At 43.8% G+C, this 141172-nt stretch overlaps 6 protein-coding genes and 2 non-coding genes across 16 annotated transcripts; 5 read left to right on the forward strand and 3 right to left on the reverse strand.

Moving 5' to 3' along the window:
• The first annotated feature begins 1423 nt into the window (after nucleotides 1–1423).
• On the forward strand, nucleotides 1424–29339 carry WTAP (WT1 associated protein). Of its 6 annotated transcripts, none has more exons than XM_057738691.1 (8): nucleotides 1424–1734; nucleotides 12004–12041; nucleotides 14155–14210; nucleotides 16882–16940; nucleotides 17963–18090; nucleotides 21440–21618; nucleotides 26506–26660; nucleotides 28078–29339. In XM_057738691.1, exons 2-8 carry the CDS (start codon nucleotides 12012–12014, stop codon nucleotides 28659–28661), a joined length of 1191 nt encoding a protein of 396 aa, XP_057594674.1. In that variant the 5' UTR covers nucleotides 1424–1734; nucleotides 12004–12011; the 3' UTR covers nucleotides 28662–29339. The 6 variants fall into 6 exon arrangements, with proteins under 6 accessions (XP_057594674.1, XP_057594675.1, XP_057594676.1 ...); XM_057738692.1 differs by lacking the exon at nucleotides 1424–1734 and adding an exon at nucleotides 1857–2028; XM_057738693.1 differs by lacking the exon at nucleotides 1424–1734 and adding an exon at nucleotides 1864–2032.
• Nucleotides 29340–35806: 6467 nt separating this feature from the next.
• Nucleotides 35807–47180, forward strand: ACAT2 (acetyl-CoA acetyltransferase 2). Of its 2 annotated transcripts, none has more exons than XM_057738759.1 (9): nucleotides 35807–35954; nucleotides 37391–37525; nucleotides 40735–40916; nucleotides 42336–42453; nucleotides 43884–44027; nucleotides 44844–44966; nucleotides 45509–45663; nucleotides 46241–46351; nucleotides 46762–47180. In XM_057738759.1, exons 1-9 carry the CDS (start codon nucleotides 35900–35902, stop codon nucleotides 46930–46932), a joined length of 1194 nt encoding a protein of 397 aa, XP_057594742.1. In that variant the 5' UTR covers nucleotides 35807–35899; the 3' UTR covers nucleotides 46933–47180. The 2 variants fall into 2 exon arrangements, with proteins under 2 accessions (XP_057594742.1, XP_057594743.1); XM_057738760.1 differs by lacking the exon at nucleotides 35807–35954 and adding an exon at nucleotides 36193–36307.
• TCP1 (t-complex 1) lies at nucleotides 47071–56468 on the reverse strand. 2 transcript variants are annotated; one of them, XM_057738757.1, is made up of 12 exons: nucleotides 56216–56468; nucleotides 54955–55040; nucleotides 54617–54745; nucleotides 53256–53353; nucleotides 52761–52871; nucleotides 52272–52453; nucleotides 51775–51901; nucleotides 49159–49334; nucleotides 48659–48782; nucleotides 48162–48354; nucleotides 47858–48021; nucleotides 47071–47366 (listed from the first exon to the last, which is right to left on the reverse strand). In XM_057738757.1, the coding sequence occupies exons 1-12, from the start codon at nucleotides 56277–56279 to the stop codon at nucleotides 47150–47152; spliced, it is 1671 nt and encodes a 556-aa protein (XP_057594740.1). In that variant the 5' UTR covers nucleotides 56280–56468; the 3' UTR covers nucleotides 47071–47149. The 2 variants fall into 2 exon arrangements, with proteins under 2 accessions (XP_057594740.1, XP_057594741.1); XM_057738758.1 differs by lacking the exons at nucleotides 53256–53353; nucleotides 56216–56468.
• LOC130856221 (small nucleolar RNA SNORA20) lies at nucleotides 48468–48597 on the reverse strand. Its single transcript, XR_009054513.1, has one exon. It is a non-coding gene; the product is annotated as a small nucleolar RNA SNORA20 (small nucleolar RNA).
• On the reverse strand, nucleotides 52947–53085 carry LOC130856225 (small nucleolar RNA SNORA29). The gene has a single exon (XR_009054516.1). It is a non-coding gene; the product is annotated as a small nucleolar RNA SNORA29 (small nucleolar RNA).
• A 796-nt stretch (nucleotides 56469–57264) lies between the features above and the next one.
• On the forward strand, nucleotides 57265–62600 carry MRPL18 (mitochondrial ribosomal protein L18). 2 transcript variants are annotated; one of them, XM_057737672.1, is made up of 4 exons: nucleotides 57265–57428; nucleotides 57728–57914; nucleotides 61474–61705; nucleotides 62233–62600. In XM_057737672.1, the coding sequence occupies exons 1-4, from the start codon at nucleotides 57377–57379 to the stop codon at nucleotides 62302–62304; spliced, it is 543 nt and encodes a 180-aa protein (XP_057593655.1). In that variant the 5' UTR covers nucleotides 57265–57376; the 3' UTR covers nucleotides 62305–62600. The 2 variants fall into 2 exon arrangements, with proteins under 2 accessions (XP_057593655.1, XP_057593656.1); XM_057737673.1 differs by having other exon boundaries at nucleotides 61474–61556.
• Nucleotides 62601–64169: 1569 nt separating this feature from the next.
• PNLDC1 (PARN like ribonuclease domain containing exonuclease 1) lies at nucleotides 64170–83210 on the forward strand. Its single transcript, XM_057740035.1, has 19 exons — nucleotides 64170–64245; nucleotides 64655–64712; nucleotides 65008–65081; nucleotides 66431–66470; nucleotides 67236–67359; nucleotides 67543–67631; nucleotides 68952–69052; nucleotides 70972–71048; nucleotides 71229–71372; nucleotides 71892–71961; nucleotides 74137–74222; nucleotides 75437–75492; nucleotides 78945–79009; nucleotides 79440–79493; nucleotides 79673–79715; nucleotides 81277–81376; nucleotides 81712–81887; nucleotides 81991–82089; nucleotides 83147–83210. The coding sequence occupies exons 1-19, from the start codon at nucleotides 64170–64172 to the stop codon at nucleotides 83208–83210; spliced, it is 1596 nt and encodes a 531-aa protein (XP_057596018.1).
• Nucleotides 83211–119871: 36661 nt separating this feature from the next.
• MAS1 (MAS1 proto-oncogene, G protein-coupled receptor) lies at nucleotides 119872–120849 on the forward strand. Its single transcript, XM_057740383.1, has one exon. It carries the CDS (start codon nucleotides 119872–119874, stop codon nucleotides 120847–120849), a length of 978 nt encoding a protein of 325 aa, XP_057596366.1.
• Nucleotides 120850–141172: the final 20323 nt, after the last annotated feature.

Here is a 141172-nt window from a genome sequence, read left to right on the forward strand (position 1 = left end):
TGAAGTTTCCTTTGCAGGTCTTTCCCAACCTTAGAATATAACCCACCACAGACAATTCTGTTAGAGTATTATGTCCAAAAGGCCTAGGGAATTAATTCTTTTCTTTGTGTAACAAGATAGTTGCATTACCAATGTGACTTAGAGTTATTTTAATTTGCAATTTGCAATCAATTTTGGGTTTGTTTCCTTTTCAATTTACTTTTGGTTATATAAAACTTGAAAAGTTCAAAGTCAGTACTTTTTATTTCTGCTTTTACTTCTTTCGCCTCCACCCTTCCTCACCACCCCCTATAGGTAACCATTTTTATTGTTTCTAGGATATGCTTCCAATTTTCCACAAGGCCTGGGACACATCTCACAGCAACACACAAATATCATCCTCATTTTTTTTTCCCGGTTGCATTGTATTCCATGGTATGGCTGTATGGTGTCTAACCAGCTCCCTATTAATGGACATTTGAGTTATTTCCAAAGTTTTGTTATGAAACTGCAACAAGTAACCTTGCCTACATGTTGTTTCTATATGTGAAGGTCCATTTTCAGAATAAGGTTAGGGTTAGAAGTTGAATTGCAAGACATAAGAATAAGCGCATATATAATTTTGGTACTCCATAGGGCCTGAATCATTTTCCCATTCCCACCAAAAAATTTATGAGCACTATTTCTCCAGAGCTGTGTGATTTCAATGTGCATTTCCATTATAAGCGAGGACGAACAGCCTTTTATGTTTACGGATCATTGCTGGTCTTTTATGTGAAATGTCTATTCATGTCCTTGCCCATTTTTCTCTTCGGATTTTGGTCTTTGCCCATCTGGAGTATACTTTAATCTTCTTATAAATCACCTCATTCCAGAACATCTCCTTTGTGTATAAACGGTTTTGGTAAAGCTGGATAAGGGCAACCCAATCAAAAGATTACCTGACCGCTGTGGCAAGTATAAGACTGTCTCATGTCTACCAGGTAACATCATCGTTCTTATGCGATGGTCCGAATGACACACAGTCTTATGCGTACGAAGTATACTCGAATTAAAAAACTTATATTATTGGGCTCATTAAACCCTCAGAAGGTTCACCTTCCCCTCGCTTCGGAGCTAGCAAAGTGCCCCTAGAGGTGCTGACAAAGGTACAACCTCCATTTACTAAACAATAGCTCCCCGGTTTCGCCTCGAGATTTCAAGGCGGGAACGACCCAAGCGTCCAGGAGGCAGCACTTCCCGACGGAAGAGAGAGCATCGATTTCTAAATTCTCAAAACTTAAAACAGCGAGGGTTCGCGAAGCCGAAATTGACCAGACTCCCGCCCAAGTTTGCGCTCCCTAGGTTGCACCTGGTCCGCCAGCGCGCGGAAGCATCACAGATGGGTGCTGCACCAAAGGACGGCCAATCACGAGCCGCCTTCGTCCAGATTCCTCCGCCAGAGGCCGTGCCGCAGCCGCAGGTGGCCCAGCGACCGTGTCCACCCAGCGCCGTCAATCGCGACCCCCGCCGCCCTTCCCGTGATGCCCCGCGGATGACCTGCGACCTCGCGGCTCACCCTCCTCCCGGCGGCCCGCTTCCCTCCCCGCCCCCGCCGAGCTTGCAGCGCCCTGGCGGCAGCGGGGCGTGCCACCAGGCGCAGCCCCTCCCTTAGGGACTCGAGGCCCCCAGTGGGCGCCCTGCCTTCGCCCTTCCTCCCCGCGGCTGGCCCCGGCAGGCGGGTAGCCGCGGCCGCATCCGGGAGACGACTCGTCGGTGAGCGGGCCGGGCGCGAACGTGGTGGGGCGGAGAAGCGGGCGGGCGCCGGCGGCAGCGCGGGGCGGGGCGGCGGGAGGAGCGGGAAGGGGGTGGGGCGACGAGGCCTCGCTTCCTCCCTCAGCGCCATTTTGTGGCAGCGAGACCCGCAAATAAAGGGGAGCGCCGGGGCTGTGGCGGGAGGAGGAGCGCGGGGGCCGGCGGCAGCGCGCTCGGGCGGCCTGGGCAGCGAGCGGGCAGCGCGGGGTCGGCCTATGTGACTGGGCGGCGCCGGCGCGGCCTCCGTGCGGAGAGGTAGGTGCGTGGTCGCCGGCTGGAGCGGCGGCGAGGACCTCGGGGTCCCCAGGGCTGAGGCGCGGCCGCCCGGCCTGGGAAGGGGCGGACGAAGCACGGGGGGCGACTCGGGATTCCCGGGCCCGCCGGCCCCCGGTTAGCTGCGCCGCCTTGCCGCCTGCAGGGACACTTCCGCCGCCCCGAGGCCATTTTGCCTCCGTTCTCAGTGGCCCGGGGGCGAGGTGGGCGCTCCCGCGGGAGGCCACCCCCTCGGTGCGCGTCCCGTCCCCGCCCCGGTGTCGCCGGCACCCACCTCCCTTGGCCGGATCGCGAGGACTGGAGGCGCGAACGAGTTGAGCAGGGCAAAGAAAGCAGCGTTCGTTGAGCAAATTTTACGTCGCGCAGTAGCTTCATACTGCAGCTGCGTTGTCGTGTAGACTTCCATTTTTAAATGTTGGTGCATGCATTCTAAGTGGGGAAGGAAGAAAAGGTTATTTCGTGACATACGTTTTTCGTGAAATTTAAAAGTCTCATCTTGGAGCCCCATAAGGTTGTTCTTAATTTTTTTTAAACCGTATCTCACTGGTCAGTAGGGAGCACATTGTGGAAAAGTCCAAGTTTGTTTTGATGAAGTCAGTTGGATATTTGATCCCAAAGGACTATGGTAAAATCCTTAATAACCAACCGGGTTTTTAAAGTAAGAAACGATTATTTTTCCCGAGATAGAAAAAGATAGAAAAATGCTAAGTTGAGCATGTCATAGTCCTGAGTGGCCCGTCTAGTTTTCCATCTCAAAATTTAGTTAATTCCATTACTGAGGAAAGTTTCAGGTGTACAGCAAAGTGATTATCCACCGGCTTTTTTGTTTTAAAATTTTGACCATTAAGATTTCTATGACAGATAAACATGTAGACGTTTAAAATCCTGTAAAAAACTACTGTGAAAATTTTTTCAAGATGCCTAGATGTTACATATTTACACATGTCATGTAGTAGCATTTGATTAGGGAAGTTGGGGAAAGAAATCACCGTCCATTAGAAATTGGGAAAGAAAATGCGGCTTGTGATAAAGATGAGGTTAAATTTCAAGGGTTTGGGTGGCTGTATTCCTAGAGTTCTTTCAGATCTTACATTATCTTAAGCAGGTAGCTATAGCTGAGTGATCAGTGTTTTCAATTCAAAGTCCCAAAGGACAAAAGTAATAATAACAGTGTTTCCCAGATAGTGTTATTTTTTACTTAGCTCATCTAATTTATAGAACTTCATAATATCTAGCCTTCCTGATTGAATTTTGGGTATTTGTCAAAAATGAGTTGGTATAATACAGAAAATCCGTAGCAGCCTTGTGGCATGGAGATGAGAGTTGTGATAATTATATTTGTACCGTACGTTACAGTTTTCGGAGCCCCTTCCACTCTTGTATGTGTGTATATATGTAGTATAGAATCCCCTTGAAAACATTCTTTATTTAGAGGTCTTGATCATTTTCATATAGTTGTACATTATCTTGTTGCTGATTTTTTTCTTTTTTTTGCTCTTAAAAATTTTCTTGTGGGTCCTTTAGCAAAACAAGACCGAGATAGTATTTGGTTTTATTCTTGTTTTTATTAATTATCTCCCATTTTTTTTGCCTCTAAATGTTTTCTATTACTAAGCTTATTAGAGCAAAACTTTTCAGTATTTCTATAATAGTATTGCATTACATATTAAGGCAGTGCATCAGGCTAGAACACAGCGCTATAAATAAACATTCTCAACTCTTGAAAATGTAGTTGATGGAAGTACTTTAGTCTTTCCTAAATGCACATTAAAATTCTCTTTTATGTTAATGTTAGTATTCTATTTGAAATATCTCTTGTTTGTATAGCATCTTTATGGCAGTTAAAGCATTGACATTTGTGGCACTTTGTGAGGCAGGCAAAATTGGTATCCTCTTTGCTGATTTGGAGACTGGAATTTAGAGGAAGTGACTTGCTCAAGATCACATGACTGATAGGTAGTCAAGAAAAGTTGGTCTTAAACAATTCCTACTGTACCCTTTCTACTGCAGTGCCTAGGCTAATACAGTGTTAGGTTATTAGTTTTTTGTATTTAATTGTGATTAGTTTCAGAAAGGTACATGCTTTCTTATTGAAGTTGTGTTGGCTGGTACTTGCTTCTCTGTTAAGGAAGAGCTGAGTTACATAACTTAGGATCATAATGTTAAGAGCCAGGGAAGTACTGGGATCTGGAATGCTAGGTGCCTAACCAACCAAAACGAACCTCTCCATCATAAGCTATTTCTCAGTGTAAAGGCATCAAGAGTAATGGTGGTTCTCGCATCCTAAACTGAAGAGCGATATTATCTCTGCATTATCCACATGGATCACAAACCTTTACATAAAACATAAAAACCATGTTTTAACCCATCTTCTTAAACTGCTAAATGGTAGCCAAATTAGCCAATTTAAAATTTTTTTCTATTTTGCTTTTCTGTGTTCTCTAGCTAACTAAGCTTAATCATTATTGAGGATGGAGGAGTGAGAAAATTCTCTCTCTTCATCGGCATCAGTTACCAACTTTTGAGGGGCACTGAATTTGGGGTCCTAACCACCATTTTTTAATTAATAGCTGTTTTAATCTGAGGTAATCACATAATGGTTCATAACCCTTTTCATCATCTGGAAAATGGGGACTGACTTTAAAAAGTTGTGGTTATTAAGTAAGTGATTCACAGCACTAGGTGTACATTCACTTTTTCCCTTCACGATTCAAGACTCAACTCCAAATGGTATTTCAGTCATTCTTTTTTGCTGATAGAGTAGATTGTTCTAAGAACCTGGAATATCCATTGTATGAATCTAGAATTAACTTTAGATAGTTATTGTGCTTGTCAGTTGTTCTAAAAAAAATTCCCTTGGGGAGTAATAAATTTCATGGCACATGTGCAATGTGAAAGTCAGAATTGAAAACCAGCTTCTGTCTTGATTAAATAGTTGAATGTTGATGCTTTCAAATTTTGAGACTTTCTAATTTGCATTTTGCCACACTGTCCCTTTAATTATTTGTCATATCATGGAATCTCAGGCAAAGATTGACTTTATCAGCTAAAGGTAAGGGAGGAATTTCTTACTAAATGCTTATGCTTTGATTTCCCAAGTCACATATTCCGTAACATGTGAAATGACTTATGATTGAGAGATGGCACATGAAATGCAAATGTATATACGAAACCTGTATTTATCCCTGACTTACATTACCTGTTTAGACATTTGTTTTTATAAAGAAAATCTAGGTATCCTTTAAGCAATGTATAATTAAAATCTATTCAGCATCAGACTTTTTAAAAGGAAAGAGAACACAAGCTAATGTTAGAAATGTAAATAACTTGCTGTTTAGAATTCTGAAAATTTGAGGTCACCAAGAATTCTGCATTGGGGCTTACAAACAAAAACAAGAGTGTGTTATGATTGTTATCCTCAACTTGTGAGTTCTCTCGTCACAGTCTTTAAGAGGTAGTGATTGAGAGTCTTTGTTTTATTTATTTATTTATTTATTTATTTATTTATTTATTTTTTGGGTTGTGTTGGGTCTTTTTTGCTGTGCATGGGCTTTCGTTTTAGTTGAGGTGAGTGGGGGCTACTCTTCGTTGTGGTGTGCGGGCTCCTCATTGCCATGGCTTCTCTTGCTGCGGAGCACGGGCTTTAGGCCCTTGGGCTTCAGTCGTTACAGCACATGGTCTCAATAGTTGTGCACACGGGCTCTAAAGCGCAGGCTCAGTAGTTGTGGCGCATGGGCTTAGTTGCTCCACAGCATGTGGAATCTTCCTGGAGCAGGGATGGAACCCATGTCCCCTGCATTGGCAGGCAGATTCTCAACCAGTGCACCACCTAGGAAGCCCTAGAGTCTTTGTTTTTTTGTGGTGGGTTTTTTTCCTTTTTAATGCGAAGAAGGAAGCTATTAACAAAATGGTTGCTTTGTGTCAGTAACCATACTAAAGACTAAGGTTTATCTTCAAAAATAGCACAATAATTTTGAGCCTTGGCGGTGGTGATCCTTTTTGAGATAGGGAAAGTGAGGCTCAGAGTTCTGCTGATTTTTTGTTTTCAAAGTTTGCCACCCTCTTCTAGGAAAGTGGAGTTACTACAGCTTCCTTTGTGTGTTTCCCAGTCCTTTAAAAACAGTTTAGCTTATTTATTGCTAATTCAATTTATTTTATTTTTTTTAAGATTTGTGTGTATGTGTGATGTGAACTATTTTTTTAAAGCCTTTATTGAATTTGTTACAATATTGCTTCTGTTTTATGTTTTTCTTAGCTCCTGGACCAGGGATCAAACCCCACCCCTTGCATTGGAAGATGAAGTCTTAACTACTGCACCACCAGGAAAATCCCTCGCAGTTAAGTTTAATGTTCTGTTAAGAACCTGTACCTGGTGGTGCAGTGGTTAAGACTCCACGTTCCCAATTCAGGGGACCCAGGTTTGATCCCTGATAGGAAACTAGATCCCACATACATGCGGCAACTGAGAGTTCGCATGCTGCAACAAAGGAGCCTGCCAGCCTCAACTAAGGAGTCCATGTGCTGCAACTAAGACCCAGCTGCAACCAAATAAATAAATACTTAAAAAAAAAAGAGAATCTGAATAACTATGTTTTAAGAAAAGAATGAACAAATAAACCTGGGGGATGTGTCAGGTCGTACAAGCATATTCTAGTTTAAAAAACTGGAATTTATGTTGACTATCATCCATGATACTTAAGTTTTATAACCAAAATTTTGAGTAGCTGTTGTACCTAGTAACCAGATAACAGGTGAACTACCTGTCTGTAGTGTTAAGGTTGGCTGTTTTCAAACTGTCAGTCATAGAACTCTATCACAGTACATGTTATATTGAGTTTATTCTCAAAATTTTACAGTATGTTCAGTCATCTTGGTTAATTTTCGGGAAGAAATTAGATTGGTTCATTTAGCTCATTTTGATGATTTTAATAGTAAATGAAGCAAATTCATTTGTTTGTACTTTCACCTACCATATATTTGAGTGCCTACTATGTACTAAGGCATCAACAGTATGAAACAATTCTTTCATGGAGCTTATATTGATACTATAACTGGGAGAGACAGATAAATATATAAAACGTTTGGTTGTGATAAGAGCTGAGAAGAAAAATAAAGCCTGGTGTGAGGGGATACCAAGGGATTGGCATGCACAGTTATTTTTCTTATATTTTATTGGAATATAGTTGATTTACAGTGTTGTTTCTGCTGTACAGCAAAGAGAATTAGTTATATGAGTACATATGAGGGTGAGTCAAAAATTATCCACACTCTGATTATATTAAACTTTCTATTGGCCGCACTGTGTTAACAGTGCTTTCTGTTCAAGGCTACTGTCTCCCCAGTCACTGCTGTGCAGGTGTGAACATGTTAACATCAGTTCATTTGTAACTGCGGTGCAAGCAAATATGGATTCCCCACTTGTAATTTGCATGAAAGAAGAGCAGCGTGCAGTGATTCGGTTTTTTATGGTCTGAGGGTGTACCTGGTGCCATTATTTATTGAAGACTTTGTGTGCAGTATGGAGAAAGTGTTTTGTCACGAAGAAATGTGTGTGAATGGTTAGAGAAGTTCAAGGAAGGTTGCATAAGTGTTAGCCATCAAGAAGGAGCTGGATTCACTTCTGATGAAGAAGTGAAGACAGCGCTGCATTCGTGGCTTGCAGCTCAGCCTAAAGGTGTTTTGTTTTTTTTTTCTTTTTAAATTCTTTATGCTAAAACAGACCCTACAGATTTATTTTGTAACCATTTTGTATGGTTATCAGATAGCCTGTTATTATGTATTCACTGCCTTTTTTTATAAGTTTATTATGGGTTGCTGTGAGTCAGCTAGAAAGTCCTTCACTGCTTTTTAGGTTTTTTTTTTTTTCTTTAAAGAATTTTATTGAGATATTATTGACATACAATAAACTGCATATATTTGAAGTGTACAATTTGATTTTTTTTCTTATTAGTAATATATATGGCAATCCCAATCTCCCAATTCATCCCCCCCCCAAAAAAATTTTTTTTTAATGAGAGAGTACGAAAGCTTGTTGACAGATGGGCAAAGTGTATTGAAAACCAAGTAGGGGCTTCCCTGTTGGTGCAGTGGTTAGGAATCTGCCTGCCAGTGCAGGGGACACAGGTTCGATCCCTGGGCCAGGAAGATCCCACGTGTCTCGGGGCAGCTAAGCCCTCGAGCCACAGCTCCTGAGCCCACATGTCACAACTGCTGAAGCTTGTGGGCCTAGAGCCTGTGCTCTGCAACAAGAGAAGCCACTGCAATGAGACCCCCGTGCACCACAATGAAGAGTAGCCCCAGCTCACCACAACTAGAGAAAGCCTATGCACAGCAGTGAATAACCAATACAGCCAAAAATAAATAAATAAACAAGTAAATAAATAATAAAACAAATCTTTAAAGAAGAAAAGAAAAGCAAGGCGATTATGTCAGGAAATGCTGTGTTTGTTTTTTCTGAAAGTTAATTAAATTCTACAGCCAGAGTGCAGGTAATTTTTGACTCACCCTCGTGTATCCACTCTTTTTTAGATTCTTTTCCCATATAGGTCATTACAGAGTATTGAGTAGAGTTCCCTGTGCTGTACAGTAGGTTCTTATTAGTTATCTGTTTTATATATAGTAGTGTGTATATGCCAATCCCAGTGTCCCAATTTATCCACCTCCCACTTTCTGCTTTGTAAATTATACATTTGTTTTCTACATCTCTGACTCTGTTTCTGTTTTGTAAATAAGTTCATTTGTATCATTTTTTTAGATTCCACATACAGGCACTATCATACGATATTCATCCTTCTCTGATTTCACTCAATATGACAATTTCCAGGTCCTTTCATGTCACTGCAAATGGCATTATTTTTTATGGCTGTGTAATAGTCCATTGTATATATGCACCACATGCACAGTTTTGAGATGGGAAGCCTTAAGAAGGATTTAGTAGTGACATATAGGTACACATTTATATACTAAAGTATGTTTAAAAGTACAAATGGCACAAATTTTCTTGTAGTTTTTTTTTAATTAAATACATTATTGATTTTTTACAGTATCATTTATTTATTTTTTTAAGCTCTTTATTGGATACATTATTGATATTTATCTACTGTTTAGCACTGGACAGATGGTAAGTTCCAAGGAAATGTTAAACTTGTGGATTCCTAGAGGTTGCAGTCTAGTGGAGTGAATGCACACTAAAACCATGCTAAAGTAAAAGTAGTCAGGAGATAAACATGGTGAGGATTTGTTCCTCAAATGATTAGATTCACTAGAATCTCGTTAAGGTAGTCACTAAGCAGCTGTCTATAACTTGCAACAGAGATTGTAAACTGGGTGATAAGGGGCCTAAAGTAGGCAGAGACCAATTTAAAGAAAATGAATACCGATTTTTTAAATTGTTTGTTTGTTGAAGCTGTGCCAGGTCTTAGTTGCGGCATGCATGCAGATTTCTTAGCTGTGGCATGCAGGCAGGATCAAGTTCTCTGACCAGGGATCAAACCTGGGCCCTCTGCATTGGGAGCAGGGAGTATTACCCACTGGACCACCAGGGAAATTCCAAAATACCGATTTTAAATGTAGAAATATGGTCATGTTTTCACAGGTAATATTGGTTGGTCAGAGAGACTTGATCAGTTCCGTCAGCTCAGAAACAAATGACATATGCTCAGGTTTTTGTTCATTATATCAAATGATAAGATTGTCAAGGAGGGAAGGATTAAGCCAGTTAATTTATGATACAATCAGTATATAACTTTTTTTCCCTGAAATGTGCTGATTTCTTCCCACTCTGTGTACCTAATCTGCAAATCAGGGTTTAATGACAGGGTGATTAGAATATTTGACTTACAGAGTTGGGATTGTATTAAAAAAAAATGGTATTAAAGATCCTCTCCTTTTAAGGAATCTCAAATACTCACTATGAAGTCAAGTAGCTTTTAAAACTCAGTAGCTTTTATTTATTTTTAATAAATTTATTTATTTATTGGTTGCATTGGGTCTTTGTTGCTGCACACGGGCTTTCTCTAGTTGCACCGAGCAGGGGCTACTCTTCAATTGTGGTGTGCGGGCTCCTCATTTCTGTGGCTTCTCTTGTTGCGGAGCACGGGCTCTAGGCACACGGGCTTCAGTAGTTGTGGTGCATAGGCTCAATAGTTGTGGCTCACGGGCACTAGAGCACAGGCTCAATAGCTGTGGCATACGGGCTTAGTTGCTCTGTGGCATGTGGGATCTTCCCAGAGCAGGGATTGAACCGGTGTCCCCTGCATTGGCAGGTGGATTCTTAACCACTTCACCACCTAGGAAGTCCATCAGTAGCTTTTAAAACTCAGTTTTACACTATAAATTCTTCGGTTATTTTTTACTGAGGTATAATTGACATATAACATTTTCAGGTGTACAACATAATGATTTATATTTGTATACATTGGGAGATGATCACATAAATCTGGTTACAATCTGTCACCATAGATAATTATAAATTTTTTTTCTTGTGAAGACTTTGATAGATTCTTTTAGCAGCTTTCAAATATATATATTATTAACTAGTCACCATGCTGTACATTATACCTCCATGACTTATTTACTTCTCTTTGGTTAAATTTTTAATAGTTTGGCATTTGTAGTAAGTATGGGTAAGTAAAAAAAACTAAAAAGGAAGTGTAAGATATAAGGGAACGTTTATGACTTTGTTACTACAAAGGATACCTAGGAATAACTTTAAATTAGCTTGTCTCTTTGTTAAATTTGAGTATTAGGAAGTAGCAGAAGTGTCTTCAGTAAGCATAATAAAGTTAATGAGAGTATTTCTTTCATTATCTCTTTCAACAGGATTAAGTGAATTTTATGTAAATTTATAAAAAACTAATTTTGAGATACAAATTCTTCTGTGACCTGAACTTAAATAATGTAGCAATATTTTTATTAAAGTATAATTACCTTCATACCTGCATTGTGTAGTGGTGAATTGTCCTGGCGTTGATAGTCTACCTTACTATAACAGCATTAATTCTGTAAAACTAAAAACTTAGCAGCTGCTTATTACCCTTCTGTATTCTCTCAGCAAGATGCCGGAGATACTGCCCAAGGCCAGTATCTGACTTTAACACAGACCTATCACTTCTGCTGCAAGATTTGTCTTTCACAGGGCAGTTGTAAGAATGCATTGAAAAATTCCATTTCTTTGGAACTTCCCTGGTGGTCCAGTGGTTAAGTCTCCATGCGTCCAATGCAGGGGGCACAGGTTTGATCGCTGGTCAGGGAACTAAGATCCCACATGCTGCGTGGCCAAAGGAAAATTATATTTCTTTCAAGCCTTTGTGGCGACACCACAAAGAATGATCAACTTTTTTTATAAGAGAATTTAAAAAAACAAAAAACAAAAAAAAATGTAATAATAGTAATGTAGATATTGGGACTTCCCTGGTGGTGCAGTGGTTAAGAATCTGCCTGCCCAGTGCAGGGGACACGGGTTTGATCCCTGGTCCGGAAAGATCCCACATGCCATGGAGCAACTAAGCCCATACGCCACAGCAGCGCTCGACCCCCTCCAGTCACAACTACTGAAGCCCTGGTGCCTAGAGCCTGTGCTCCGCAACAAGAGAGGCCACAGCAATGGGAAGCCCAAGTAACGCAATAAAGAGTAGCCCCCACTCGCCATAACTAGTGAAAGCCCGTGCGCAGCAATGAAGACCCAATGCAGCCAAAAATAAATAAATTAATTTAAAAAAATAGTAATGTAGATGTTAACAAAGGAGAAACTGGGTGCAGAGTTTACAGGAACCCTGTAATATCTTTGCAACCTTTCTGTAAATCTAAAACTAGTCTAAAAGTTATATTTTAATTTAAAAAAAACCTAATGATTTGGTCATAACTGAGTTCAGTAATAAATTCACTTGAAAAAGCCAGTATTTTTTGTTCTTAACTGGAAGAAAATCAGTTGACTTTCTCCTCTGCTCCTTTTTCTAGGATTCAGGATGACCAACGAGGAACCTCTTCCCAAAAAGGTTTGTTTTTTCAGCAGTTTCTAAGCACTTTTTTGAATAATAGAGTTGGAGGGACTATCATATTGTGTGCTTGTTGTTTACTGCCTTACCTTATGTCAGTAGTAGCATTGTGGGTATATAATGTGTAAGACATTGTATCTAATATGTAATATATTTTTAGAATATTTTCAGCCTTTGGAAGACTTCTGTTATAATGACATCCCCTTATGGGCTACTTGTAGCCTTTATCATATGAATATTTCCAACTGTATAGCTACAGATAGTGTCAAAATAGATTATTTTACAAGATCTTATAAGTTACTTCTTTTTTTTTTTCCCTAGCTTAAATCCCTTTGGTTATAATGTAACCCACTTCTGTATTTTTCAAAAAAAGGTTGCATACAGCTAGTTGGTTCTTAGATTCTACCTTTTCCTCTGTTCTATTTTCTAGTCTCATTTCCCCCATTTTATCTTCCTATCTTAATTCAGTTTAGTCACTATGACACACACAAAAGAGATTACAGAAGAATAACAGTTTCTAAGAGGAATTTATAATTCATTTGGGAAAGCAAAGGTATGTGCTTGCTAACCAATGAATATTTAAGTGAACAACTTAGATAGTAAACGTTATGGAAATTTCTGTCCTAAATTTTGAAGTCAAGTGCTTTAATAGTCTGAGAATTACTGGGTGCTTTCTTGTTAGGCTTTTACTATATTCTGGTATAATGATTTGCCCTCTTCTATTTTCTGATAGTAACATGTTAATGGTAAATGCTACAATTTGAAACATTTTTATAAAGAAAAATGTTTTAATATCTTATCAAGGAAATTAATAAGACAATTTTTATATTAAAGTAGGAGAGGTACCTCAGCTTTACAATCTTTTGGTGTAAAGAAAACACTTAACATTTCTCAATTTACAAAGCAATTTCAACTCATTATAATATTGCACCCCTTTTTAAAAAAAACTTTATTTTGAAATTATTATTGATTCATAGAAAGTTGTAAAGAAATGTACAGGGAGGTTCCGTGCACTCTTCACTAGGCCTCCGTCAATGTTAACATCTTACATAACTGTCAGACATCTTGCATAACAAATCAAAACCAGGAATTTGACATTGGTACAATCCAGAGAGCTTATTCAAACTTCACTGATAATTTGTGCATCCTGTGTGTGTGTAGCTCTATGGAGCTTTTAATGTAAACACCACCGCAACCAAAATAGTCACCTGAACCATTATCACAAGCCTCTTTTATGCCATTCCTTTATAGCCACATCTATCCTCTCCCACTCCATTTTTAACCCCTGGCAACCACTAATCAGTTCTTCATTTCTATAAGTATGCTGTTTCACAAATGTATACATAAAATTATGCCGTATTAAGTATCCTTTAAGTTTTTACACGCAGCATAATTTCCTTAAACTTTATCCATGTTGTTGCATATGTCAATAGTCTGTTTCTTTGTATTGCTGAATAGTATTTCATGTATCCTAGTTTACCATTCACCTGTTGAAGGACATTTGGGTAGTTTCCAATTTTCGGCTATTACACATAAAGCTGCTGTGACCATTTGTGTACAAGTTTCTGTGTGAAAATAAAATTGCATTTCTTTGGAATATGTGCTTAAGAGTGCAACTGTTGGGTTGTATGAAACATTGATTTTTAGTTTTAAAAGCAGTTGCCAAACTCTTTTCCAGAGCACCTGTACCATTTTACTTTCTCAACAGCAATGTACTGTGAAAGCTCAGTTTCTCTGCATCTTCACTCAGTATTTGGTGTTACCACTATTTTTTTATTTAGCCGTTCTAATAGGGGTGTAATGATAGCTTATTGGGTTTTAATTTTCATTTTCCTAATAATGATACTCATTTTAAAGATAATAAATAGTCCACCTCTTAAAAAATCAAAATATGTACTGAGCCATTTAAATTTCAGTCATTTCAGTACAGGGTTCCATTGGGAGGAGCTGTGTGTCTGGTAAAAAGGAGATTCCTTAATAACAGAAACTAGCAGTTGAGGGATTAAAAGTTATGATCCTGTCATCATAAAAATAAGAATATAAGTGCCAGTGGTATTTAATATTTAAAACTTTTAGAAAGAGCACTTAGTTTGTATCTTAATTCTCTTTATAGGTTCGACTGAGTGAAACAGACTTCAAAGTTATGGCACGAGACGAATTAATTCTAAGGTAAAATGTTCTTTTATTAAAAATATAGACATCTTTCTATAGGACATTATGTTGTGATCCTATACTGTAGTGTTTTTGTTACATACTGTTTTGTTTTTAAAGTTACTGCATCCTCAAATCATGTAATAATATGCTTTTCAAACCTCTTTCTTATGGCTTGTTTCTTCATTATGTAGACATTGGGGAAAGCATAACACTTTAAAAAACTAAAGCACTAGCTTAGGTAACTTCTAGACAGACAGGTAACCTTAATTATTTTCTTGTAGAGAGCAAAATATTCAGAACTTTAAATTGAAAAGCATTTTTACTGCATGTGTATAACTTGCTGTGGGAAAAGACCCTGCTCTCAGGAAGCTTTCAGTTTAACAAATGAGTAGACTTATTTAGATATAGGTTTTTTTTTTTCCTTTTCTGTATAACATATGGAAAAGTCGTAGTCCTTAAGGATATTCTTCTCCTTGTGGAAGAATATATTATTTACTGATGAAGTGGAGTTACTCTTTCTCATAACTGTGACCTTGGTCAGCTCATTTAACTTTATATCCTTCATTTTCTTATCTGTAAGTTACAGGAGTTGGATTAAATTACTTTTAAAGATGACTTCCAGCTCTGAATTTCTGTGGTTATCTTATAAATGTCTTACTAAAGCAGATTGTCAAGTACAGCATTTTATATTGTTCATTTTTCAAATGCAAGAAGACAGAAAATGGGATCACACGTTTTGTATTTTATAACAAATATATTCTTTTTGCATTTTATCACTATGGTAAATTTTTTACATGATAACTTTTAGATGAAAATAAAATGTTTTTCGGGGCAGCCTGCAAGTTCATTGAACTTTTTCCTCTAGAAATTTCAAAGAATTTTTACCTGAGGAACTGAGTGAATTTAACAGGCTAGAAGTGAAATGGTGGTTTATAAGATAGGGAAACACAGCCAACATGGTCCCTTGTCTCCTAGAGCCGGATAATTTCCCATCCTTGTTTGATCTACTTAGCTACTCTATGCAGACATGCTCTTTATCTTCCTTTGCTGTAACCTCATGCATAGGACAGTTTTTCTATTGCATACCTTTATTTTCCAGCACATAAAATTTAAATTAGTATTTTAAAATACTCTTACAAGGGCTGATGTAGACACTTGTGATATACTACCATTCATGTGTTGATGTTCTCTTTGTACCTCTGGTATGGTACACTCCTTGCATTTTAACCTTTCTTAGATAATTCCTTTGATTAGTACGTGCAGTCTCTTCATTTAACTGTAGGGGGAGAAATAGGTACTATAATCTTAATTTAAAAATCAGTAGCAATTTTTTATGTTAACTTACCTTTAAGGTTTTTAAAATCATGTGCAATTTATATTCTTGAGGTCAGTTTAACTTCTTTGTTTAGGGACTTCTCATTTATGACTTTTAAGTAGTTTTTTTCCTCATTAAAATTCTCTTGGCGATTTTAAATTAACTGCTACTTATTTAATTGGTCCCTTTTTTTTCTATCTTCTTGGTAAGGATGTTTGTGGTTTGAGCTTTTATATTTCTGTTTTCCTCTAAAATAAATAGTTCTTATATAACCTCCACAGCACATCTTTATTCATCTCAGAATGTCAGGTGAACTTCTCTTTGTGTCCTAGGTTGTAGAGGCCGTAAAAATAAGTATGCCCTTGGCCTAGTCTTTATGTAGAATGGATTAGCTTGATATTACGGAATATTTTTGTTCATTATGTTGTAATGTTAATAAATCTCATAGCAAACTTGTCGAAGGTTTAAGATGATAAAAATAGTTTCTAAAATCAAAGTAAATTTTGATTAGCTGTAACTGAAGAGCAGCTTGAAAACACAGCTCTTCAGTAAGCAAGATAGCAGACGGCTTACTCTCTAGGAGCAGTTGCTTAAATATAAGACTGGGAAAAGTTTGTTATCTGCAGTAATTGCCAAGAGCAGCTAATATGGCCTGTATTTTGAGGGTAGGGGAATATAATGAAATGTCCCGAGAGAATCACAGCATTATCTGAAAAGTACTGTTAAGTTTTTCACTCAGATTCTATAATCCAGGCATCATGCTGAACATCAGTGATACAAAGTCTTACACGGTGTGTGATCTGACCCACTTTTCTGTTTCCATTTAGCTAACTCCTATAAGTTGAAAAGGAATAATTTGGGGGGAATTTTTTGTTTGTTTCCACTTTATTTTTTAAATTTATGTATTTATTTATTGACTGTGTTGGGTCTTTGTTGCTGCGCACGGGCTTTCTCAGGTTGTGGTGAGCGGGGGCTACTCTGTTGCGGTGCACGGGCTTCTCATTGCAGTGGCTTCTCTTTGTAGAGCATGGGCTCTAGGCGTGAGGGCTTCAATAGTTGTAGCTGGCAGGCTCAGTAGTTGTGGCACATGGGCTTAGTTGCTCTGTGACATGTGGGATCTTCCCGGACCAGGGATCGAACCTGTGTCCGCTGTATTGGCAAGTGCATTCTTAACCACTGTGGAAAAGGAGTAAGTTTGAAGTGACTAATTTAGTACGGGTTAAACTAGATTTACAATTATCTCAAAATGGAAGAGGCTTTAAAATTCATGCAGTGGAATTCTCAGTATTACTTAAAGTTTATGGATGTGATTTTCTAGTGTTTGATAAAAACAACTTAAACATAACTAATATGGATTTATTTTTGTACTAGGTGGAAACAATATGAAGCATATGTGCAGGCTTTGGAGGGCAAGTACACAGATCTTAACTGTAAGTTTGAGTTTTAGCTTCCTAAACACTATGTGAATGTTTCCTTTTAGATTGCTATTATAAGCACAGGATAATTGGTTTTATTAAGTAATTTTTATTCAAACATTTTATTAAGGAGCTATGTCCAGGCACTGTGTTGGGTGCTAGGAAATAGAAAGGTGAATGAGACATGATCTTTCTTCTCAAAGAGTTCCCAGTCATTAGAGAAGACTGACATGCAATAATCTTATAATTGCGTGACTCTTTACTGAATTACAAGGTTCTGAGAGAGCCTATATAGGGAAATTCACGCCCAGTTGAAACTTTCCTTGATGTGTCCCTTCCACAGAGAAATTTGAAGTGAAGCAGGAGTTATTATTGTAGAAGGGAGAAGCAACCACTATTATTTATGGTAGCTTAACTTGTAACAATAGGATATAGCTATGTATTTATGGAGTTTTCAAAATTTGCTAAAACTAGTACAATAATATCAGACCATTTTAGGTTTTCTCCCTTTTCACTGAGTTAGAGTAACACACTGTTTGTTAGTATAAAAACTGATACAGTTTTCCCAAGTTCAGAAAGCTTAATATCCTAAAGTCTCAATTATCATATGATTATAGTATAATCCATAGAAGTTGTAAACATTATAAAAGCTTAAAGTAATAATTGTCTATGCAATTATGGGCATGTTTATATCAACTAGGTTAAAAACAATACTAATCAGGACTTTGTGCATAGTTTATAGTATAAGCAAATGTAAATAATGAATTTTCCTGTGTTTCTCAGCAACAGATTAGACAACAACATAATTCCATCTTGTATTAAGTGGTTGTGGACCAGTGTAACCCCACTAAGTCCTAAAAGAGCAATCGTGGTCAGGAACAAATTTCATTGTTAAGAAAGTAGTTAGTATAGAAACTAAAGACTTGAACTTTTTACCATGATTTTTATTATCCTTGACAAAGGCAATTAGAACTTTCAGTTTGATCTTGAAATTATATTTCATAATGTTTTGGGATTTTTTTCGTTTTAATCATCAGCTAATGATGTAACTGGCTTAAGGGAATCTGAAGAAAAACTAAAGCAACAACAACAAGAATCTGCACGCAGGGAAAACATTCTTGTAATGCGACTAGCGACCAAGGAGCAAGAGATGCAAGAGTGTACTGTAAGTATTTCAAATGTATTAAGTCTTTCTGAGGAATTGGATTTTGGTTCACATTATTACATGTATTAATTCATATTAAGCTAATTTTATATACTTAATAATAATTATAGATCTTTTTTTAAGGTAGACGTATTTTGAGCTTAAATGTGCTAAATGTAAAGTTTTGATAGATGCTCTCTCATCGTTGGATTTAAAGTAGTTTTTTGGGGCCAAGAAGTCAAAAGTTTTAAGTTACTCTCTGAATTCTCCATGATTTATGAGAATTAGTATATTGGTTCAAATATCTTTAAGTAACCTGATATCTGAGGGTATAAGCAGCCATTTACCCTTTACTAAGCAAGCTGTTTGATAGTTTCCCGTTGCTGTCTTTACCCTTTTCTGCATAAAGCTATTTTTCTTAGCATCATCAACTTCTACCATGTCTCCTTTTAATTGTTTCATCCTTCATTTGTACTATTTGCCATGTTTTCATAGATCTGAAATCTAGTGACATACTTGATCCTTTAGCTCTGGTTGAATTTAGATTTTTATGCTGTCTTTGACAGTCTTAGCCCTTTCTTTTAATGTTTGTGTATGCAAGATATATAAAATAGAGGCAACTCTATCCCTGTTGTTTTGTCTGTCTCTCTTTCTCCCTCCTTCCCCAGCAGCTTGTAGGATCTTAGTTTCCTGACCAGGGATCAAACCCGGGCCCCTGCAGTGGAAGCACTGAGTCCTAACCTCTGGACTGCCAGGGAATTGTTGTTTCTAATCATAAAGGCTGAAGTTTTCTTGAATTTTTTTGGTGTAATCTCATTTGATGCATAGTCATTAAAATCTAATGCATAAGGCAATATTCTGGTCACTGGAGACTAATAATCTATGGGGTGTGGTTCTGTTTCTTCTCTCACCAATAAAATGTTCTTTAGGGCTGATCACAGTGCTTACTCTTCCTGTGCAGACATTGTCCTCATTTCCACAGAAGTCTTTAGTTCTTCTTCCTACACTTTTTCAAAATGATGTCTTTACCTGTTACTTTGCTAAAGAAAAGAGTAGCCTCTTATTTTCTCTATCTTCTCACCAGTCCTTTTCTTTCTACCAAATTAGTTTATATCTTCATTGGCACTGATAATTTTTCTATAAAGTCACTAATGAACGTATGAAGAAATTTCTCTTTTCTCAGCACTCATATGCCTTCACTTGCCCTAACTTCAACTATTGACCATTCCCACCTTTGGCTTTTGTTGTTGTTGTTGTTGTTGTTGTTGTTTTAAAACCTGGACAGTTGGTTCCAAGAAGTCTCACCAACATTTTGAATATAAGGGGTTTTGTTTTTGTTTTCCTTTCTGTAACATCTACCCACCTCTCCCTTCCAATTTTTTTTCTCTTAGGATTTTCATGTCTAATGTCATGAGTGCTACCTCTCCAGTGCCCAGTCTCAAAACCATTTAATTCTTTCTTTTTGTGATATTTAGGATTCTAGGTTCTACCGTTTACTCATTAATAGTCTCAGGTTTCCCTGTTGACATGGCAGTGTGCTAGATGCTTATACGTGCAAAGGATGAATCTTACCTTCAAAGTGCTAGCACCTGGTAGATGGAGTGTGATGTGAATGGATGGTACTGGCGATAATAGCTCATAAAACCTGTGCGTCTTGATTTCTTTCTGTCTGTTGAGTCCTATTCTTGATACCCTAGTCCAGGTACTTCTTAACTTGCCTAGGCAGTATGTGCTATTGACTCACCTCAGTGATTCTACAGCCATCCCATGTATACTGGCAGTTTTAATCATATTATGTCTAACCAAAGCCTTTGGTGATGGCTCATCACCCTTTTGTCATCTCAGTCTAGATTTAAGATGTTTTTCAAGTAGAACCTAACTTTTTCCAGCCACATTTTTTTTTACAGCTCTTCTCTGCACAGGCCAGCTGAAAAACTCACTGTTCTTTCAGTTAGAATACAGTGAGGTTTTGCAAAACGGGCAGCAGGAGCAAACACAAGGAAATGGCAAGCTTATATGTAGCAGATGAGGGCAGTTCACTTTGTAATCTAAATATGTAGTAACTATGTTAGTGTAAGAGAAGCAGTGTTTTCTTTAGTAATAGCAGTACATGGATATACTACATGACATGCTTTATTCCTGTTAAATTACCTAAGCAACTGGCATTATATTGAATAATTAGGTGTACTTTTGGTTTAAAATGAATTACTTTTAAAATTCCTTAAGCTAAAAGAAAAAAAGTTCTGTTTGCTCATTGAAATAGTAATTAAATATATCCTAATCCTCTTAGTATATTTGTATCTTTTAGTAAATTTATGGTGGAAATTAGCTGCTTAGGAAATGTTAATTGTAATCCTGTTTAAAGTTTATTATGAAGCAGGATCTTGAATCAGATCTACTTTGGGTGTGAAGAAAATGATGCATTTAATGCTAATAAACTGTATTTCATATTTTAGAGATGTGTTTTTAGTGTGCTAGTAGATAGTACAACCAGAGTTGAAATCGAAGGTTTAAAATATGGTGGAAAAACCTGTAGATTGGGAGTCAGGAGGATTGAGAAAAAAAGAATTCTAGTTCCTGTACTGGCACTGAACTAACTGTATCCTTGGACAGTTGGCTTATTTAATCTCTCGAAAATAAGCAGTTTGGACCAGAGCAGTCACCTTCCAGCTTTACAATGCTGATTCAAATCTACTTGGAGGGGTAAAAAATGAATATATGCTTAATTTGGGGTTAAGGTGCTACTTATAAAGCTGTAATGCCAACTCATGTAAATATGTAAGTACTATGTATTTTTTAAATTAAAAATGCAGATATGTTTAAAATTATAATCTTGTGCCTGGTATATTTTTAGGGAACTTGTACATAGAATAATTTCCTGCAAGCACAGATTTACTTATATAATTAATATTTTAAACTGCTCTTCTTCCCCAGCGGTCAGTGTAACCGTGATTTTTTTTTTTTTTTTTTTTTTTGGTATTGTTTTCATTGCCAACATGTAGTCTCCATATATGGAAAGTTTCCAAATATGGAATGCAGTCAAATGGCCTTTATTCCTCCATGGATAACCTTAAATAGTTTTCTGGGGGTTGTTTTGTTTTGCTTTGTTTTTTGGCTGTGCAGCTTACCTGACCAGTGATGAAAACTGGGCCCCCCGGCAGTAAGAGCACTGAGTCCTAACCACTAGACTGCCAGGGAATTCCCAAATAGTTGTTTTTAATTTGTATTTTTTTAAAGAGGATTTTAAGACCAAAGGGGGGGTGCTTATTAAACAAGTTGGTAAATCCAGTGAATTAAAGGGATTTTATCTTACCTTCTTAGGTATGCTTCCTTTGATTTGGTAGTAATTGGGGTTTTTTGCTTTGCACAGACACAAATCCAGTACCTCAAGCAAGTCCAGCAGCCTAGCGTTGCCCAACTGAGATCAACAATGGTAGACCCAGCGATCAACTTGTTTTTCCTAAAAATGAAAGGTGAACTGGAACAGACTAAAGACAAACTGGAACAAGCCCAAAATGAACTGAGTGCCTGGAAGTTTACGCCTGATAGGTAAACAAATCATACTCCCCAGTCAAGACTTCCCTGACAGTCCCACTACGAGAAAGCTGTGGTGGGACAGCCAAGTACTCGTTTCCACACCAAGACTCAGACTTTTTGAGCCAAAAAGCCACATTCCTATACTATCCAGCTTGTAATGGTTAATGTAAAACTTACCAGATGAACCTTGTGTTTCAGCTTTTTTCTCTTCCCCCTCCCCTTGCTTCAGAGGCCTGATGGCGTCGGACTATTCCGAAGAAGTGGCCACCTCCGAAAAATTCCCCTTCTAGAACATGTAGACACTTGAGAAATGTTTCTGTTTGAAGAAAATAGAGGGAGAAACAGAAGTCTTAAGTCTGTGGCACACTGTGTCTTCAGACAGTTTGGAGGAATGAAAACCTAGAGATTTAAAATCATGAATTGAACATGTAAAATTCCAGTAAAATGTAAAGATGGAATATGCATCGCTCTTAACCTTGAGCATAGTGACTTAGAGACACTGTATATCAGTTTTGCCAATAAGACTGTGGACTTCGTGATTGTTGTTGAACTTGTGGGTCAAAACTCAAATAAGGTGAATTTCGCCTTTAAAGGGTTTATTTGCTAAGAACCAACTTAATAGTCATGAGAGAATCAAATAATAGATGTCAGTACAAGTAGTTCATATATTTAACCATTAAGTTTGGGGCTCCATATTACTCGATTGAGCCTTAAATCAATGTGGTTTTACTCAATGGTTTGTTCTTTGAATGGTTGCTAATACTGTAGATAACCTTTTGAGGACTGTACAAACATGAAGGTGTGGTATCAAACTTGAGGTTTAAACTGTTTGAAGCATTATAAACATTCATTTCACGACTAGATTGTATAAGGATATTGGCTGTGATGAGACTCACTGCGTTATTTTTTTCAGTAGTGAAATTTATTAAATCCCCATTCCATTCAACAGGCACATGTTGAAAGAGCATTGTCGTTGGTGTTAATGGGGGAATGTGTTCCTTCATTGTATTTGGGCCTCTTGTATTGCACTCTTGACATTAAAGTAAATGTGCCTTGAAATAGTTGGGGTTTTTTTTGTTTTTTGTTTTTTTTTTGGTTTTTGATTTGGGGGGGTTGTGTGTGTTTTTTTTTTTAAGTTCAAGGATTACTATGATGATTTTGTTGTACTTTTAACACTTTAATTTGGGGGGGCCTTTTGAGAGCAGATTGATTTCGAAAAAATTGTTACTGTGCTCTTCAAAGTGAAGGAGAAGGCTCTATGTCTCATTTTTTAAAGACCTACTCTTTTCCAGCTGGTATCATAAAAGACAAGGAGACTTGACACTTGTTGCTTTTTGACACCTTGTCCCAGGATATTGCAGTAGAAATTAATGTGGGACAGCTTCACAGGGTGCCTGCCAGAAGATTGGGGACAGAATGTATTGGAACTGTGGGCTGGCCCAAGTGAGACATTTTGTGAATTTAAAAAAAAAAAAGTATAGTGATCATTTCTAGCAAATTGATTTGATCATTAGAGAAATGAGGCATTATTTTCTTCATGCTTCCATCCAATCCTGGAGGTGAATTTTTTCGTCAGATCATTCTATAAGTCACCAATTCGAGTTTTCACTTGGTGATAATGGAGTCTAAGATGAGTGGAAGATAAATGCTCCAGATTGTCCCAACGTTTAAGTGCAGTTTTAACGAGGGTGACTTAAGTTCTCTCTTAATCATTCAAATCAATTGTAAGTATCTTGTATGTCTGTGCTTTAGGGAACTGATTGTGGGCAGAGGGTGGGTTGAAGAAGTGGTTTGTGTGACTTCACAGCAAGAAATCCGCTGCTAAGATTCTCACTGTATGTGGGGGTTGGAGGGTAAGTAACCAGATCTGTTTGGAATTAGCTTATTATGCCTGTGTTAAGGCTTTTGTATATATTTTATGCCATTTAAGATCACAGTAGAAATGGCCTACCATATTTTTAGTAGGTCCTGAAATAATTCATAAAAGGTATTAATATGTACTCAAATTTAGCCAAGCATCTTTCTTTGCTGCTTAGGTAACAGTCACTTTGAGGTGGGTTTTTTTTTCTTATTGTTAAAAAAATTTTTTTTTTTTTTAGTTAATAAGGTAACACATGCTCATGTATAAAATTGAAACAACTTAAAGAAAAGTGGAGGTGAAAAGTGAGTTTTACTCCTGGGTGTGACCTTGCCCTTCCCCCTTCTGTTTCCCAGGAGTAGTGACCACTTTTAAATTTCTTGGGTATCATCAAGATAATTTGTATGCGTATACAGTAATTATATATATATTGATTTTAAACAAATGTGGACATATATACATACATACATATAGATGATTTGCAGCATGGCTTTCCCCACCCCCACTTTATCCTTGGGCATTTTTCCATTTTTTAGTGTATTTAGGTTACTTACCTTTTTTAATCATTATATAATATTTCCATTGTATGAATGAATCATAATTTATTTTGATCACCTATAGATGGATTTTTGTTTTGTAAAAAGTAGGCTATGATATGCCAGAGTTCATTGGGTGGTAAAAATACATCATTAATTTGAAACAGATAGTGCTCAGTCAGTACTATGTCTGGAATAATTAGAATGGGTTGTGTGGGTTTTGTTTTGTTTTTCACTTTTTTATTCTATTTTAATTTTAAGAAAGATCCCCTGAATGATGTCATCCACTTTAGTTAAAATATTTCATATATCTGACAGTGTGTATATTTTAGAGTAATTAGAGGGATATATTGCAGTATTTTGACAGTTTTCAGTTTGCATTTAAACATTTAGATACCTATGTGTATACCTCTTCAAAATAACCTTCCTCCCCTCCTCTTGATAACAAAGCATTGTAATGTCCATTCTTTTTTATGAATCCTTCTCTTAAATTATTTCCTATTTTGTTTTCTTTGTGGGTTATTTGATTTTTAGGAATGGGTTAGATTTTTGTTTTGTAATTAAAATTTTTCCAAAGACAAGTTACTGTAATTGGATTCTTACCATTTTTTGTGATGTGATGAACACAACACAAATTTTACATGACATAGTTAGTAAAATGATGTAAAAATACAGATTGTTTAAAGAACAGCAGTTTGTGATCACTAATTTTAGAAGTCATATTTTAGAAGACATTTATAAAAAGGCATGACTTCATAAATGAAATATTTTTTGTATTAAAATTTGTTATACTTTATATGAGGTTAATTATGTCAGGTCACAAATGTATTGATTTTGCAATTGCCTATGTTCTAAAAGTTCATATAAGAGATTCTCAGGTTATTTGGTAAACACTGACACTGTATACTTTGCAAGAAAACAGAGTTGTGGGGGAGCATAGGCAGTAAAGTGGAAGGAATGCCACTCTTTGATGATGGTGCCTGTTTCTTAATTCCTCGTTTGATTTCTAAAGTCTTGTTTAGTAGAGGCTAAATTCTGAAGGTGCTGTTAGGAAATGGGGGATATCTGGAGCTATAACAATGAACAGAAATATCAGCTAATAAAGTTGCCATATAGAGAAAAAAACCCTTACTGCACGCCAACTCATAGTTTTCATCTGAGGCTCCTTTGAGCAGTGGTAACCCAGGTTTACCACAGATTTGTGTAAGGAAAACATATTACAAACTTGCTTGAATCGTATTGGGTTAGAACATGCATGTGCTATTGATAGAAGAACCTTGCAACACTGAGCCAGAGAATGAGAATCATTTACAAAGTGCTCCCATTTTAAAACATTTAAAAAGTGTGTGTACAGCAATTGCAAAAATGCAGTCAAAAGCCTCAGTAAGTATATAATTGTGATGTTGCTTTTGAGACTTGGATAGGGACAAGTTCGATATTCTTGCGATGGAGTAAAGTTCAGAATGACCTTATTGGTTAAAATTTTTTTGCAACACTTGGCTATCGTTTTCTTCTTTTAATTCATTTAATGGAGCTTTCATTTGCCTGATGTGTATTACTTCAAAATGCATCTCATCCTTAATAATATAGAGGATGAACCTTGATTGCGTTTTTGCAGTTGCTGTGTGTATGCATGTAGGTCTACAGTACATTACACTCGCACTTGATAACTAATTTCTTGAAAGTATGGTATTCCTAGTTTGGTAGATGTTTACATATTTGCATTATTTATAAGTAACCCCAATCTTATTTTTGTGTCTTAAGGATAATCTTTTCAACATGGATAAAATCTTCACCACATATCAATATTAAAATTTCAAAAACTTACATCCCAGTTTAAGACAGCTCAAATGTGTATATATATTATGTAAGTTAAATGAGTGATGATGAACAGAAATAGTCTTAAGGCTGTTTAAAAACAGTTACTGAACAGGCCTCAGTTAATGCAATAAACATTCTTGTGAGAACTGCCTATTAGGAGGCATCTGTATAAATGCTGATCTAGAAAGAATAAATATACTCACATTCATTTATGTATTTATAGGTGCTAATTTTTATGTATTAGGTATTTTAAAGAAGTTTACATTTGTGGTTGATGTTACATTTACTCTTTCAAGAACTTTTCTGTTCCATAAAGCTAAGTGCCTTAGTGTTTTATTAATAATGGTGTATCTGAAATGTGTTAAGTGGCCTGTTTTCTCTTTCAAATTATAATATGGGATAAAAATAGGTTTCAGAATCAGTAATAATTAATGTAATAGGGGGAAAAGTGGCCACTTAACTACTTTTTCTTTAGGTTTTATTTTTGCTGCTGTATTGGCAGACTACTGAGATGTACAAGGTGGATGTGTTCCAAGAAAGAAGATGGTAATTGTAGGGAGGCATCTGCTAGGACAGAGAGTTGCGTTCTGTACGTGTTACATCTATCACTGTAATAATTGCGAATAAAGAAGGTTGCAGAGAGTTTTGTCTTCATTTTGTGATGAATGGCTCTTTCCTTTGCAGCCAAACAGGCAAAAAGTTAATGGCGAAGTGTCGAATGCTTATCCAGGAGAATCAAGAGCTTGGAAGGCAGCTGTCCCAGGGACGTATTGCACAACTTGAAGCAGAGTTGGCTTTACAGAAGAAATATAGTGAGGAGCTTAAAAGCAGTCAGGATGGTAAGGGGTTTTTTGAAAAGTTTGATTAACTTTGCACTGGCTTTAAAATACTGCCAGGCATGAGTATTGTAGATTAGAGTCTGTATATGCTAATCTCTGCCAATGGTTCTATAAAGTTATAAGTGAAACATACCCAGTTGAGTCAGCAAACAAAGCCATTTAATGTTAGTGGTGTCCCGTCCTCCCCACCCCATTGTTTATTGTGCAAATTTCATAAGTTTTTGTTTTTTTAGGGGTGGGATTTGGCAAGCTGTTTGTATTTCTAGGGCATTATGTAGCTGTATAAATTTATATTCGGTGCTTAAAAGGGGGACTATCTCCATTTAACCAATATCTGTAAGTGTAAATCTTGGAAGGGTTTGACTGTTTCCAGGGATCTAAAAGTATATAATTGATTGTGGTAATTCCCTGGTGGTCCAGTGATTACGACTCAGTGCTTTTACTGCCGGCCGGGTTTGATCCCTGGTGGGTAACTTAAGTTCCTGCAAGCTGAGCGGTGTGGCCAAAAATAGTAAATAAGTAAGTAAATAAATAAAAATATATAGTTGATTGTACCTTTTCAAATCCTATTTAGTGAATAAGATGTAATATTTGTTTGCTAAGACAAATGGAACTTAATTGTCAGTTGCCATCCCTTTTTTGTTGGGCAAGTATAGCTGTGTCCATGCTGTTTCTCCTTTGTGAGGAAAATCAGTAGTAAGAAAAATACCCAAGCTCTGAAGTTTAAATTAATTGCGGATTTGCAGTTAATTGCAAAGAAGGTCATTAGTCAATATCTTTATCTTTTCAAAGTGATGGCTCTTAGCTCCTACTATTATTTGTAAATATAGTAAATAGATTTTGTATAATAGTAAAGGAACGCCGCCACCCCCCCTGCCCCCCCCCAAGGCCTTTTTAGGACTTAAGAGACATCTGTATTTTTATCAGTTTTCAAGGGTTATTTTCTCTGAATTTGCTTCTCGGATGTGGAGTAATCCTTGGTGACAGCATAGGCTTCTTTGGAGTATTAGAGTAGAGGACCGTACTTCCCCAGGGGCTAAACCTGCTGTGGAGCTGAGACGTTGGCTAGGAGGATGAGGAGTAAGGGGCCAGACATGTGGGCCCATAGGTCAGCAAATATGGAGCAGATTTTGTAGGCTGTAACCAGTTTTATGTGGCTAGATAGTTTAAATCAGTTTGAACTTGGTTGCTTTAATATATATTTATTTTAGGCTTTTGCCTTCTCCAGAAAACAGACTCATTGTTGAATGGCTATTTTAAAATTCCAAGCAAAATTTTAAAATATTCTTTCGTGATATTAGAAATGTATTCATTTACTTAAACATTTACTGACAGCCTGGCTTTGCGCAGGCACTAAGAGATATTTTTTAATATATTATAAGAGATATTAAAGTAGGTTTGACTCTCCTTTGCACAGAACTGAATGACTTCATCATTCAACTTGACGAAGAAGTAGAGGGTATGCAGAGTACCATTCTAGTTCTTCAGCAACAACTGAAGGAGACACGCCAGCAGTTGGCTCAGTACCAACAGCAGCAGTCTCAAGCCCCAGGCCCGAGTACCAGCAGGACTACATCTTCTGAGCCTGTAGGACAGGCAGAGGCCACAGGTAAAGACTGCAGTCGTCTGGCCAACGGACCAAGTAATGGCAGTTCCTCCCGGCAGAGGACGTCTGGGTCTGGATTTCATAGGGAGGGGGACGCAGCCGAAGATGACTTTCCTTCTTCACCAGGGAATGGTAATAAGGCCTCCAACAGCTCGGAGGAGAGAACTGGCAGAGGAGGTAGTAGTTACGTAAACCAACTCAGTGCGGGGTATGAAAGTGTAGACTCTCCCACGGGCAGTGAAAACTCTCTCACACACCATTCAAATGACACAGACTCCAATCATGACCCTCAAGAGGAGAAAACAGTGAGTGGGAAAGGTAACCGAACTGTGGGTTCCCGCCACGTTCAGAATGGCTTGGACTCAAGTGTAAATGTACAGGGTTCCGTTTTGTAAAATTTTTTCCAGCAAATTTTTATACAGTGTCATTTAATTTGGGAGAGGATACTGTCCAGAAAATTAATGCATACTTTTGTCACAATTTGCCCTTTTTGTGGGTGTTTTTTTTTCTCTCCCCCCTCCCCCTTTTCTTTTTTTCCTTTGCTTCAATACCTCTGCCACTTTGGAAATTGTAACAGTTAATTACTCTGAATGTTGCTAAAAGGACATTTTGTGTAGGGTCAGGTTATTTTTATATGAGTTAATGTGAAGTTGTAAATGGAAATCTTTCCTTAAAGTATAACATAATGATGTCTGTTTAAATCTGTCTATCCTAGAACCTGTGCTGTGTAAGGGCATTCTTACTCATGCTGTTGTTATACTTACGCACCATTCAGACTTGTTAGAGTAGATGTGGGTTTATGACTGCCAAGTTTGCCCAGTACAGTAGTTTTATCACTAAAAGTTGGACTTGTTGAAGGAGTCCTATAGTAGTTTTCAGTGTTAGATACAGTTTTTTCCACCATACATCTGTGCATTTTCTCTTTAGGTGACTGAATGTTTAAGAAATTTGTGTGCATAGTTACTCAGTTTTTATGAACTGTTGTATCCTGTTAATGCATATTGCTCTGTGACTCCAGTATATCTTACCTGTACTGACCAAACTTAAATAAAGATTTTTATTGTAACTCCTTACATTGGTTGTTTTTTTTTTTGTTTCTGTATGTGTGTTTAGCATTTGTCATTTCATTAAATTGCTGAATGTCTACTCATTTTTCAACATACCACAAAAGCGAAACTTCGGTCCATGCATAAATTTAATTGTGAACTTAATTTTTTTTTAAATTTATCCTTTGTTTTGGAAAATGAACTGGGAGTTTAGGATTACACTTTAATGTTTTTTTCCTGACTTGTAAAGATAATTGTTAAAATATTTGAAAATACAAGAAAAGTATAAAGAAGAAAATAGTCACCTAAGTATCCGTTAGGTTTTAGTTGAAAAAGTAGACTTTGTTTTTGTGAAATAATTTCAGGTAATTAGGTATCTTTGTAGTCCATGATGTTTGTTTTAAAATATTGGCCACTTCTACTGATTTGTACCAATAACATCTGATAATATTACATAGTAAGGGTGTGGGGTGTTAACGTGAAGGTGAAATATTTTAAAGAGGTAAGATAAAGTATGCTTTGTTTCCTATCATATTTTAAACATTAAGTATCGAGGTCTGTGGAATTGGATGGCTTTTCACATATGCGGTTGAGATGAAATATGATTTTTGCTGAAAGCAGAATATTTTGTTTTAGATATTACTTGTAATATAATCAGGGAACCTCAAAAGTAGAGTTAATGACATTTGAAACTGAGGTACAACTTACTTGAAAATAACTCCGATGTTTTTGCTTGTTTAACTGGCATACAGGTATATCTGGCCTTTGTGGTATATGTAAAGTACTGCACTTTTTGTCTTTTGCTAACTTTTTGTGCAGTCTTCAAGTAAACAGAAAGATCCTACACAACTGTAAATAAGTTTCGCTTATAAACATTTTGGTGTGTACTAAAATACTAAATATTCCCTTGGTTTATTAAGTACTGTGGGCTTCTTCGGCTTTAATTTTTGTTATGTATATCCTCTTAACTTCCTCAATTTAAACAAAATGGAATTTCCCTTCCTTCTGGTGTTATGTAATCACTGGTGTGTGCAAGAAGAAATTTTTCAACTGGTGGTAAAATTTTATGACTAAATTTAATAGGCCTATTGTGTCATTACCAATTTTCAGATTTCTGGTGAATCTGCATTAATGGGTGAATGACTTGGGCAGAGAGAACTTAAGATTGTACAGAGTCAGTATTCTTCATTTCTGGAATTAGATGCCTTACTCGCTGGTATGACTGATAAAAGAGGTGGTAAATCATAATCTAGGTGAGAGAGTGACCTAGATTTGAATGGGTTTGAATCCTTGCTTTACCATTTATCTACTTCATGGCTTGGGCAAACTACTTTTATCTCTCTGTGGCTCAATTTTTTTCCTTGTAAGGAGCAATAAATGAGTTAATACATGTGAAGTGCTGACAACAGTGCCAAGCATGTAGTTACTGCTCAGTGAATGTTCACCATTACTATTATCTTGAAGTGGAGTTCCAGTCCTGATAATAGACCATCTCCCTTGGTCACACTGCTCCAAATATAAACTTTTATTGTTAGGGTAATTTCTACCAAAGGAAAAAAGACAGTAGCTTTAATCGAATGGGTTGTGATATCTTTGAAAAGTGAAAAGCTGCCTGTGTTTACTTCATTCCTGAGTTATCAGTGTGTTACTTAACGCTGGACAAGTAAAAGTGCCTAAGGCATTCTTTCAATGAATCCTGGAAATGGAGAAACCCAGCTTTTGGCAAAAAGCTTGCCAAGTACTGCCAAAGAAAGGTAATTTTATGGGCAGTCAACTCTAATAAAGCCCAAGATTATAAGAAAGTTTCAGTGTCTCTACTTGAGCATTATTTCAGAGTTTACTATGAAGGTAGCAAAAACATGTCAACATTTTTTGACGTCTATGGAGTACTTACATGCAGGAAACTGACAAGTATTTTATCTGCGTTATCATCACCCCATAAGACAGTCACTTGTTATCCCCACATACAGAAAAGGAAATGCGCTTAAAAGGGTTACATAAAAAGGAAAAGGTTGGGCTTCCTAGGTGGTGCAGTGGTTAAGAATCTGCTTGCCAATGCAGACGACATGGGTTCGATCCCTGCTCCAGGAAGATCTCACATGCCACAGAGCAACTAAGCCCGTGTGCCAAAAAAAAAAAAAAAAGGAAAAGGTTGGTAAATGTTGGAGCTGCTCTCCAGGGTGCTATCATTAAAGCCCTTGGACAATACTGACATCAGAGCTGGTGGCCAAACCAGCTCTGATGCCAAGAGCTGACTCTGGACACTGCCATTCTGCCTCCCTTCATCCTCTTGAGTAGGAGGGAAAGAATGTACGTGAGCTTTCAAGGATGACATTTCACAAGCCGTCTGGATAGGTGCTGTGCTAATCACATGAAACAGCAACACTGACATAAAAAATGCAAATTACAAAGATTCTAAGTATATAGTTCAAGATGCTAGCAAAGGTAAGAGGATTTAGTTAAGAATGATCTCTCAGAATTGGTTAATTTAGCCCTTGAAGGAAATGATTGCCAGTTTGTGGACAAAAGGAGTGAGACTATTTCACAATGTCTGGCATTACTGGAGGAGGTACCAGTTGGTATCTCTCCACATAAGATTTAGTGGATACTCCTGCGACGATTTTTAATGAGAAAAAAAATGTACAAGTGCTTGTTACATAGGGCTCACTCGACTTTAGTTCTCTTGTCCTCGCAGCTGTATTTGATGCAACTGAACACTCCAGTTTCTGCGACACTTTCAAACAATGCAAAGCCATTCTTTCTATTTTTCTCTCAAATGTTCCTTATTTCTCAATAACAGTGGTTTGTCCCCTGTACCCAATCATTGCCTATTGCTCTTCTCCAATGACACTTTCTTGGGAGTTGATTTATTGCATGATTACAGTGAACACTCCATACAACCCTGGGTAATGTCATTTCATTGCCTTTGAAGCGGGATCGTCATGACGGAGATGTAATTTTTAAAGTGATTCTCTCCCTCTTTCACGTATTCATTATTCTTAGTCCCTATCTGGCCCATATATACAACTATAGATTGGAGTAGATACAACTATAAGACTCCCTTGAGGACAGTGCTGAGTGGCCACTCAACGAAAGCAAGCGATTGTCTTCTCAGTTTTTGCTCTTAGGTTGGTTCTGAATAGAGCCTCCGGGTAGGAAACAAGTGAATACATTCCTTGCATTCTTAATATATTCATAGTCGTTCAGATGTGTAAGGCACTGGGCATAAAGAATATATTAATGTTCATATTTATAATGTGCTAGGAGCTGTGCATAAGGCAGTAGAACAAGATCATCTTGCAAAAGCTTACAGAGTCTAGTAGAGGAGACAGATGAAACTAGGAATTTTAACATGCTAAGTAGAAAGGTAAAGTTAGGTAGAACATGCTAAGAGGCACCAAATGCAGGAGATGATAAGCCAACCTGGAGGAAGAGATGTCTAAGTGGAGAGCAACATGGTAGCCTGGTTAACAGAAGAAACTCACTGAGATTTTTTTTTTTTAATATTTATTTTTGGCTGCATTGGGTCTTCAATGCTGCACACGGGCTTTCTCTAGTTGTGAGTGGGGGTGGGGGGGTAGGTCACTCTTCGTTGTGATACTGGGGCTTCTCATCGCAGTGGCTTCTCTTGTTGCGGGGCATGGGCTCTAGGCACATGGGCTTTAGTAGCTGCAGCACATGGGCTTAGTTGCTCCGAGGCATATGGGATCTTCCTGGACGAGGGATCAAATCCATGTCCCTTGCATTGGCAGGTGGATTCTTAACCACTGCACCACCAGGGAAGTACCCCTCACTGAGATTTGAATAGAGAAAAAAACAAGGCTGGAATAGGTGGATATACTGGGTTTGGTTTAGATGTGTTAAATTTGATGTGCTTATGGAAAATTTTAATAGGGTCTATTTGCTCAGGAGACAATTAGGTTAGAGAGAGACTTCTGAGCTGTCAGCATAGAGGTGATTACTGAAGCCACGAGAGAGACTGGTGTTACCCAGGATGCCCATGCAGAGTAAGAACCACGGGGAATATGTTAAGGAGCAAAGTAAACCCACAAAGAGACTGAAGAGTGGCCAGAGATGTAAGGGGTCACTTGGATAGAATAGAGCATGAAATCGAGGGACAAGTTCCTTAAATTCCTTGGAGATTCATGTTTCAGGACAGGGAACACATTCCAGATAGAAGACTGCTGATTCCATCACTACTCCAGACCCTAGGGGTTTCTCCTGACTACCTTTATCCAAGCATTTCCATCCCCATGGGGCCTATGCTTTTGTTATCTTCTCTGGTTTATCTGGTTCATCCACATATCTCTGCGAAGTCTTAATGTGGGTTCCCTGGCCCTAATGAATTTTCAATCTACTTGAAAGCTCTTCAGGAGGATTCCCCAGTCCTGTCAACAGTGTTCCCTCCACAACCCTGTAACTAAGTTCTCTTGCTCCAGTGTTCTCAACAAGCTTCACTGCTTGCCTAGAAACTCTTTCCTTCCTAGCATATTAGGCTATTTCTCTTTGATTCACTGACCCTCTGAAAGTCTTAACTGTCTGCTAGGAAGTCAGCCTGGATGAATCAGGATGCTTTCAGTTACATTTAACACAACAGCTTACCTAACTCAGGCTGGCTTAAGCAATAAGGAAAACTTGTCTCATATAGTTGAAAGATCAGAAGTTGAGTGGATTCTAGATTGGTCTCAAAGGTGTCCTCAAAAGGCCATAGTTCTTTCTATCTCTGTTCTGTTCTATGTTAGCCTTGCAATCATGCTGGCTCCCCTCATGCTCAAAAGGTGGATGCAGCAGTTCCAGGCATCACACCCAGACACCACAATGTTCAGAGGGAAAAAGGATCTATTCTTGTATCTCTTAGAAGTGAGAATACCTTTCTTAGAGCCACCCAGCAAGTTTCCCTTCACATTTTTGTGGCCAAGATTAGGTCACGTGTACATTCTGAAACCAATGGCTGGGGCTAAGACTAATTATTTGGAGTAAAATAAATGTTAGGAATCAATCAGTATAACTGGGTTCATGAAAAGAGGTGAAAATTTTCAAGTCTTTTTTTTTTTTAAAGAATAGTAAAATTTTTTTTTTTTTTTTTGGCTACATTGGGTCTTTGTTGCTGTCTGTGGGCTTTCTCTGGTTGTGGTCAGCGGGGCTACTCTTGTGGTGCACGGACTTCTCATTGCAGTGGCTTCTCTTGTTGCACAGCACAGGCTGTAGGTGCTCTGGCTTCAGTAGATGTGGCACATGGGCTTAGTTGCTCCTCGGCATGTGGGATCTTCCTGGACCAGGGATCAAACCCATGTCCCCTGCATTGGCAGGCAGATTCTTAACCACTGCGCCACCAAGGAAGCCCCAAGTCTATTTTTTTTAATGGTTTAAACAGGATAAGTCTATTCAGCTTTGAAATGCCAGCCATTACTGATTTCCCCACCCAAGTACTTACCCTTTATTCACACCTTGTCAATACTGACAATTGACGATTGTTAACTGTTACCTATTGCTCAAATACTTTAAAACGCCATATCTATGGCAAACTCTATCCTCTCTATATGCAGCCCTTGGGGATGGTTAAAGCTCTTGGATAATATCATGAAAATACATTAACATCTATTTGATAAGCATTAAGTCCCTACTGTGAGTCCAACACTGTCCTAGGTGCTAGAGAGAATAAGACAAAACAAGACTGCTCTCTGGGAGACTAGACTAGATTGTTGGGTGTGTCCAGGGGGGAACAGCCAGAGCTGAGACTGGAAAGTGGGGCCAGGTATTGAGGTTCCTATAGAGAACTCTGAAAGATTTTGAACTTTACCCAATAGGGCACAGGAAGTTGGAAAAAGTTTTAAACAGAAGAGTGATCCAACCTGTTATTACATACCCCTCGCCTTCCAGATTGTCCACAGTCAACCAGAGGAAATCCTTTTGATCGCTGGGACACAGACACTCCGGCTTCCTCACACACTCACCGCTACAGCTGATCTCCCAGGATAAGAAAGGTAAGGAGGCGGCCAACCCCACAGAAGGGCAGGGAGTCCTCCCACAGTTTGCACAGAGAACCAAGTTAACCCTTAAGGAATGGAATGATTGATTACTGGCGCCCAGGCAAAACAAAGAGGAACTTCAGGCGCCACAAGAGCAAAACCACGTATCAGAAAGGCCCGCAGGCCTGCTGTTGGTAGGATTCGCACCAAATTCTCGCTGCCGAGATCTAGAGCCCAGGCTACACGCGGGATACTCTTGCCATTCCACTTTCCACTGACTCCAAAAACATTAAATTCAAAAAAGACAATCTCGTCCCCCCAAAACAAAAACGTCAAGACAGAAACGACAACACTGGGGTGTGCAGACAAAGGTCGGAAGCGGTGGTGGGCTGCGTGCCCATCTCAAGTGAGTCCGCAGTCTCGCCCTCTGCCCGCCCCCGCAGCCCAGAAGCCCCCAGCCCAGCCCGGCTCCGCCCTCGCGCCTGCGCCCGTGGAGGCGGTGGGCGTGGCGGCCTGAGGCCCCGCCCCCCGCGCGGTTAATCAGCGGCGGGGCTGGCTCTTGCTCACTAGCTTGCTGTGCTGGGCCAACAGTAGCTCGCGAGGCAGTAGTGCAGCGGGATGAGTGCAGACGCGGATCCCGTGGTCATCGTCTCGGCGGCGCGGACCGTCATAGGTGAGTGGTCGGCGGACCCGGCGCGGGTTTTGAGCCGTGAGCTCAGCCAGGCTTGGTCGCGAGTTCCTCCCCATCCCCCACCCCGGAGCTCCGGGACCTTCGGAACCCGGCGCCTCGCGCCTTGGTTGGCCCGCCTGCCTTCCCCGCCCCTTCCTCGCCAGGGCCCCGCCTCTCCGAGTGTTCTGATTGGCTTCTTGGGTAGGACCACCACCACTCCCGACTCTCCCATTGGCTGACGGGGAGAGGCGCTCTCTCGCGAGGCCCCTGATTGGCCAGCCGCAGAAGGGGCCACCTCAGCCCTTGTGGCCGCATGGGCGGGGCCGCTGGGTGGCCTGAGCTGGGGCCCTGGGCAGGTGTGGCGTTGGTTAAAGGGGGATTAGATAAAATTGACCAAATGTCCTTAGTGGTGTTGCCGTAGTAACAGCTACTGTGTGCACCGAGACCTAATAGAAATGCAGAGACAGAGATTTTGGAGGAAGAGAGAGATGGCCTTATTCTTTGCCAGGCAAAGGGAAGACACAGCAGGCTAGCGCCTCAAGAACTGTGCCCCTCCCCCCCCCCCGCCCCCCCCTCCTTGAGAGTCGGGGAAGATTTTATACGTGGGGGCTTGCAGTCTGCGGTATGTGGTAAGGGTCAAGTTGGTGGAGGTCTTGCATTCTTTTTCCTTTTCCATTATTCTCTTTTCCTTTGCAGTATTTTGAAACAGTCCTAGCTGGCGTCAGGCCATGCGGTGACTGGGGTCTGGCAGTTTGTTGATTGTCCCTTTGCCTGCAGTTTTTTGATTGTCTGTTTGTCTATGGTTTGTCTGCTGGGGACCTCCTTTCTGAAATGCAGAATCAACTATAGGAATGATTTTGTTACAATGGTCGTATGGAATGCAGCTTCCAGGTTGTAAATAAGGTTAGCAAGTGAGAGGCAGGATGTAACTCACACTGAGTTAAGTATCAGGGAGTTAGAGTTAGCTTTGTGAAGTAAAAATCTAGTAACTACAGATTAGTGGCAGCTCATGTAAAACAAGGAATGATTAACTCTTTCAGGCCAGGTTATTTTTCTCCTCTAGCCTGTTTGACATTCTCTTTGTTTTCCCTGCTCTCGAGAAAAAAGAAAAATCACTTCTATTTACATTGCAGCGGTGGTGTATAGATTTCACAGGCCCTGGACGCGCGGGAGTGAGGACCCCTTTGGTTAGGGAAGCGTGGGCCGTGCCCTTCGGCTTGGATTTGGGGAGTGGATGGATAGGTTTCCCGCGGGTCCGCGGCTTCCCCTCACACCCTGGGGGCTGCGTGCCGGGGTTCGGCTGCTGCGAGTCACCCACGTTCCTCTCTGTGCCCAGACGAGATGCGGTGGGTGCCTGTGCAGGCCGAAAGCGCCGATCTGCCGGCCCCCCGCAGCTCTGGGCGCCCTCACCATCGCCTTCGCCTTCCCTTCTGTTCTAGGTTCCTTCAATGGTGCCTTATCCACCGTTCCTGTCTGTGACCTGGGCTCAACTGTCATCAGAGAGGTCCTGAAAAGGGCTGCTCTGGCTCCTGAAGAGGTATCAGAGGTCATATTTGGACACGTTTTGGCAGCAGGTAACTCCACAGCGGCCCCATCAGAGGTCAGGTTATTGGAAGCAGCCCATTAACCCTCCCCTCCCCCCGCCCCCCATCGCACACACAGGAACTTGTGTTCTTGCCTCCCTACATTTGCTTAGGGAGTTCCCTCTGTTAGACTACCTCCTGTCATCCCTCTGCCAAGCCACATCTGTAGCTTCTCTCCGGCTGAACACTAAGCGTCTTTAATATACTTTTCCTGATGATTCTAGATCACCGTCTTCCACTGCCTTTTCATTCTTCAGAAGCAGGGTCAGCCTGACACTTGGGAGAGTATGCAGGGCCTTCCATATTTCCCTAAAGTGTCACACACTCATTAAAAATATATTGAGTTCCTCTCTGCCCTGCACTGTGCTAGGTGTTGAGGTTAGGGCTCCACCAGCACGGGTCAGTCCTTGCCTGCATAGTGCTCACTTCTGAGCTAGCATGGTGGGTTGCTCCCAGAGAGGGGAGTCACGGGAGTGTTCCAGCTCACTTCTGATTCCCACTAGGTTTACAGACCCACGACCACTGACAGTTCCTAATTAGTTATTCATAACTAGTCCCACGCTCACTCAGTAGCATAAATTCTAATTATTCCTTGAGATAATTGGTCATGCTCACTTATAGCCAGCTTTTGTCCTTACCTCAATGGGGGACCTGGCCAGTTTTTTGTGCAGTTACTTTGTAGTTTTGTAGTTTCTCTTCCTAATTCTCCTTTCTCACCTTGTCCTTGTGGGCCTTAAAGTTGAAGTTGAAGCACACCACTTTCTCCTGACTCTCCCAGGCCTTTTTTGGTGGGGGCTGTGCCCTGTGGCATGTGGGATCTTAGTTCTCCGACCAGGGATCAAACCCACGCCCCCTGCATTAGGAGCACAGAGTCTTAACCACTGGACTGTCAGGCAAGTCCCATCCAACGCTTTAAAGTGTATGAGTAACACCATCAGGTGGCTGCCACACTCCCTCCTTTCTTCTTTCCGGACCCATGGCTCAGACTTCCTCCACTGCCATGGGGTCCTTCACTCCTGTTATCTCTGTTAGCTTTTCCACATCTCTCCTCTGTGGTATCTCCACACAATTATAATAGAAATAATAGCTATGGGAAAGAAAAAAAAATAGCTGTGTTTGTTGAGGGCCTCCTAAGTGCTGGACCTTTAAAGCACTGTGTTTAGTGCTTTCATTACCTCATTTAATCCTTTCAGGAAGTCTATTGGATCATATTTTCTCCATTTTATAAATTAGTAAGTGAAAGTTTGAGGTTGAGTAACTTATCCAGGATCACAGCCTTGAACCCACATCTGTCCTACTCTTAAGCCCAGGTATACTCCATGATCATGTTTATTTAGCACCTACTGTGCTCCAGGCACTGTTCTGTCAACAGGGGATAAAGTGTTCATATCAGATAGAAATCCTCAGTTCTCATGGAGCTCACTTTGTGCTAAATGCTAGACCATTGACTGATTATGTTCAGCACTCATTCTTAACTCTTAAGTACCTGAGGATGGGGATTATGAATACATACATATGATTTCTATAAAGGAGTTTACTTAAATACATATGTAATTCATAGTAGCTTAAAAAGCAGGAGGCTTAAATAATATTAATGTCGTCTTCTCTTTTTTTAAGAACTTTTATTGAGATATAATTGACATACAATAAACTGCATATGTTTAAAGTGTACAATTTGATATTTTTCTTATTAGTAATGTATATATGGCAATCCCAATCTCCCAATTCATCCCACCCCAACCACCTATTAATATCTTCTTTATTAACTAGTGTTCTATGAATATAATTCAGAAAATATTTTGCTACTGTATTTTTAATAATTTTTCCTGCATCTATTTCCAGTTTCAAATTTTAGGCTTCCAGCCTAATCCCAGATTAATAAAACTGTGGTGAATATTATCTCTAAATTTTTCTCAGTGACCCATTTGCTAGTTTTTTTCCAACAAATGCACCAAGGAGAGGTGTTAGGTGTGGGTCTATCTGAAACTTGCAATAGAGTGACCACTATATTTGACCTGTTGATAACAGATAATGGCAACTGAAGATATTTGAAACTTTCCATTCCATCCCTTTCTCAGCTTCTTTGATTAACTTAAGTGTGTGATGTATTTCTTCCCATTCCCTGAAGGAAGTGCCCACGGTTGAATTATAGAAAGGTATTTGTCAGACTTCCCTTGTGGTGCAGTGGTTAAGCATCCTCCTGCCAATGCAGGGGACAAGGGTTTGGGCCCTGGTCTGGGCAGATCCCCTCATGCCTCAGAGCAACTAAGCCCGTGTGCCACAACTGCTGAAGCCCACGCACCTAGAGCCCATGCTCCACAAGAGAAGGCACTGCAACGAGAAGCCCGCGCACCACAACGAACAGTAGCCCCTGCTCACCACAGCTAGAGAAAGCCCACATGCAGCAACGAAGGCCCAAAGCAGCCAAAAAATAAATTAAAAATAAAAAGCAAGGTCTCATAGCTGAGGATCACTACAAAAAAAAAAAGTATGCAAAAAAAAAATGTATTTGTCAGTTCTGATTTTGTATACATCTTGTCATGTAACCAGTTAATCATAGTGTGATAAATATTAAGCAAGGAAAGAAGTGCTTCTTAGCAGAGGTTACCTCTTTTAAGTGGCCCTCTTATCCTCCCATGTGTCTTAAGCCATGATCAAGGAAGCAAATAGCCCTAGTTAGAAACATGAATAATGCCCACTTTCTGCCCTCTGTTTATAAGGGAGTGTGTGCTTATCCAAGCCCTAGAGAAAGATCAAGAAGACAGTTCCTTCTTACGGTATAGTAACTTCTTTGTGGAAAAGAAAACTTACATTCATAAATTACAATTTTTTTTTTCTTTTATTTGGCATTCGTCACGTGGCACCTTAGTTCCCCGACCAGGAATTGAACTCACGCCCCCTGCATTAAAAATTGGAAGCTAGGAGTCTTAACCACTGGACCACCAGGGAAGTCCCGAAAGCTTGTATTCAAAAAATATCTATAGAACAAACAGCACAAGATAATAATACGTATTCAAGGGTCAGACTTGGGACAGCTGTAAGGTCTACACAGGTCTTTGACTCTGCCAGGAACTTGACTTGGCTTGGCTTGGAAGTGGCAGGAGTCCCAGTTGGCACTCTCCTGATTTTGCACTCACCTTCATCCCAACCTTTTATCTTTCTCTTTGATTGCCGAAAGGCCTCTGTGTTCGTTCTTCCAGGCTGCGGGCAGAATCCTGTTCGACAAGCCAGTGTGGGCGCAGGGATCCCCTACTCTGTTCCGGCGTGGAGCTGCCAGATGATCTGTGGGTCAGGCCTAAAAGCCGTATGCCTCGCAGCCCAGGCCATAAGGGTGGGAGACTCCAGCATTGTGGTCGCAGGAGGCATGGAAAATATGAGCAAGGTAAGGCCTGTGAAGAGATGGCCCTCACTGACCTTTCACTGATAAACTCAAGTCCATTGCCACAGAAGAGTAAACTGATTGTATCAGAGCCAGAACCAAACAGGGAACAAGTAAAACAAATTGAACCTTGATTCAGTTGATTCAACCTTGATTGATCCCTGCCTGAATATTAATTGTTTTTCAGATTGTATGGGAAACCCAAATTGAAGAAAAAGCCTGTCAACCAGTGTGACTGGAACAGAATATATTTTTTCTAAAATGTTACTGAAGCATAAAATATTTTCTGAATTGAACCTATAACATTAATTCTGAATTACACCCCAAAATTTAAAACCAACAATATGCTTGACTTTAAATTTCTTTCTCATTGTGAGGAAAAGTCAAAAACAGATGTTGCTACTTACCTTCCTGCACAGGGCAAGGAGTATTCCAGGGACCACATTTTGTTGACCTTTTTTGTAGGTATAGAATGTGGAAAAGAGGACCATCGAGTGGTGCCCTACTCCAGAAGGCTTGCCAGGTGGGGTTGGTTTCACCAAGTTCCATCCCTCAAATTGGCACAGTGGTGAAAAGGAAGAAATATATCCCCTGCTTCCTGCAGCACTTCAGGGTCTCACCTGGGGATCCCTTAGGCAGAATTTGATTCAGCCCCGCCTTTGCTGAGGTTCAGGAGGAGGCAGGGTGAAAGTAGCAAACACAATCAGAGTAATTCTGATGGGACCATACTAATATCTGCATTGTATTTTAAGGGGTGCTTTGAAACATGCCGTCATAACAGCTGTTAGTATTGGTATTATTCCCAATTTACAGGTAAGGAAACTGAGGCTGAGAGCCTGGACTCCAATTCAGGTCTTCTGACTCTTAAGTCTTTCCATTCTGTGATAGCTGCTATGGAGTTGCTAGGAGTTAGGAGGCTCCCCTACTGAGAAATCTCTCCCCATCAGTTCATTAGGCAACCTGATTATTCTCACTCTAGGCATTATGTGTCCTGTCAAAATGAGTAACACGTTAGCATCACTTAAGCCCTTCAATGAGCTCTTCATTTAACAGATAACCAGTTGCTTCTTTGGAAAGAATAAATGAGCTTTTCAAGGAAATAAGACACAGAATGCATAGGTTTGTTTGTTGGAAAACTGGAAATGTGTAGGAAGGAGAGTAATGGGTTTCCAAGAGTAGGTGGGGTGGAGTAGCCTGTTGATTCCAGGTGGGATTGATTTCACGAAGTTCCATTACTCAAATTGGCACAGAGGTCTTCAGGCCCTGGGCCCTGGATGAGGAGGAAGATGGGCTGGAACCTGGGAGAAGGGTCATAACAGGGACTAGGTGAAGACTGAGGAACCACCAGATAGTTCTGAGTGGGATTCTAAGGAAAGGACTAATTACAACCAAGCCTAATCCATTTGTATTTCTTGTTTCCAGGCTCCTCATTTGGTTCACTTGAGGACAGGAGTCAGGATGGGGGAAAAACCACTAACTGACAGTATACTCTGTGATGGGCTTACAGATGCATTTCACAACTATCATATGGGCATTACAGGTAAGGCAGACATGGCTGAAAACATACTGTAAAAAGGTTAAAAAAGATCATATAATATCTTGGAAGGTGCTTTCCTATTTAAGGGCAGGGACTGTGTCCTAATCATGTTGTATCCCTGATAACAGGGATAGTTCCCATGTGATGAACCGAAGTGGGGAAATAGTCCCTCTCTCCTTCATGACTCAATTGTTAGGGAATGTTAGTGGTGGGAGGTACCTCAGAGTTCTTCTGGATCAGTCTCTCACTTAACCATATGAAGAAACAGGGCTCATGAATAGTGGCTTTGTGGCAAAGGCAATATCAGAGATAAACTAATACTTCTGGTACCTAACTCTGTCTTCGTTGCACTTACGAAACAAATCTAGAAGGCTCCTGTGGTCTAGGTTTACTGGCAAAGCAACTGGAAGATCAAAAGAACTCCTGTCTTTACTGCCTATAAATGTAAAACTTAACATTTTAATTTTAGAGTTAAAGAAACAAACCCTGAGAGGTTAAATGCTTAAGTGTGTGGCAGTGGCTCAGGTTCTATGAGAAGTATTCACGTCAAAAAGGTCAGGAAGGGGGCCTCCCTAGTGGCACAGTGGTTAAGAATCCACCTGCCAATGCAGGGGACATGGGTTCGAGCCCAGGTCCGGAAAGGTCCCACATGCCATGGAGCTGCTAAGCCCATGTGCCACAACTATTGAGCCTGTGCTCTAGAGCCTGTGAGCCACAACTGTTGAGCCCACGTGCCACAGCTACTGAAGCCCGCATGCCTAGAGCCTGTGCTCCACAAGAGAAGCCACCATAATGAGAAGCCTGTGCACCACAATGAAGAGTAACCCCCGCTCACCGCAACTAGAGAAAGCCTGTGTGCAGCAACAAAGACCCAACACAGCCAATAAAATAAATAAATAAATAAATTTATTAAAAAAAAAAAGACCCAATGCAGCCAATAAATAAAAAATACATACTTTTTTAAAAGTATGCTGTAGTTTAAAAAATTTTTTTCCTGATGTTGGTAGCTGTGGTTATGTAAGAAAATGGCCTTTTTTGGGGGAAAATATACACTTAAATTAATTCTCTATTTAGAGATAAAGGGGCTCAATATCTACAACTTTCCATCAAATGGTTTAGGAAAAGAATGATAAAAGCAAATTGTGCAAAAAATATGAATAATTGGTGAAGCTGTATAAAGGAAATTTCTGAAAGTTATTTTATAGAAAGGAAAAGAAAAGGAAGGAAGCAAAGGAAGAAAATGGCTTCTTAAGAATCCCTAAACCCTTTCCACATTGAGTGGGAGGCAAGATGGCCACAGAGCACTATCTCAATCCACCAGCAGGCCTGGCAGTGTTGGGCATCCATGCTTGTTTAAATGTGAAAATCTTGAGTTACCAAAAGCCAGTTTCTGAAAATGTTTGGTTTTTGCTTTTTCTTTTTTTCCCTCACAGCTGAAAATGTAGCCAAAAAATGGCAAGTGAGCAGAGAAGATCAGGACAAGGTTGCAGTTCTGTCCCAGAACAGGACAGAGAGTGCACAGAGAGCCGGTCATTTTGACAAAGAGATTGTATCAGTTTTTGTGTCTTCTAAAAAAGGTGGGTATATAAGTCGTAATGGTTTAAACATCAGTGGGTCTATTTATAAGAAATTATTGATATTCAAAAGAAAAACATATAGGAGTATTTATATATCATGTCTCAGTTGTGTCTTCCAGGTTGCAAAGAAAAGATGTATTCAGGGTAGATCTGAATGTGAGGCGGGGAGAAGACGTGGGAGGCTGTGTCAGCTTCCAGACGCTTTTGGTCCAGTGTCTCCACACACACGGCTGTGTAGATACAGCATTTCAGGAGATACTGGCACACTGGCTTGTGGCTGTGGGGGGGCAGCTGCTGACCTTTCTACCTGTACAGGCTCAGTCTCCCCAGAAGCAAATGTCCATTACTTCCTATTGCTTTTGTGTGCCTTTCGTGTTTGAGGGTGGATCTTTTGGGGTTATTTAGCTATTCTCTAACATGGAATGCTCCAGTCAAGTTCTGTTACTGATAACATTGATTATGCCAGGCCTTGAGGAGATGGGCTTTGACACCCTTGATCCAGTCAGTTGTAACCAGCCAAGACCTATACCCCAAACCTTAGCAACCTTTTACACAAAGAACTCCCTGTAACTGCCTACCTCAGAAAGGGCTGCATGGGTATGGAAAACACTCATGAAGACAGTGCTAATAAAATGTCTAAACATAGAGTAATTTGTATTAGTGTGTACTTTCCTCCTATTGGAATGAAAGTTTTTTATAATAAACCTTTCTTCCAAACGTGAATCCTTCTATATCATGACAGAGGAATCCACCATTCCTAGTACACTGACTGCCATATCTGTACTAATCTTGGGTAATTATTTTCTTTTTTTTCAGGTCTTACTGAAGTTAAAACAGATGAGTTTCCTCGCCATGGGAGCAACATAGAAGCCGTGTCTAAACTACAGCCTTGCTTCCTTACAGATGGAACAGGAACAGTCACCCCAGCTAATGCTTCAGGTTCGATTTTCTGAAGGGCATTTGTGGGAATATCATCTTCTGCTAGGTCTACCAAGTTAATAGCTTTTTTAAAATTTCATCAATTATTTATACACAAATTATTCTAAAACCTTGGTTCAGTTGCTTTAGGAAAAAATGTAGTTTTAATCATTTGTTTCTTCATATTTAGATTTATAGCTTAACCTGTACAATATACTGAAAAGTGGATTTGGTTTCCCTGCAGAATCCTAACGAGACATGCAAGTGAAAAAGCAAATTGGGGAACTCCAGATTTTATCTACCACCTGTGTACTTTTCCAAAACCAGAAACTCCCATTACCTCCTGTGAGGTGTGGGCTGCTTCTCCCATTTCTCTTCATTAACCTCCCCTCCCCCACTGCTTTAATGTTTCCTCTTTATCCCATTGGAATGTTCTGTGGTGTTTTATCATTTTGCCAAGATGTCTTAAGATTAACTCTTGTCTTCAGGTGTTGGAGAAAGTAGATACAGGTGTATAACTTAACCAGCACTGTTCTGGAAATCAAGACATTCATATTTTACAGGAATAAATGATGGTGCTGCAGCTGTGGTTGTTATGAAGAAGTCAGAAGCTGATAATCGTGGACTTACACCCCTAGCACAGATTGTTTCCTGGTCACAGGCAGGTGTGGACCCTTCCATTATGGGAATAGGACCAATTCCAGCAATAAAGCAAGCTGTGAGTTTAATTTTGAATGTTAGCACCTGTCCTTCGCTTTGTTGCTAAAACCTCTTTGGGACCAGATCAAAAATCTGTAAAGGCTTACTAACTTCTGCCTTCTTCAAACCTTTGCTCAGATCCTTCCCACCCCAAAGTGCCGAGAGTGAGCCTGACTTTGTTTTCATATTTATTCTGTCAGGTTTCGTTTGTCTTGTCTCCCTTTAAGCCTTCTCAGATGAGCGTATTCGTTCAATTGTATGTGTAGTCTCCTTTCCCTTCCATAAAGAGCAGCCAACATTTGGATCATACACTTTTTAGGGGAACGAGGTCTGCTCTATAGCCTCATGTACATGTAACAGGTGTACCTGGTTCAAATGTTAAGATAGTTTAGAATTTCCAAGGGATGTTTTATCCTTAAACCTTTTAGAATTAGTGTCACGAAGGCAAAACGTGTTACCACTAGCAACAACCCAAAGCGGCAGTTTTTAAGAGATCCTTCAATATCAACATACAGTATACTCTGCCTTTGTATCTACAGTGAAGAATGGTTCCACCTGAGTTTTTAGACCTCTGTTCCATTAACCTTTCCTTTTAGGTTGCAAAAGCAGGTTGGTCACTGGAGGATGTCGATGTATTTGAAATCAATGAAGCCTTTGCAGCCCTCTCTGTTGCTATAGCTAAAGAACTTGGATTAAACCCAGAGAAGGTAAACATGAGCAAGTAGTCCTGAGAACTTGCAAATGAACATTCACAATGCAATTTTAAGATGGTAGACAGCAAAACATGGGATATGTCCCAGGTATTGGCAGTACAGTAATGGGTGAATACTAGGTAGGTTCCTTTTGGGACTTGGGAGTTCACTTTATTGCTTTCTAAGGTGAAAAAGTCTGTCTGCATTAGTTCACTTCCCACAGGAAGAGGGTATTTTAAATCTTTTAAACTAAGGTGTAGTCAGAATGGATGTCACAAGGATACAAATCACTTCCTAAGCAACTGAAATAAAAACTGAATTTGAAAGGGCAGTTTCCTGGTGTGACATTAAGAGGAAAAGTGCCAGTTTAGGATTTCAACCCTGTGTCCAGAGAAAAATATGATATAAATCTTTTTACTCCCCAGGTCAACACTGAAGGAGGAGCTATAGCCCTGGGCCACCCCCTGGGAGCGTCTGGCTGTCGGATTCTTGTTACCCTGTTACACACAATGGAGCGCAAGGGTGGACGTCGTGGTGTTGCTGCCCTGTGCATTGGGGGTGGGATGGGAATAGCAATGTGTGTTCAGAGAGGATGAAATTGCTTAACAATTAATGAGGCTTAAACTAAACTTGAACCTCATTTCTTTTTGAACTAATAAAATACTAAGTTATGGGAAATCAGAGGACCAAAGTGAGGATGGAAACTGTCTCCCACTTCACAAGAAACGCGAGACTTGACAGCTTGTTGCATTTTAATGTGTAATACTCAAGGTACAAGAAAATTGCATCTAATGTTATAAATAAAAGATTGGATCAGTCATCAAGGGCTCCAGAGTGAACAGCATCTTCATAACCTCCATGCTTATCATCTTTGCTTTCTGGGTGTAATTTAATAAGATCATCAATTCGAAGAATGGTAATTGCAGCTTCAGTTGCAAATTTCAAACTCTTAACTTTAACTATGGTTGGTTCAAACACCCCTGCTTGCTTGTTGTCTCGGGGTTTGCCATTGACCAAGTCAAGACCAATCCTGTAATTTAGAAAAAAACTATTAAATGGCCTCTTTTGTAATTCACACCCATCCCAACCTTTAAAAGTAGACTAGAGGGCTCATTTATGCCAGCTATTCCATTCAAATGTTAACCTTGGGAAATGCTGGGACCTTATGGTAGATCCCTTTAAATCTAAAGTAACTGATTACGGATAAACAAATTCAGTACTGAAAGAGATGCAGAAAGCCCATATGGTAGTAAAGAAACTGTTTCTAAATATCTCAAAAGGAGGTTGCTTAAAAACAGGTATAGATCACCCCCAAAAAATTTCCTCTCTACCTCTGTGGGACCTTCCTACTGTAGATAAATGACTATCCAGAGAAGCAGGGAGAAGAGAGGAATCAGATTTGATAACTAAGACACACCAATGCTAATAATCACTAGTCATCACCCTTCATGAGTTTAAAACAAAAACCAAACTACCATATATGATACACAGATGGCAGTGAAAAAGGTAAAGTACACTCACCATTTTAGATTTTTGCGTTCTGGGTTAACTTGAGCCTCATTATGAAAAGCTCTTAATTTTGCAACCAGATCTGTGGAGTCTTGGGCAGCATTAACTGCCAGAGTATTAGGAATAACAAGAAGAGATCTTGCAAACTCGGCAATGGCAAGCTGTTCCCGGGAGCCCTAAGAAGAGACAATGAGGTGTCGTCACAAAAGGAAGAAAATTATAACCCACAGCAGCAAAGGTCACAAAAGAGGTGTATTCATATTAACAAAATGCCATGCCCTCCTTGAAAAGAAAACAGGCTTCTAGATGTTCTTACCATGCTGGTTGCGTAGTTTTCGAGGTATATGGAAAGGGCTGCTTCTACAGCACCGCCTCCTGGAACCACAGATTTTGACTCCAAAACTCTCTTCACCACACAAAGAGCATCATGTAAAGAGCGCTCCATCTCATCACACATGAAATCATTTGCCCCACGTAAGATGACTGACGCAGAGGTACGAGCCTTAGTGCTATTTAAAAAATAGTGAAATTCTTAAATCAATACTTTAATAAGTTCACGTAGAAATTCACTCTTAAGTGCCTTGATTAAATTCTGCCTACATATAAAATTTCACCCTGGAACCAATGTCCAGACCATGGAGAAGAGATGAAATGGTTACTTCACCTCAATTTACAATGGCCCAACGTTATTTTATCCCATGCGTATAACTGCTTATATCATTGAAAGACTATAGCAGCAAATAAATGGGAAGTTGATCTATTTTACTCAATAATAAAATCTGTATAGCTTATAATTTAGAAAGTAGCTCTTACTTTTTAATCAAGATCAGTTCATCATCACAGATTCTCTCCTGTACCACCTCTTCTGCTTGTCCCAACATTGAAGCTTCAAAAGTCTCTTCACCTTCCAAATTGGCCAGGGTCGACAGAATAGTTGCTATTAAAGTAATCAGAGATCTGTAAACACTGTTCTCTGATGAATATTTTCAAATCCTGCCTTAGATTCAGAAACACGTATTTATGACACAGAAGTGACATATAAAGGCAAGATTAAGGTTCAGGTTTACAGTTAGGCAACAGGCAAGCAACTGTCCTATACTAAGATGGAACTATGTCACTTTGAAGTGAAGAAAGTTAAAGAACTTGCCCACTTACATAAAAACATGACTCTATACATATACCTGTAGCACAAAGCATTTAAGGGAGTTAAAAAGTAAAAACTGATGTTTCTAGAGCTGCTAATCGTTAACATCCAATGTAAAGGGACAGGGTCACGTGCAGTAACAGTATCTGAGAGCTGGCAGGAGACATACCTCCGGAAGCTTTAGCGATGCGTTTAAGGTCCCTTTTTAAAACTCTTCGAACTGCCATAGCACCAGTCTCCACAAAATACTTGAGACACATGTCGTCAATCCCCCCAGTGGTTAGAATAACATTGGCACCAGTTGCCAGGATCTTCTGGATTCGCTCCTTGGTGATATCTGATTCTCTACAAAGGTGAAGTATTTAAGCAGTAACCCAAAGTTTTCTGTTTTTATGTTAAACACGGCTCTAACTTCCATTAAGTGTTTTTCACAAAATAACTGCAGATTATACCATTCTCTCCCTTCTATGACCAGAATTTAAATCAGTCCAATTTACAGAAAAAGAACCAAAAACTACCAGTTAGCTCTCTTCTACCCCAATGTGAGTTCCTAACCAAGAAATGTGGTTAGAAAGGAAGCAGTGTCCCTGCCTTCAAGGAACGTGGTAGGGAGAGAGACTGTCAACCAAACTCCAGGGCAAGTGTTACCACAGAGCAATGCAGAGATTACAAGCACATGAGAGGCATGTGTCCAGCCTGGCAGGGGGGATAAGGAAAGCTTGAAGGTCTGGAGTTAACAGAGCAGTCCAGAGTTGAAACTGCAGGTAGGATCAGAAAATGAATAACCTTGTAGGGATGTTAGAGTCTGACTTGAGAGGTTAATATTTTTTAAGTGAGAGTAATATTATCAATCTGTGTTTTCAAAAGGTGAAGGAATGAAGACGAGGCAAAAACTGGAGATGAGTCTACCTGATGAGAACAGACGGCCTGAACAGAGAAGTCAAACTGGGAGGTTCAGCCACTGATTCCTGTAGTGAAATAAATACTAACAGGTTGAGGGGCAAGATGAGAAAAGAGTTCATTTTTCAACAAGATGAATTTTGAAGCCCCTGTGATCCTAAGGTGAAACTGCCAGAAGAAAATGGAAATCACAAGCAAGTTATGGGAAAGAGACATATGTGAAAAATAAATCAATATGTAGATAGCTGAAGCCATTTTACTTATTCAAATAGCAGATGAGATCAAAAAATCTGTAAAGTGAAATGACTTAAAGATGAACCTCAAAATAAAACTCTGTACATATTAAACAAATACTCTACACAAACAGGATACTAAGGATGGGGGCTACAGAACCAAGGAAATCATTCAGCCTCTAGCTTTACAATTTAAGACACAGAAATAAGCCTCCAAAAGGTTCTGCCCTTGGAAGTGGTAAGATCCACTTGGCTGCTGTGTGGAAAACAGCCTGGGAGTGGACAAGACTGAAATCAAGGTGACCAGCCTGGATGCCTGTGCAATAGTTTGGGCAAGAGAACAGAAATGGAAAGTAGGTGAGTTTGAGATTTACTTTATAGCTAGAAATCAAGTGGTCTTGGTGATAGATCAGAAGGGAAAAAGAGTTAAGTAAAAAGGAGTTAAGGACATTTCCTAGTCTTTCTGCCTGAGTAGAGGGGTCCCTAACTAAAATGGCAAAGAGCAAATCTGGGGGTATCATCACAAGTTTAGTTTTAGACATGACAACTTTGAGATGCTTAAGAAGCATTCAATCAATTAGAACCCAGAAAAATAGCTTGGGGAGTCTCTAAAATAGAGGTCGGCCACCCAGGAAAAAGAATACGGACGAGGTAGATCACAAAGCTCTCCTCCAGCAGTCATTCGAGAAGCAGTCAAAGGCTTGATAAAGGTCAAGTGAAAACCGAACATGTAATGAATTTCAGAGTAGTGGTCACTAGTGACCTTAGCAAGCCATCCTCCAGTGGAAAACACGAGCTGAAAAGCGTATGAGAAATAAAACGCCAGGAAGGTTTTTGTGTAAATCACTCGTGACATCTGGCTATAAAGAAGTGAGGAAGTATAGAGAGTAACTGGAATGGGATGTGTGCACAAGAGGCTTTTATTTAACCTAGAAAGAAATGAAGCGTGGAATTAGTAGCTGAAGATGCAGTTGAGAAAGAATAATCAATGAAGCAAGACTCTAAAAGCAGAAGGCAACAGATCTGGAACACTTACTCCAGAGGCATAAGTGTTGGCCTTTGACAGGAAGGGCACACATGCAGATACATTTCAGAGTACATCTTGGGACTTCCCTGGCAGTCCAGTGGTTAAGACTTTGAGCTTCCACTGCAGGGGGTGGGATCCCTGGTTAGGGAACTAGGATCCCACATGCCACATGGAAGCACCAGCTCCCATAGCATGTTAATCGATAGACAAGGCCGTATGCACTAACTAGTAGCTGACAGAATTAACACTATACTGCTGCTTTGTTCTTTCACTGTTGGAGGAAATATATTCCTGGATATATCTTGAAACCTTAATGTCGATATACTCATGAAACCAAAACTCCATAAAATGTCAATTTGCACATTATCACCCAAATCTCTCTTAAAACCTCACCAAATTTTCTAATTTTCCCAGCAGTTTAGGTAAAATATCACTTGACTTTGATTTAAAATCTTAATTTTTAAAGTCCTCCAAGACACACACACACACAAATCCAGTTGCATAATCACCATAGCCTGCTACCTACTAGACATACCACTCATTCTTTTTAGTTTACTGTCACCTGCTCTAAAAAAGGGTACTTTACAAACACCCCTTTTCCAAGGTCAAAAATCTCTCAACATACCTCTGTCTAATCTGGTCCAGTTTTTCAGGGTCTGTAATAACCACTTGTACACCAAGCTTCATTTTTGTTTTTTGCAGGCTGAAGTCAAGGCAAGCAATTTTTGCATTAACTATTCTCTTGGGCATGCCTAAAATTGAACATAAAGTACCTTTACAGTAACTATAACAATGCTACATTTTATAAAACACACCTATCCTTAGAGACACCTGCACAGAGATGTAAACACACAAATTTAAATTTTATTACTTTTAACCTTAGAAACAAATACTTACAGCATTAAACATAGAGCTTTCTTTTAATTTGCATTTTTAAGTTATATGTAATAAAGTTACAAAAGAGAAAACTGGTAACATTTGCTTTTTCTCTGGACTTCACTAAAGAACAGTAAGTGAGCATCTTGGATAGTTCATCTGAAGATGCAGTTATATACTCCACAAATACCTAACCTTATCCTTTAATACTCTTGTTATATGACCAAATCAAACCAAAAGCCTTACCCTGGGATCCCACCACACAGTTGAGTGCATAGCCATTGATGAGCATACTCTCCATCTGACTTCTCCCATGGGCTTTCAGAACATTAATGGAATTGACTGGATAGCGAGGCTGGCCTCTGACATCCGTGTACTTAATAGCAAGTACAGCATCTACCACCATATTAGCGAAGAAATCACCATTTCTAAGCCAACAGTTAAGGAGAACAAGAGACTTGGGATAGACAGTAGGTGCTTGTAAAAATCAAGGGTAATTCAAAGGTACTTTCTTTTAGCAATCTCATGAGAGAAGTAAGCATTATAAATGCCACCAAAACATCAGAGTGCTATTTATCACTATCTGCATACTACTTTTACACATACTTTATATTATCTTTCCCCCTAGAAAGAAAGAAAACCGGCAATTTCAATACACCATCATCTGACACAAAAACTAACACAAGGTCTTACTTTCAAAAAAGCCTAAACTTCACCGGACCATCACAAGGATACATTCCAATGATTTTGGAAGACATCGACGTCTTAGCAGCATTAATCAGACAATCCCTTCCAAGTTCATCTGTGTTAATAATTAGATTTTCACTGATATAACGCACTGCTTCCCTGTTTGAAGTGTGGGGAGAAAACATAAATTCACTTACTCAAATTTTATCATTGTGTCAAAATGTCAGAAGCATCAATTTTCTGTTCAGCCATTTCATTTAAAGGAGGACACAAATAAATCCTCCCTCTTCAGATCATGGCAAGTTTAATCTATCCCATAAGCATAGCCACTAAAATCTATTATTAGGAGATAATGTGGTAGTCAAATGGGATAAAAAAGGATACTCGCCCTACTTCTTACTTCAAATGTAACTACTTAAATGCTGAAATACAACTTTTTCAAAGTAAAATTTAATCATTAACTGAAACATTTAAAGAACAGACTATTTGCAACTATCCCATGAAATGGTATAAAATATTTTCTCTGAATGTAAACAATCTTACTTGCAAGCAAGTCGATAGCCACTAATAACTGATGTGGGATGAATTTTCTGTTTGACTAGTTCATCTGCATTTTTTAGAAGTTCTGCTGCAATAATAACCTGCAGAGAAAACATTATGTGCAACACACATGTAAAAATAACACCAACACGCATCAGATTACTAACAACCAGAATGGTAATGGTGGTGAAATGAATAACTGCTTATTAGAAACCAGAAAAAAGATAACCCTACATAATAATTTATATGCAAATGGGTAAAACCAGGTAAGAGTCAGAAAGATACTCTGGCTAGTAAATTAGTTCTACAGCACAACAGCAGAGGAGACACATCCACTACTTTTCAAGATGAAGCGCTCAACGTAAGCTAAATGAAGAGCCTGACTACTCAGATAAGCTCATTTATTATTTATCCATCCGTCCGTCCGTCCGTCCATCCATCCGTGCACGGCTTGCAGGATCTCAGTTCCCCAACCAGGGACTGAACCCAGACCCTTGGCAATGAAAGCCTGGAGTCCTAACCACTGAACTGTCACAGAGTTATCGATCTATATTATTTTAGGTTATTATTCAAAAAATCATCCTTCTAAGGACACCCAAAATTATTTTTTTAACCAAAAAGACTTAAAAAAAAATTCTTATGTGCATCTTTTGGGGGAAATTATAGTCATATTAAAAAAACTATGGTATTACACACAAGTTATTTAGCAAAGACCGTTATCATTTTAGAAGAGGTAGGTTGATTCCATTATTCCCTGGCTTAAAGTTCAATCTAGAAAAATTTCCCCCACAAACCACTGCTTGTTTCTTTAGAGCAAATTACTATTTGCTCCTGACCAAACAATACTGTTTCTACTACGTCAGTGTGCTGGAAGTTTATGTCTGTAAACGTGAGAGTTTACAAATGTGATCAATAATGTAACTTTCTCAAACTCCCATTTGAACTTATGAAATCACTTGTCGGCATTTAAAATATAAAAACATCTTGTTTTAAAAAAACTGGTAAGGTTTTAGAAATTCTTGAGCCTCAGGTTGTGAGAATAGAGGAAAATACTCTTTTTCCTTTAAAAAGAAACCATTAAAAAAAATTGTGTGATGCATGAATACTATCACAGCTGAGGAAAAAAACCCTGCAAAACTTGTGAAAACTAAAATTTAAAGTGAGGACTATATTAAATTATCTCTTAAATTTCTTTTCTACTTCAATTGTACAAACTAGCTATAACCACAAGTCTTCATATTTTGTTTCTGAATCACTGCCCCCCCCCCCGCCCCCCAAAATGACTTACTTATGATTATGGTTTCAGTTTCTGAAAGTCTGATTTTAGGGAAAATACTAGTATTTAGCCACTACTCTTTACGTACCACGGAGGTAGTTCCATCTCCCACTTCTTTGTCTTGCAGATCAGCTAGCTCACAAAGAACTCTGGCTGCAGGATGTTCTACCTCCAGTAACTTCAGGATGGTTGCACCATCATTAGTAATGGTTACATCCTAAGAAATTTCCAGAGGAGAAAAAAAAATGACACAAACACATACAGAAAAGAGAACATCCGCTAAATTAGCACAACCCCATTATGATACATCCACCTTCAGTATACTTCCAATACCAGCATTCTGATAAAAACAAAGAATTTACAAAGAGAGATGTTTATGAACCATTTTTTTCTTTAAAGTGACTAACAATATTTAGATATACTTACACCAATATCATCCACTAACATTTTATCCAAGCCAACTGGACCAAGAGAACTTTTCACAATATTGGCAATCGAAGCTGCAGCCATGACTATGTAGAGGAAAAAAGAAAAAGAAAAATCCTTGATTCCAAGACAGAATCATTTCAGCCTAAAAAAGCAAATGACACCCAACAACCTCTAAATTTTTCAAATCCAGGAATCCCCCCTAATTTGAAAACCAGCTATTTAAAGTCGAATATGGGGGAAGGGGTGACTAGTAAAATACAGTTTGAATTCAGCTCAAAGGGGGATGCCAAGTGTTGTAAAAAGCATCCAATTCATTGCTGCATAGCATAAAAAAAAATTTTGCCAGTCATCTTTTCAGATTCTGCCACTCCATATAGAATAGAAAAAGATACGTATCAGCCTTTTCCTTCAGATTCTGGCAGTTTAAAAAAAATTCTATTGAAATTAATAAGCCTTTATCTGTGAATCAAAAACAAAAACAAAAAACCGGTAATCCAAAGGTTCTGACTATACTTCAAATTGGTCCATGACAAAAATCAGGAATCTATCAAATACAGTAAAAATGACTGGCATCCATGATTTCAAAAGTGTAAACGATATCCAAAGAGGCTCAACAGCAATGCTTTAACTGGTTAAAACTTACTAGATAAAATGAGTTAATCGTTTAATATTCAACAGAAATCTCACCAACTAACTTTACTACAGTAAGTGGTCAGTGACAGGTGGGGTAAGAACTGAACCTGGACTGTGGGGTCCCAGCATCTACTACAGATGATAACCGGCGGGGGGCGGTGGGCAAGCCATCTGCATAGTGGCCGATAGGCATTCGCTCATCAGTAAAACGAGCAATTAAAGCTATTTTTTTCTAGACAATGGCCCAGAGATTGAGATGGACGTCTCTCCTGATCAAAATCGAAACAAAAGGGCGCAGGGCACCCGGCCCGCTGGGACTCGAGGTGCGGCGGCACGTGTCGGTGCGCGGAGCGCCCGTCCAGCCCCAGGGCCGGGGCTTCCTCAGCCCGTAACCGTGGCGTCCGGGCAGTTCCCGTTAACACCGTGCCTGCGCCCTCGTGAATCCCGCCCTCCGGGGAGAGAGCGCTGCCGCCCCAAAGCTCCGAGACCCGCCGCGGGTGGAGACGCCCCCTGCACCCCGCGGGGCCCCTTTTTGGGAAGAGAAGGGAAGGCGTGGGACGGCGGCCACGGCCTCAGCTAGGGTGGTGGAGGGTGGCGCACCGCCGCGGGCCTTGCCCGCCCCTACCGTTCTGGGAGCGGATCGCCTCCCCAGTGCTGCGGTCCCCGAACACGGACAAAGGCCCCTCCATCCTCGCGGCTGGGCACACGTCGAGTTTCACTCACACCGCAGGCAACCAGCGTCTCAGTCCTTGGGCCGGGCGGCGGCCACAGCAGCGGCGACGGCGTGGAACGGGCCCGAGCAACGCCGCAGGGGCTGCTGGGAACCCCACTCTACCTCCCTGGCCGGGGCGGAGGGCAGGGCGCGAAAGAAAGACCAGAGGAGGGTGGAGAATCGGGAGCGCACAGGAAGTGAGGAGCAGGAAAGGGGCGGGACCAGCACTTTCGTCCAATTAGAGAGCGAATGAGAAGGGCGCGAAGGTAGGAGAGCGGAAGTCAGTATCTCGGACCACTAGAAGAAGGAGGTACTGGGCCGAAGCTGTCCCCACTAGGAACCGGTTGCGCGTGCGCATGTGCACATTCTAGTGTCTTCTAGAAAAGGTGGTCGGTAGGGCGGAGCTCGAAGTGTGACGGAATGGAGGGGGTGGGGCCGTGTAAGTTAGAGCCCGGGTTCCGAGCGAGTCTTAATTGGTGGTTTATAAGCCGACGTTCTTGTTTTCTTTAAGTGTATGAGCTCGCTAGGAGAGCATAAGTGGCAGGCTTTGTTCCCCGCGCTCATGAGTAGAAGCTCCATGGGTCATATGGGAAAACGACCACCACCCCTTCTGAAGAGAAAACTGTATCTCACGCTGCCCCGTGTCTTCCCAGAGCCCAGCTGGCGTGTACGTGTGTGTCCGACAATGATCGGTCTATTCCTTGCGACCCGATAGCCCAAGTGAGGTAACGAAATGCCTCGCGTGCGTAGACACGGGATGCTGCGGACGGAGGTGGCCGAACTTGACGGACCGTACCCAATCCGCAAGTGTGTTGCTGCGAGGTGGTTGGTTGGCTCCGGCGGCTGCGTGCGGCCCAGCGTAAGCGCTGATTGGAGGAGCGGAGATGACGGATTGCCCTCTGCGCCACTCAGCGGCAGGGGGCTTGTTAGTGCGGTGTCGATGCGTCGATGACCTTACGTGATCCTAAGGCTTTTACCGAAGTTAATATGGCCGCTGCTAGTGAGCCGCTGGGTGGCCGGTGAGAAAAGGAGGCGAGGTCTGGCTGAGTCTTTTGGCTGCGGTTCCTCTCAGCGATGGCACTTCGGTCGCAGTTCTGGGAGTTGTTGTCGGTTTGCAGGATCTCCGGTAATTCATCTTCCCACGTCTCTCAGGTTACTCCCCAGGGTCTGCACAATGTGCACATGCAAGTCGCCTTTTATATTCAATAAATCCCATCGAAAACTAAACGAGCTAACAGCATCGTGATGAAACTGGTAGAAAATTAAGGGCCAGAGTGTGATGACTGCACCCCGTAATCAAACATATCTTTTGCTCCTTCTAGGGCGCGAAGACCGAGGGGGAGAGGATGGGGACAAGTTAGATCATATTTTTATTGTGTCCATTTCGTCACTTTTAAAGATCCGTATGGTTGTTTACGTTCTTAGGGTGTCGGGTGGCAGCGATCTCAACCAGTTCCAAGCCAGCGGTGAAGCCTGAAGCGGACCCCTTGGGAAATGAAGCTGTTGCCCCAGAGTTCACCAACCGGAACCCCCGGAATCTGGAGCTCTTGGCTGTAGCCAGAAAAGAGCGGGGTTGGGGGACCGTGTGGCCGTCCCGCGAGTTCTGGCACAGGTAAGTAACTCTGGTAGAATATTGACCACAGAGCAGTGCACAGTGCCCTACACATTGTTTTCATCAATTCGTTTAAAGAACGTGGTAGGTAACTGCTGGTGACTCTCCTCTCAGGAAGCTGACTTGCACTGGGTCTAGGAGGGGTTGGGGGTGGGGGAGGGGAGGGGCGCGGCAAACAATAAATAAATAGGTGTCGTGGAGAAAACTTAAAGAGATAAAGTTAGAATGGGGGACTGGTTGACTAAGATCTCTCAGAAAAAAAAGAAGCCAAATTATCTGTCAAGAAGAGCATTCCCAGCAAAGGAAACAGCTAGGGTGGGAATGAGCTTGGCGTTTGAGGAACTGAAAGGCCTGTGTACCTGGAGTCAGAGGGCCAAGGGGTGAAAGGAGAAGTAGAGGTAGATAGGAGACACATCATTAGCTTGATAAATCAAGTAAGCACTTTAGACTTCGTTTTCGCTGCAGTGGGAAACTATGAAGGGATTTAAAATTTAAGCATGAATGGAAGATCATTCTGGTTCCTTTGAGAACACATTTTTAAGGGGGCACTGATAGAGGCAGGAAGAGCAGTTGGGAGTCTGTTCTTTGTTATAAAGATGGCTAATTATTGAACACTTCCTACTTGCCAGGAACTATGCTGGGTGCTTTATATACATTTTCTCATTTAACCCTTAAAACTACTTTTTGAAGCAGGTGCAATAATTTTCTCCATTTTACAGGAGCAGGGGAATTGAGGCTTAGGGAGGCAGGAGGGGTCAAAGAAAGGGGGCAGGCAGTTCATTGTTGAAATAACCTGAATCTTAGATCCTGAATATTTCGGAAACACCGAAACTATTACTTCCACTTAATATTTGGATTATTTAAATAATTGGAGATCTGTTCCCTCCCCTTTATTCCCTATGCGTCCATTCACAGTATCGTCAGTATAAAAGTGGAAGTGACCTTGGAAATAATGAGTCCTGCTCTTTTGTTGCACAGATGGGTTAAGACAAGGATCAGCAAACTATGGCTCCTGGGCCAAAGCTGGCTTGCAGGCTAGATACTGTTACAGGTTTTTAAAAGGTTGAAAAAAATGCAGAGAATATTTTGTGATGTGAAAATTGTCTAAAATTCAAATTTCATTTTCCACAAAGAAAGTTTTATTGACACAGCCACCACTCATTCTTACCTGGCTATTCTGGTATTATTGTGGCTGAGTTGAGCAGTTGACCCATATTGTTACCTGAAAACAGGGTTCACCTCTTGCTGGGTGTCAAGCCAGAAGACACAACCAAGACAAAGATCAGGAGAAGGAAGGATTTATTACTTGCAGCAAGTAAGGAGAACACTGGGGATCTTCCCCAAAGCAGTTGTCTACCTGAACAGCAAGATTGGGGAAGTTTTAAGCTAAGGGTACACGCATATTCATGAAGAGGAGAATCCAGCATAGAATTGGGGCCAAGGTCGATGGAGTCCTAGCTTTAGTTGATTGAAGTCAGCGTCGTCATCGTTTCCATCCTCCACTTGGGTGCAGAACTCAGAGATGGTCTCTTGAGGAGGAACTAGGACTCTTTTACCACTGAACTATTGTTTCTTGACTGCTTTTCTTTTGTTCCTGCATTCCCTTAATTCCCTTAAGATGGTTAATTACTGAGACCTGTTCAAGAGCAGGCATTGTGGCCAAGCTTAGATCACAAAATGGCTTAGGCTAAAAATGGCTTCTGTTATTTATTTTTGGCTGCATTAGGTCCTTGTTGCTGTGCACGCTAGTTTTGGTGAGCAGTGGTTACTCTTCGTTGTGGTGCGCGGGCTTATTGCAGTGGCTTCTCTTGTGGAGCACAGGCTCAGTAGTTGTGGCACACGGGGCTTAGTTGCTCCATGGCATGTGGGGTCTTCCTGGACCAGGGATTGAACCCGTGTTCCCTGCTTTGGCAGGCGGATTCTTAACCATTGCGCCACCAGGGAAGTCCCCAAAATGGCTTCTCTTATGTCAAGAAAGCTATGCCTGGTTCTCTTTCTCCAGGGACCCACTACTCTCTCTGCTTAGAATATGGCCTACAAGCCATAAAATATTTACTATCTGATCCCTTACAGAAAAAGTGTGTTGACCCCTGGATTAAGAGATTGTAATTTTTACGAAGGCTACCGGCAAAATCAGAAGTAGAACCCACATTTGTAAATCTAGTGCTTTTTATGCTACTTCATACTAAGGATCATAGTATGATGTCTGATTTCTGTGTTTTCTTTATCATGAACTTAATTTCTTAATGTGTAATATATACAAATGTTACAAAACCCAAAAGGGAAGTGTCTTGTGTATCCTAGAGTTAGTCTATGCACATACGTATAAACGTGTATTATTTAAAATTATATGTCTTAGCATACCATATACGTTGTTCTGCATTCCCCCACCGACCTCCTTCACTACCACGCCCCTCAACACATACACAGATACACACACACTTAAAAATACATGTTGGAAATATTTTGTGTTGGTTGGGAACATTGGCTGTGGAGCCAGACCCTGGACTGAAATCCTGCATAGCTCCATTACTTACCATTAGTTGTAATCTTGCTACAGTTACTTAAGTTTTCTGTGTCAGTTTCTGCAGCCTGAAAAACAGAGGAAAAGAAAGAAAGAAAAAATAATGGGATTAGTTTGAGCTGTGAGCTATACCTATAAACAATTAGGACTCCCTAGCACAGTAAGTGCTCAGTAAATGTTAGTGGCAGCATCATAAAGTGCTACTTTGTTCTTAACTGTGTAAAATAACTGTTCAAAGTAACTGTGTAAAGTATCATTGCATGGCTGTTTTAATTCACTGACTTCCTATTGATGATTATCTTTTATGATTTCAAACAATGTTGCAGTGAATTGTCTTGTCCCTGCAATTTAGAAGAGATTGGGCATTTTTTCATGGGTTTAAGGGTCCTTTGCCTATTCAGTTATGGTCATTTTCTTATTGATTAGAAGAAGCTTTTTACATATTATGTAAATTAGCCCTTTGAACAACATGATTTAAATTAACTTTGTCAATCTTTTTTTTTTCAAAAGCCATGTGACATAGTTTGATGTTATGTTAAATACCTTGACATAGTTAAATAGGCTTATCTTGCTTTGAGATTATTTAAAAGTTCTCCCATGTTTAGTACTCTTATGATTTCTGTTTTAGTACTCTTATGATTTGTTTTATATTTAAATCTTTGATCCACCTTACATTTATTTTGGTGTTAGCTGGAAAATAAAAGCATAAAGTAAGGATACCATTATTCAGTGTAGGGTCAGCATCTTAGTTCTGCCTCAAATCCTTTTCTGAAGTAGATACTGTGTAAATCTCAGCTCTCAGAAATACCAGATTTCTCCTGGATACTTGAGGTTAAGTAGAGACGTTTGGTTTATTATTGAGGATATCTTCATAATGGCAGAGGAAAAACACCTTTCCCAAGTCAAAGCCAGGTTAAGCATGTTGAAGTCGATGAACCAGACATTACATTCTTGAGAAATAGATTTGGCATTTATTCACCTGAAGTCATTTATCTTTAGAATTCTCTTCTGATTGTATTCTCTCACCTCGTTTAGGTTGCGAGTTATAAGGAGTCAGCATCACATAGAAGCACTTGTTGAACATCGCAATGGCCAGGTTGTGGTTTCGGCATCCACGCGTGAATGGGCCATTAAAAAGCACCTTTACAGCACCAGAAATGTGGTGGCTTGTGAGAGTGTAGGACGAGTGCTGGCACAGCGGTGCTTGGAAGCAGGAATCAACTTCATGGTCTACCAACCAACTCCTTGGGAGGCAGCCTCAGACTCGGTATTTTTGTTTTCATGTACTTAGTTAAAAGGTGTTGTGTTAATTCTTGACATTAGATACTTACATGATAGTAGTTGCATTTATTAGGTTCTTTCCAAGTGTCAGACCCTGAGGTGAGTACCCTGATGTGCATTACCTCACATCATCCTCACAGCAGCCTATGGCATCAGGACTTGTGTTCTGTAAGTTAGCTGAGGCTGGCTGGCCCAGTCAGTGTGGCACCGGACAGGGTTCAAACCCACATGACCGATTCCATAGCCATAATGTTGACCACTCTACCTTCCTGTTCTTATAGTAACATCTTGTCTATAGAATATTTTTAAATGCTGCTAATCCCCGACATCTCTACATCCTCTTTTTTTCTTATCTGTGTCATTATTAAGATCACTTTCTGAAAAACCAGTGTAGGCTGGGAAGCTGGCAAGGATCAAATCAGTTTTTTATTTCTCTTTCTCTTGGGAAGTGAACTGTTGTCAGCTTGTGATGTTGACTTAATCTTTTCCTTTTTTCCTGATTTTCAAAACCAGATGAAACAACTACAGAGTGCCATGACGGAAGGTGGCGTAGTGCTGCAGGAGCCTCGGAGAATCTACGAGTAAAGCAGAAGCATTGTTTGGAACTTGTAAAGCTGTCAGCTCTTCAGTCATCAGAAGAGAGCCTCTGGAAGAACTGCCAGCTTGGACATCTTATATGATCATCTAACAGCAGAATGTTATTGGTAGTTAAGGTTGTCTCCTTCTCCCCTTGTGCATCTTTGTTTTAAATCCAGGGCTAAATTCTTCTCTCTTGGATGAGAGAGAGGTATCTGAGAAGAGCTGTTGCCAATTATAATTAACTTTTGAAGAACAAATTAAATGTTGTTTATAAGTTAATAAAGGTATATTATGAACTCTTATTTTCTGGTTACGTGACATTTTCTCCACCTTGAGCTTACTGTGGCAGGGGTACACATAGGAGGTGTATGCGCTTGTCACCGTGGCTAGGTCATAGCAGGTTATCGCAATAAATGATAGCTGTTGCTGCTCAGGTTGTGGAGGTGTTTTTTTAATAGATGTCAATATTATCAATTTTTCATAAGCAGTCTTAGTAATGGGAAGAAAAAGGGGAAAATCCTAACCTCAGTTGAGCTCCTGGATCCTAAAAGAACCAGACTTGAAAGAAGAAAGGAATTGGACAGGGTTAGTGTATGCTAAGTTTGCCATCAGGTGAAAATTTGGTAGGTAGGAGGTGAAACTTAAAGTGCATTCAGGTTAATTTAAAATTGAAGTGGGGTAGGTGGGAATGGCAGGTCTCTCAAATGAGTGATTAAAGCAAAGTACGGTGTTAACTGATTTGGGCTATTTAAGACGTGAAGAGGAAGAACCAGTAAGCAGTTAAAGTGGCTTCTAGAGCATTTTCCCCCCACATTTTAAATGTGTACTCCAATTGTGTATACAGAAGTGAAATAACATTGCTGTTGTCAGTTTGAGTATTCGGTGTGTTATTTTAAAAAGAAATACATATGCACCATATTAAAAAGTTTGGCTCATTCTGACAGGCCTTCAGAATGCAGTGGCTTAGTAGTCCCCTTGTGATCAATAGATACCCTGCTGGAGACATTTACAAGTATATAGTACAGTTCTAATATTTTCTTCCCTCATCTTAAAGATTGGAACATCTCACTTTGAAGACCACAGTTCTAGAAGACTGTTCAAACTAGGCTAGAATTCAAGGGAGGATGCAAAGAAGACCACCGACTGGAGTAGTATGGCTTTGGAAATTGACAGTGACAAACGTAGGGTTCACCTGTAAGTGACACTATAGGTAGGGATTTTTTCAAGGCATATGATCTGGATCATCCCTGTACCAAGAATTCCTTCAGTTTGATGGGCAGTTTTTGAGGCTTCCTGTGGCAAGATTGATACAAGGTAGTATAAAGGCAGCAATGATGCAAAATAGGGAAAAGGTGGGGTGTGGGGGAGGGGATGGGGCAGCCCAATGTTCGCAGTGGTGGCCAAGTTGGGAAGAAGTGCTGATTTAGGCAATAGACGACATGTGGTCCCTCTATCCCCGCACCGTAGCTGCAGTACCTGCTTTACTGCAATTCCTTCAGGTGCAGTTTACTGGGCTGTTCTCTCTCTTTCAGACTACTTTTTCCTACCATTCCTCTTAAACATTCTAGGTCTACGTAAATGACATTCTCCCCTTGCAGGGATTGCAAAAAAATTGCCGTGGAGCAAGGTAACGGCCTTTGTTCGTCAGGGCAGAGTCTAAGCTACCCTTCACGCTAGGGGGCCAAGTGTAAGATGGAACACCTGCAGGCCGGCAGGTGGCCAGCGCAGCCCGTCAGAGGCGCCCGGGGCTGGTGGGGGCGCGCGGGGGCGGCTGATTTCTCCGCCGCGAGCCCTTTAAGGCTGCGGCGCGGCGGAAGGCGGAAGCGCGTGGCGGTGGCCACACTGGGCGCCCTCGGCCGAGCTGCGTGGCCATGGACATGGGCGCCGGTGAGTTCGAGCAGAGCCTCCCTTTGCTGCAGGAGCTCGTCCTGGGCGCGGACTTCGTGGGTAAGGCGCCGGGATTCCGGGCCTTGTTGCCGGAGCCCCTGGCGGGCGAGCCTGTCGGGCGTGTGGCTAGTGCGGGACAGGGTGGAGATGGGGGGGGGGGGGCAGCCGGGTGGTCCCCAGGCCACAGGAGGCTCAAACAGGACCCCTCCGAAGGACAGAGGGGTTCCTTCTCAGACCTGGGTGGTGAGATGTTGGGCAGCAATTACACCCTTGGTCCCAGGATGGTCCAGGTGGGCTGGGTGGCCTGGCTTGTCCCTGCCAGACAACCTGTGTTTTCCCTTCTTGACCTCACCAGGCCTCTTGAGCACCAAGGTGAGCCAGGGCTTTTGCCACCTACAGCATTTACAGCATGGGGAGCCTTGCCATGATCTGCACCTGGGGACTCTTCTCTTTTTTGCCTCCCCTGCAGGTCTGGACATAGAGTTCACTGGCCTCCGTTCTAACCTGTCGGGGCCCGAGCAGATCAGGTAATGCTACAGCGGCCTTAGAGCTGAGCTGGAGAGGTTCTCTCCCATGGCCCCTGAATGGCACCCTGGCCAGCCAGTATGGTTTCTCAGCGGGCATCCTATTGGCTGTGGGAGGCAGGACAACATTTTGTGTGGGCATCTGCGGACCTGGCCCTTGTCCACGACACCCTGGGGCCCTAGTTGTTGTAACAAGGAAGGCGCTGCCCCTGGTTGAGAGGTGTCGATCCAGCGTGGAGGCTGTGGTGCCTAGATGCCATCTCCTTGCCTCTGCGCTGAAATGTCCATTTCTTCACAGTCTGTTTGACTTGCCATCAGAATGGTATCTGAAGACCCGTCAGAGTGTTCAGCAGTTCACCATCTGTCAGATTGGTGAGTTTAATCTTCAGCTGTTCGTTATGAGTTACCGAAATATTTTCTTGTTTGTTTTGTTTTAATTGTCTTTGTGTTTCCTGCTAGTAAAACAGCTTTGGTGCCTTTCTGAGATACTGCCTTTCATTTTGCATGCTCGTTTGGTTTTTGGCCGTGTCATGCCTGTGAGATCTAACACTTCAGAATAAGCAGAAACTTGATCTCCATGTCTAAATCAGCATTAAGGAACTTGTACCATCTTTCAGGGAAAAATTTGTATGTTTTCTTTAAACAAAAATCATACAGAACGAGATCATACTATAAACAGTGTTCTGCGTCTGCATCTGTTTTTGTTTTTAAACTAATGGGGTTTAGAGATCTTTCTTTTTAACACTGGCTAGCACTGCTAACTGAATGTGCCTATTGGCTCCATCTTCTAATGATGAATACTCTGGTTACCATGTGTATGTGATGAAACAAGGTTGTATTTTGACTGTCTTAGTGTTTATATGTTACTGCGCATTCATGAGTACATATGTGCATTGAGATATTGATTTGTTGCCAAACTATTGTTCTTCCTACTCACCATCCATTAAGTTTACAGAGACTTATGCTAACAGTGGATGTGTCTGTTTCCCTCGCTCACACTAGGTATTATCAGTCTTAAATTTTTTGCCTAACTAGGAGAGGAAAAATGATCTAAAATTGTTTATCCTGATTTACATGTTTAATACAGGATCAACTTCTTCTGTAAAGGGCTAAACTAAATATTTTAGGTTTTGCAGACCATATGGTCTGTTACAACTACTCAGTGCTGCCAGTGTTAATGAGAAATCAGCTGTAGTTAATAAATAAATGAATGAGCATGGCTGTGTTTCAATAAAACTGTATTTACAAAAACGGGTCAGGAGACATTTTACTGATTCTTGTTCTTCCTGTGAATGATGGTGAATGCCTGTGTGTATGTTTTGCTCTCTGTCCTTGTCCTTTGCTATTTTTCTATTGTGATTTTCTTCCTTAATGGTGAGATCTCTTTGAAAGTATGGGAAACAGCACTTAGGTACATTTGTATTATTTCCCCCCTACTTTGAAGTCTTTTTCACTTTGTGTGTGGTCTTTTTAGCAATACAGACATTTTAAAGCAATTAAATATGTAAATCTTCTTAGATTTTAGTGTTTCCTCTTTTTTTCCTTTTCTTAACCACCCCCGCCCCCCTTTTTTTTTTTAAAGACGTTATCCTAAAGCCTATACAGTAACTTTTGGGTGCAAAGTACTGTTGAAAATGTTTTTTGTAGTTAACTTCTTTTTTTGTTTTTTGTTTCTTGTAGTTGACTTCTGATAGCTTTTCTCTCTACCATCATTCTTCTAGGATTGTCTGTGTTTTCCAGTATTGAAGGAGAGTCAAACAAGTATGTATAAAGACCTTTGGCAAAACACATGGCTCTTGCCCATTTATCTTCTCCACCTGCTCCCCCTTCAAATTTGGCTTCAGGCTCTGAACCACTTTGGCCCTGGCTGCTCCATAGCCTCTCCTGCTTCTGTGCCCTCCACCCTCCTCCCCTGCAGATGCCGGCTGGTCCTTCAAGTCTCTCAAAGCAGCACCACCTCTGGGGGCCTTTCCCAACACCCCTGTACCGTCAGTGCTCCTTTCCCATTTCCTTGTGTCCTGTGTGTGCCTTCAGGGTTGCAGTTAACAGTATCATAACGAGGGTGATGTAGCTGCCAGGCACCAACAGTCAGAAAGGATGCTGAATGACAGCCTCACTGGTCTCAGGTGGGGGTCAAACCTTGTTCCCCAAGGGCAGGATCTCTGCCTTTTTTCATTGGCCGTCCATGCCAGTCATAGTGCTTGAAATGTAGCTGACGTTGAACAAGGTTTGAACTGCACGGGTCCACTTACACTCAGATTTTTTTTCTCTAAAATACATACTACGATACTACACAACCCGTGGTTGAGTTCGTGGATGCAGAGGACCCGTGAATAGACAGGGCAGCCTATAAATGATACTTGGGTTTTGACTGCATAAAGGGTTGGCGTCCTTAACCCCCATACTGTTCTGGGGCCAACTGTACTTCTCGAATGGAGGGAAGAGCCCACTCTGAAGCCTGCTCTGTGAGCCAGAGTTTTAAAAAAGGTTTTTGTCTTTTTCTCTCTCTTTTTTCTTTCCCCCTAGGTATGTAGCCCATTCGTGTAACTTCTTTCTCTTCCCTACAACATTTGGGATTTTGGATTCAGAGTTCTCTTTCCAGGCTTCTAGTGTTCAGTTTTTGAATCAGTATGGCTTCGACTATAACAAGGTACAGCATCAGAGAAGTCGACTGGGAAGGGTTGAAAGGCCATCTAGCCCACCTGGTCTGAGTCCATTTCCTGTCCCCTTTCTGACTTGTCCACGTTAAAGCAGACAAGGAAGCTTTCTTTCCACTCTGCTGCAAGCACAGAGGATGCCTCTGACTCGTTTCCTTGTCTGTTCCTATCTTTAGTTTCTCAAAAATGGAATCCCATATATGAACGAAGAACAGGAGAAGAAAATTAAACACAACATCCTGACTGGGAACTGGAGAGTCCGCAGGTAGTGTCTGCTTCTCTGGGTGCTTTGTGGGTTTCTTTGTTGCTGGTGTGTTTCTGGCTTTCCTGTGCATAGGTGTGCTGTCTCCAGGACGTGGCGACCTCACACCATCACTTTTAGCTGGGGTAGCTTCCTCGGCCTGTGCTCAGCCAAACACGACAGCTGGTGATGCCATTCTTACACCTAAGATAAGAAACCTTTAACACGACAGCCTGAAGTGCTGGTGATGCCATTCTTACACCTAAGATAAGAAACCTCTCACTGCATAGTGTGTGATTTCAGTGTTTAAACATGAGGGGGTAAAGAACTGACTCTTAATTTGATACTCAAAGAGGCAGGAACTCCAACAGGAAAATGGCTCTGTTGGACTTCGTGTGAGATGTTATGTTGGCACCCCATGTGATTTTAGGGATTTTTCAAGGTAAGTCACAGGTAAACTTGACCGTGTGGTCACATGCCTCGGCTTGGGCACGTTGCCCCGCGTGCTTGATCCTGCTGTGTTCCCCGCAGCAGGGTCTCTGCCTTTTTTCTTCAGCCTCCAGTGCCTGTTGTACTTGCAACCCAGTCATGCTGTAGAGCTGGGACCAGGCCTGTGCAGCTGCATTGGGCGCTAGAAGGAGCAGGCCGCCCAGGCCCACACAGGCTCTGCTGTCTGCTAGTTGTGTGGTTTTGAACCAGTCCTTTAAGCTCTTTGGGCTTTAGATTCTTTGCCTGTATCAAGAAGGGGGTTAAATTCGACAGCTTTTAATTCTGAAATGTTATGATTATCTGGTCCAGATAATTATGTAATGTTGGGATTTTTTTTATCCCTGTTCGTGGTTTTATATAAAAATACCTTTTTGGAAGGGAAAAACAACTTGAAATTTTAATCTTCTGTTATTTTCAAATGTTGGAGAAAAGTCTTTCCTTTTCTCAACATAACATCATGTTCTTATATCTCTAACTCAGGGGAAGATGTACTTACCAAAGTTCCTGTCTTTTCCGTACTTCACCAGATGGTGCTTTTTCACCTCTGAGAGTAGACTTGAGAAGACAGGCCTGATAGTGTTGCTCACTGTTGGCTGCATCCCAGTGCCTTCCCCCCACAGGCCTGTCCTCAGGAGGGACAGAAGTGCTCCCGTGGACAGACTGGAGGGTAGAGGCCAAATGTTTGGCTTCCTGTTGCAAAACAAGACTCGGAAAAGAAATGGTCTTTTAGGGGTCCATTTTCTTGCCGAGATCACAAGCTAACACGGGAGCCTTCAGAAGCCCCTCCCACGTTAGCGCTGTCTCATGATTCTGCGGTCCTCCCCAGCATTGCCACTTCACTGTACCCATTTTCAGTTCTCTGGATAAAGACCAGATCAAGGTGGTGATTGATGAGGTGACGCGCTGGCTGGACCTGGCAGAGGAAGGCGACTGGATGACCCTCCCTGGTATCACTGGTAGGCAGGACGTGGCTCCCCGGCCTGCGAGTTTGGGAACCAGCCACGGGGGTGGGGGAGCATCCCTTCTCTGGTGGACCCTGGGCGTCAGCTCAGCAGACACATGGTCCTCGTGGTGAGCTAGAGCCCTGACCTCAGTTTGGAGGTTGAAGGGTTGTCAACCTATTCTGAATTTTAAGGTTGAGGAAGCAAAGTTCCGTTCAGAGCCATCCTTTGTATCCCAATCCTCAGTGCCCCATGGACTCTTACTTCATTTACTGTTGTTTATCTGTGAATGTTCCCCCCACAGTGCAATGTGGGATCACAATGGGCCTGCCCTAGGTTAGTGGTTCTCAGCCCTGCTTGGTGGACCCCAGGCATCTCTGAAACCCTTTCTAAGGGGTTCCCGAGGTCAAAACTGTTGTGAAAACATCTCTTGGCTGTCACTCGCCATCACCATTGTGCTGTTTGCACTGTTGGTCCTGTAGCACCGAGGGGTAAACTGCTGACACCTTGGCACATGTGAAGGGGGTTGCGCCTGACCACGCTGGTAGTCATGTTTTGTTACCAGTTCCAGTTTTAAAAAATTCCAGTTTTACTTCTTGTAAGAACCTTTTAGTGAAATAATAATTCTTAATTGTATTAAACCTCAACATGTGATTGCTCATCTTTTAAAGTAGTTTATATATCAAAATAAGTATGGAAAAAATGTGCGTGAAACCATGGCTGCTGCTTGCTGGAGTACAGCATGCGTCTTGAGGAAAAGCACTTGTGCAGATTTTTGTGTTGAGAGCTGAATTAGCTGCCTTTTTTCTTTTTTTTAAGGAATATAATTTTTACTTAAAGGAACTGACTGGTTATTTCAACATGGGTATTTTCTCTTTTTTTTTTTTAAATTTATTTATTATTTTTTGAGGTACACCAAGTTCAATCATCTGTATTTATACACATATTCCTGTATTCCCTCCCTCCCTTGACTCCCCCTAACGTGGGTATTTTCAGTCATTTTCTCAAGCGAAGAAAGTAAGCCTTATCTTCAGGGAGACTGACTCACAGTATTTGCTAGAAATGAAATTTGAGCTTTTAACCAACAACTGAAATTTTGGAAAACTTTCATCTGTCACCATAAGCTTGACAGCTTTGTGAGACCTTTCTAATGAGATCAGTGGCCATATGTACAAGTGTCTTTTGATGGTATTGTATGATATGTGAACATTTGGAAGATGTATATAACTCAGGAAACCAATGGTTTCCAAATAACCAATGCATGATGTTACAAAATCATTGGCAAAAGTGTAATGGGTTTGTTATTTTTTAAAATTTATTTATTTAAATTTATTTATTGGCTGCGTTGCATTTTTGCTGCCGCACGTGGGCTTTCTCCAGTTGTGGCAAGTGGGGGCTACTCTTCGTTGTGGTGCCAAGGCTTCTCATTGCAGTAGCTTCTCTTATTGCAGAGCACGGGCTCTAGAGTGCAGGCTGGGTAGCTGTGGCTCATGGGCTTCGCTGCTCTGCAGCATGTGGGGTTTTCCTGGACCAGGGATCGAACCCATGTCCCTTGTATTGGCAGGCAGATTCTTAACCCCTGTGCTACCAGGGAAGCCTGGGTTTGTTATTTTTAAAGCTGTGATTTTTAATTTCATGTATAGTTTTAATTTCTAACATGGTGGCTATCAAGACCTGTAACCCACACACACAAAGATTCTTTGGGGTCCTCAGTTTAAGAGTGGCCCTGAGATCAGAAACTTAAAGTTGCCCTAGATCATGCCATGCCACCCCATCACTCGGCCTCGTGGGCTTGGGGACACCTAAGAGCTGTCTTTCTACTTCAACCATCCATCTCTCAGCCACTTTTCCTCTCCGGCTTCTCTCGAGGGGAAGGTGGACTGCTGTTGGAGGGTCTGCGGTGGTTCTGTGCAAGCCTTGTTTCCTTGCTGCAGGCTTCCAGGCCTTCGAGGTCCAGCTCGTGCTGAGGAAGGCCCTCCCTGACATCTGGACGGTGCTGAGAGACCAAGGGGTGAGTTCCCACTCGGAGGTGGGCAGCCTCAGCGGCTCTGCCATTTCTCTCTTGTTTGGCCAGATCTGGCTTCTGTGAAAGGCTGCTTCCCCCTAGCTTCCTCCTCTTCCCTTTTGAGATGAAGGACCACTTCTCGGCCCCATTCCAGGATGCAGGGACCTTGTCTCCTTTTTCTTTCAGGTGACAGTGAAAAAAGTGAGTAAGCAGCATCGCTGGTATCTTGAGAACACCTCTTGTGATCGAGAGAGCTGTTGGAAGGAGAAGATTCTTCTCTCTGCGAGGGGTTTTTCTCTGTTTTTCCAGATGCTGGTGAAAGCCCAGAAGGTAGGGAAAAAATATCTCTTTCCTTGGTCTTTAGAAGTCTTTTGTATTTCTGGCTGTAGATACTAATGGGTCCTTCGACAGTAAACTAAGATTCCTTAAGATAAGTGATTTCCTTTTTGTTAACTGGCTTTATGGATCTAACCTTGCTTTCGCCAGATCATGGTAGATGAATTCGGGGAAAGACTGTTGCTATTACTGTTTCTTTGCTCCTTTTAGGCACATGGGCATTTCAATACTAATTGACATAAAACTACTTGGGGACCACGCGTGTCTGTGCCACAGCTTAGATTCCCAGCATGGCCTGAGTGCCTCTGACTTGCTGCTTTGCTCTTCTGGCATTTAAGTAGTCAGGCTGCTTTTCATGGGAGTGGAATCCGGGTGGGGATGGAATTACCACGTTGTCAGGATGCGGTGGGTTCTAAAGCTACACCCTTTGCAAGGGATAGCAGTTAGTCTAGTATGGCGTCCGTTTTATTTTTAAAATCTCATTTCCCTCACCTGCCGATTTCCTCCAAGTAGCCCTTGGTGGGACATAACATGATGCTGGACCTGCTGCACCTCCACGAGAAGTTCTTCAGACCTCTCCCAGGTAGGGGGGGGCCGTCCTTCTCCTTCCTCTTTCTCAGCCTGCCATCTGGCAGGGGAATTGGCCTAGAGGCAACCCCACCCCCTGGGCCCATAGGTTTCTGGAGAGGCTGGGCACATCTGTGCCTGTTACCATTTTCCTGGAACTGGAGGACTTTCGCAGGGAGAAAAACTTACATTTGAATTGATACCCCTCCCCCCGCATTACAGAAATTGTTCAGCCTCATTGTACAAAATTTAGCAAAATCAGATATGTGCAGAGGAGACAAGCTACCTTTAATCACAGCTATAGTCCTGACACTTTCTGCTTTTCCCTCTGTTTTGGCTTTTTATATATTTGACCACACTATTTATTTGATTATTTTTTTTTATGTTTGGAAAGGTGCTGAATTTTATTAGTTATCAAAGAAATGCAAATTTAAATCACAATAAAATTCTACAACATAACTACCAGAATGGCAATACTTAAAAGACTGACAATGCCAAGGATTGATGAAGTTGAGGAACAACTACAATCTTCACATTGTTAAGTATAAATTTGGAAAATTGTTCAGTAGTACTTTTAAAAACTGAACATACATATACACTTTGACCCAGTAGTTTCATTGCTATGTATTTATTTACCCAACAAAAATGCATACATACTTGTACACTAAAAGGCATGTAGATGATGGGCATAACACAATATTTATATAGCTAAACACCCTAAATGTCCATCAACAATAAAACATAAATTGTGGTGTATTTGTGCAGTGGAATACTACACAACAATGAGAATGAACAGGTTACAACCACATGTGACAATATAGGTGAATTTCACAAATATAACAAACAAAGCCATTCACAAAAGAGTACCTTGGATATGACTCCATTCATTTAAAGGTCAAAGACAAGAAAAATCGATTAATGATTATAGCAGTCAGGCGAATTGTTGATTCGGGGTGTGTATTTGATTTTGTTTGGCTTTTTTTCAATTACCAAAAGCATTTATTAATGCCACTAACCTAATATCAGTTTAATGGCCACGTGGTACTGTCTTATGGCTGTCCTGGTCTTTTCTGTAACTGATGCTGTTGGACACACGGCAGTGTGAGGTAGCAGTTAACAGCGTGCATTCAGAAGTCACACTTGAGTCCTCTTTCCACCCCTGTCATATGTGATCTTGAGCAAGTTACTTTAACGTACCTCTTCTGTTTCCTTGTCTGTAAGATGGGGGTAGTAATAGTATCGACATCAGAGTTGTTTGGGGATCAAATGAACTAATGTACAGAGAACACTAGTGCAAATTGAAAGGGGTGAAGAGGTTCTAGGGGAGATTTCTCTGGGAAATGAATTGATAAAACACCTCAGCTTGAGCATCTTGTGAGAATTGGGGGAGAATTAAGGGTAAAATAATCACTCACCAAAAGCTAAGAAAACAGCCCAACAAAAAAATTGCTGGAACAAAAGCTGCACCAGAAATGAAGTCATTGGAGAAGATCACCTGGCCCCTTGGTGAGTAGTGCTCAGATGCTGGCAGTGGTGAGGGGTACATGGTGGAACAGGTGATTCTCGTCTTATCTGGTGGGCGTCAACAGCTAATGCCCCAAACCGGGAAAACGCGGAGCAGCATAAGCATGTTGTTTAGAGATGTGGGAATAAACACCAAAAGGAAAAATTGAAGGTTGTGGCCTTTGGAGAATAGGAAATGAGAGGGTAGCGAGAAGAGGGCTAGCAGGGGAATTTGGGTTTGTTTGTTTTGTAGTAAACCTCTTTAAATTACGTGCAGGTATAATTTTGATAAATATGCAAATTAATAGGTAATTTTTATCAAAGCACTTACAATTTTTAACTTACTGGACTTTTCTTTGAACAGTTATTTACAGATTTCCTATCTGCCTTTCCAGTAATACCCCCTTTTCCGTTTTCCATTGGCCAGAACTTCGCAAATTACATTAACTAATGTTAGCCATAGACAGCAGCCTGAGTTTAAAGGAGAACCATCTGGCTTTTGCTGTTACACATGGTGATGTCTGGTTGGTTTGAGATTCAGAAATCCTTAATGATTAGGGGCAGGGAGGTTTTCAGCTCCTATTTTGTTTTATTTGCATTATTAGCCAGTGTTGGTGACAAGCTAGATTGGAGAATTTCTTCCCATTTTTACCAACAAACTCACTTCTATCTGGGTCTCTCCCTTCAGAAAGCTACGATGAATTTAAGCTGAATATCCACAACCTATTTCCTGTTCTTATTGATACCAAGAATGTGACAAAAGATATCTGGAAGGTAATAAGTTAAACTGCTTTGGGGAAAGGGATGTTTCTTTTGTCCCAGTAACACTTAGCTTTCTCGCTCTTCTCAACAATTGTTCCTTGGACCCTTTTCTGGTATTTTACAACAGTATTGGTTCTTTTTTTATTTTACCACCTCTGAGTCACACTAGCTTATGTGTAATTTTTTTTTTTTTCTTTCCCTCATTCAAGTTCTCATGTTTTGACTTCTTGGTGTATATAGTTCATGGGCTTATTTAGATGGGACAACAGAAGACCTTGTTCTAGAGCTTGGTATATACCTAGTGAGTGTTTGCAACATGCTTAAACAGCATCAGGGTTGGGGGCGGGAAACCCTCTTGAAAAATTTTATCTCTGCTGATCATTAGGGTCATGGGATTTCAACCCAGACAGCACACTAGAATCACTTGGGAAGGTAAATACTGACACCTGGGCCCCACCTTCAGCTTCTCTCGTGTAGAGGGGCCGGGAGTGGCATTTCTACAGCTGCCAGATGACTTCTGTTGTGCAGCTGGGGTTGTGCGTTACTCGTGGAGAAGGGAAGCACCCAGCTGGTTTAGAAGTTAAACTGAGGAGCTGAGAAAGGGGAACTGGATCAGTGTTTTAAATAAAGCCTTAAGCTGATCAAAGTTAACTGTTCAGTAAGAGAGCCACAAAAATGGGGCTGGGTTACTTGGTACATCTTTGCCCTTGTTGCCGTTATTACCTCACGTATTTCTAGCTCTGACGATGTTCTGTGATGCCGTAATGGAGTCCTAGGGCGAAGTGTGGAGGACGCAGGGGCTAATCTGAGGGAACCAGTGTGTCTCATTTCCACACAAGATGAGGTGAACTCTAGGACCTGGTGACCTGGCAGGTCCTTAGACTGCCTCGTGCCCTGCATGTGTGTCCTTGGCCACCGTCTGGTGCCTTGGAGTCCTGTGTTTCCCAACCCCTTAAACACGTGTCTTTGAAGGAAGATGGTGTGAGCTATGTTTGTAGCAGTTTTTTTTTAGTCTGGGTTGTCAAGCCCCTTATAGGAAACCCAAGGACAGTAGGCACCCTGACATCTGATTTAAGGAATAAGAGTAAGTGTGTGTGAAGAGAGAGGAGTTTATAGGAGGTCACATTTTCCAAGTCATTTTAATGGTCATTTGGTCATACCTGAAGCAGGTAATAAACAAAACCACAAGTGTCTTATTCTCTCTATTTTGTTTTCCATAATTATAGGAACTGAATTTCCCAAGGGTTTCAAATCTTTCAGAAGTTTATGAAGTCCTAAACAGGTAAGGAAGCTGTTTTTCGAAGCTGTTTTATAGAGCAGGGGTTCTCAGTTGGGGCGATTTTTCTCCCCAGGGCACATTTGGCAACGTTGAGATGTTTTTATTTGTTAGAGTTCAGGGGCGCTGCTGGTACCTAGTGAGTAGAGGCCAGGGTGCACAGGACAGCCCCCAACCCAAAGAATTCTCCAGCCCCAAATGTTACCGGTGCTGAGGTTAAGAAACCCTGTTCTTGAGGGGAGGGGACCTGGTAAGATACCTACAGCTACTTAATTATATGGTGTTTTCTGTTGGCCAGGCTTCTATTTTTCCTTTGATCTGTTTGATTATTGGAGTGATAATCTCTGTGGGAAAAGGTTTTGTTCTTCTTTTGTACCCTGTTTTTCTCAGGCCTACAGCAGTGCGAGGCATAGTAGGTGCACATTAAACACTGGAGTGAGTGAATGGTCCTAGTACCTGGGTGAGTTCCTGCCTTTCCTGCAGGAACAGCAGTCCTGTTTTCCCTCATGCCCCAGCTGCACTACAGGTGTGTGCTGCTGAGAGTGTGTTGCCTGGAAGGGCTGGAGTGGATGGGGGCTGCTCTGCCGGCTCCTTCCTCCCTAGCCGGGGCGACCAGCAAACCAGAGCAGGAAGAGGGTGACGTTGGTGACTGTTGAGAATGGGACGTTTTTGAAAAGAAGCTGTGTCTCTGTGGGTCACTGTCATCCAACTACATGCACGGGGGCCCTTGCAGATGCCTGGCCAGAGCCTCACTGGGCTGTTGAGTTTCCAATAAATGCTCTTTTCTCTTTCTTTAAAAAAAATTTTATTTTATTTTATTTTTTACTTGTTGACCGTGTTGGGTCTTTGTTACTGTGTGCAGGCTCTCTCTAGTTTTGGCGAGCGGGGGCTACTCTTCGTTGAGGTGCACAGGCTTCTCATTGCAGTAGCTTCTCTTGTTGCATAGCACGGGCTCTAGGCACTTGGGCTTCAGCAGTTGCAGCACGTGGGCGCATTAGTTGTGGCTCACGGGCTGTAGAGCACAGGCTCAGTAGTTGTGGCACGCGGGCTTAGTTGCTCTGCGGCATGTGGAATCTTCCTGGACCAGGGCTCGAATCCATGTCCTCTGCATTGGTAGGCGGATTCTTAATCACTGTGCTACCCCGGAAGCCCCTAGATGCTCTTTTCTACTCATCAGTTATTTCTGATGTGATTGTCTCCTCTGGCCCCTTATGCTTCATCTCTTCCTTTCTCAGATGGCCCTCCTGGTCCTCATTTTTAAGAAGAAAATAAGAGGCCAGAGGCGGGGTCTCTCAACACCCTCTCTCCCCTCCAGACGTGTGCAGTGTTGTCCTCTTTGCTACTGTCTCTCCCATCAGCTGGCACATAGCCTACCGTGCACAGGCTGGGCAGGAAGGGCTGCCCTCCCGCAGCCTGTGCGCCCTCCTGGCCCTGCACCTTCCCTCCACTCAGCAGCCTCCCTGCCCTTCGCCTCTGCCCCCAGCCGTGTCCTCAGCCTCCTCCGACTGTCATCCCCCCAGCATCAGCATCTGTTCTTATAACTCAGAAAACACAAAGTGCTCTTTGGTCTCCACTCTTGCCACCACTGTTCTTGTTCTCTTTGCAACAAGCCTCTTCAGAGGCCTCGCCTCCACCTCGGCCCACTGAGGTCAGGTTGTCTTCCCTCCACGGAATTTAATCTGGGTATTGTTGCCCAGCTGATGGGACGAGGCACAAACGCATTTGGACGTGCTCAGTGTTAACTTCTCTTGGTGTCCAGCGCCCTCGGCCCCTCTCCCCACTTCCCTTCTGTTGCGCTCTCTCCTGGATTTCTCTCTTTCTGGTGAGTGTTTTAATCTCTTCCTGGCAGGCTCTCGTTCTTCCTCTCATCCCTTACATCTTTCCAGGGTCCCCCCTGCCCTCTTATTCCTTGTTACTGTGTCCCTGGGTGACCGAATCCAGCCCCTCAGCCTCAGTGACCACCACTTGTGTGCCATCAGGGCTCCAGACTCCTCGCTTACTGACTGTATTCTGCTTGTTTATGCCCCATGCGGTCACAGGCATCTTCTCCTTGGCCCTCGTCTCTGTCCATCAAACCCACTCCTGTGCCTGGAGCAACTTCTGTCACTTCCTGACGGCACTGGGCACTGTGCCAAGGGCTTGTGTGCAGGTGTGAAAGAGAATCTTGTTTTCAATACACAGGCTCTGAACCTAGAGTTGCTGGGTTTAAATCCCAGCTTTGCCACTCACTAGCTTTGTGAGTAACCTTGAGAGTATGACTTAACTTCTGTGTGCCTCAGTTTTACCGTCTGAAGTGAGGAAATCATTGCACATAGCTCCCACACTGGCTGTGAGGATCACACGCGCTCCCGTGCCAGGGGGCTTCGAGTCGTGCCCTGCCCTTCGTCCACATTTGGGGAACGTCAGCCTCAGGGGTGGTCACAGGCAGGCCCCCAGGCCAGTGGCCTCCTTGAGGTGTAGGCACACGCTGTTTGACAGGTGATGAAATCAGGGTTCAGAGATGTTAAGCATATAGAGAGGTACCAACAGGTTCTCGTGGAAAACAAATGAAGGGAAGGTTTCCCTGTTGGATGCCACCCCTGGTTCAGCCATGTGCCGGAGCTGAGGCCTGGGAGGAACCCAGAGCTGGGCCCCCCAAATCTTCTAGTCAAGTCCTGTTGGTTTTACTCCCTAAATGTCCTGAAAATCTGTTCTGTTTTCTACAGCCCCAGGATCATTGCCTTCATTGAGGACTTTTTTTTTATTCCAGTGGTGGTAGCAGCCCCTACCTGGTAGCTTGGTGGCCTGACCTACTTTATTTCCCATGCTGCCACTTGAGTGATCTTTTAGAATGTGAACTTGACTGGACCGTTTTTCTGGTCAAAGTGTTCTGTGGTTCCTTTAGCCCCCACATAACATCCAAGCTCTTTCCTGGCCCCGCCCTTCACCGCGGGCTTCGCCCTTTCCCTCTCTGTCTCTGCGTGCTCTTGTCTTGGCTTGAAATGCCTGGTGCCACCCCGTTTCCTCAGCCAAGTGAGTTACTGGGGTTCAGCACTCTCCTGTAGGACCACGTACTTCAGGAAGCCTTCTCTCCGGAAGGCCTGTCCCTCTGTTCATGCCTCCCGCGTTGCATTTCTAGGAGGCGCTGGACAGCAAGCTCCCGAGGGCAGAGCCGGCTGGAGTTTATCCTGGTACCCAGGCTGGGGTCACGCCTCTGGTAAATGCTCAGGATGATGCAGTTGGAGCCTCTTGCTCTGCTGTTCTTTCATCTGTCCCGTTGCCTGGTTACCAAGATCTATCTGCCCATGCCTACATCCGTATTTTGTTTTTTCGTTTGTTTATTTTAATTTTATTTTATGTTAGAGCCGTGTTTTGATTTTAAAGGAGTCCCAGTACTGAGAACATTTTTGTTAAGAGGGTAAGGGAGAACAAGGAAGGATTGTTGTCAGTGAATGTTCTTTATTTTGCTTCCCTAATAGTGACTTGAATCCTACCAGGAATTCTGGGCCGGTGATTATTCATGCAAGCAGGTGTGAAAAGTATGGTATGTCCCCCTGAGCCGTGCTTCTCTGAGGTTGGCATGGCTTTGAGGTGCTGGAGCTCAGGCCACCTCTCCACATGGCAGGTGTGGGAGGGCCGTGTAGGGCTTTCCTGTCCCGCGTCCATATTCTAATCCCCCCTCGAAAGGAGCCATCCCAGAAGGTGTCGGAGGTCCTGGGGGCGTCAGTCTGTCGGGAAGCTCTCTGCTTCCCCCTCCCATGGGTGCCCTTGCCGCTGTGGGGAGGTCCTAGGTCAGGGTGGGGTGTGGGTGGGAGAAGGGTGCGTGGTGTGTGGAGGAACAACCATTGGTAGGTTGTGCGTGCACAGCTGACACACATGTGGAACTGGGGGGGTGGGGGGAGAGAGAGTCCCTTCCCAGGCTGTGTTCTAACTGCTGCCCAACTGTCTCTCCTGCTTCTGGGAAAACACTTCAGCTGAGACAAAGTACCCCCACGAAGCCGCGTATGATGCCTTCCTGTGCGGATCAGGTGAGAGTGGCTGCCCTCTTAAAGGGAGACCCATGTCTTATTTGCAGTGATCCCTGGGCCTCCCATTTACTTCCAGGTGGGTGGCGGCCTGTGGAGATAAAGCCCGAGTTTGCATCTGCTGATCAGGTGGTCAGGATGAGCCTTGCTGTCTGTCACATCTCTGGCTTCTTTGTTTCCAGTTCTTCTGAAAGTGGCGCACTTGCTCCTGTGGAGAGTGCATGGGTGAGTGTTCCCTTCATCCTGTGATCTCATCACTGGGCGGAATTTGTTGAGCCCTCGCTGTCAACCGAGACCTTGGGGCTCCGACACTCTCCCAGAGACGGAGGATGCAAATCTCATCGTGTAAATGACACATTGACGGGAAGCAGCCTTCCTCTGTAGGCGGCCTTTCCCACCGCCCCGGCCTTCCCCCCACTCCAGGGGCTGGTCCTGGACCCCCTTGCTCCTGTCTCGGTCACTGTCCAGACACCAAGGCAGTGGGTCAGGCTTGGGTTGCACATCCGCCCCGGTGCTCCCAGCATGGTGTGCTGGCTTCGGCTGTTACCCTCCTGTTTCCTCGTCTCGTGTAAACCACATCGAGGTAGGGGGTCAAAGCGTTCAGGCCAACAGGTGATCTATCCTCAGGGTTCACACAGTCAGGCTGGAGAGAAGGGCAGTGGTTGGAATAAGGCACACAGGGGAGAGGTTCTTAAAACCCCAAATTGGAATCTTAAATGCATTCCCCCAGGGCATCCCCATCCCGTACACGTGCGGTGCTGGGCTCATAGGCACCAGCTCCACACGTGAACTACGTGTTCTCTGGCGCCATCCTTACTGCATACGTGTGCTAAGTAGGATTTAGGGACTTCCCTGGTGATCCAGTGGTTAAGACGCTGCACTTCCAGTGCAGGGGGCGCCGTTCAATCCCTGGTCAGAAAACTAAGATCCCACATGCCACACAGCTCGGCCAAAATAAAGTAACAGAAACAAACAAATCCAACATGAGAGACCTCGTACCATAAATTCAAGAAGGTATTTAAAGAAAAACAGAAAAAAGGCAGGATTTAGCAGGCCAGGGGAAGGAGCTGATCAAAATTGTTTTCTTTGGGACTGACTTAAACATTTTCAGACTGTACCCTGTTAATCTGGGTATTGCCTGTATCTGTCCATTTTGGTGAAGGGTATTATATGTGGAAGTAGCCTATGACACATTGATGTGAGGCTTATAGCTTAAGTAAGAAACCCCCTGCCCTGTCTGCCTCTTTGCTGCATGCTGACCAGGAGGGCAGCTAAGAGCAGTGGAGCTTACTGGGGCCCTGGGCCCTGTGTCCTTCATTTCTTTAAATCCTCACAAGCTAGAAACCCTCCTAGGTTTAGAGAAGTTCCGTAGCAGCCCAGGCCTGCCTGGTCCCAGGGCCTGTGCCTTCTCACGGGCCTGTGCACAGGTGTGTGGTGGTGTCTGGGTGGAGGCGGGGCTGTGGCAGGACAAGGCTGTGGGGTGAGGGACAGCCATCTGGAGTGGAGGGTGTCCTGTCAAGGGGTGATGGAGTGGACCTTCCTCTGAGCAGCAGCCTCACGCATCCACGGAGCCATCTTTCCAAGGCTGTCGCCAGCAGATGGTGACCCCTGGCAGCTCTACCTTGGCTTGGGCCGTGGCGAGAGCTCCCTGGTCGTTTAGGGGAAGCCCACCAACAAGCCCTGGAACTTGCGAGGGGAGGAGGGAGGGTGGTCTTGGGCGGCACCTTGCCTGTTGTCATCAGACCCTTAGCTGTGGCCAAGGACTTGGGGTTTTCTGTCCTCGTAGTGCAGTTCCCATCCCCGAGCCCTCCTTCCCGCTGTACCTCGACGTGCTGGCTCCCTACGTGAACCAGGTGAATCTTATCCGAGCTGGGGTCCCCAAGATCGTAAGTAGACTTCATTTTGCTCTTTTCCCCTATTCGGAGGCTTGTGCTGGGATACAGCCGGCTTCTCTGGGATCTCTTATGGGGTTCTGACAATAACCAAACTTACAGTCAAAGAGGGTGCTCACGCCCTGCTAAGGTTGTTATTTTTCCTTCTGTTTTCCTGCCAGAACCAAGGTGAACGCGCTCATTCCTTCCTTCTCCCCTCCTCACCACCCCCCCACCCCCACCCCACTGCAGACAGTGCCTTTCCTAGTTTCTCTCTCAGGATTCTCAGGCTGGGTAGGTAGTCAGTCGGTAGGAACTGTGAAAAATCTGTTCTCCTCCCTGTCTTCTAGAATTTTTCGGGTCCAGATTACCCCAGTATCCGTCCCCCCATCCTCATCCTCACTGTCAGGAAGTGGCCCGGGGTCAGCGAGGAGCAAGTCTACCGAGAGTTTCAGAAGCTCTGCAAGTTCGACGTCAGGAGACTCACGCAGAGCCAGTTCCTTCTCTTGACCAATAAGTTTAAGGAGTAGGTGCCTGGGGTCTCAGCCGCGCTCTCTGACCCGCAGCCACCCCAGCCTCTCCGAGCAGGCGTGGCACTTGCGTGCCTGACCGAGCCCTTCTTTCCGCAGCGCTCGGAGCGTCCTGAAGGAGTACAGGCGCCACCCCACCCTGCAGGTCTCCCTGTACCGCTACTGGAGGCACGCCCCGAACATCAACTGCCTGTTACAGTAAGTGACCGGGACTGAGGCTGCTTCGGACTGGCCGGTGGTCCCAGTTTGGTGTGAGTCGAGCACAGCTCACGAGCCGGTGTGTACTGCGAAGGGGTCATTGACAAGCATGGTGGATCGAACGTCACTGAGTGACGTTCAGCAGATGTCGATCGAGCACCTGCTATGTTCGGCACTGTCCTGGGTTCCAGGGCTTCATCGATGAATAAAACAAGACCTGTTCTCGCAGAGCTCACATTGTAGTGGGAGGTAGTAAACGAGGGAACTTCATGGTCTGTTATGTGATAAGCGTTAGAAGTGAGGAGGCTCACGAAGTGGAGGGGTGGCCTGGGGGAGGTTGCTCTTTAAAGGAGAAGCGGGGGACCCTCGTAGAAGACTCCAGGTTGGGGGACTGGTAGGGGAGTGCGCCGGGCACAGTGACAGTGGGGGGACCCGTGTCCAGGCAGAGGGGGCGGTGGGGAGGGGCCCTCGAGTGGGGCGCTCCTGGTGTGCCGAGGGGCAGCGAGAAAGCTACCAAGATGGGAATGAAGGAGCTGGAGGCGAGGCGACAGTAGCCGCGATCAGTGGATGGTCGCGGGTGAGGACCGAGGGGGAGGCTGGGTCACGGAAGGCTCTGGTAGAGCAGGGGCACGTGGCTCTGCGTCGGGACACCGGAGGACACAGGGCAGGGGGAGGTTGGGAAGCCAAGTCACCGGGTCACACAGTTCAGTTGTGGCTTGGATGGCTTGGTGGCAGAGTGAGGGAGTGAGGGTGGTGAAGGTGGGATCAGACAGACAGAAGCAGAGTCGTTTAAATCCAGGGTTTTGGGCTTGAGCAACTGGGGAGATGCAGTTGCTGTTAACTGAGCTCCAAGGATAGGAGCCAGATCTGCATTGTTGAAGAAAAAAAGCTTGGCTGCTTGCCGGGAGAAGGATGAAAAGAAAATAATATTTGTGCGAACGGAGTCAGGAAGGAAGAGGGGCGAGCTGGCGCCGGTGCCCACACCCGCCGGGCGCACGCGGGGCCTCCGGCACCCTGCCGCCCACGCTGCTGACCGGATGGTGTCATTGTCTTGCAGCGTCTGCGGTGTAGTCACCATCTGGGCCTTTCTCGCGTTTCTCCTGGGAAGAGCTCACCCCTGAGTGCAGCGAGGCGCCTGCAGCTCCGTCCTGACTCTGCGTGGCCCCGGGGCGGCCCTCCTGGGGTCTGTTTGTTCAGATCACATCCTACTTGCAGGTGGAGCTGCATGGTCCTTATGAGGAGCTTTATGTTTTGTGTGTGAAATTCTGTAAATATTATCAATGATAAATCCTTTGTGGCCAAAACTTTTCTTTCTCTAAATGACTGGGGAGAAGTCACGCCTCTGGGAATTTGAGTGAAGGTTCCCAGTGTCTTCTGAACGGACAGCTAGGACAATAGGAGCTGGACACCAAGTGAGCAAAAGGCTGTTATTTCTGGGAGAGAAATCAACAGCCAGTAGGCTGGCAGGGGTTTAGGCCTGAGAAATGGCCATAGTTTTAGTAAAGGGAAAAATAAAACCAAGTGTCCATGTGCGCTGCTGTTGACCCATGTTTTGGATCAATATCATAAACCCTAAAACAGTGTCTACTTTAGAAACAAAGTGGCCTGTCCCACAGGTGTGTACCCCGAGATCGGGTTATTTCCTTTCCTTGGCAGTGCTGTGCACTTCACTCGGCTTCATCAGGAGCTGTTCTCTATCACGGGTTGAACTTGACTGGGCTGTGTGCTCAGTCTTGAACTTCACTTAAGGATTCCACAAAGCCTTCTTAAATTCCTTGTGGAAGAAGTTTTTTTCTCTACAAAAACAGAAGTGTTAGTGGTGGCAGCCACCCAGAAGGAGAGCTTGGGAGCTACCATCCCAGAAGTCACATGCCCGTCCTGGGGTGTAAGTGATGCAGTGACCAATGGGCTGCTGTCCCTAGGACATTTGGGGCAGTTCTTCGGGTCAGACCAGTGAAACCCTGCTCTTGGTGGGGGTGGGGGGAGGGCAGGGGAGGTTTTACCCATTTGTCCTGATGACATCCTAGGGAGATTGTTGTTCTGTTTTTGTTTTCCTGCTGATATTCCTTTCTGTACGCTAAGGAAGATTCCCCTTTTCTGTGGGCTTTCACGGCCCCATCTCATGGATATGAGCCCTGCATTAAGTAAGCAAACCTGAAAAGCGCAAACAAACTTTTCATCCAAGTGTACACGGTGACTATTTTGACTTCCTGGGGTTGGGGCAGGGCCTGAGCACTGAGCTGTCTTAGTTCTGGAGCAAGAGACCCTGCAGTAATTTTATCAGACGTTATTCATTTATTTATTTAACTCTCCTCTGTTCATAAGTCATTATTGAGTCTCTGCTACGCATGCTGAGTGGGCTCTCTGTGCTGTTGGTAGCATCCTGTGTCCTCCTGGAGGAGGCCGGCAGGGTGGCATCTGAGCTGCTGAAAGCCCATGACTGTGATTGGATCCGTCTACTAACTTCCCCTTGGGTTCTCCACCTGCATACGTTCAGAGGTGCTGAGTGGGGGAGTGCCCTGCTCGTACCAGCTCCCAGCCCGAGTCCCCGGGGGAGAGCCCTGGGTGCCCGGGCCGCCGGGTCCTTCGGCCCTGGTCTCTCCTCTTCTCAGCTAGTTCTTCACATTGGCGCTGCTCGTGCAGCTCTTTCTCCATCGTTAAATGAAAGAACAGAGCAAGAAACAGACAAGCCAGACTCTCCCTCCTCCTTGGCTCTGTGCGCCTCTCCCTGCAGCCCTGGCTGTCGTTTCCTTCAATGCCCAGTTGCCCTCTGCCCTCCAGTTTCCCCACAGCTGGTCGGAGCCGAGGGACTGGGCGCTGTCCACATGTCTTGCTGTGACTGAAGCTCGTGCCCCCGCTGGTGTCTCTCTGGGCGCAGTTCGCCTGGGCCGGATACACTGTCCTCGGCCCGGCCAGAGCGGAGCGGTGGTTCCTCCCGCTCAGCCTGGCTTGAGGAAGGAGGTGGCCATCCCCCTGGTCCCCTGCTGTTAGCTCTGGGGTTGGGGGTGGGTGGCCCACTCTTCCCAGCCCCTTGCCCCGTCTCTGCCTGGTCTCCCACCTTCAACCTCTGTCTCCTTGCCGTCCTGCCACTGCTGGCCTTGTCCGGGCCCCCTTCATGCCAGTTCCATCTGGGACAAGATTGGAGCCTCCTGGGGCCCTGCCCACCTCGTTGCCTTCCTCTCGTGCTGCGGCTTCACACACGTAAGAGGAATGTGAAGGCGGATCTGGTCATCTCTCCTGCGCAAAGCCCTTCTGTGGATTCTGCACCCACGTCCCTGAGCCCTTGGCCTCCCTGGCTGCTCTGCGCCGGCAGGCCAAGCTGAGCACCGTTCCCCATCCTCTTCCCTCCGCCCGGCTCCCACCCCTCACCCCTCAAGACTCAGTTCAACTGCCGCCTCTTCTAGGTTCTGGATCTCTGCTGCCCCGATGCCCATCAGAGGTCGGGCTCCTCCTGCCCCTGTGACAACACAGCGCCGTGGGAAAAAGTTTGGATCCTTCAGTGCTGCTCACGGAGGCACCTGGCAAGTGGCACGAGCCTCACTGTTTTGCATAATTGACATGGCTCTGCCTCTGCAGGACAGAAGAGGGACACGTGGCAGCCCCCAGACCCCCCACCCCTACCCAGGGTATTCTTACTGGTCCTCCGGGTCCTGATCACATCCAAGTGATGTGACTCTTGTCCTTGCTCTCAGAATTTTGAATCTTGTTTAAACTATTTCTACGAACTGAAGCCTCGGAGGCGCGGGGTGGGCGCTCCCCGGGCCAGCCTGCTGTCCTCCCGCCCTGCCGCCTGTGGGGATCAGGAGCCCTTTCCACTGCCTCCGCGTGTTTCGCGCCCCTCTTGTCCACCATGAATATACATGGTGGGTTTAGGGAGGTTCTAAAAACAAGACAGCTTGGCCACATCTGAAGCATTGGCTTAGCCCTGGTTCTTGGACCTTGGCTGGAGTCCCCGAGTGGAATGCGGTCGGCTGGGCCCCCTAGGCCCCTCAGCTCACTTCTCCCCCAGTTCCTGCGGCCCCAGTGACAAGGGAGGGAGGACTGCCAGCTCCCAGCATGGAGGGGTAGCTTATGTCCAAAGGCTTTTTTTTTCCCCTCGGTGAGAACAGAGCTGATATCATATGATGTCTATTTTTATGACCAGAGACCTGAGGTGATGATTTTCTAAATCCTTAAACCTTTAATTGAATAACTTGAACTGTTGCTTTGTGATGAAGTTTGGGAGGATGGCGGTGGTTGGCCTGAATCACTAGTAAACAAGCTGGAGGCAGATGTAATCAGTGATTTCCAAGCCCTCCTCCATCTAAAGCCTGTGGCTGTTCATGTGCGGGCAAAACAGTGCATATGCATCGCATTCTCAGTTGTCCTGGAAAGACTGAGAAAATACATTAAAATGATATCTGTGAGGGAGATTTTGGGTGATTTTAATGTTCTTATACTTTCCAGTATTCTAAACATTTTGTGTAACATGAGCATGTATCCCTTCAAAGTGGAAATGTACTAAAAAAAAAAAAAAAAAAAAAAGGAATCATCTGTCAGTCCAGTGGTTAGGACAAGGCGCTTTCACTGCTGGGGCCCAGGTTTAATCCCTGGTCAGGGAAGTAAGATCCTGCAAGCCGTGCAGTGTGGCCAAAAAAATTAAAATTAAAATTAAAAAATCAAAATGGAAATGTACTATTAAAAAACCAGTACCTATACAGCATCTGAATGACCACAGTTAATTAAAAAGGTGAACTTAACATTGGAAGAAAATGCACAGCAGTCCTGATGGGGGCTGCCCCCAAGGAGGTGGGCTCTGTTTTCATTTGTTTTTCTCTATTTTTCGGGGTCTTTTACAGTTTTTATGATCATGTGTTTCTATTGCTTGAACCATAAAAATACATTTCTAAAAATAATATTTTTGTTGAGAATGGAGCTCTCCTCACATCTCCCTGGGCACAGCCACGCTGCTTCTGTGTATTGGCTTCCCATTTGGTGCCAAATAGATCACCACAAACTCGGTGACTTATAATACAGACGTAGTGCTGTAGGTCAGAAGTCCGATGTGGTCATGAGGTGCTAAAATCAAGTGTCCACGGGGCTAGTTCCTTTCCGGAAGCTCCAGGAGAGTGTCCGTTTCCTTGCCCTTTCCAGCTCCTGGAGGTCGCCCACATTTCCTGAATCGTGGCCGCTTTCTCCCTCTTCAGAGTCAGCAATGTTGACTCCCTCTGACTTTCCCTCTGTGGCCACATCCCCTTCTTACCACCACTAGGAAAGTTCTCCACTTTTAAGGACCCAGGTGATTAGCTGGGCCCACCTGGAGAGATCAGATAATCGCCCCATCACAAGGTCCTTGACCTAATTGCATCTGCTAACACCCTTTTGGGCACAACCATATTCACAGGTTGTGGGATTAGGACGTGGTCATCTTCAGGGGCCATCATTCTGCTACCGCGTGCTCAGTGACACGTTTTCCAGCACCTGCTTACTTAACTCTCGTCACAGTCCTCCTACCAGGTAAGCACTAGTGATGAGGACGTAGAGGCTGAAGCAGGCCCTGCTGGAGACAAACCTTGTCAGCGGTGATGCCACAGCCACTGCTGGTGATGCTGCCTTGCCCATCACCCCAGTCTCCGGAACTCTCTGGAATGGCGACACTCAGCTCACATGCACACTGGTCCCTCGTTCTCCTGCCATCACTGAACTCTTGCTATCACACATCTTGACCCCTTTTCCTAAAGAGAAGCATCTGATTGTAACGTTTGGGAGAGAGACTGCAGAGGGGACCGGGGCTCAGCCGACCTCATCATTCATCTTCCCCCCGGGGTCAGCCTGCTTGCAACATGGTTGCATGGTAACCGCCACACCACTGCCACCCCGTACCTCCAGCCCACTCTGTCCTTGCTCTCCCTAGGAGGGTGGCCCAAGCCCCTGGTGTAGGCTCAGTCCCTAAACCTCATGGGAACCCCACCCTCACCCCTGTGTGTGCTGTGACTCTGCAAGAGCCTAGCTCCAGCCTGAGAGAGCGGAGCTACAAAAATAAGTCTTCTCAGATGGCGAGAGCCTGAGGAAGGTTGGTCCAAAGTTACCTCTGGCTGTTCTGTCAAGTGCACGCGTGCTTTAGCTCCAGAATTTGTAAATACGACCCCTTTAGGGTCCCAAGGACATGCCCAGCCCTCCTGCCCCGTCCTCGGCCACGTGGAGGAGCCCCAGCAGCTGCTGCCTGCGTGGTCCTGGAGAGACCTGTGCTCACGTGGGAAATGGGATGCCTTGAACTCTTTGGAAGCCAGACTTTATACTTTTTTAAAAATAAAAAAGGAATATCATGTGGCGAATAGGAGAAAAAGGAAGCACTCGTTTTCCTACAGCCCTAATCATCATTTTGGTAAAATATAAGTACATCTGACACTCCTGGAGTGCATATTCTTTCACCCACAAACATTTACTAAGCACTCACTCTGACCAGGCACTGTTCCAGGTGCTGGGAGCTGCAGTGGACCAGAAAAGGTCTTTATTGTCGGGTGGGTGGAACTGCTCAAACTCCGTGGGTGGAGTCCTCTCTCCAGCTGCAGGGGACCAAGGCCTTTGCAGCAGAAAGCTCAGGCAGCATGCTGATCACATCTAATAAGGCCAGTCTAACTGGGGAGGATTGGAATCTACCAGTGGGCAGATTTTGAATGGCATGAAATATCATTCAAAGTGCTAATTATTTAAGCTTTTAATCACTTCTGCTGTCTGAGGACCTAGCCAGAGAGAGAGAGATGACCCAGGGACCGATGAAGTTTACTTTTGTAAAACTGGAATCCATGCTCCACAATGTCACACATAAATCCAATTGCAAGTAACCTTATCTGGAAACCTGCCTAGGTGCTGATCTAGTGGCTAGAGAGCCTCCAACAAGCTTTGTCCAGATGCCTAAAGGTTTACATACAGTCAGAATGCATTTTACCTGTGGGCTCAGGTGTGTGCAGTGCAACCTGCTTTGTGCATAACGCCACTGAATTCCCTGCTGCAGGCTCCCTGCCCAGCGAGGGACATCAAGACAATACCAGGTCAACCCTCTCATGTTTAGGGCTGCTCCCCATTTGTCCCCCCTTCTTTCCTCCCTCAACCCCAAGACTGATGCTAAGCTCTGGGAGGAGGATGCAAAGACCACCAAGGCCTGAAGGGGGCGTCCGACAGGCTTCTCTCTGTCCTGGTCCTAAGCCAGCATCCTAGGGGCGGGACTCATCTAGATAGTCCGGTTAAAAAATGATTAGAGAAGACAATTTAGTTGATACATACATTATTAAACCCTTCAGGGAGCAGACAATCTCTGGAGAACCGTGAAATGGGGAGAAAGGCAGGAAGCTTTAATAGGATAGAGAATAAGGAACAGGGACTTCCTAGTGGTTAAGGCTCCACCTGCCAATGCAGGGAATATGGGTTTGATCCCTGCCCCAGGAGGATGCCACATACCGCAGAACAACTAAGCCCGTGAGCCACAACCATTCAGCCTGTGCTCTAGAGCCCATGAGCCAGAACTATTGAGCCCATGTGCTGCAACTACTGAAGCCCATGCGTCTAGAGCCAGTGCTCCGAAACAGGAGAAGCCACCACAATGAGGAGCCCTCGCACCACAATGAAGAGTAGCCCCCACTCACCACAACTAGAGAAAGCCTGTGTGCAGCAACGAACACTCAACACAGCCAATAAATAAATAAATTTATTTTTTTTAAAAAGAATAAAGAACAATGAAGAGAAGAATAGAAAATAACTGGTTGGTTGGAGCCCCTTGTTTGGGATGAGAAGCAACAAGGAAATAAGTGGAGAGTCTGGAGCTGGGCTGATGTTTAGGGATTGGCTGACGGATATCCTGCATTTCTGGTCAAGCGGGGCATTTACAGGGACAAGAAAGTTATCTATGTTTTGGTGTGCTGACTTGGAACCCCAGGCAGGAGTGGCTCTGTCTAGGGCCTAAGGAGTTATTTCAGTGTCCTCATATACTCCCTCTTGTGTGGGGGCTGGGAACAGGAGCATCCCTATCTGGTCTCTGTCGGGATGGGCCACCCAGTCCCTGCTCAGAAAGACCGCAAGCAGCGCCCTCAGGGGCCTGCTCATTCTCTCTCTCTCTTCCCTCCCCACCCGCTTCTTGAGGCAGACGGAAAGGCCAGCTGATCTCCTGCACCCCCCCACACCTCACTTTGTCAGGAAGCCCCCTGCAGCCATTTCTGTCACAGTCCCCTTAGGCCACTCCTTGTCACTCGGGAAGAACTTAGTACTGCGTCTCCTGACACTTAGAACATGAACCCATTCCCACTGCCCTGGTTCATCTCTTAAAGAGTCTAGATGTCGTGGCCTTCAGTGGTCAGTCCTCCCTGCGGAGGTTCACACGACTTGCTTAGATCACATTCCTGCATCCCTTTACGTTTAACTTACCCATGCACCCTGGTCAGGATGATTCACCCTGCAGGTCTGAGCAGCAGAAGCGCTGGGCCCCGGAGGATGGGAGGGGAGATTGCACTGGGCTGATGTCACCGAACCAAGAACTTCTCACCACGGTGACTCAAGGGAGAATCTTGGGTTGCTTGTGGGACAAATATGGGTGAAATTCCACTTTTATTTCTGAATTTGGGGCCTGTGTAGATTATAATATACCCTTTCTATGCTCTTTATTCAGATGGATACTCTAGACTTTCTGGAAGAGAATATTTTTTTCTCATCCCAACTCTTGTCGTACAAGACCTACAATTCATCCCTGCTTGGGACAACATAAAGGGATTCAGAAGAATAAGATAACTTCAGGGTCTTTTAAATGCTTTTAAGGATGTTATGTTGTCCAAGGACACTTTGAGTTTTCATATTGAGCACATAATCGTAATAATAATAATAGCTACTACTTGGGATTTCCCTGGTGGTCCAGTGGTAAAAAATCTGCCTTACAATGCAGGGGGTTGTGAGTTCGATGCCTGGTCAGGGAATTAAGATCCCACATGTAGCAGGGAAACAGTCCACGCGCCACAGCTACTGAGCTTACACACCTCAACTAGAGAGAAGCCCGTGCACCGCAATGAAGAGCCTATGTGCCGCAACTAAAACCCCGAGGCAGCCAAAAATAAATAAAAATAAATTAATTAATTTAAAAAAGTAGCTACTACTCAAATACACGTACATTGCTCTACAGAGATTTTGTTTAATCTCCACAGTATCCCTGTTCTTCCACTCATTCATTTATTCCATTTGACAAATATTTGAGTGCCCATCCTTGCAAGGTGGGGCAGTGCTCCAATCTCTGCTTGACCTTTGGAACAGCTCAAGGACAAACATCAATGTGGGTGTAGGAGCAGTGTGGGTGATAGCTGAATATTGTGATGTTATCTTGAGCAGAAAATGAAAGGACTTCATTAGAAATCCCTTTTGAGTGTTGCTGCTTAGAAATTCAGAATATCTCAGTCACTGACTTTTAAAAAATAACCTTTTTAACTAATTTGGGGTTTGCCAAGGTAAAGGGATCTTCCCTTGTCTTTTGGGAAAAATTTCCCTAAAGTAACTGTTGAAGAGATAAAAATCCACTGTCCTATAGAAGCAGGGAAACAATAAAAATATTCATTAGAATGATTTCCATCTTGTAAAAACCTAAATCACCACTTGATGGCACCAAAAAATAAGAAACCCCAAAGGGCTTCTCACTGCCTACCCGTGGAGTCCTTTACAACTCCATTTTCCCTTAATGTCAGGGAGGGGTGCTATTCTTTGAACTATGTTTTGATATATTTTTGTTCTCAGAAGAGCTTGTTACCTGTGACTCTCTCTTCCCCTGCCTGGGACAGACATCATTGCTCAGGCTGGAGTTTAAAACAGTTCAGGAAATGATGGCTAAGACCTTGAGGGGGAGGTTTCCCGGGAACTTGAAGATGGGGCTATCAATGTTAGTAGGTCTGGTCTGGAGGACTACTGCCTGGGGTGTCGATGTTCAGACAGACTGCAGACACTCAGGGGCTGGTGCCGGCCAGGAAGTCCTCGCAGAGCTGGGGCGGGGCCTGGGAAGGCCAGGGGCACAAGATTGGGGGACACTTGACATGTACCCCAAGGGGAGGGCAGCCCAGAGGGTGTGGGACCAGCAGGTGGCCCCGAGCTGCTTCCTCCCTGGCTGGAGGGCACTTGGGGCATCCTGCACGTACTTGGGGGCGGCCACGGTGGGATGGGGATCACCTAGCAGCCTGGGATGACCCCCCGCTTCGTTGTGCAGGGCTGAGAACAAGCACTCACATCCCTGCTGCGGATAAAGGTGGATGCAGCGGGGAGACATCCCGGAGCCAGGCCAGCAGCGCAAGTGACAGCTGTGTTTAGGGCAGGAAATCCCCCTCCATGCATGCCCGAGGCCGCGCTTCCCAGGGGCTGCTCCCAGCCAAGGCTCAGGGGCAGGATGCTGGAGCAAATGGGACTCCCCTGACAGCCAACTCGGGCTCAGGGACGCCCCATCGCCCTGCTGAGCCTTCTGCGGGGGGTCAGGACACATCCACCAACCGTCCTTCCCGCCCCTCCACTCAGGGTCCGACACACACTGTGGTCTGGCAGCTCTCCCGCTGCTGCTCTCTTCCCATTTCCCCTCACACAGCGTTTCCCCTCATACCTCCCTTGTACGTTAATCCTGTCTTCTTGTTTGCCCCTCAGGGTCCCCGGGCTCACACGACCGCCTGACACCCTGAGGTCCCAAAGCTGCCCTTACATGCAGCGCTGTCTCTACTCTGCAGTGGGGAAGGGAAAGGAAGACTGGGTGGGACTTTGAAGTGACTGAACTGAAAGTCTTAATTGCCTACGTACCTGAAAGAAACTATTCATTTATTTGCTTATTTTAAATTAAATTTAATTTAATTTTTTTGGCTGCGTTGGGTCTTCGTTGCTTCCCATGGGCTTTCTCTAGTTGAGGACAGTGGGGGCTACTCTTCATTGTGGTGTGTGGGCTTCTCATTGAGGTGGCTTCTCTTGCTGTGGAGCACAGGCTCTAGGCACCTGGGCTTCAGCAGTTGTAGCACGCAGACTCCGTAGTTGTGGTGCACAGGCTTAGTTGCTCCTCGGCATGTGGGATCTTCCCGGACGAGGGATAGAGCCCATGTCCCCTGCATTGGCAGGTGGATTCTTAACCACTGCGCCACCAGGGAAGTCCTGAAAGAAACTATTTAAACTAGAGGAGATGAGTAACATTGAAGTGCCGAGATGAAGGGGTTTCCAGAACAAAGTAGTTGTAGGAGTTTAAGCTTGGTTCTAGAAAATTAAAGAGGAGTGTATTTCCCAACATCTGAGTCAGAGTGACTCCACCTCATTCGTTGTGCCTGGAGCCTGTCTGGGCTGCTCTTGACTCATGAATCTGGGGCCACCAGAGCGACCTCTCACCGCAAGGGCACCATCAGGACAGGCTGGCTCTGGGTGGCTAGTGGAGCACTGGGACGCGTGAGAGGTAACAGGGGTCTGATGACTCATTTCCACGGAACGTAGTAAAAGTCTGCGGAGGCGACCAAAGGCTCTTACCAAAAGTAAGGGGCAGAGATTCTCCACCCTCCCACCCCCCCAAAGTAGCAGAACAAAGGGAGGCGCGGTAAGTGTCACGACATACTGGAGGAGGTCTAAGCCCGCCGATCAAATAGTAATAAAGTACGGATTGTAACCTCATTGGCAGGTGACGTTCGGGGAAAACGTGTGACCCCTGCAGTACTCAGCCTGTGAGGAACCAGGGGAGGGACTTGCAAGCTAGGGAATAAAAATGATGATTGTAATTTTTTTCATTTGTGTCTGTTTGGGCAGACACCTGTTCTTGCAAGACTGTTATTAAAGTCTCGCTCTGCTGGTCTCTGAGCTTCCGTGTCGTTTCTTTGGTGACCGGACAGGTGAATTTTGTTTCCTACATGAAAGGAATTACCTCTTAGGGTGGATTGAACAGTGTCCCTCCCCTCCCCCGCCCCCCCCCCCCGCCCCAAGTCACAACCACCCAGAACCTCAGGATGAGAACTTATTTGGCAATAAGTTCTTTGCAGATGTAACTGAGGATAGAGCTGAGGTTATACTGGATCAAAGTGGGCCCTAAATCCATGAGTGTCCTTATAAGAGACAGCAAAGGACACACAGACACAAGGAAGGAGGCACTGAAGAGCAGAGAGTGGAGTGGTGCTGCCACCAGCCAAGGGACACAGGAGCCTCCAGAAGCTGGAGGAAGCAAGGAAGCCTCCTCCTTTAGAGCCTTAGAAGGGAGCAGGCCCTGCTGGCACCTTGATTTCAAACTTCTGGCCTCCAGAACTCTGAGAAAATAAATTTCTGTTGTTTGAGTCACCCAGATTGTGGTAATTTGTTATGGCAGCCCCAGGAAACTAGCACACCTCTCTAATAAATTTATAGTGATAAGAACAGGCCCAACCCTAGCAATTTTGAGGCTCAGATAAGAGTATACATGGAAGTCCACACCCTCTACGCCTAAATGTTTAAATGTTATAAAACAAGCTACCCCTCGTACTCACTAGGATAGCTATTACTTAAAAGAAACTACCAAATAACAAGTGCTGGTGAGGATGTGGAGAAGCTGGAAGTCTCGTACATTGCTGGTAGGAATGTAAAATGGTGTAGTTGTTGTGGGGAGCAGTTTGGCAGTTCCCCAAATACTTAAATATGGGATTATCATTTGATCCAGCAATCCCACTCCTAGGTAGACACCCCCAAAAACTGAGAGCAGGGATTCTGCACCCACATTTGCAGTATTATTCACAGTAGTCAAATGTGGGAACAGCCAAGTGTCCATCGACTGCCAAATGGATAAAAACCATGAGGTCTATGATTCAGCCTTGAAAAGCACATCCTTCCAAGTGGTACAACCCCGATGAACCTTGAAAATATCATGGTAAGTGAAATAAGCCAGACATGGACAAATACTGTGTGACTCCACTTACGTGAGGTACCCAGGGCAGTGAAACTCAGAGAGAGAGCAGATTAGAGGTTACAGGAGCTGGAGGAGAGAGGGATGTGGAGTTGGTATTTAATGGGTATGGGGTTTGAGTTTGGGAAGATGAAAAAGTTCTGGAACTAGATAGTAGTGATGGTTGCACAATATTGTGATTGTAGTTAATGCCGCTGACTTATGCACTTAAAAATTGTTAAAGTAAATTTTGTGTCATGCCTATTTTACTGCACCAAAAAACACAAGGTATCAAACTTAAATAAAATATGTTCTATCCTTCTACCTTGATAAACATACCTTTGTATATCGGAAGGCAAGGTTCAAGTTTCGACTTTTTGGACTCCCTGGAGTTCTGTGCTGGAGCACGGCCACGCTGGACAGGCGGGCCCCGACCTGTGGCCAGCCCTCTTCTCTTCCTGCACTTGGCCCTGTCCTTAACCCTGAGGGGCCTCACGCACACATGTGTAGGTGCCCCTGCAGCACACCTGAGTTCCATGCACATTACTACAAACAGCCTAATTTGGCCACCCCCTGGCCCAGGGCTCTATCTACTGGCAGCGCAGTTTACCGTCATGGGGGTGAAGCCAGGGCCTGAAAGCAGGCTCAGTGCTGTTTGGCCCAGAGCACCAGGGTCCTGGCTACCCAGAGCATGACCTATGGCTTCAGGTGGGCCCCGTGGGCTAGGTCTGTGGACTTTGGTGGGTGGGACTTGATCAGGGAGGGTCACTGGGGGCCTTTAAAGTGTGGAGCTCAGGGGAGGGGCCCCACTTTATCAGGCTTAAGGCAGTATAGGACAGTTTGGGACACCTGCTACCTGTGATGAGGATGGGGCTGAGACTGGAGAGGCCCTTAAGCCTGACGTGGATCTTTCTCTTTTTTGCCCCACAGAATCCGGGCCGCTGCCCACCCTGGGGTGGGGGGGGGTTCCCCACCTCATGAGAGTCTCACTTTCCCAGCCTCCCTTCCTGTGGGCGGAGGCGTTTGACCTTGGCGCAGTCCACCAGATATTTCTGGTCTTGGCTTTGCCTCGGCTGCTGGTGACCAGAAGGGGGAGGGCCACTGAGAACCCTCCCTGGTGGGTGTTGTGTTTAGGGGGACCCAGAGCCTAGGACAGCAGGACCAGCTGCCTGTGGGAGTGAGGGAGCTGCTGAATGCCTGTGGCCTGGCGGAGGCAGGAGCCGCGTCTTAATGGCGCTAATTCTGCTGCACGATTTTAGCATCATGCAGTTGTTTTTGGCATCCTTACTTAGCCTGGATTTTTCTGTCCTCCTGGAGATTCTGTGAGCTAGCAAATGTGCTTTTAATAAGTCCCCTTTCTATTCAAATTAGCTGGAGTCTATTTCTGCTGTATGAAGTTAAGAATCCTAACTGATAAGGACCCCTCAGCACACGTGGAGTCTAGGGCCGGAAGTACATGCAGAGTAGCTTGTGCGTAGTTTTTTTGTTTGCTTTTTATTCATTTGTTTGTTTTTGACTGCATTAGGTCTTCGTTGCTGCGAGCATACTTTCTCTAGTTGTGGTGAGCTGGGGCTACTCTTTGTTGCGCTGTGTGGGCCTCTCAGTGTGGTGGCTTCTCTTGTTGCTGGAGCACAGGCTCTAGGCTTGTGGGCTTCAGTAGTTGCGGCACATGGGCTCAGTAGTTGTAGCTCATGGGCTCTAGAGTGCAGGCTCAGTTGTTGTGGCACACAGGCTTAGTTGCTTCAAGGCATGTGGAATTTTCCCGGACCAGGGGCCAAACCTATATCTCCTGCATTGGCAGGCAGATTCTTAACCATTGCACCACCAGGGAAGTCCCCCTTCTGTGTAGTTGTAAGTGAAGTACACCAGACTATTGATTGCAGAAACGTTCCCAAAAACTAGATGGAAAGAAGGATATTTGGGCATTGATCTGTAATGCAGCACTCTTAAAAGGAACGTCCTTCAAACCTGTACACAGAAAACTATAAGACACTGATGAAAGAAATCAAAGATGATACAAACAGTTCGAGGGACATACCATATTCTTGGATTGGAAGAATCAATATTGTGAAAATGACTATACTACCCAAAGCAATTTACAGATTCAATGCAATCCCTATCAAATTACCAATGGCATTTTTCACAGAACTAGAACAAGAAATTTTACGATTTGTATGGAAACACAAAAGACTCCGAATAGCCAAAGCAATATTGAGAAGGAAAGACAGAGTTGGTGGAATCAGGGCTCCTGACTTCAAATTATACTACAAGGCTACAGTGATGGAGACAGTGTGGTACTGGCACAAAAACAGAAATATAGATCAATGGAATAGAATAGAGAGCCCAGAGATAAACCCATGCACATATGGGCACCATACTTTTTTTTTGAAATAAATTTATTTATTTATTTATTTATTTATTTATTTATTATTGGCTGTGTTGGGTCTTCATTGCTGCACACGGGCTTTCTCTAGTTGCGACGAGCGGAGGCTACTCTTCATTGTGGTGCGAGGGCTTCTCATTGCGATGGCCTCTCTTGTTGCAGAGCATGGGCTCTACGTGCCTGGGCTTCAGTAGTTGTGGCACATGGGCTCAATAGTTGTGGCTCACAGGCTCTAGATCGCAGGCTCAATAGTTGTGGCGCCCAGGCTTAGTTGCTCCACGGCATGTGGTGTCTTCCTGGGGCAGGGATAGAACCCGTGTACCCTACATTGGCAGGCGGATTCCCATCCACTGCGCCACCTAGGAAGTCCTGGGCACCTTATCTTTGACAAAGGAGGCAAGAACATACAATGGAAAAAAGATAGCCTCTTTAATAAGTGGTGCTGGGAAAATTGGCCAGCTACATGGAAAAGAATGAAATTAGAACACTTCCTAACACCATACACAAAAATAAACTCAAAATGGATTAAAGACCTAAATGTAAGGCCAGACACTATAAAACTCCTAGAGGAAAATGTAGGCAGAACACTCTATGACATATATCAAAGCAAGATCCTTTTTGACCCACCTCCTAGAATCATGGAAATAAAACCAAAAATAAACAAATGGGACCTAATGAAACTTAAAAGCTTTCGTCCATCAAAAGAAACCATAAACAAGACAAGAAGACAACCCTCAGAATGGGAGAAAATACTTGCCAACAAAGAAGCTGACAAAGGATTAATCTCCAAAATACACAAGCAGCTCATGCAGCTTAATACCAAAAAAGCAAAGACCCCAATCCACAAATGGGCGGAAGACCTAAATAGACATTTCTCCAAAGAAAACAAGCAGATGGCTAACTAACACATGAAAAGATGCTCTACATCACTAATCATTAGAGAAATGCAAGTCAAAGCCACAATGAGGTATCACCTCACACCGGTCAGAATGGCCATCATCAAAAAATCTAGAAACAATAATGCTGGAGGGTTCAGAGAAAAGGGAACTCTCCTGCACTGTTGGTGGAAATGTAATTTAGTACAGCCACTGTGGAAAACAGTATGGAGGTTCCTTAAAAAACTAAAAATGGAACTACCATATGACCCAGGAACACCACTCCTGGGCATATACCCAGAGATAACCATAACCCAAAAAGAAACATGTACCACAATATTCATTGCAGTGCTGTTTACACTAGCCAGGACACGGGAACAACCTAAATGCCCATCAACAGATAAATGAATAAAGAAGATGTGGCATATACATACAATGGAATATTACTCAGCCATAAAAAGGAATGAAATTGAGTTATTTGTAGTGAGGTGGATGGATCTAGACACTGTCATACAGAGTGAAGTAAGCCAGAAAGAGAAAAACAAATACCACATGCTAAGTCATATATATGGAATCTAAAAAAAATGGTACTGATGAACCCAGTGACAGCACAAGAATAAGGATGCAGATGCAGAGAATGGACTTGAGGACATGGAGGGTGGGGGGTGGGTGAAGGGGAAGCTGGGACAAAGTGAGAGAGTAGCATTGACATATATACAGTGCAAAATGTAAAATAGATAGCTAGTGGGAAGTTGCTGCATAACATAGGGAGATCGACTTGATGATAGGTGATGACTTAGAGGGCTGGGATAGGGAGGGTGGGAGGGAGTCACAGGAGGGAGAGGCTATGGGGATATATGTATAAACACAGTTGATTCACTTTGGTGTACCACAAAAATTGGCACAACAGTGTAAAGCAATTATATTCCAATAAAGAGCTTAAAAATAAAAAAAGAAGTAACGCCCTCCAAAAACCTAAGTGTCCACCATTTGATGAATGAAGAAACAAAATGTGGTACATACACCTTCCATTCCTTACAATAGAACATTACCCAGCCTTTAAAAGGAATAAAGTTCTAACACCTGCTACAACATGGGTGACCCTTGAAGACATCATGCTGAGAAGGACAGTATGTGGACACAGAAGGACAAATGTTGTATGATTCCGCTTACATGAGGTACCTAGAGTAGTCAAACCCATAGAAGCAGAAAGTAGACGCGTAGTTGCCAGGGACAGGGGAAAGGATAAATAGGGAAACTTTGTGTAATGGGCAGAGTTTCTGTTTGGGAAAATGAAAAACGTCCTGGAGATGGATGGTGGTGATGGTGGCACAACAATGTGAATGTGCTTAATGCCAGTGACTTGTACACTTAAAGATGGTTAAAATGGTAAATTTCATGTTACGTACATTTTAACATAAAAATGACCAAAAAAGATGTCCTCCACAGGGGATGTTTTGCGTATAAGAGTCTGTCTGATAAGGAGACTTGAACCTTAGAAACTGGCTGCAGGAGGATGTATACAGGGCCATCTTTGTGGTAAGGACTGGCCGTGGTCCCCTCACGTAACTGCTCATTGGAAGTAAAACAGATGCTGGCGGTCTGAGATGCGGCCATCTTAGCTAAGTTATTTCAGGACACAGCATGGCCCAGGCGGCAGCTCTGGAGCCACGGAAGCCTATTCCTGCAGGTTCCATGCGTACAGCGCGGAATGTCCTCCTCAGGAAAGGCTCGAGAAAATTTGGGACTCAAAGAGGTTTCTGCAGGAAGCCCAGCGAGAATGCATGGCTGAGGGCCCCCACCCCAAAGCTGTGTCCTGCTCAGCCAGGGCAGGAGACGGAGGAGGATGCAGGCCGGCGGTCCTAGCTGGGAGAGTTGGTAAAGCTTTGGTCTCTAGGGGCCTCAACATTTTACTGCGAACTAGAGTTGAATAGAATGGCATGTTGACCATAATGCTTCAGAACCATGTTCCAGGGTGGTCTTTCCTTTTGATAAATGTTCATGGTTCCGGAGGCATCAAACGAGGATCACGGACTTCTGGGAAGGCACATTCTTGGTCCAAGATGGCAGGATGTGGTGACTCTAATTGAGAGCCTTGAGCTTGCTGTATCCAGAGCGGCACGATTGATGTCAGGGACACTTGGGTGTAGATTCTTCAAGACAGCACATCACAGGCATTAGTGTGTCCAAACCTCTTGTCCTGGGAACTCAGGAGCACGAGCCTGGGAATGCATTGGTGTGTCTGCCCGGGTCACCCGTTGTGCACAAGTAGGGTCCCCCCGGGACAGGATCCCAACATTTCAGGACCTCCTGCTAGAATCCTCTCACAGTGGGGTGGTGCACACGGTATGGGCCTCAGCTGCAGAAGGGCAGAAATCCAGAACCATCCACCAACCACTCCCAAGGGGGCCTCAACTGGAGAGATAATTAAACTTCCTATAGATGTGGGACGGTTGCTTGTGCATAACACCCCTGGGAGGGATGCCGCAGACATCTCAGGTTTGGGGATGGGGGGAAGCTAGGCTGCCCTTCTCTGTCTGGAAAGAGTCAAGACACAGGAAAGCTAATCGCCTGGCAGCTAATTTCAGGGACAAACACAAGACAAGTGCTGGAGCTGCTCAGATGGGAATAGGCAATGGCTGGGGGCTGGAGAAAGGGCTTGGGGGCTGTCGGGGGACAGAGTGTTGCTAGAGAACCATGGCCTGCAGAGCAGGGCAGGCCGGGCAGCTGCTGAAGCCCCTCTGTGTCCTGTCCTGGGACAGTTTAGGGTCCTACCCTAATTGGTTACTGTTGTGAGCTGAAGTGTGTCCCCCCAAATTCAGGTGTTGAAGCCCTAACCCCCAGCACCTCAGGATGTGACTGTGTTTGGAGACAAGATCTTTAGAGAGGTGATTAAGTAAAAATGAGGCCCTCAGTGTGGGCCTTCATCCAGGATGACTGGTGTCCTTGTGAGAAGAGGAGATTAGGACACAGACACAAAGAGGGACAAGGAGAGAGGCCTCAGCTGGAACCGACCCTGCCGGCACCTTGACCTCAGATTTTCAGCCTCCGGGACTATGAGAAATAAAGTTCTGTTGTACCAGCCCCCAGCCTGTAGTACGGTGTTAGGGCTGCCCCAGCAAATGAATATGCCCATTAAGTAGGGGAGGGAGACACCATAGTCCACAGGAAAAACTACTGCCCATTAGGAAGCATCCTACCCTTGCTTCAGGAGGTGGAGTCAGAGCATCTGCGGGCAGGGGGTGGGGCTAAGAGCCCTTCAGTTGGGAAGGGGGCTTTGTTGTGGGAGGGAGAAATCCTGCATCTCTGCTCCTCTGTTGTCACTGGGGAGTCAAGTGGAAGGGGCCACATGCAGCCCCTTGCTGGTCTGGAGGCAGAGACTGGAGACAGAGTCCCAGCTCTTCTCCTGGGGAGAACCTGGGATCAGACACAAAGATCTTCTCATAACTCAACTTCTCACTGTTGCACCCTGAAGGCTCCCCGCCCCCACCCCTGGCCTCTAGCCAGCCTTGTTCAGTACAATCAACGACTGCAATCAGAGGGGGAAAAAGAGTCTGCAATTTGCCCAAGATGGAAAGATCAGGCACATATTTGCAGAGCAATGTTTCCACTGACAGTGACTAGATAGATAGCAGGCTGGGAAGAAGAAGATGGTGTGGACCAGAGAGGTGAGGGCAGGTGCTGGATCACAGTGGCAGGAGGGGAAGGGGGAGATGCCTGGGCCGGACTCAGCCCCCCACCGGCCCTTCCCTCTTGCTTTGTTGTCCCTGAGCTTAGCTGTCGTCCATGGTGCAGCCAGGCACTTGTCCATCTGCACCCAGGACACTGCCCAGCTCTGCCAGCCCTTGCTAAGTGGACAGCCTTCTGTTCTGCAGTCCTTCAGAGCAGAGTGGGACCCTCGACAGCTTTGGCCTGATGAAAGCACGCAGGAAAAACCCTGATCCCAGGTCGAGGAGGACACTATAGAGCCTCTCTGTGACTCCTCAGGTGATGCACAGACTACATGTTTGCTATTAGCAAAACCATCCACTCGAAATACACAGTGGGTAACATACCTGAGTCTTCTACCTTCTCCCTCTTTCTCTTTTCAGGAAAGGCTCTGATTCTAGAATGTTCCTGTTCTAGACCTTTCTAGAACCTTCACCTCAGGTTACTCCTTTTACAATTCTGAGGTATCAGGACTATTTAAGGGATTGGAATGTAACTCAAATTAATGACGAAATTAACCTAGGTTGGGCTTGACTTGACCTCTATCGATAGGTCTCTGCCCACCACCCCGACCTCTCCCCAGGGGTCCAGGGAGTCCCTGAGGGGCAGAAGCACACATCCCAGGGGTCACTTATTTTTGTCTTGTGCGTGGAGGACTCCGCTTTCTCCAGCATCCGCTTCTTTCCTCCCAGCTGTTAGGAACCACTTCTGTGCCACCCCCTTACTTCCATCCCCCTCCTTGGGGTTCGGGGGACACATAGAGGCCAACCCCTCTGACTCGGGCATGGTGACCAGAGATGACCTAACACATCCTTGTCAGCAGAGCACAGCAGAATGTTCAATGGAAAATGGTGAAAATCCCTAATCTCATTTTAGCCAATAGTACACCCTCCTTCACCTCCAGCACATTCTGCTAAGAACAGGAGTTCAGTGGGGGTCCCCCCATCATGTTTCCCTGGCTCACTGTTGCATGGTGATCGGTCTGCCCAAATGAGGAAGGAGTGGACACTGAAAGCACAGGTCAAGGTCTTGCAGAACCACACCCTGAGTGGTCAAATTGGAACCACTGGGAGTTGACTGTACTTTCTTTTTTACTCAGAACAGTCATTAAAGTTGGGACAAATCAAGGTTGATCTTATTTATTTTGCCTAATTTACATTGTTGCAGGCTGGACATTTTTGTTTTTGTCTGATACAATTTTTAAAACCAAGCATAGGGCAGCTGGATAGGTCTGAAGGAGCCACGATTGCCGGCAATATTTAACTTGTTTTTGTGGCTGCAGACGCTGAGCATCCTTCATTAGGGAAACGTGTGGAGATTGACTTAACCAGTCATGAGCCTGTGGTACAGGTTGTTCTCAGACAGCTGGAGCAAAGCTAGTTGGATGCATTTTCACCTTTGTAAACTGCCACCTAAATCTCCTAGCAAGTACACAGTAGGCCACGGTAAGATGCTCTGGTTTTACAAAAGAGGGTAGCAAGTCCTTACCCTCTAAAATACGGCAGGAGTAATGACCGAGGACCCTCTCATACCCTAAACAAACACAAGCCAGCAACATGATACTGTGTTACATTCAGAAAGATGAGTTCAGCTAACTCTCACCTGAGGGCTTCGAGTCTCACTCCCAGATATGGGAAGCCAGGTATTTGTCAAACCATCTACCAGTGTTCGGCTCCTGGTGTCCTCAGGAAGTGTAGGTGTGGTTCCTTCCCCAAAGGACGTACAGTCCAGCTGGGGAAATTAGACTAACATTCAAGAAACAATTAGAAAACAAGCACTATTTAAAGTTGTGGTACCAATTTTCCACAATTGATTTATTCAACTTACCCTTTTGCTCAGCCTGTACCAAATGAGGAAAACATGACCTCTGCCTCTAGGAGCTAAGGGTTTGGGGGGAAACAGGCACATAAACAAATAGCTCTAATAAAATAATTTAATAAGTGCTATCATAGAAGTTAGAGAAGTCTTTTGCACGGTCCAGAGTCACAGCTATTAGGGTAGCTATTTCTGGTAGTCCCGATACGTGTTTCTGTCATTTGGAGGTGACTGCTTTTTTTCAGTCTTCTTGAGGAAATGGTAGGTGGAAGAACATTGTTTGCCAAAATCCACAGTCATTGGCAGAAAAAGGACAATGAATACAAGTTTAATGTGCCCAAACTTGACCTTTGACTAAATTCGTAATTTCAAACATCCTTCTTTTAAGTAGCCACGTGGGGCATTTGCAAAGGCAGGTCAAAGATATGTTTTCCGGCTTCCTAGAAGGAAAAGTAACCCCCCAATTACACACTTTATGGTGGTCTAGTGACTTAAAGTGACTGCTGCTTAGAAGAAACTCAGCTGCTCCTGACGCAGAAATCTCCCACAGGAGACTCTGGAGGTACGGTGGGAAGGGTGCTAGCCGATTCCTACACAAACACAGTTTTGATCTTTTTATGTCTCTTTTTTTATAGAGCCTCTAAATGTTAGCAGATGAATATCTCCAAAGGGTAATTTAGAAATTGCATTTTTATGAAGGGCTGAGACAATGCTGGCCAAGAATGCAGGGCTGAACCCAGGGTAATATTTAGAATATCCAGAGGGATGGACAGACTCCATGTCCCAAGGCAATGCTCCAAAAATACTCTTTCTCACAAGTGGATTTTTTTCATGATGTTTGGACAAGAGAGAGCACATGATTACAATCTAGGTAAGGAATCTAGAGGGCAAAGTGTCTATTCTGCCGATTCGTGCTGACTCAGAGCGGAAGGAGACAGCCCATCTATTACTGTTAAGGGAACTGGCCAGTGCTGTGTCTACACGGGTGACCACCGCACCATGAGTGTCCCCACTGCCTCTCGGTGTCTAGAGCCGTCTTGGTTGAGGACCGCTCACCCCATTGTGGGTCACTTTACATTCTCCCTGCAAAGGTTCTGATGCTGGGCAGGAAGAGTCTTTTTGGAACATTCCAAATATCGAGGGAAGGTCCAGGGAGGCTCAGGGCTGGGGACCTGGCCGCCCACAGCTGGGTCTAATCTAGGTTCAGGCTTCTCCCAAGGGCCACCCAGAAGGGCTGCTCGCACAGCCTCCTGTGGGTCTGCTTCCCCCTCTGCGGCACCTGCTGTGGGCTCTGCTCCATGGGGCTCTCATGTGTCCTGCCACGCTGGTCTGTCTAGTTGGAGGAAAACAAAGGGCAGGGAGCAGGAAATGTACTTCTTTTTAAGATTTGATGTTTTAGAAGGGTGCACTGAAAGTAAAGATCCTTACTTGGGAGAGACCCAGCTGATGCCAGATCAGAGTGTGCGAGGAGAAGCAGGGCAAAGAGTCCCGGAGGCTGATGGGATTCAGATCAGAGCTTTGTTCTCAGGGTTTTATCTTGGACTTTTATCTGGCCAGTGGGATCTGAAGTCCCTTTTGCAGGACTGGAGGGTAGAGGGTGGGGCCAGCCCTGCTCTGAGACCCTGTCAATCAAACGGATGGGATAAAGCATTGCTCACCACTCTGGTCAAGTTCCCTAGTCCACATTTCTAGCAGATCTGAAGTTATTCTGCGGCCAGATGGTGAACGGAGACGGTAGCTGCTGAATGACTTGCCGCCAGGTTGAGGAGCTGCTGTCTCCAGCCCTGACTTTGGGTTCTGTCCTCTTCCGACCGCCATGAGCGCCCGCACCTGTGCCACCCATTGCCCTTCTCTCCATCTGAGCAGCCCCCCACCTTGCGGTGCTGACTCTCACGTCTTTCTAACACTAAGGGGAGTGCTGGGCTTTGGGGAAGCACTTGATGCCTGTCTCCTCATAACCAAGGGTTCAACATCTAGAGTAAAGTAGAGGTCTTTCCAGATGAGGAGAACATTCTAGGATGTGACTGGAATTCATTGGCATCCCCGGGGTTAGCACTGAGCAAAGCCCAAGTGGCATTGAGAGGGTTTGGAACTTAAGAGTAAACTCTTGATGGAAGAAAGGAATTCTCCCACGTGGGGGTCTACTTATGGGTTCCACCACCTAATGGGTCTACTAGTCATGGGTTCTCCCATTCATGGGTCCCCTCTGTGGCCTTCTTGGTTACCAAGCTTCCTCTTTCCTTTGTCTCATAAAGCCCTTCCCCAGGCCTTCTCCATCATGTCTCCCTGTTGTTTGCTGAGAGAAAGAGGGATGCTGTTTCTCTAGGGAACTTGTGGAGGAGAAAGCTGGAACATCCTTCCACCCTGGACATTTGGGGCCACAGACTCTTCATTTTCCTGGGATCCACTGGCTCTGTTACCCCTTCTCTCTACACCTCCCTCCCCCCAAAACTCTCCCTGCCGCTCAAGAGGAGGATGATTACTCACAAAGACAAGCCAGACACAGAAATAGCCAACCTATTTGTGGCTTAAATTCAAGCAGTTTTATTTTTACAGAGAGTTGCTGTATTTTCTCTAAGTATAAATCATTAGCTACCACGAGTGAAACTCCAGCTCCATCTGCAAGAGTTCCTGCTTTCATTAGTGGTGCCAATTAGTCACCAAACAATCGGTGCCTTCCAGTGCCTACTTGATCCGGGGGCAGAGAGTGCCATCTCTTCCAGGCTCCCCCCGAGCGGCCACCCCTCACCCTGGGCCCTCTCCCCCTGCCTGGACCCCATCCGGCCTCTCCAGGCACCGCTTCCTGCTGCCTTATTGCTGTTTACCTGGTGACCGTGACCAATTTCCAAATGGGGCAACTTGTTGTTCTCTGCAGGATGGACAGACTCCTCTGTTCTGTTAGGAGCTGGGAGAAGCAGATCGGTGAGGCCCTCTGTTCTGTTGACTTAAATCATGACGTTGGAGGCTTCCTTCCCGTTGGTCCCTGGGCTCAGGGTTTCACAGCCCCCGAAGGGAAGGGGTGAAATATTCATAAGATCTGGACGGTCCCTGAGCTTCTGAGAAGAGGCCAACGTGGAGCCGAGGAGCAGAGCACTCCACTCTCACCACTCACTCCTCTTTCCCTTCCGGTCTCTTCCTTCCCGCCCGTGGCACCTTCTCAGCCAGCCTGTTCCTTCTCTTCTGATCCTGTTTCCCGTATCTGATCCCCTCTCCTCCGACTGCTGCTTCCTCTCTGGCCGTTTGCCTTAGGCGGCCCCAGTTTTCCCTGCCGTTTCTGATGATCCTCTGGGAAATGTAAAGGTCTTCAGGAGGCTGACCTTTCCTCCCTTGGAACATCAAATCCAGGTAATGAAAACGCACTGAGTTCACCCGATTTTTTGATTTGCTGCTCAGCACCTGTCTACTCGGTAGGTGTCCCAACCTCACCTTGTTTTGCCTGTGGCTTGAAGGTCTTCAGGGATGTGCCCTGGTCACCCCTCTCCTCTTCCCACGGGAGGACAGAGCCCCAGGTCAGGTTGCCCACAAGACCAGTTTGGCTCGCGTATTGTCTTCCTGCTTATGAAAATAGTCCGAGGAAAGCTTCATCTGTGAGTTCCTAAGTCTGCTTTCCCACAGAGTCTGAAATCGCCTCCTTGCCCTCTTTTGACTTAATCAGTCCCTGGAGTCCATGACTACGTTGACACAATAACCATGAAGGAATACATTTGAAAAAGAAGAAATAAATGCTGCCATGAATGGGGGGAGAGTCTTGCACCCCGGGGCTTGGTTACTCAGACCATCCAGAAGCCTCCGCCTTGGCCTTTGCGCCTGCACCTCGGGTCTGTTGACAGAGGGAACAGGCTCAGGGGAAAAAGTAACTTGACTGCCTGGGTTTGAATCTGCATCTAACAGAAAGAGCTGCTCCCAGGAACCGTCTTCAAAACAAGCTGAGAAGCAAGCTGGGCACTTGTCCACCCCTGGGACCCAGCCCTGGGCTGGCTCTCCTCCATTGCATCACACACTCTCACATGGACACGAGACTCTCTGAAAATGGGTTGTAGTAAGGGAACAGGTATTTAATTATTTAACAAAGTGTCCCTCACTGTGCAGGTGTCTACCTACGCCTCATGTAATCATTGCAACTTTGTTTCTTTTGTTTTGTTTCCTGTTGTTGTTTGTTTGTTTGGGGTTTTCTTGGATTTTTTTTGATGTGGACCATTTTTAAAGTCTTTATTGAATTTGTTACAATATTGCTTCTGTTTTATATGTTGGTTTTTTTGGCCGCAAGGCATGTGGGATCTTAGCTCCCTGACAAGGGATCAAACCTGCACCCCCTGCATTGGAAAGTGAAGTCTTAACCACTGGACCGCCCAGGAAGTCCCAACCATTGCAAATCTGGGGTGGTCGTGATTAGCTCCATTTTACAGGGGGCAAAACTGAGTCTCCCAGAAATTGGCAGAGATCATGTGGCTAGTTACAGGCTGAGTCAGGAATTTGAGCCGGGTCTGCCTTTGCGCTGCACACGCGATTCTGCCCTTCTATGCAGTGTTCCTCTGGGCCCTCTTCCTCCTCAGCCCTGGCTGGCCTTGCTGGCTCGAGGGGGTCAACCACCTCCCATGATCACCAGCTTGTTCCCACTGTGGATCAGCGTGAAGCTTTTCACTTGCGTGTGTCATCGAACCATGCCATTTGAAGCAGAGCTTCTGCTGATAAGCGTGGGACCATCTGCTTGGCACATCTGAAATATTTTCAGCAGTGGGAGAGCAGCTCCGATTTCTTCAGAGAAAGGAGCTGCAGCCATCCTTGGAGGAGATGCTGGGACCGGGGACCCTGTAGGCTGGCAGGGCAGCGGTGCCCCAGGATGAGAAGGACCAGACTTCCTGCTGCCACCTCTGATGCTCCCTGAACGAATGGACCTAGTGAGTCTGTACCCCACTTTCTAATTGTTCAGCCGCCCTTGACAACCAGATTTTCCCTCTTCAAAAGATATTGCCCGGGCCACTCTTTCTGTACTGATTGTTTTTATAGCGTGTTAGATATTTGGTGTATGTTGGCAAAAACCTCTGTCTCCTCCTGCCTTCGTTTTGGAAAATTTCCTTCTGTGCTGCGTTAGCTGTCCCCAGACATCTTTTTTCAACTTTGAGGCTGAAACTTCTGTGTTAACTTTTTCTTTTTGACTTGTGACGGGGGCCAAGAATCTTAGGATCAATTCACGAATCTGATGGTGGACTTGGAAGGGCTCAAAGTTGTTTAATGTGATGTTATAAAGGATGAAGGGGTTGGGGTTTGAAGGGATTGTTACCGTATTTGATTCCTCTGGGGAAATTGCTTGGCTGGAGGCAAGCTGGATTGATTTTCCTCTGCTTTTCCTCAGTGGGCACCAGCATTAGTATTGGTTTCTGTTGCTTCTAAAGACAGGTGTACGGCCCACGGGTGGCAAGGTTCTTTTGAAACTAATCTCCTGCTCTTTGATGTGAGTATCTTGGCAATATTTCCCAGGCAGCATGGATGGGGAAAACTGGGGAGAGAACATGCAGGATTTTGTCCGATCGCCATGTAGGCAGCCGTGAGAGGCTGGTAACAAGTCTGCGTCTAGGTGCCTCGACCTTTGCGCCATGACATTTGGGGCAGACATTCTTTCCTATGGGAAGCTCCTCTGTGCATTGTAGGATGTTTAGCAGCATCCCTGGCCTTGGTCCACTAGATGCCAGTAGCCTCCTCCTCTCAGTGTGATCATCAAAATGCCAACTGTTCCCCAGGAGACAAAGTCACCCCCACTCCCCCCACTTAGGAGACAAGTGGTCTAAATTGATCCTGGTGTACACTTGGAAAGGGAGGAAGGGGTTTCTGTTTCTCTGTGCAGATGGCTCAAGGGTTAGAAAGCTGGGAACAAAGCATTTAATACTAGGACAGATGTTCCTGCCTGCACATTCCCATCAGATCCCGTACCTGCCATGGAAATTCCATCTCACAAATGGGTTTCTGTTTGTCCAGGTTACTGTACACACATAGAGGGGAGAATTTGCCCTTGTCTCTGGAGCTGCACACCTGGAAGGTCCAGCCTGGGGTCAGGCCTCTCCTTATGGTTGTCTAGGAACATACAAGGTTTCAGATGGCCCGCCCTGGACACCCATCTGATTGGCTTTTCTCCCCCTTTCCCTTCCTTTCCTTTCCTTTCCTTTCCTTTCCTTTCCTTTCCTCTCCTCTCCTCTCCTCTCCTCTCCTCTCCTCTCCTCTCCTCTCCTCTCCTCTCCTCTCCTTTCTTTCCTTCCTTCATTCCTTCAAGTGATGTGATAGACTGAGAATTCAGGACCATGGGGAAGCCTGCGGGCAACTGAATGGGAACATGGAAGGGGTTGCCTGCTTCTTAGATCTTTAGAGAAAACTTCAGCAAGCACATAAGTAGAGCATTTAAAACTGCCTTGTACCTCATTAAAGCTGAAACCCCCCACAACTCTGCCTTCTTTCATTCTTCTTGCTTTTGTATGATCTTCGTTTCCCATCTGTTCCTCCCACTTTCATTGAGAAGTAAATGCAGGTAGTAATTTCGAGTAGACCTGCCAGCCCACATCCTTAAACATCTGTGGAAACCACTGTGCTTGTTTTCCCTGCTTGTTGATTTATCTCAGTTTGGCGTTTCCATGAGACTCGTATTGGCAAAATGCTTTTTAGTCTCTAGCTTTTTTTTTCACCCCAGGCTTCCAGAAATACAGGAAACTATGTGCCAACTATATGAAGGACCTGAGGTTCAGAGGGGCTAAGCTGCTTTATTTAGGACTCACGTCTATGGTCAGTTTGAGTGAAAGCGTGGCTCTGAGGCAAAGCAGGCTAAGCACAGGCAGAATAGACATTCCCCCCTGCAGTGTAATTTAAACAGTGTCCAACCTCTTTTTACAAACATCTCTTTTGCATTCAGATGCCTTACTGCCTACAATTCTTTTGATGTTTGTGGTAGGGAGGTGGGTGTTAAGTACACCCTCTATCACTATCGTAGCCTGGCTCTCCATGGCTTGTATGAGGTAGTGGAGCCTGGGCAGCCCAGCTGGGGAGAGGGAGGTGGCAGAGACATGGCAGGACAAGGAGGGCATCTGCATGGCGGTGGAGGGGACCTGGAGCCAAGTTCAGAGCTTCTGCTGGGCGAGGAGTATGTCCCAGGGCAAGAGACAGTGGCATGAGGTGAAAGAGCCCAGCAAAATGAGGAGGGCATCTGTGTGGGGGTGGGGGAAGGGCAGAGGTGGACATAGGAGATTGTTTACTTATAGGTGGATTGACCGAACAGGTAAATGCCTTGAGGGTGATGGAGTCAGGTTTCTCACCATCAGAGATGGCAATTACAAATACGGAGAGGAAGAAAACTAAACTGAACTCAGTGGTGCTGGGTCAAAATTGGAGATATTGGTGTGAAGTCATTGGTAGTCAATACACACGTAGAAAGTTATAGAAACAGGGATGTCAGTGTATATATGTATGCCTGTACGTATATATTAATATACACATATTCCTTAGCTCTGTCCACTGAGAGGACCTCAGAGCAGTGACACCTCAGTAGCAGTGGGTACGCCCAGCACCCAGATACCCATCTCTACTCAAAGGAACCAGGTTCCTTGGAGGAATGGCAATTCTAGGGGCTGGTGCAGGGAACACACAAGATGAGTAGTGCCTGGTAAAACATCCAGGGTTTTTTTTGGCTTGGAAGATTAAAAATACCAGAGGAAATATGGGAAGGTCCAATTTCTGTTTTGGATCAGCTGAGGTTGATGCGCCGTTACGAGAGGCTCAGTTAGAAATCTCCGGGGCTGTTCGTTATAGGGTCTGATATTCTGGAGAGATGTCTGAGTTAGAACTGCTGATTTGGGTTTCATTAGTATGTGGTAACAGTCGAAATGAAGGGATTGGATGAAGCCACCCAGGGAGAGTTTACAGAGTAAGAAGGAAGGGGAGCCAGGAATGGACCTGGTGGCCTGAAAGGAGGATGAGAACAGATCCAGGAAAGGAGACAGGGAAGAAATTACAAAGAGACAAGAGAGCCAGAGGAAAGAAAGTGTGTCTAGGCAATGGTGTCGTCTCCAAGACCACAGCGAGGAGATGGAGTAGAATCTCATAACATAGTTTGTATTGTGTGTGGGTAGAGGGGTGAGAATGAGATCACATCTTATTCCCTTTTGGGGAACTTGTCTAAAAGTGTGATGCTGATGACTGGACTGTCTCACTGTAATTGTTTTCTTTTTTTATAAATTTACTTATTTTATTGGCTGTGTTGGGTCTTTTTTGCTGTGCGCGGGCTTTCCTTTTAGTTGCGGCGAGTTGGAGCTACTCTTCGTTGTGGTGCGCGGGTTCCTCATTGCCGTAGCTTCTCGTTGCAGAGCACGGGCTCTAGACGTGTGGGCTTCAGTAGTTGCAGCACATGGGCTCAATAGTTGTGCTGCATGGGCTTAGTTGCTCTGCGGCATGTGGGAATCTTCCTGGAGCAGGGATCGAACCCATGTCCCCTGCATTGGTAGGCGGATTCTCAACCACTGCACCACCTAGGAAGCCCTAATTGTTTTCTAATAGAGACGTTTGTTGATAGTGGTGATGACTGTGGTCACTCCACTTTGCAGAAGAAAGTATGATGAGAAGAAATGGAAAACAACTCATCCCTGTCTGTTTTTATTGTTGTTTAGTATTTGGCATTGGGTAGATGGTGCTTTAATAAGTAGAAATCCGTCTTCTAATAAATAATAGCATTCTTTACTAAACAGAGTCCAGTCCTTGAGGCTTTTAATAAAAATCAACAGTCAAGTTGATTGTGGTAATCGCTTCTGGTGACATTAAGGCCGTTGTTAAATGTCCCCAAAGTTCTACTAGCCACATGCGTGGGTGAGTGAATTTCACACGTAGATGAACTGTTGACAAAAGACTGGGGTGGGGAGGAGAAATGGTGCCTACTTGGACCTGGCAATCTAGGCTCTGGTTCTGGCTTGGCTGCTAACTGGATATGTAACCTCGAGCTAGTTATGAGCTAGCTTCCTCATCTGTAAAATTAGGAGTGATTTGCAGTATCTACATGTTTCCTTCAACTTCTAAACCTCAATTATCAACAGAAGACAGGCAGACTTGTAATGGTGAGGAAGTGTTTTTATGAAAGCTCCAAGCTGTATCCTCTTACATCTTCTATCAAACACCCCAGTTTTGGGGGGGAAAGAATTTCTAACATAGTTGACAAAGTATTATATGTATGAAGAATTCTTGCAACTCAGTAAAAGAAATGAAAAAATAGCATGAAAAAATAATGTCAAAGAAGAAATTCAAGTGACTGTTAACATGAAAAAATATTCAAACTCATGAGAGATCAAATAAATGCAAATTAAATCAAAATACCTTTTTAATCACCTACCAAAGTTGGAAATTGTTTAAAATGGAGATTTTGTCAGGACCAAAAAAGTATATATGCTGTGAAAAAAAGCATTCTTGTACTGTGATGTCAGCATAATTGATAGTTTTTGGAAGACAACTTGTTAAAATGTTTTAAAATCTTGAAAAATATTTATCCCCTTTGATCCAGCAATTCCAGTTTTAGAAATATGTCCTAGGGAGATGATGAAAGATGTGCACAAAATTTGCATCCAAGAAAGTTCATTACAGTTTTGTTATTTTGAAAAAATAATGGTGAAAAATCAGAAGCAACTGGTATGTCCAAAGTTATTAAAAATAAATTATTAAAAATAAATTATGGTGCATCAAAATAGTGATGATTAAAGTCATGTTTTCTAAAGTATGTGCTGACAGAAAATGTTTACAATATGATATTGAGTGAAAAAAAAAGCAGGCAACCAAAACATTATAAAATGCAAAACCTCAATTTTAAAAGAGAGTGTGTATGAGACAGAGAAAAAAAGAAACTAAAAAGAAACATCCCAAAATGTTAAATCAGGTTAATTTTGAGTAGGGTCTTTATGTGTGATTTTTTTTTCCTACTGAATTTTCCAAATTTTCTTCAACAAACACAAATATTGTTTTATAATTAGTAAAAATAGGCAATGAGAATATATTAAATCCCCCCATTTTGTGTTAAGACTAAACAGACTATAAAATGAGCCTGTTGGGGTGAGCCCTTGGGCAGTGTGGGGCCACTCAAACGGTACTGGTGGCTACTTGACTTCACAGTGGACTTTGAATGTGGAGACCACACAGTGATTTTCGCCCTGCATTAGCAAAGTCATAATCAGAAATTAAGTGAGTCTTTGGAGGAAAAAAAAATCCTATAACATTAGCGAATGTAATGCCTTCACCTCCTTAAGTAGGAAGGATTAGAAGCAGGCTAGGATAGAAAATTTATAAAAGAGAGGCTATAAAACGTAAGATCTTAAAAATAGAATTCGACCCCAGGACAGAGTGGGAAGAGCTCAGGGTAAGAATCAGGAGCTCCCAGCTGCCGGGCTTCCTCAAATTAGCTGAGAATGTGTGTATCTCACAATCTGTCCAGCTTCCATTTAGTGGTCTGCAAAATGAGGGGGGCTGGTTAGACCAGTGCTTGCCAGATTTTTTTTTTTTTTTAAGTAGGAGACTGGCTCAGCTTTCAGAGGAACTCAGGGGACCTGGGTTCCTGCCCCAGCCATCTGGGACCAGGATCCACATGAGCTTTCAGGCCCTGACGCCCTGCAGAGTCCGGGGAGCACCAGACACAGGGTAGCTTAGTGGTGGAGACTGCGTGATACAGTGACTCTGAACCCTGCCTGCTTATTAGTCCTTAGTTTTTCCCTATAAAATGGGGGCAATACCTCCTTCCTTATGTCGACTGAAAAAAATGCACAGCCTACAAGCTGAGAGTTATGCTTAATTTGGTGGACAAAGCTGAGGACTTCAGTCCGGGCAGTCCGGGACGCAGTATCTCAGATAATCCTGAGGGACTGCTCCGAGGAAGCAAGGGGGAGGAGCCAGGGTACACAGGAGTTTTTGCAACAAAGACCAGGTAATGGGAACATCAAAAGATTACTGTTGATTAAGGAAAACCAGACATCTCAAGTTAAGGAATTTAGCACGTTTCTTTGCATGGGAGGATGCAAAATTTGGGCTCATTGAAATCATTTCTTTGATGTGTGCCTCAGCTACCTGGGGCCAGTATCCTGTGCTTTCTCATCCAGAGTCTCCCAAGGGTGCATCGTTGCAGGGTGGCTGCAGCAGCCGACTGCTTGTTGGTGGGGGGGGGGGATCCTGAATTCCCCCAGGGCTCAGTTGGGGCGGCTGTAATGTGACAGCTTGATGGCTGGAGCATCCTTTGTTGATGTATTAGTATTTTTCATTCACACTTATCAGCCTCCCAAGCTGATTGAAGGACCCAACGCTAACACGAAGGGACGATGCTTTGAACCCTGAAGTCCTATGCAATGGCAATCTCATGCTCCACTTTACTGCTCTCTCCCTAGGACTTGTAGGGAATGACAGGGAAGAGAGGCTGGGAAGATGCTTCTCTGATGCTGCCAATAGTGCCTTCCAGAATAATGTCATCACCTACTTGACTTGTATCTGTTCTCAAGCACAGAGTGGGTTTTCCACTGCTGTGTTGCCGTGTTACCCACCACGTCGGGGCACAGAGAGCTTGTTAGGATGTGTTCTCCTTCCATCTGGGACAGTCACTGCCAGAGTAACATGCATCACTGCAAATATGATTGCTGCCTAGAAACGGAGCTGCATGAAGAAGATGCTGTGTGTGTCTGGACAGAGAGCACATGGTAACAGAACTGGATTGACATGGACACATGTTACCCACAGCGGTTAATCCTGCAGTGCAATTGCTTTCCCTCATCTTCACTTCTTTCTGAGCTAGGCAGTCTTGTCAGCTAGCAGCACTCACCCTTCTACTCTTCTTATCCTTCCCAACCTCAAATATCTTAGTCATCCACCAATGGATGTGAATAGCATGAAAAATGACCCAGGAGCCGGGAGGAAGAAAGGGTTTGGTGGGTGCTGAGCAGGTAGGACCAGCTGCATTCAAGGTACTTCTTGTCATCTGCTATTTCACTTCAGGGACTGAAATTCAGTTTGGTCTGGTAAGAGTGGGAATGTAAATTTTAGCAATGTATTCATTTAAATAAAACTGCACTATAACAAATCAATTTGGAGGGTTATTGTTAGTTTTTAATGAGAATTAGTTTTAACGAAATTTTAATTTGCTTTCCCACCACATCATGATCAAAATCTGCCCAAGTATGGGATTCTCAAATTATATTAACCATTGGAGAACTTTTTATTAACTGTGGATGGCTTGGGCTCAAGATGGCAGTTTTCTTTCACGAGTAACCAGGGTGCATTCTCAGGACCATGGTGATGGGCTTTATTTCTCAGAATAATTCAATAAGTGTTTATTGAATGGCCATGCCAAGTCCTGGAGATTCAGAACTGAATGATAAAGTTTTGTCTTGAAAGAGTTTGCATTTTCATGGTGGGAGATAATTTTAACTCTATAAGGAAGAATATCACTGTTATAGAGGCAATTAATGAGTAACACCAGAGTGATAGAGGGAGTATTAGAAAAGAAGGAGTTGCAGTGTGAGAGTCTGGGAAGGATAGATTGGTGCAGGGAGCAAGGAGAATAGGAAATAAGGAGACTGATCGCAGGAGTCCAGGCCAGAGACGTGGGAATAGAAGGGGAGTGTGTGATCTTAGCTGACTTCTGCATTTGAAATTTATTTTTTTACTTATATTTTTAAACATCCTTATTGCAGTATAGTTGATTTGCAATGTTGTGTTAGTTTCAGGTGTATACAAAGTGAATCAGTTATACATATACATGCTACATTTGAAATTTATAATCAGACAAATGCATAGCAATGACTAATATTCTAATGTTCGTCTCCTGTGTGTGTCTATTATTTTTTGTTTTATGAAGTTCTGCTTACTAAAAGATGTGGGCCCTTAGGAGCAGAGAACACACACGCGAGCACATCTGGAATTCACCCTTACTCGTGTCCTCCCAATGCTTCATTCTCAACTAATGTTGGATAAGCATAACCTACAAAATAAGTCTGATATTTAAAGAAACGTCATAACCAGGCCTTCATGCCTCAGTCCAGCTGTATATTTCTTGTAAAGTCATACCTCCACCCAGAGTCCACCAGGCTCCCCAAACTCCACCACCCACATTCTGTGCCCTCCTGACCCCTTTGTCCATTTGTTCTCGTTTCTTAAAATGCCTTTCTTTCCCTTCCTCAGCTAACAAACCCCTACTGACCCTTCAAGGCCCAGCCCATGAAGCCCACCTTGAAACCCTGCGACAAGTTTTCCTGGTGCATGTTTGCTTTGATGCAGTCACAGTCTGCTTTATTCCATTTCCCATATTGAATTATATTTAGTTCTGTCTGCCTCCCCTGCAAAACTGTGCAGAGGACTGTGTCTTATTTATTTCTGTATCCTCAACTCCTAATGCAGTGACTGAAACCTACATGTTGGTTAAAAAATGGAAAGAAGATGATCTATTTTTAGAAAGAGAATTTGGTTCCCTGGGTTTGACTGTAACAGAAAAATGCAATCTGGTCTTGTGGGTTGAAACACCTTTTCTAACTGATTTTTACGAGGAGTAGACGAGAGCGCTCTTGCATGTAATGAGAAGCTAAAAGCTGAATGATGCTGTGGTCGTGAGAGATTCCAGGGTGTGAACCTGAGTTAGAAAGATGTTCTTTTCCATTTTCTTAAGAATTCTGATTAGGTCCTGATTTTACATTTCTAGTCTTTGCTTTAGGTTTGTTCGTAAAAGATGAAAACATTTGACTCGCTTGTGGAAGCTATTTTGGTTTTGTGATGGCCCTAGGCCTGTGAGACCCAATATGACAGCTACTGGCCACGTGTGGCCAATGCACATGTGAAACGTGGCTGGTCTAGAGCGAGATGTGCTGTGAGAGTAGGACACATGCTGGGTTTTGAAGACAATGTGAAAGAAAGAACCTAAAGTAGCTCATTAATATTTTTTATATCAATTACAGGTTGAAATTATATTTTGAACATATTGGGTTAAATAAAATGTTATTAAAATTCATTTTGCATGTTTCTTTTTACGTTTTTGTGTGTGGCTCACAGAAAACCTTAAATTACATGGCTCATATTACATTTCTATTGGACAACACTGATGTAGACCCTTCCTACCCTCTACCATTTTTGTGTTTCTGTTATTCTGTTTGCTTCTTCTCTCTCCCTGAAACGCCATCACAACAACACACCCAGCTCTGAAGAGCATGCCATCCCACTCTCTCCCTCACCACCCTCCTTACTGTGACTGTCTCCAGACCCCTGGGCCGTTCTACCGAATTTCTTGATGATTTAGCACTTGGATCACAGCCAGTTTTTTCTAATGATATTCCTGTATTCCAGCCCTATTTCTCAGTGATTTCAATGCCCAGGTAGACAATTCTTCCAACACCCTGGCTCCAGGTCCTGATCTCACCTCAAACGATCTTGTCCTTCACTCTCCCTCCGCCGTTCTTTCCCATGGTCACGTGATACACGTCTCAATACCAACAACCCCCAAAGCACGCCACTGCAGTCTCAGCTTCAAGCATCCCACTCTTCAGCCTCCGCCTCCTATTTTCCACTTCTCTACCTCTAGGGCTCCAACCTCAGCAGTTAGTTCTCTGACACCACTAGAACCTACAATCCATGGCTCCTATATCCTGCTCACCATCTGTCACCTCTCTCCTGACCTCACTTTTCTCCTAACCCTGTTGAATTCCATAGTCTATGTGCTTCAGTTTCTTTGTCCTCCACTTTCTGTTGCACCAGCCTGGAAGAAACCCAATCCTGGTTAAACCCACCTCTCCCCTTTCTGCACACTCACCCCCGGACAGCTGAGCCCTAGCTGGAGAAAAGCACACATTATACTAATCATCTGGCCTTAAATTCATAAGCACTAGTTCAGGAGGGCTTTAAGGTTTACCCGGAAACCTTGCTCTTTGTATATTTCCCTAGTCCTTTCCCTCTTTCACTTCATTACTTCACATCTTGCCCTCTCTCCTTAAAGGGTTAACATCTCCTCACTCTTAGCGATGACCCTGCTCCTGACTTTGCTGAAAAAAAGAGACACTGTACATTCAGAAGAGAATTTCTTTTGCTCTTATAGGGCCCTGGTTTGCAACGACAAAAAGCAAAGAACAATATTTTACCACCACCACTAAAAAATAAAAAAAATTAAATTAAGTTAAAAAGCCAAGGACACCACGAGTTGGTACACAGGAGAAGACCTCTGTGGGTGCCTCCTTTTTCTGTTCCCCAGTGGTGGAAGTGGCTTAGGTATATTTGTTGCATAACAGGGAGAGGGTGGGACCCATACATGTGTTTAGTTAGCAACTCCTAAAGTGTGAGGGAAAGTTGCTGATAATTTTTGCTTTGCAGTCTCAGATATTTAGCCTTTTTATTGGTTTCAGGTTAGTGCTTAGTATCTGTCAGTAGCACTTTGCTGCTTGGTCTGGCCTATGGAGAGCGAGGTTGCAAATGCATCTTGTTGAAACGTGCCATCTGCTCCCCAGGGAGGGTCTGCATGGCACACCTGCTCCCCAGGGAGGGTCTGCACGGCACATCTGGTCTGAGCAGGCGCACAGCTTCCTCACAGGTATCGAGACCACATAAAACACATACCTTCTAATGGTTCACACTTTTGAAAATATTGGTACCCTACTGAACACATTTTTCCTAGCTATTCCCTCTCAATCACCCATCATTTATGGCACTTTATGCATTAAAAAGTGACAATAACAGTGTTGCCCAAACATGTATTTTACCATCGCATTTTAATGTGATTAACCTGGTCTCTCAGGCCAGGAGATGAAGGCACAGAAAATGAGGTGATTTTCAAAACACCATTCAGAAAGCTCAGGCCAGACTGGAAATGGACACCAGGGATTTGATCCTCTTGCTTTGCTGGACCCCTTTGGTGCTGAGCCACAAGCAAGTAGTAATACAGAGTCAAAGGCTAATGGGGACATCAAAAAAAGATTTTTAAATCGATTCACTCTCGGTGAAATGTCTAATTTTATCTTCGTTGGAAAGAGAATTGTACAGTCTAGTAAACCTTTCTTGTGTAGCATGAAGTTTACAATCCATAGCCGGTCTCCCTTTTACTGTAATTTATCAATCTTGACTTTTTTTAAACTTATTTACAGAAAACTACCTGAAGAGCCCAGGCTGAGGCCCCCCCAATGGATGAGACAAACGGGACATCATTTGTTGCTGAGGAGTCCATGAACGCCTCAACCCTCGGGAACTCCTCTTTCGGGGACCTGCGTCGGGAAATTCCCATAGTGCACTGGGTGATCATGGGCATTTCCCCACTGGGCTTTGTTGAGAATGGAATTCTCCTCTGGTTCCTCTGCTTCCGGATGAGAAGAAACCCCTTCACCGTCTACATCACCCACTTGTCTATTGCGGACATCTCGTTACTCTTTTGCATCTTTATTCTGTCAGTTGACTATGCTTTAGATTACGAGCTCTCTTCCGGCTACTACTACACAATTGTCACATTGTCAGTGACGTTTCTCTTTGGCTACAACACAGGCCTGTATCTGCTGACGGCCATCAGTGTGGAGAGGTGTCTGTCCGTCCTGTACCCCATCTGGTACCGGTGCCATCGCCCCAAGCACCAGTCAGCGTTCGTCTGCGCCCTCCTGTGGGCACTTTCCTGCTTAGTGACCTCCATGGAATATGTCATGTGCATTGACAGTGAAGGACAGACTCACTCCCGAAGTGACTGCAGGGCGGTGATCATCTTCATAGCTGTTCTGAGCTTTCTGGTCTTCACTCCACTCATGGTGGTGTCCAGCACTATCTTGGTGATGAAGATCCGGAAGAACGCTTGGGCGTCCCATTCCTCGAAGCTGTACCTGGTCATCATGGTCACCATCATCATATTCTTCATCTTCGCCATGCCCATGAGGCTCCTCTACCTGCTCTATTATGAGTATTGGTCGACGTTCAGGAACTTGCACCACATTTCTCTTCTCTTCTCTACAATCAATAGCAGCGCCAACCCTTTTATTTACTTCTTCGTGGGCAGCAGCAGGAAGAAGCGGTTCAAGGAGTCCTTAAAAGTGGTTCTGACCAGGGCTTTCAAAGATGAGATGCAACCCAGGCGCCCAGAAGACCACACCACCACCACTGCAACCGAGACTGTCGTCTGACAGGTGGAGGGAAATTGTGGACAAAAACGGTAGGACGCAGATGAGCTACAGTTTGTGCTTGGGATGCAACTGAATATCTCCTAAATACAATACAGAAGGACGCCCTACCCCATATGCATGAGATGCAAATTAATGCTGAGACTGTACTCTTGTTCTGTACCTTCTGGAAATGCCTAAATCCGTGTTGGACCTCTATTCTTTCTGTAACTTCCAAAAAATTCCTTCTGTTCCTCTTCAGCTCTCCTGGCAGCATTTTCCCATGAACTATAAAACTTACTCTAACAGGAAGGTTTACAGACGAGTACAGGAAAAGGTACAAGTATTTGATGGACCTTGAGAAGGTGAAGCCATAGAGGGAAGAACATGGGTTTTGGAGTCCGGCTGACTCTGTCCTTTGCTGCTGGTGTGACCTCAGGTTTAACCCCCATGGACCTCACTTCCTCAGTATAAAATGTTAACAGTAGTAGTCCATACCTCCTGGGCTTGTAATGAGGATGAAACAAGAAGATGAGGTATGCAAAGCATCTGGCACTAAGAAACATCAGTCTTTCTGATGTCTTTAAGTGGAAGAAGAAATACACATTTTGGTTTGTAAAGCACAGACACACACAAACACACAGACACACAAACACACAGACACATGCACGCACAGTTCTATTGTGTGCAAATATTGTTACACGTTTTTAAATGTTGAATGTAATTTATGAAGGTCTTCTTTCTGTTTGCTGCAGGAGAACTTTTCTCAGGACAATGCCTCTGTAGAAAGCATCTGCAGATGTCATAACCCTGCAACCACCATGTGTTAGAGCATCGCTCTGGGTTGTGAGGGAAAACATTTGGCCCCCAGTAGAGGAACTTCTCACAGCTTCCCTTCCCTCTGTGGGAATGCTTGATGTAAAAGCAGTCTGTTTTGAAATCCTTTGCTTGATATAAATGTTCATGAATGAAATTTAATTCATGAGTTCATGAGGGTGATTGTGCTTTTGGAACCTCACTACTCCCCCACCCCCATGAAGTGGGTTATGTATTTATAGCCACAAACTTCCCGCCTGCAGCCAGGTGCAGGGTCAAGAGCACTTCCTCGTGTTGTTCCTGGAAGGAGACTCAGCAGCATGGGCTGTGGAGAGTGTGGCCGCATCTCGGAGGGAACCCGGATGTTTCTCCCAAGACAGATCTTTGCAGGACTTCCTCGGCATCTCAGTGCCCTGCTGCTCGCCTGCCGTGACTTGTGTCTGTACCTTCAGGCACATGTCCTGGGTTTTAGCTGGGAAACCTGTCGTAGCTTGTAGACTACATTGCCATGTTTCGTTTCCTGCTACCCCTACTGGGTGTCCCACGAAAATGGCAACACTTCATGTGGCTCTGTGGGGAGTAAAATGTTCACACCCTTAAATCAGCCCATTAGTATTTATATAACAATGGGTCGCCGAAAGGTTAGAGAACCGGTGATGAAATGGTTCTCTGTTGCCACCTGTTTCTGCTCCATCTTCTTCCTTTATCAGGAAACAGTTGCCTGTAACCATGGGGGCAGCCTCGCTGGGAGCGGTGTGCGAGGCTTTCCCACCCAGCCGAGCTGGGAGGCAGGAGGCTTTTCAGTGGGTGACGACATCTGATTCAGAAACGAGGCAGCTTGCTTTCAGGAGCCCAGATGGGTGTGGAGCAGTGACATTTAGGATGATCATGTTTTTGATTGAAAACAGAGCATCTTCACTGGGAAAGAAAAGAATCTGGAGACTAAAGTCATTCTCCTCTGTTTACCATCCTCTCCCGAAGCTGCACTGCCTCTGGGTTAGCGAAAAAGGGATCAACCTCATCTCATTTCAAAGGGACCTTGGTCTCAGAGAGGAACTTAAATACTCCTAGAAACCAGGAATTTTCACCCGAGGAAAATATGATGAACTAATGGGAAGCACCCACTTATTGCCTTTCTGCAGATAAAGTGGGGAAATTGAATGTGATAATATGAATACAAAAATTCTTCTAATCTTTTAAAGAGTAATGCTTTGAAAAGAGGTAGGAGTCAGCGTCTGACAGCGTTGCTCTGCCAGAAGGACAAATTCCTCTCTCTTCACCTAAACCTGCTCCCCAAAAGGAGCTTATAAGGTTAAAACTAAAACAAGAAGAGTTGAGTAGTATGCAAATATGGAGAGTAGACTAGAACATTTATATCCATTGGGCATTTAGACAATCTGCCTAAGTCATCATGGGTTAGAAGGTGCTATTTTGAGAATTCCCTGGGTGTGGGGACACGGCTGTTAGAATATCATCCCTGACCTTGACGACAGGAATGGGTTTGTAACATTCACGCAACAAATATTCACGCATTTGTGGAGTTTGGCCTTCTCTGCCAAACTCCATGATGAGAACAAGGCCAAGATAAGCAAGTAGAAGCCCCTGTCTCCTAGAATAGGAGAGGGAGTGGCACACAGTTATCTAGAGCTCCAAACTGCACACAAATCAGGGCCGGGTGAGTGCTATAAACAAAGTTGGGTGGCAGTCAGGAGGAAATTGCATCTTTGGTAATAAAAGGGGAATGTTCCATGGAGGTGCCGTTTGGATGCTTGAGGGCAGGTAGGATTTCAAAAGACTAAGGAGGGAAGGGATTCCAGGCAGAGGGCAGGCAGAGGAAGGCGAGGACAGGGCAGCGCTCGGGGAGAAAGGCCAGTGGCGCTCAGTGCAGACTGGCTGGGGAAGTGGTCCTTGGAGACCCAGGCGGTCCTGCCGCCACCCCGTCCTGTCTCCTTGTCGCTGTTGTTTTTGGCCTCCTGGCACCGCATTCTTTAAGTTCCTTGGAATATGGCTCGCAGGGCTCTCTCCCCCCTCACTCTCCTCATCGTCCAGCCTGGCCAGGGCTGGCAATCTAATTTCTTAGAATTTCTCCGCAAGTCCTCCCCTGGCCTCCTTTTTGGTTCCTCTCCTTTCTGAGCTACACTCTGAGTCTTACTGCAGCTCAAATCAATCTCCTTCTGAAAACTAAAAGCCCAGGGCCACTGTGATCACGATCACTCACTTTCTCCCTCCACTGCCCTTGGGTTTCTACACCCCTGAGACTGCTTGTCTTTGACCGTGACGTCCACCCTGTCTGTGAGTCCCCTCTGTGTCAGCTCTTGCCCTGTCTGTAAGACCTCTGGTGGCCCCGGTCCAGCCATTCTTACCACGGCCCCTTCATTCTCTGATGCACCCAGGCTGCTGAGCAGGGCAGAGAACCCTCCCCGCAGTCCAATTAGGGCTCCTACCTAGCGGGCTGGCCTCTCATCAGGGCTCCGTGAACTCTTCCTCCATTGCCTGGGCAGCTCTTCCAAACCCCCTCTCTCTCCAGCAATCTCTCTGTCTGACACCTTTCCCCTCACCGTCATTCTCTCTTTTTCATACTCTTTTCCATAACGGTTTATTACAGGATATTGAATATAGTTCCCTGTGCTATGCAGTAGGACCTTGTTGTTTATCCTGCTCCTACCTTAAATGTGTCTGTGTTTCCTGGGATTCAGTGCCTGGGTGTCTACCCTTCCCATTCTACACGCTCTCCCTGGGTCCTGACCCACAATTGCTCACACAGTCATGACCCTCAACTCTGCACTGACTGAACAGACCCTTCACTGGGCTCCACTCCTGTACATCCAACCACCTAAAGGACTTTTGGACTTGATGCCCTGAGACACCTCAAATGCAACTTGTAAAATCCCTACCGTTCCTCCCGGGTCCTCTCTCAGGGGTGACACCCTAGTCACCCTGTCACCCAAGCAATGCTCTTCCCTTTGCCAAGACTGCTCTCCCCCCACCTCTTTAATCTGGCAAACTCCATTTATCCATCCATATCCAGCACTCGCATGCCTGAAACCTGACTTTCCGGGTGACCATGTCGCACCTTCCCTTTTCCCAGTCTTTCAGCATCTTCTTCCCACCTTCACTCTCAGCTGATGCCTTGCTTTGCTTTACCAAGAATGGAAGGCTTCCATGTCTTGCCAACATCACATCTTCTGATCCAGCTGCATCTCTCTGCACACAGGCTTCTCCCTGTCTCACTCTGGGGGAGCTCACTGAGCTCTGGCTAAGACCCACACCTGTGTTTAGGGCCTGCCCCGCCCCCCGCTGCCCCCATGCCATTGCATGCCCAGGGACATTTCTCCAGCAACTCTGCCCTCATTGTCCTGCATCATCTGTTTCAGTCCAGGCCAAGAGAGGACAGATGTTCAGGAAGCAGGTTGGGGTGCAGCCTCAGCCTGGACTCGCTGGCCCCCTACCGCATGTGCCGGTTGTTTCTCTGCAGATAACACATGTGGACTGTCCTCTTCCCCTGCCCTGTGCCTGGTGGAGATGGACTCGGGATGTAGCTGTGTGGGGAGCCCCCGGCAGATGCCTCATGGGGTTCCTACAATGTCACCACTCTTGTAATAACTCCTTGAGGTTAAATTTTGACTTTTCACTTAATCTTTGGTAAAGTTACAAGTCATCCCTGGAAGGGACAACATACCAAGTCATGTATAATTCTTCCTGAGCTTTTTCTCACAGAGAGGAGCATTACAAGACTACACACCCCGGTGTTAAGGCTGCCGAATTGTGGGGTGGAGAGTGGGGGGCAGGGGTAAAGTACTTGATCTCTTGATAAAACACACAGGAAGCTTCTCTTCTTTTTATTTCACATTTGACTCCCTAACGTTACACACTTGTGTGGGGAGTAAAAATCCTCAAAACAGGAAAACACTAACAACCAAGTGTATCCAGTATAAAACTGGTTCCCACCAAGCCTCCCTCTCTGCTTAGAATGATCGTGTTGCTTCATCAGCATTTTTTGTGAATCAGTATCAGTCTCGTGACAGCTGACAGTCAATGCAAACAACACACAAACTGACTGCGAACTTAATTTGGTGATCCCGCGAGATATTTGGGCTTCTGCGCAGCTGGTAACGGAGGTAGGGGCAATAACACTGCAAACTATTGACCAGAGGGCAGGGGACAGAGTTAGACCTCTTAGCAGGTCAATCAGAGGAAAATAAACAAGGACGGTGATGAGATGAGAGCTTCCCAGAAGAAGGGTCTTAATGTGAAACATTTAAGGAAGGGTCTTGGAAAAACGAATGAAGCTCTCAGATATTTTTGCAAAAAGAGCCATTTCTCAATACTCAGCAAAAGTAACCATGAAATAAATCACGTCATAGCATGGTATCGTGCCATTAGCTCCTTTTTACGGCTGACAACAAGAAGTATTTTTATTTCTCAAGGTTCTGTGGGTTCATCGAGCTCAGCTGGCGCTTCTCACGTGGGATCTCTTGTAGCTGCCATCAGGTGTTGGCTGAGGCCTCAGGGGTCTGAAGGCTAGACTGGGAGGGGAATCCAAGGTGGCACGCTCACAATGCTGGTGACTAGGCTGTGGGCTCAGCTGGAGAGGCTGCCCAGAGCTTCCACACGTGGCCTCTTGATGTGGCTGGAGTTTCTTACAACATGGCAACTGTGTTCTGAGGGAAAATCTCCTGAGAATGAGCTTTCCCCAAAGGCCCCAAATCAACTATTGACTTCTCATTTGTTTAAAAGCATGCGGTTGACATTACAACAAATGTTCCCCCCATTTTATTGAGATATAATTGACATATGACATTGTATTAGTTTTAGGTGTACAACATTACAGTAAGTTTTGGTAAAAACAAATTTTTTTCGTAATTTTATTTTCACTTTTCAAGATAATATACTCAGTTTTTTCATTTTTTCAGGATTTACTGTGAGATTTTGGTCTTCATTTTAACAAGTTTCCTTTTTAAGAAACTTTTTAAAGAATAATTTTTAAAACTACTCATCCTTGGATAAGGAGATCCTCTTCGCTAATTATTATTTTTAAATGTGTACATATGCATGTAACACAAAGGTTTAAACTGTCAAAGCAGATTCAATGTGAATTAAATCTTACCCAATAGAAAGCTAATGACTCAAGTAATACAGGCAAGGGCAGGCACTGATGAAACAGTCTGTGCTGGAGGAACCCAAAACTGAGATATAGTTCTCCAAATGTCCCTTTTCCTACATGAGAACATATTTTAGTTTCTGATTGACTGGTGAATTTTGAGTAATGTAGACAGACACACTGTTCTCAAAGAAAGCCACTTAGGTTTGGGGCCCCTCTACTTTATACTCTGTTACTTACACAGGTAGAAAATGTGTATGTGACCACTCGCCTTCTCTCTTCTATAAACCAGTAAATTCCAAATTTTTCTAAATTTTTATTTTATATTGGAATGTAGGTGAATAACAATATTGTGTTAATTTCAGGCATATAGCAAAGTGATTCAGTTATACATATACATGTATCTATTCTTTTTAAAATTCTTTTCCCATTTAGGTTATTACAGAATATTAAGCAGAGTTCCCTGTACTGTACAGTAGGTCCTTATTGGTCTATACATTCCAAATTTATTTACAATAATCAGTCTTGACAGATCAGGTATATCCTACTGAAAATAGGACCAATTCCCTGAGTACAACATTTTACAAGGCAGTCTACTTGAGGTTAGATTCTCTGCAAGGAGCCCCAGTTGAGGTCACTTGTTCTCCAGGACACTCCCTTCAGGGAAGAGAGTTCCAGGCTAACACTCCCTTTCTAAGCTCTCAGTCAAGACCAGACTAAATGCTTGAGGCAGAGACCTCACCTTACACACAGGGGAGTAGTGAGAGGACACTGCACTTGGGATGAGGAGACGAGGACTAAAGGCTGACTATTTACTAGCTGTACAAGAATCAGCACATTAACCTCTCTGACTCAGTTATCTGTACTCAGTGACTAAGTTGACATTTCCCTCAAAGCAGAGCCTGAGGCAAGGATTTTGTGCCTATAATCTAAATATGTAGAAGGTCATCCCAGGGAGCACGAGAGGGAGTGAGGAACTCAGACAGAAGCAATGAAGTCAAAATAGGTGACTTACTGAGTACAAGGGGCCCAGGACAGTGCGGACCCTCTGAAGGACACGGACAACTCACCTCAGAACTGCCCTTGGGGGTGAAGGTGGTGCTGAGCTGCCATCTCCTGCCCCTCCTAGGCAAGGGTCACTTTCAGAGTGACAACACCTAGCTCTTCTGGGCCTGCCCTGTGCCCAGGTGCAGCATGGCCCGAGGTCAGAACACTGCTTGCAGGTGTCCTCAGGGTAGCCCCAGAGCTGCCTGACAGCGTCTGCTCTAATGGGATAAAAATAACCTGCCTCACAAAGTAGTTGTGCCAAGAAAGTGAGATAACGTGTGTGAAACTCTGTGTAAACTGGGAACAGCCACCAAAACTTAGTCATTCCTTGAAGACATCACGCTACGTGATGGACCAATCACAGAAGGACAAATACTATATGATTCCATGTATGAGAAGTGCCTAGAGGAATCAAATTCCCAGGGACAGAAAGTGGAGGGGTAGGTGCCAAGGCCTGGAGGAGGGGGTGGGGAGCTACTGTTTAGTGGGGACGGAGCTGTAGTTTGGGAAGATGAAAAATTCATGGCGATGGTGATGATAGGTGCACAACAATGTGAATGTACTTAATGCCACTGAAATGTACCCTTAAAAATCTTTAACGTGGTAAATTTCACGTGATGTATATTTTAAGAAAATAAAAACAGTCAGTGCTTACACTCTCGAGGCAGTAGCTATGCATCTCCATTCGCTCAGCGGTGTGTGGCCCCATGATAAGCAACAAGCCCACAGGGCTGATGACAAAGAACAAGACAGACTTCCTCTGTCATCCCGGGGGGTGTGGCCCTGGCACTGTCTCCAGGGCCAGCGCAGAGACAGGAGGCTAATTAACAACACAGCTCAGAATCTGTATTTTCCAATGAGTGCGGTCTCCTTTGAAGCAACCCCACCCAGTCTCAGCAAAACTCCTGCAGAGGCCACAGAGGGGGGCCTTGGGGCTTGGGGGGCCTTGCTGTCTGTGTTGCAGTGACTCAACTCTGCCATTTATTGTATGAAAGCAGCTGTAAACAACAGTAAATGAATGAGCATGGCTGTATGCCAATAAAACTTTATTTACAGACACTAAAAATTAAATCTCACGTAATTTTTACGTGCCATAAAAATTCTCTTTTCTTTTCTCTTCAACCGTTAAAAAATGTCAGAACTTACTCTTGGTTGGTAGAAAAGCAAGTAGTGGCCAGCTCTGGCAGCAGCTGTGCTTTGCCACCCTGGCCTGAAGTATTTTGGGAATCCCTCTTCTGGAATTGCCTTCAGTGTGGCCATAGCACGTCCATTTGGAATCCTGACCTCGCTCACTGGTGGCAAATCTTCATTGTTTCCTGGAAAGTGAACTTTGCAATAGGACCAGCAGACATCCTGACTCAAACCTGTTGGATGAGACTGGTGTAACGCTGAGATATTTCATTTTTGGAAAATCATAAGGTGATACTAGAAAACGAAGAAGTTTTCTACAGTGGAGATATTCTTGGTTGTAAATGGAATTCCACTTCTATACTCAGAGACCATTTTATTCAGTCATACCAAACTATATTCTCTGGATTCAGAGAGACTTATTGGAGTTTTTCAGAAACCAGGAATGAAATATTTGTGCATAAGAATTCTTGTTGAGTTTTTAGAAGGATAAAGATCTCACATATGGCTCTCGGGTACAGCATGAATAAACTCTAATTGCTAACAAATTAAAAAAACAGAACATTCCTAATATTGGATTGATTAGCACTTGCAAGCTTTGTACCATCACCATCCTAATCTAGGAACGTAAGTCTTGTCCCGAGTTGTGGGATAAATATTTCAGGATATTATTAGTGCAAAGGTCATGATCACACTGATTTATTGATGTATGCTTTTGATCAAAGTGTACCCTTTATAATGATTTCCTCTTAGTCAAACACAGAAAGCTAAAAACACAAAATAAAGGCACAATGAACCATCATTAAAACTCCTTCAGCCTCATTACTGGCTGAGAATGCGCGAATGTTTATGGGAAATTGAAGTGGGCTCCCAAGACTTCCTACCTTCCTTCTTCCAAGGAGAGAGGAAATCCATGAGGCTGGAGGGACCGAGGGGCCCTTTCTCTCCTCGTCTGACTGAGTCAAGAGTTCACCAACCCAGGGAAGGCACGACAGCTCAGATTTTGTCTTTGGTGGGCTTAACACCCAAATCTTGTGTCTTACCTCTACAGACCAGGACAAGGGTGTTTCCAGTCGAGTATCAGGGGTGAAGGGCCTTCTGTTAGACACATGAAGTAGGAAGATCAATGTTAGACTCACATGGATGGAGTGTGTCCATCAGTCGGGGGGCCCGGCTCAGTCCTCACCGTCCAGCCTTATTCTCTGGGCCAGTCCTCTTCTCTGGGAAGGGGGTGCAGCACCCTCTCCACAGGGACCTGAGGACATTAGTCATCACTCTTAGACTGTTTCTGCTTACTATGAGTTTTCCTCACAGACCTTCTTCCCCACTTTCAATCATTTTCCTTATTTGTTTTAAAGTCCGGTGAACTGAGATGAGAGAAGACGACGTCAGTGAGGGCCCAGCATCCTTCAGGCTACAGAGAATCCCTGGGTCCCCAGTCCTCCCGGCACAGATGATGGCACAGAGGAGAACAGAATGAAGTGATAACCCTGGGCAAGTGGCCTGGGAGACGAGATGAACCTGTGCCCTCTTCTCTGGTTACAGAGAGGCCCCTGAGTGACCAGGGATGCTCATCAGAGCTGGTCCAGGTTCAGTGACAGAGTGTCGGGGAGGACGAGGCAGGACACTGATGTCTTAGGAGTCGAGTAGCATCTTTTGGTTGATGGAGAACTAACTCTGCAGGTTGAGGTTTCTCACGAGGTGTCCCCAGAGAGGGCCCAGCTTCCTCCTCAGTCCACAGCCTGGGATGAGACCAGGGGACCCCTGTTCTAGGAGAAAGAGTCCTCCCTCCAGGCCCAAGTGGCTCCTGGAGGGGGTCCTGGTCCACAGGGAGATCACACTGGGAGGAAGTGTTAAGAAAATTGGACAAAAGAGTTTCATGTCTGTTGAATCTAATAATTAAGATATTGGACTTGTATTTTACATGACTCTTTCACTTCATTTATCAAGTCATTTATTTTTGTTATATTTTGCAAAAGAAAGAGTCTGCAGTGGATTGTTAATAAAAACAAAAGGATAATGTCCGTGGCCATGGATTGTTGGAAAGCACTGCTCTGAGGCTCTGTGGACTTAGATCATCCCCACTTCTTCTCCTTTCTCCCTCTGGGGAATTGTTCTTGACTGTAAAGTCATGCTTTTGCGTCCTGTTGTGCTGTACCGTGCTGTGCTGGGTACAGGAGAGCAGGCTTCAGTGACCTAACGAACAGAAAGTTCTTGGGTTTCTGTCGAGGAGGCTGAGTGGCAGCATCAGGCAGAGTTGGCCAGGCTGCGGCTGTTGACACTGGCCGCAGCCCCATCCCCTGGACAACCCCGGAGTCTGGGCTTTGTTGCCTGCTGCCTCTGCCCGCCACACGGTTATACTCTCACCATGTGCTGGGCAGAGTCCTGGGCGAGTTTACACACTCAGGACCTGGCTGCCGAGGGGCAGGCAGAGGGGGCACCTGCCCTCATGAGACCTGGGCCTCTACAATCCACAGATGCTTCACATCATGGGACCCTCTGAAGTGGCAAATGTCTGGTCTTTACTGCCAGGCAGTCCACACATGCCCCTCCCCCATTTCTAAGTGTCCCCACCTCCTTCTCCAGCTCAGACCATCTCCAATTACTGCATCAGCTCCCAGTCCAGGATGTCTGGGAGATGCCTTTTCTCCTCCTTTTTCTTGCCCTGGAATCCTTTTCTGGGTTTAGAGAGAAGCAACGAAATAGGAAACTCTAAAAAGAAAATCACAGGGTAGCAAATATTCATCATTTCAGTAATTAGCCTCTGCAAAGTTAAGATATTTTCATCCAAGTTATATTATGTTGAGCTTCAGTCTGTACACCTAAATGGTGCGTCCTATGGTACAGTTTTTGCACGATCTACATGTGAACAAGTGGATGATAATAAAAAATTATATAATAACTAGCTGTGAGAGTTTTTTTTTCAATTCCATGATTTTTCATAAGAAACTAAGGGACAAACTTCCATATTGTTTCCAGAACCTTGAGCAGCTTTAAGTTTGGGTATGTGGGACTCGTGTTTTAAAAAAAAGGGGGAGAGTTGATTTTGTGCAGTGAATTTTTCACATCTCTTACAGCAATATTCTTTTTTAAAAAAATCATTTTATTGAAATATAGTTGACTTACAATGATGTGTTAATATCTGCTGTACAGCAAAGTGATTCAGTTATACATACATATTATTTTTCATATTCTTTCCCACTGTGGTTTATTACAGGATATTGAATGTAGTTCCCTGTGCTATATAATAGGACCTTGTTCATCCATTCTCTGTATAACAGTTTGCATCTGCTAATCCCAAACTCCCAATCCATCCCTCCCCTACCCCCACCCCTTAGCAACCACAAGTCTGTTCTCTATGTCTGTGAGTCTGTTTTTGTTTCACAGATAAGTTCATTTGTGTCATATTTTAGATTCCAAAAATAAGTGATATCCTATGGTATTAGTCTTTCTCTTTCTGACTTACTTCTCTTAGTATGATCATCTCTGGGTCCATCCATGTTGCTGCAAATGGCGTTATTTCATTTTTTTATGGCTGAGCAGTATTCCATTGTATACATGCACCACATCTTCTTTTTTCATTCATCTGTCAATGGACACTTAGGTTGTTTCCATGTCTTGGCTATTGTGAACAGTGCTGATACAAACGTAGTGGTGCATGTATCTCCTTGAATTATAGTTTTGTCTGGATGTATGCCCAAGAATGGGATTTAGAGCAATATTCTCTTCTGGAGTGCACGTGAGTTCACAGGCAAGACCAACTGGCCTTTATTATGAGACTTCATTTGCATAAAGAATGATACTTACCTTGTGAGAAGTAGAAACTAATACTACTAACTCGAATCGCTGTCTACTATTTGCCAGGCACTTTTCTTAGGGCTCCAGATGTGTATCTCACTTAATACAACCTTATAAGGATATACTATTATTATTTCTGCTTTTCAGACCAACATCCTCACACTAGTTAATGGTAGAACCAGAAGCCAAGCTGTGATGGTCTGACTCCAGACCTTCTGCTCTTTATTTTACATCTGTGTTGGAATCTTTCCCATGTTGACCAAAGATCGCTTCCGCTGTGAATTCTGAAAGGGAAAGTCGAGAAACAGATGACGTGAGAAATCGCTGGGGAAAGAGTAAGATGTTCCTTCAAGCTTACTATCTTTTGCAGAGATAAGCGGTGCAGGGTTTAGCTGTTAGGAAACGGAATCTTGATGTTCTGGCTCCTGAGTTGTTCCCGTCTTCCTCCCCCAGCCCAGCTGCTGCTATTTGCTGATATTACTGTTAAACTCTACGGAAGAAACAGAGCTGGGGCTGCTCCAGGGTTCTCATATCAGGTTTTATTTTTTTTTTTATTTTTTTATTTTTTTCTTTTCTTTTTTTTTTTTTTTTGGCTCATATCAGGTTTTAAAGGAAGGTTCTGCACGATGCCGGGCTGCCACTGCCCACCAAGCAGACCAGAAGAACCCAGGGAGTGGAGAACTAGGGAATGTCTGCAAATTCCTGCCTTGTGGGCCATTTTCACCTTGTGGTGGTTCCTCCTGAAAATGGATACCGTGGACCTGTGCTTTATAGATGTTCCAGTGCAGAACCTGGCATGTTGGAGGGTACAGAATGAGAATGTAAGACAGATGGGGCTGGAAGCACCAAGGGCGCTAAAGCATCTTGAGAAGAATTGGAGAGAAATTAATCAATACAACATAAGGCTAAAGGACATGACAAAACACTCGATAAATGAACTAAGAAGGCTGAAATTAGCTTGAGGAAGATAAGAATGAACAGGACACAATATGATGAATAAAGCATGAATTGTGTCATGATTAGCAGGAATCTATATCTTCTTTCATCAAGGAGCTTAAATGTTTTAAAATAAGTGTTAGGGGATATGAGGATATGTGTATAAATACAGCTGACTCACTTTGGTGTACCTCATAAGCTGGTACAAGAGTGTAAAGCAATTATATTCCAATAAAGAGCTTAAAAAATAAAATAAAATAAAATAAATTTTAAACTCCCTATGTACCCTATCCCCCCTCCCCATTTTGGAGCCCCTTCCTTTTCCAGAATGATCCAGGGCAGACCCACCCACCCTTTTAGCCTCAAGCCTCCAGAGAGGGCCCATCTCTGACAGCTTCTGTCTCTCAATAACGGCCGAATGAATGAAGAAAACTTCCATATGAAAAACTAATAACGAGTAAATGAATTTCCTCTTTCCCCTTCTGCCTGCCAGGCTCAGATTCTCCTTTTGGAAATTCCTTCAAGGCAGCTGTGACGTCCATGTTTAATCTACTCACACCCACATCAACGGCCGCCCTGCATCTTCTCTTTATCACTCTCTTTCAATTAACATTTTGTCACACATGCTACATAACATATCCTTTATTTTTGTGTGTTTTGTATTGAAAAAAATGGTATCATATTCTATGTAGTTTTCTACAAATTTTTCCCCCCACCCAACATTATGCTGAGGCATTCACCTAAGTTGTTGTGTGAGGTGTAGTTTACTTATTTTGATTGCTGAAATACCACAGTTTATTTATTCTCTTGTCAGTGAACTGTTTTCAGTTTTTTGTTTTTTGGTTTTAATTGGAAATGGTTCTGTTTGGAAGCTTTTCTCTACGTGTCTCTTTGTACACTTGTGCAAGAATTTCTCTTGGGCACATACCTGGAAGTAAGATTTCTGGGTCAGATTTATAATACCGTAGCGGAGTGTTTTCTGAAGTGGGGCAGGTTAGATGGGCTGAACCAGTTCACACTTCCCCACACAGGAGCCCAGCTGACCCACTCAGTTGGTCCAGAGCATCGGCTGGACCTCTGTGCATGTCTCGGTACTTGCTCGTCCAGAGGCTATAAAACAGTATTTGTTGTAGACTTGATTTGCATTACCAGAGTCCTAAAGCATTAAGCATCTTTTTATGGTTAATAGCCATTTATGCTGGACTGAAGTAAATAGTGTTCCCTCTGTCCCCAAAATTCATGTCCACTCCAAAAAAAAAAAAAGGAAAAAAAATAAATTAATTTTTAAAAATATGAAAGAAAAAGAGACAGACAAAAAAAATTCATGTCCACTCGGAACCTCAGAAAGTAACCTCACTTGGAAATAGAGCCTTTGCATACAGAATTAATTTATAGTGGTGTCATTCTGGATGAGGGTAAGGCTTGAATCCAATGACTAGTGGGCTAATAAGGGTGTCATGTGAAGACAGACTCACAGAGGGAGGGCAGCCGTGTGAAAACAGAGGTGGAAATAGGAGACGCATCTACAAGCCAAGGAGTGCCGAAAATGGCCAGCAACCACCAGGAGGAGACAAAGAAGGATTCCTCTCTCAAGCCTTCAGAGGGAGCATGGTCCTGCCTGTACCTTGAATTTTTTCCACTGGTCATGTTTTTAAAAATCTCTCTGGCAAGACCATATGCCTTAATTACTATAGCTTTAGCTAAGTCTTGATATCCACAAGTAGTTGTGGCGCATGGGCTTAGTTGCTCCTCTCTTTGTGGGATCTTCCGGGAAATTTCCTCACCTGATTTATTATTTTAGGAGTGATGTAGCAAATGCTGCCAGTGTATCCCCTGCATTCCTTTACAAGGTCTATTTCACTACCAGAGTTTCCCAGGAACACTTCCTAATAAATCACTTTCCCATGTACCCCTGTCTTGGGTCTTCTGGGGAACTATTTTAAAATTTTGATATTTCACATACATTTGTCTGTCTCTTTTTCTTTCATATTTTTAAAATTAATTTTTTTTCCTTTTTTTTGGAGTAGACATGAATTTTGGGGGCAGAGGGAACACTATTTACTTCAGTCCAGCATAAAAATCCTTTTGAGATTTTTTTGGGGATGTATACAACATATCGATCAGTTTAGGTGGAGAATTAGGCCCTTATGGTAAGAAATATTTTTTACATATGAGTATAAAATATTTTTCTATATATAGTTCTTTAGTAACTTTCAACAAAAGTTTCATAATTTTCTTTTTTTTAATAAATTTATTTATTTATTGGCTGCTTTGAGTCTTTGTTGCTGTGAGTGGGCTTTTTCTAGTTGTGGTGACTGGGAGCTACTCTTGTTTGTGGCTTCTCTTGTTGTGGAGCACAGGCTCTGGGTGGGTGGGCTTCAGTAGTTGTGGCACACAGACTCAGTAGTTGTGGCGCATGGGCTTAGTTGCTCCTTGGTATGTGGGATCTCCTGGGCCCAGGGATCAAACCTGTGTCCCCTGCACTGGCAGGCAGATTCTTAATCACTGTACCACCAGGGAAGTCCCCCATAATTTTCTGAGTAATGATCTTGCACACACTTTATCAGATTTATTTCTATAGTTTTTATTGCTGTTGTAAATGTTGAGGGTTTTGTTTTAATTTTGCTTCCTAACTGTTGCTAGTGTATAGAAAGGCAATAGATTTTTATTCTTGGTTCTGTTTTTTTGGTATGCCTGGTAATTTTTGGTTGAATTCTGAACATTGGATATGAGAAATATTTGTCGGGACCTCTTTGTAAGTCTAGTGAAGCCTACAGATTCCTTCTTAGAAGAATATTTTTTTTAGAAGAATATTTGTAAAAGCAGAAAATAAAATGCATGAGTTTACAAAGAAACCGATGATAATGAATTACAGCCCAAGAGATCTGGGGGTGCATAGATGCTAGTTGAAGAACAGTGTAGAAGTTCTGGGTGATGTTATCTTCCACCAGAGAGGTTCACTGCAAACTTTGGTGAAGCAGATTGAGTGGAGTTTGAGGATGTCAATCCAATCACGAGCTGAGCTGATTTGAGACTGAACTGCGGTTTTGGAAGGCTTTGTCTATTTCTGGTTTGCAATCCGATGCTAAGGTGCACCCCTCCAGGAGTCCCAAATAGGAGCTGATTTTAGTGTTCGATACCTTCCAACAAAGAGAAAGTTTCAACCACCCAGTGTTTTAGGGAATAATATATTTAGCAGAAGCAGATATATTTCTGCAGATAATAGCCTCCGACAGATCGTAGATATCAAGACACTTAATCACAGGGTTCTGACATTGAAGAATTCAGGGGTTTGGAGTTTTGTTGGCTTTAAGAGATAGGCAGAGCTTAAGAAGCCAAATAAATTATTCTTTAGTTTTCTGCTTAAATTGCTATAAATAGCATTTTACAAGTTCTGTCATATTTTTATGAGGAACATTATTCCTCTAGCATAATATTTTTGTGAAGGACAGGACATTTCTAAATATACTTATTAATTACCGAATAATAAGACAGATGAAAGATCAGGGGTCAGTTGTCTTCCATCTTTTCTTTCGGTGACCCCAAAAATTGTTTAAGATATTTTTAATGTACAGTCCTGAACTTTTAGTTAATTTACATTGGGTTTTGGCAACAGAAAGTGTTGCATAATTGTGCAGCCTCCTTCTACCAAATAGAGATCTGAGTTTTTAAAAAAAAATCTCACTGTTTAAATTTAGAAAATATTGACTGTTTGGTTAAGAAGGAAAAATTTTTTAAGACTTTTTTTTTTAGAGTCGTTTTAGCTTCACAACAAAATTGACAGGAAGATACAGAGATTTCTTATAAGGCCCTGCCCCCACATATGCACAGCCTCCCCCATTCTCAACAGTCTCCACCAGAGGGTATATTGGGCACCACTGATGGACCTACAGTGACACGTCGTAACCACTCACGGCCCATGGTTTACATTACAGTTCAGTTTTTGTGTTACACATTCTATGGATTTGAACAAATACATAATGATACGTATCCATCACTATAGGATGATATAGAGTAGTTTCACTGCCCTAAAAATCCTCTGTGGTCTGCCTATTCACCCCTCCCCCAACCCCCTGGTAATCACTGGTTTTGTTTTTGTTTTTTAATGTTTCTATAGTTTTGCCTTTTCCAGAATGTTATATAGTTGAAATCATACAGTATGTAGCCTGTTCAGATTGGCTTCTTTCACTTAGTAATTTGTATTTAAGTTTTCTCCATATCATTTCATGGCTTGAAAGTTCATTTCTTTTTAGCTCAGAATAATAATCTATTGTCTGTATTTTCCATAGTTTATTTTCCATTCACCTCTTAAATGATACCATGTTGCTTCCAAGTTTTGGCTATTATGAACAAAACCGCTGTAAACACACATGTGCAGCTTTTTGTGTGGACATAAATTTTCAGCTCCTTTGGGTAAATACCAAGGAACATGATTGCTGGATCGTATGGTATGTTTAGCATGATTAGTTTGCTAAGAAACTGCCAAACTGTCTTCCAAAGTGACTGTAACTTTTTGCATTCCCATCAGCATGAATGAGAGTTCCTGTAGCTCCACATCCTCACCAGTATTTGGTGTTGTTGGATTTCTGGATTCTGGTAATTCTAATAGGTGTGTAGTGGTATCCCATTGTTGTTTTAGTTTGCATTTCCTTGATGACATATGATGTGGACCATCTTTTCATATGCTTTTATGCCATCTGTGTATCTTCTTTGGTGAGGCATCTGTTAAGGTCTTTGGTGACTTTAAGATTGGGTTTTTTGTTTTCTTATTGTCTAGTTTTAAGTGTCCTTTGTATGTTTTAAATAACAGTTCTTGACCAGATGTGTCTTTTGCAAATATTTTTTGCTAGTCTGTGCCCTGTCTTCTCATTCTCTTGACATTGTCTTTTACATAGCAGAAGTTTTTAATTTTAATGAAGTTCAGTTGATCAGTTTATCAACTATTTTTTCATGGATCGTGCAAGAAGAATGTTTTCCCTTTTGACTTTTTTACATTTTTTTCTTGTTAATAAAGATACAACAACAAATATAATACTTTTCATATCACATTATTTCAATGATGTGAGGTCAGCTGGGAGAAAAATACAGTCCTCCATAGTATGTGGCTTTAAAATTGTTATTATAATTCTCCACCTTATCTGTTCAAATCCATCCAAACATTTATTGAGCATCTTCTACATGTCATGCACTATGCTAAGCATCAGTAATGTGGTCCTGGCTCAATGAGTCTATATGGTACACCATGCTTGAATGTAAGCAGTACAGGATTGCTCCGTAGGCTAAGTGTACCAGCAAGTCAGGGATCAAAAGCAAAGCAAAACAAAACACTTTTTTGAACACAATATTTCTTTTCCATAAACTTATGTGGCATTTTGCATTCAGAAAAATCTAGAAATTATTTTTAATTTCAGCACACATGTAAGTTTGGAGTTTTATAGTTTAGTGTTCTTATTTTGAAGTTCATTGAGGGCAGGTGGTGGGCAACATACCCTCTTCAGTGCTGGGGACCACTAAAGCTCTCAGTGTCGTTTGAGTTTAATTTCTGACTTTGCAAACTCGGTTGAGAGTAGCTTAGAAGATGGAAACAGGACACTTCACCCTGCCTTCTCCTTCCCAGCACACCCTCGAGAATTCCTTGGGCTAGGGCCAAGAAATTCAACGAGGATGGGGACAAATTTGATGCAGAGAACATGGGGATTTCAAGAGAAATCCTCTCTTACCAAGAGTTTGAACAGGGCCAAGAAGAGTCATACAAAATTTCTCCCATGAGACAGGACTATTGTGGTCAGTCAAAGGTTTCAAGGCTGATCAAGGAAGAGACAGGACCACTAGGTGGCAGTGTTGCACAACAAGCTTTATTGGGTGACACCTTGACAGGTTGCCTACCCGGAAGTCCCTCTCAGCAGGAGACCCTCCAGGGACAGTGGGTCCTGGGCCACCACCAAACTGGGGAAGAATGCAGGGAACTCCCAGGGGAAGGGAGCTGATGATATCATTCAGCAGCAGTGTGGGTTGGAGAGCTCCCAAGGGAAGCAGGGATCTAGGGTGGTTAATTCCATGTATCGACTTGACTGGACCATGGGGTGCTCAGATTTTTGGTGAAACCTGATTCTGGGTGTTTCTGGATGAGGTTAGCATTTTTTTTTTTTTTTTTTTTGAGGTTAGCATTTGAAGTGTTAGACTGAGTGAAGCAAATTTCCCTCCGCAACATGGGTGGGCCTCATTCAACCCATTGGAGACCTGAATAGAACGAGAAAGGCTGAGTGAGGGAGTATGTGCTCCCTCTGCCTGCCTGTCTCCAGGCTGGGACCTTGCCTTCGGACTTGGACTTGGACTAGAATCTACACCATCAGCTCTCCTGGGTATCCAGTTGCCAACTGCAAATCTGAGAAAGTCTCAGCCTCCAGAACCACATGAGCCAATTCCTTATAAAAAATCATTTATGTGTGTGTGTATCTAGATCTATATCTGTTATCTATCATCTATCTATCTATCTATCTATCTATCTATCTATCTATCTATTCTATTGATTTTGTTTGTCTGGAGAATCTAATAAAGTGTCTTTTATAGCTATATGGTTTGTCTTATCAGTGGCTAGTGGATGTGTTGGGTGCAGTTTCATGGGGTATATAAAGTAGGTAGGCTCCTAATAGCTAAAAATATATTTATTTAGACTATATGTGAAACAACTGAATGTGTAAGAAATTGAGTTTGGTGCTGTGGGCTTTGAGCTAACAGTCCCAGCCTGCCGTGAAGAAGAAAATGACGTGGGGACCATTTTAGGCCAATGCAGAGGAGCCATCTTTGGCCCATGTATATAACAACTCTGGAGGGAAAAGAGGAGGGTCGTTAATCAGTGAAAGTCTTGATAGCTAATAGTACTCTCCCTAATTCTGGAGTCCTTTCTATTATGGGATGGCAATGAACTGGGGGAATCTTACATTTCATTGTGTACTCTTTATCACCCCTGCTTGTCCACCACACCAGCCTGAAGAGGGGAGCAAGGGCTGAGGTAACCATAGCAACAGTAACAAGAATAGCTGCATCCTCTCAGCCACTGTCTATGCCCTGACTTTTCCCTGGCAGGGTTTCGGGCAGTTCTACATGCTCTCCTTATCTGGCAGCCACTTCAGTACATCTACTGCAGCCATTGTGTTTGCTCAATAATGTTTATCTTGTTTTAATAATTTCAAGATATTAAATGCCTATTATAGAGGATCTGGGAAGTAGAAAAACATAGAGAATTAAAAATGACCCAGGGATTTCCTAGGTAGTGCAGTGGTTAAGCATCTGCCTGCCAACACAGGGGACACAGGTTCGATCCCTGTTCCAGGAAGATCCCACATGCCGCGGAGCAACTACGCCCATGCGCCATAACTACTGAGCCTGTGCTCTAGAGCCTGTGAGCCACAACTATTGAGCCCATGTGCCTCAACTACTGAAGCCCATGTGCCTAGAACCCATGCTCCACAGCAAGAGAAGCCACCTCAATAAGGAGCCCACACACCACAATGAAGAGTA

The sequence above is a fragment of the Hippopotamus amphibius genome, chromosome 6 (assembly GCF_030028045.1).
Source record: "Hippopotamus amphibius kiboko isolate mHipAmp2 chromosome 6, mHipAmp2.hap2, whole genome shotgun sequence".
Taxonomy (NCBI): domain Eukaryota; kingdom Metazoa; phylum Chordata; class Mammalia; order Artiodactyla; family Hippopotamidae; genus Hippopotamus; species Hippopotamus amphibius.

What these genes read in the sequence shown, in the direction of transcription:
- MRPL18 (XM_057737672.1), top strand. Translation starts at nt 57,377, where the DNA reads ATGGCACTTCGGTCGCAGTTCTGGGAGTTGTTGTCGGTTTGCAGGATC. An exon ending in GTCGGTTTGCAGGATCTCCG is followed by an intron (nt 57,429 to 57,727) that starts GTAATTCATCTT and finishes TTACGTTCTTAG; the next exon opens with GGTGTCGGGTGGCAGCGATC. An exon ending in TCCCGCGAGTTCTGGCACAG is followed by an intron (nt 57,915 to 61,473) that starts GTAAGTAACTCT and finishes CACCTCGTTTAG; the next exon opens with GTTGCGAGTTATAAGGAGTC.
- ACAT2 (XM_057738759.1), top strand. Translation starts at nt 35,900, where the DNA reads ATGAGTGCAGACGCGGATCCCGTGGTCATCGTCTCGGCGGCGCGGACC. An exon ending in GGCGGCGCGGACCGTCATAG is followed by an intron (nt 35,955 to 37,390) that starts GTGAGTGGTCGG and finishes CTTCTGTTCTAG; the next exon opens with GTTCCTTCAATGGTGCCTTA. An exon ending in TGGACACGTTTTGGCAGCAG is followed by an intron (nt 37,526 to 40,734) that starts GTAACTCCACAG and finishes TCGTTCTTCCAG; the next exon opens with GCTGCGGGCAGAATCCTGTT.
- TCP1 (XM_057738757.1), bottom strand. Translation starts at nt 56,279, where the DNA reads ATGGAGGGGCCTTTGTCCGTGTTCGGGGACCGCAGCACTGGGGAGGCG. An exon ending in CTGTGTGGTGGGATCCCAGG is followed by an intron (nt 51,902 to 52,271) that starts GTAAGGCTTTTG and finishes GTTCAATTTTAG; the next exon opens with GCATGCCCAAGAGAATAGTT. An exon ending in GAACGCAAAAATCTAAAATG is followed by an intron (nt 47,367 to 47,857) that starts GTGAGTGTACTT and finishes TCTAAATTACAG; the next exon opens with GATTGGTCTTGACTTGGTCA.
- WTAP (XM_057738691.1), top strand. Translation starts at nt 12,012, where the DNA reads ATGACCAACGAGGAACCTCTTCCCAAAAAG. An exon ending in AGGAACCTCTTCCCAAAAAG is followed by an intron (nt 12,042 to 14,154) that starts GTTTGTTTTTTC and finishes TTCTCTTTATAG; the next exon opens with GTTCGACTGAGTGAAACAGA. An exon ending in AAGAGATGCAAGAGTGTACT is followed by an intron (nt 18,091 to 21,439) that starts GTAAGTATTTCA and finishes TGCTTTGCACAG; the next exon opens with ACACAAATCCAGTACCTCAA.
- PNLDC1 (XM_057740035.1), top strand. Translation starts at nt 64,170, where the DNA reads ATGGACATGGGCGCCGGTGAGTTCGAGCAGAGCCTCCCTTTGCTGCAG. An exon ending in TGCTGGTGAAAGCCCAGAAG is followed by an intron (nt 71,373 to 71,891) that starts GTAGGGAAAAAA and finishes TCCTCCAAGTAG; the next exon opens with CCCTTGGTGGGACATAACAT. An exon ending in AACATCAACTGCCTGTTACA is followed by an intron (nt 82,090 to 83,146) that starts GTAAGTGACCGG and finishes ATTGTCTTGCAG; the next exon opens with CGTCTGCGGTGTAGTCACCA.
- MAS1 (XM_057740383.1), top strand. Translation starts at nt 119,872, where the DNA reads ATGGATGAGACAAACGGGACATCATTTGTTGCTGAGGAGTCCATGAAC.